At 43.8% G+C, this 144,179-nt stretch overlaps 2 protein-coding genes, 1 non-coding gene and 1 pseudogene across 3 annotated transcripts in view; 1 reads left to right on the forward strand and 3 right to left on the reverse strand.

The window, feature by feature from the left end:
• Positions 1–18,131, reverse strand: part of LOC136850265 (small ribosomal subunit protein uS5m) — an 81,866-nt gene extending 63,735 nt beyond the window's left edge. Inside the window, exons 1-2 of the mRNA XM_067123943.1 lie at positions 17,911–18,131; positions 13,781–13,939 (exon numbers count right to left, since the gene is read on the reverse strand). Of these exons, the coding sequence (XP_066980044.1) occupies positions 13,781–13,939; positions 17,911–17,983 (232 nt within the window). The 5' untranslated portion in view covers positions 17,984–18,131. The remainder of the gene's footprint in view (positions 1–13,780; positions 13,940–17,910) is intronic.
• Positions 3,103–3,219, reverse strand: LOC136850298 (5S ribosomal RNA; annotated as a pseudogene).
• On the reverse strand, positions 4,745–4,849 carry LOC136850290 (U6 spliceosomal RNA). Its single transcript, XR_010856600.1, has one exon. It is a non-coding gene; the product is annotated as a U6 spliceosomal RNA (small nuclear RNA).
• Positions 18,132–36,506: 18,375 nt separating the features above from the next.
• On the forward strand, positions 36,507–106,416 carry DZIP1 (DAZ interacting zinc finger protein 1). Its single transcript, XM_067123944.1, has 3 exons — positions 36,507–36,654; positions 65,195–65,602; positions 102,367–106,416. The coding sequence occupies exons 2-3, from the start codon at positions 65,240–65,242 to the stop codon at positions 105,061–105,063; spliced, it is 3,060 nt and encodes a 1,019-aa protein (XP_066980045.1). The 5' UTR covers positions 36,507–36,654; positions 65,195–65,239; the 3' UTR covers positions 105,064–106,416.
• The last annotated feature ends 37,763 nt before the right edge of the window (positions 106,417–144,179 follow it).

Raw genomic sequence — 144,179 nt, forward strand, 5'->3', positions numbered from 1 at the left:
CCGGACGAGTGAGGCCGAGATCCCCAATTGCCTTATTCACTATTCATATTGAAGTGGGGAGGAAGGTGGTAATCATTCAGGTGTTCAGGTAAGTATTACAATATGATATTTTAATGATAAAATAAAGTTTGTTCATACTTACCTGGCAGATATATATATAGCTGTATTCTCCGAAGGTCCGACAGAATTTCAAATTTCGCGGCAACACGCAGTGGCCGGTCAGGTGGTTAGTACCCATTCCGCCGCTGGGAGGCGGGTATCAGGAACCATTCCATTTTCTATTCAGATTTTCTAACGCCACTGTCTCCTGAGGGGAGGAGGGAGGGCAATATAAATATATATATCTGTTAGGTAAGTATGAACAAACTTTATTTTATCATTAAAATATCATTTTGTTCATGAGACTTACCTGCCAGATATATATATAGCTGAATACCACCTTTGGGGGTAGAGACAGCCAAGAAATAGGAAAAACCAATTATTGGTAAAATTATTTTGGTTCCTTATCTGATAGCGTAGCTGACTGAGTGGTTACTGTCACTCTAGTCTGCTTCTGCTTTACTAGAGACCCCAGCGAGGTAGTGACCTATATAGCTGGCGACTTCTAGATGATCTGTCAACGGGGCGTGACCACAATGTGACTAGATCATAGCCCATACAAAGAGGACAAAAGAGCATTACTAACCAACACCTAAAGCGTTAGTTTGCAAAGGATTGGGAAGACTGCCTCCAGTAGTCGACCCAACAACCACAAAACACAATTAAAAAGGGGATAGGATCAGAGTTACCCTTGTCCCCAAGGTTGCTGAAGCAGCAATGTATGGTCCCAGCGAAAAGCAATTTCGTATGCTACCTAAACATCTTGCCAAGAGTGTGAGGCAAACACCGAATTGACTTCGCCAAAATGTGGCACTAAAAATGTCACTGAGTACCATATTTTTCTTGAACGCCATGGAGGTAGCAACTGCCCTCACCTCGTGAGCGTTCTCTCTCAACAACTTGAAGTTGAGTCGTCACAACTAGAGTGAGCGTCCTTAATGACGTCCCTAATGAAGAATGCCAGTGCATTCTTCGACATAGGTTTAACTGGTTGCCTCACAGAACACTATAAAACATCCAATGGACCACGAGTGTCCTGTGTTCTTTTAAGGTAGTACTTGAGAGCTCTAACTGGACATAGAACTCCCTCAGGTTCCTGTCCAATAAGGTCTGCTAAACCTTTAATTTCAAAGTGTCTAGGCTAAGGGTTAGAAGACCTATCATTCTTAGCCAAGAACTTAGGGCTTAAAGAATAGACAGCATTGTGTTCCTTGAAGCCCACATGACGGCCTCGAACTTCTCTCACTCTCTTCGCCCATGAGGAATGCCGTTTCGAGTAACATCCTTAAGAGATGCAGAGTGGAGAGGCTCAAAAAGGACTAAACATCAAAACTTGAGCATTACGTCCAAGTTCCAAGCAGGGGAAATCAGCTGAGGAACCTTGGACGTCTTGAAAGAGCTCGTAAGATCGTGGAGGTCCTTATTGTCAGACAAAGCTAATCCTCTGTGTCTGAATACAATCGAAAGCATGCTCCGATAACACTTGATAGTCGGAACTGCTATATCGAGTTTTCTCTTAAGTAAAGGAGAAAATCCGCAACCTGGCTCACAGTGATAGAGGAAGAGGAAAGCCCTTCTTTCTACACCAACCTTTGAAGGTTGCTCACTTTCTAGATATATCCTTTAGATGAAGAACTTCTGGCTCTAGCGATGGCCCGTGCCACCTGGCCAGAAAAACCCCTTCGCTCTGACCAAGTTTCGATAGTCTGAAAGCAGTCAGGTTCAGAGCGGGGAGATTCAAAGATATCTCGTGAAGTGGGTTTGTATGAGCAGGTCTGCTCTCAGGAAGGGTCCTCGGAACGTCTACCAACCAGAAGAGAAACTCCGAGAACCAGTGGTTCAAGGCCAAAACATGGGGATGAGAGTCATCCTCGTCCCTTGTGAGGCCGCGAACTTGCGTATGACTTCTCCCAGAATTTAGAACGGGAAAAAGGCGTAAACATCTATTCCCGTCCAATCCCAGGGAAGAGCAACTATCGCAACTGCCCCAGGGTCGAGTACAGATGAGCTTTACAGAGGGAGCCTCGCTGTTCTTGAGGTCGTGAAAATATCCACAAGATGGCGACCCCAAAATTTCCAAAAATCTTGGCAAACCTCCTGATGAAGGGTCCATTCCTTGGCAGGAGTTGATGGCGCCAACAGAGCAGGTCTGCTCGAACATTTTCGACCTCTGCCACAAAACTTGTGAGAATCGAAATGTTGCGAGCATAGGCTCAAAGAATAATCTCTCTTGCAAGGCTGAACAGGGAACAAGTATTGTCCGAGTTTGCTAGAACTACACGATTGCAAACTTGGACCTCAAGAATTGGCGAGCTAAAAGATAGCCGCCAAATCTTTGAAGTCGATGTGCCAGGACACCTGTTCCTCTCTCCAGGTTCCTAACACTTTCTCTCCCTCTAGTGTTGCCCCCAACCTGTTGACGACCCGTCGGAAAAACAACACTAGGTTGGGGTTCAGAAGCTTGAGGGAGATCCCTTTCTGCAATTCCGTTGGATCGAGCCACCACCACAGATCCTCTTTATATAAGGAAGAATTCTCAATTCCTCTTTCAAGTCTTCCTTGCTTTGTCAGTTCTCCAACAAAAAGAACTGAAGAGGCCTGAGATGCAGACTCCCAGAAAACAAACTTCTCCAGCGAGGAAATGGTCCCCAGCAGACTCATTCCTTCCTTCACCTAGCATGTTTCCTTTTCCAAGAAGGCCGAAACTTTTTCGTACATAGAAGTTGCCGTTCTTGCGACGGAGACGCTATAAAAGCCGCTGAATAGATCTGAATTCCCAGACACAATGGACAGTGAGGGGATCAGCTGCGACTTCTCCACAGACCAGAAGTCCCAGGGACTTCACGAGTTGCAGAGTCAACTGAAGGTCCTCCAGATACCTTCGCTCGACGACGCTCGAATCAACCAGTCGTCCAAGTAGAGTGAGATCCTGACGTGCGACAGATGCAACTGCATCGCAACGTTTTTCATGAGACGTGTAAACACCCTCGGAGCAAAATGTGACGCCAACAGCATCTGGTGTTCCCAGGCGGTCAACCATCCAAGTACTGACCAGACCCAACGTTGCTTAACTTCGCTGATCGGACGAAGCGGTGTTTTCAACGTGGTATGGCCGTTGTGCAGAGTCCAAAGCAGAGAGCCCTGAACTGGTACGTCTAGTCCCCAAGACAACCTGAGATACTTCACCGAACGTGGATGAATTGGGGCGTGAAGATAAGTATCTTGGAGATCCAAAGATACCATCCAATCCCCGGGATGAAGGGCTCCTAGTATTGACTGCGAGGTCTCCATCTTGAACTTTTCCTTCCGACCAAGTTGTTCGACCTGTTGACGTCCAAGACGGGTCTCCAGCCTACTGAAAGTTTCGGGACTAGAAACAATCTGTAGTAAAATCCCGGGAACACCGAGTCCAAGATCTGTTCCACTGCTCTCCGCTCGAACATCTGTTCGAGCAGGTCAAACAATTTTCTGTTTGACAGGAAGGCAGTTGGGAAACAAAAAAACAAAAAAGGAGACAGGAAGGCAGTTGGGAAACAAAAACAAAAAGAGGAGACAGGAAGGGAATCAAGTAACCTCTCTCTAACAGTAGGAGGGACCAAACGTCTGCCCCTCACTCTTTCCAGGCTTGTGCAAAATGAAGCCTGGTTGCAAAGGGAGTCTGGAGATGAAGGAGTCACTTGCTACCTCTCTTGAAGTGACATTCCTTCGGGAAAAAACTCTCTCGTGGTGCGGGTCTCGTGTTGCTTCCCATGGAAGCCCCTTTGTTATGCAAACATTTAGCTTTCGTTTACTTTTTGTATCTGAGATCGGTGCAAGCGTTATGAAGGAGATGCAGTTTGAATGTCGGTAACTTTAGTTTTGAGAAAAACGATATTTTTTGCTTCTCTGTGTATTTATTTACTTCCCGTTACACAGTTTGATGTTTTTATGACATAATGAAAAGCCAAAAAATAGACATGCAAAGTAATATAACTTCGCTAAATGAAGCTAAATGAAGCGAGTGTCAAAACACGGCTGAGGTTGGCCAGCGGGACGTTTTACTTAGTCAAGCTCTGAGCTGCTACTGACTGACTGCCACTGACTGCCCTGCGGCATTCCTGTCTTTCGCTGATGCGTATATGTCCACAGGGTTGCCATAGATCGCATTAGATATTATTTCATAGCTAAAAGGAAATTACCACCGATATACTGACAATATCATTACATTATATGAAAAATGTAATTTGACTATGATAGGTTACTGTTTTGTTTATAACTTCTAACTGTGGCGAACTTTTAAATAAAACTTTCTGAAAAGATAGTCAGGATATGTATGATGCCATATATAAAATATCCCAGAAAATTTTATTTCCGATTTTTTCGTCAAACGCTCCCCTTAAGACAAAGACAACTGCGAAGGTGGAGAGAGAGGAGCCGACCGTTGAAAAGTCTCAGGAAACATATCCTTAAGAAAAAAGCCAGAGTCTGATAATCAGAGGAAGAAGAAGACGAAAGAAGTTTCTCTTCATACAAAGGCTGTGACGAAAGAGGATGTTCTTCCGCAGCTGGTGGGTCTTGAGTGAGTGGAGAAAGTAGTTCCGATTCGCGTCAAGCGGAACTCCAGCGAACGAAGAAGTCGTCAACTAGAGTGCGTATAGTAAACATAAAAAATGTGGAACGCTTCACGATTAGCGTGTCATCCTTGGCGCAAGAGCCATGCTAATCTTCTCTGTATCGTTCCAATTAGTATATGTACTGCCGAAGCAAGTACTGGCTAAATTAAGAAGGACATCAGATGTTGAAGCGGGTAGTTGTGCGACATGATGAACAACTGGAGCGGTGTCAACACAAGACTTGAAGCTATACGGGCGAAGCGGCGAGCGTCATGGCGTGACGCGCGAGAGAGGCTCCGTGGCAAGTACTAGAAGAGAGTCACAGCGTGGCGCGCGCGGCGTCATGGCTAGAAGCTGTGGCGCCGAGCGTCAAGGTGAGGAGCGTGAAGCGTGAGAAGCGCACGAAGAGCAAGACGCGCTCCTGGCGCGAGACAAGAGAAAAGGCCAACACCTCAACTCGGGAAGACGAATAGGAAGCCACTAAACACTCTCTCTAGACGACAGACGCTCTGTATCGTTCGGGGAAGCGGAGACGAAGGTGAAAGTCTGTACCTCTTAACAGGCAGATTCGAATCTTGAAAGGTTCATGAGAGCATCCAGCTGTTGTTGCAAACCCAACAAAATCTTACTGCAGCGTTGGAGAAGCCACTCTCTCGGGAGAAGGGCTGAACCTGAGAGAAGGAAAGGGGCGAGAGCGTATACTTCCTTCCACAGGGAAGAAGCTCTAGCCCTTGCCTTAGCGCGACAGGGGGTCGAGTAGAGTGATCATTCGAAAAACACTTTATTCTCTTCTGCAGAGGAATATCCACGCAACTTTCGGGGGAAGAGTACAAACGTCTAGAGGAAGAGGACGTGAAGCGTCCTCTCCTCTAAGCTTCTCTTAAGAGGGCGAGAGTCCAACCGAGAGCTCCAACCCCGAGGCGGGAGGACGTGTCGGAGGACGAGAAGCAATCCTACAGGATGCGTGCCTGAGCACGATCCCTGGCAGCCTGGGTAGCGTCATCAGGACCTGCCGAAGGGACGCCAGATCGGTGGGAAGCCCCGTAACCCTCATGCGGCTTTCGACATGCCCCCTCCCTGGTCCTGGGAGTTCGACAGAGGTCCAGGCCTAGAGGCATTATAGGGCCGATCTGACGCCCCCTCCACAACACTAGGGGCACTAGCACTAACACTATGCGTTTGAATTGCATTCACTTTAGTTTCAAGAGCACGCATTGACTCCACACGAGAGCCAGGGAATTACCTTCTGCAGCAACAAAACTACAGGGTTAGTAATAAATTTACTACAGGGTTACTAGTAGGAGAAAACCCTGATTGTCCAACTAAGGATGCACTCTAGGAGGAAGATTTCCTCAGCCTATCACGCTCCAATTTAAGCATATAGGCTTCATATTTCTTCCACTCACCCTCAGACAATCCCACACATTCATTACCGATTATCATAGAGCATTGAACACCCTTACATATCATACATAAAGAGTGAGGAACTATCAAAGTCTTCGATAGCCTCACCTTACATTCACCCAAGCTACAGACTCGATAGCTAGAGGTAAGACATCTTAATTATAAGAAAAGTCAAAAGCAAAATCAAAACGGTCCACAAAGAGCGTATGCCAAGTCACAGATCCAGTCGAATACCAAAAACAACCAAAATACTTAAGTGACAACAAATTTCGAAATCCAAAGGCGGAGGAACTGACAACAGGTGTTGACAGTCCGGCGACAGAGAAAATCTGAATAGAAAATGGGAATGGTTCCTGATACCGCCTCCCAGCGGCGGGAATGGGTACTAACCACCTGACCGGCCACTGCGCAGCCGCGAAATTTGAAATTCTGTCGGACCTTCGGAGAATACAGCTATATATATATCTGGCAGGTAAGTCTCATGAACAAAATTAGTTTTATTATGAAAACTTCATATTGCAATACACTCCCTGAACACCTGAATTAGCCCGATTAACAAAATTGTAAGGAGGTGGGATCAATATAATTCAGCCCGACCTGCCAACAGGGAAAGCAGGTAACTCATTATTAGCCTACTCTAAATGAATGTATCTCACCTAGTTATATTTTCATATTGCAGGTGAGGATACCTGTAGAGAGTACAAAAACGTCAGTCTCATGTCTAGGTACTGTCTGAGTTGAGCTACCTGTCATGTGGTATTCAAACCTCCTCATGGATAGAGAGTAGCAAAAAACCAACCTACCATGCGGCTAATCACAGCCTCCCATGAGTAGCGGAGAACAACGAACCTCCGATGTGGCTAATCAAAGCACTCTCATGTATGGAAGGGTATGATGAACCTCCCATGTGGCTATTGTAGCCTCTCATGTATGGAGAAGTTGAGTGTGCAGGATCTTCGAGTTCTTTGCCGCCTGTTGCCGCCGATGTCTGCGCAGAAGAGGTTGAAGAAACCAAACCTGTCCACTGGATCTGCCTAACTTCACAGTACTAACACCAAACTTAATACTCTCACTATGAATCCCGACCAACAGAGCATCCTAAGTTCCTTTGACTACATTCATTACCTAAAGTCCCCCACACCTTGACATTACTAAGTAATTATAAGATTGAGTTGGTCTCCATAAAGAGACCCTGCGAGTAACTTTTCTCCGAAGAAAACAATGTCTCTGAGGTAGAAAGTCGTGAAAACCGACACGACTTCCAAGTGGCTGCCTCTAAGAACCTCCACTCTAAGAGAGTATCCCCTCAGCTAAATGAACGCACCCTTGATAATAGAGTTAGCCGCTACACACGGACTAAAAGAATAACTCTTATGTAAAGAGAAGAACGATGAACCTCCCAAGTGGCTATTCAGAGCCTACCATGTATGGAGAGCATGAGGTAGTGTGCTGAGCCACTGACCCTCCGCCCTGCAGGTTGCAGCAAAGTTTTTCTAGACAAGCAAATAAAGTATCTCAGCGTTTAAAGAGACATAGGCTAGCCTACGAGAGCACCCCCTTGGACTCTCACAGGGAAACTATCAAAGACTAGAATACTTAACATGTACTAAACCTAAGTTCATGTGATTATACTATCACTGTTGCTTAAGATTCTAAAGCCTTAAAGGAATTCCTCTATCTGATTAACCTAAGAACCACCCAATACTTTTTGTGAATACCACCTTAGCTAAATGGCAGCACCTAGATAATAGAATTGCCTTAGTTACACATGGACTAAGGGTTTGAATAACCTTCCAAACCTTCACTAGAAGAGAATACCACCACTCGCTACCGCTGAACCACCTAGAGGGAGAGCAGCAACATAGAAGAATTGGACGTTGAATGTCTCTTAAGTAAAGGAAGAAAACATTGAGACAGACTCCCAAGTAAACTACCTCCAGAATAGAAGACACAACAATTCCTTAGAAAGGAAGATGAAGTGGACATACAGTACTCCGAATACTGTGCGGTTGGGAAATGCAGAGCCAAAGACAACGAGGACAAACCTGAGAAGCCTGGGAAATCACCAGCAATAAAAGAAATTCAAAATATTAAGTAACATCTGGAATTTTTTTAGGGAAGGGTGCTGAATTAAATGAAAAAAACTGTTAAATGCTAAATATAATGTAAAATCAAAATTAAATTGTACAGTATTCAAGGGCATAAAGCTCGCACCACATGATAATCGTGTAGTGTTCCCGCAACTGTGTTTGTGGAGTGAGCGCTTATGAACCAGGAACCCTCTCTCTGAAAGTAACCAATCCCACTCTTTGCCAGCGGACGGGAAGGATTCTGCGGAGAGACAAGAAGTGTACACAGAAGAGGACGGAGTTTCTCAACCTTTGATAATTAGACTTTAATATTTGCACTGGACATAAAGACATCCCACTGGATCACCAACAAACACTCGCAGATAAAGAACCTTAAACGAACAAGGCAGAGTTTTAGCCTCTGACCCTGTCTTCAGAAGTTGCACCTCCTCCAAGAAGAGAAATACATATCATTTCCCGCCTAGGAAACCAGCCTAGAAAATTGTTTCCCAAAGCTAGCCCACCTTTCTAGCTGCAGCTAAAACTCTCGAAAGGAAGAAAACCGTATAATGCCAGTTATCTTCACGTTAGAACTTCAGACAAATCTCAAAGGAGTTTATGAGTTGGCAAGACTGATGTTAAACTTACCTGGAACGTAATAAATCATAGAAGATCTTACTACTAGAAATTTTCAGGAAAATGGAAAAATCAACTGCTAAGTGTTGAGAGGTAGCCAGCAATAGCTGAAAATGAAGGAATCTTGACTTTCTGAAGGAATAAGAGAAAATCAGCTATTTTGGTTATGGCAGGCCTAAAGATGGAATGACCTTCCTTACGACACCGACTTCCACATGTCCAGCTCCCATGGTATAAAGCTTACAGGTTGACTTTCTCAGGCTGAAAGAAACACTGTCTAGACATAGCTTTAGAGAGTCCGGTCTGTCTAACTGATTCCTCGGCAGTCGCCTGCAAGTCCCAGGTTCATCACGCAAGAGTTTGGATGATAATGGTGAAAATGCGGTTGAGGGAAGATCTTCCACATGAGAAGGAACCACAGGCTCGGAACTTCTGTAAGGAGCATTAAACTTCTGTAAGGGCATTAAGTGTTCCAGAAACCACTCCTGGTCGTTAGAGCCCCAGCAAGGACTAGAGTCAATCGTCATCCTTGACACTCCTGCAATTCCTGATTACCTGATGAATGAGACTCTTGGCGGAAAGCATAACCTCTAAAGTTCTATTGATCTTGTCCCAGAGTTCTCAGATAATGACACGGCCGTTATGATGTCACAAAGCAGACCTACTAAGCCTGAACCAACCAACTAGGATTGAAAAACACCTGAGGGCTTTCCTTTACAGCTCTGAGTTCCCGAAAGATTATGACTCCTGAATACCTGATCCCTCCAGAGGCCAAAGCCTGGGTGACTCCAAGGTTGCTCCCCAACCTTGATGATTGGAGCATCTGAGTACAGATGAATGCGGGAAGAGAGGGAGACAATAGACCTTCCGGATGTCAGATGCACTTCTTCTGACTATCACAGAAGATCCAACAAGCAAGAATCGAGTTTCCATACTAAAACTGCATTCTCGATGACAAGTCCCATTGCGATTCCTGAGAGAATCATATGGAGACAACAAGACCCTGGAATTGAGAGAGAAAGAGAGAGTACAAGACCCTGGAGAGAGAGAGAGAGAGAGAGAGAATGAGAGAGAGAGAGAGAGAAAAGCATTTATGCTGAGACAACAAGATGGAGAGATGGGAATAACTGGGAAGATGAAGAGAGAGAGAGAGAGAGAGAGAGAGAGAGGGACTCTGAGAGAGAAAAGCACCTCCACTACAACTCTCAAGACCCTCCTTCCAGATGTTCCAGAAAGAGAGAGCAACCTCCTCCAGGTGCAGAGAGAGAGAGAATGTTTCCTAGAAAACCCTTCTGAAGCAGAAAGTTTCAGAGAGAGGAGAGAAGCAGGAGTTTGGGGGAAAAGCAGACCTTCTTTGGCTGATCTTCCAGATCCCTTGGAAAGGAACACCGGATACTTCAACATTCTGCCTGCTACTTGATCATGGCCTGCTGACTCAGCTGCAACAAGTTGAAGAAACAAAGTGGACCATACTGAAGCATCTTCCTCCCTAAAGACTGTTGCTGAGCGCAAAGCCTGCTGTGACGCCCTCAACAGAACCTCTTGTGATATCCAGATAGTGAGGGAGGAAGCTTTGAAAAGAACTCCTCCTCTTCTTGCCAAAGAACGTTGTACAGTCAGTTTGAAATGTTTGCCTGGTATGCCAGCCCCATTGAAACCGAAGTGATGAGGTGTCAAGCATACAGGATCAGGATCCGAGGAGTATATCCATCTTGTTTGAGAAAACCCTATCAATCCGGATACATCCACAGAGTGGGACAAGGCCTCCGACTGGCTGTGAAAGGTGTCCTCCAAGATACAAGCCTCCCTAGATGAAACTGAAACCAGATAATCTGATGAAGGAACCCAAGAAAGAAGAGCCTCAACAGATACGTTGAGAGGAACCCTGACACCCGCAGAAGGGTTACCCGCTACCTTGTAAAAAACCCCTCCCAAATAGGAAGCAAGGTTAAATCCTGCTTACTCGACCCTATCAAAGCCACTAACCTACGTCTGCCTCCCTCAATGCCTGCCCAACACGGCCAAACCAAACCAGATTCTTTGATGATTGAGCAACTACTGGTTCTGTCGCATATAGTGACATGAACATCACTTGATTCAGTAGTGTAGGCTCCTCCAGAGCCTTGGACTGAGGATAAAGAGTATGGATGAAGTCCACCATCCGCTTATTCTCATTAGCTGAAGGAAAACTAATATCTGGTACCGGATCCTCTTCTTCAAACGAACAATCCTTGTCAGACTGGTCCAACCAAGCCGGAACAGGAAAAGAGACAGGCTGACCCCTAGCAAACACTGAACTCGAAAACCCGGAACTCGCCACACCTGGGTGCGCAAAACGGATACCTGACGTATCAATCGCAAACATACTGGAGGCACCAAAGTAGGTTGCACAAATTCTGCACCACCCAACGACGATGACGCAACACCTGGGCTGGCCACACCTGGGCAGAAAACGGCCACTCCTGAGAGCGAAGAGGCCACAACACCTGAACCAAACAAAGCCGGATGTATTAAAACTGCATGAGAATGGGAATCTGGAACTGAAGACCTGCTGGTTAATGAAGAAGGGGGAAAAGTCCTTGATGACCCGGAATCAACACCGAACCTACATGGATGCCTTAGATGGAGGGACAGAGAAACCTGCAGGAAAGTTGAGAAAGAAGAAGCCGAAGGAGGGAAGAAGGAAGAAGCCACACTTGGAGTACCCATTGGGGTGCCTAACGCCAACTGGACCGGAACTCAAAGGAGTTTTGAAGGGGAAGTTACGAGGTACCGAACCCCAGGTAACAGAGGAAGGCAAACTACCAACTATCCTAGAGAACAGAAAGGTTGAGGAAACTATCAGTGCTGATAGCTGCTGCAGGCAGAACTGACCGACTCAGAAGATAGCATCAGCAAGACAAGTCCGTTAAAGGCATCAAAACTGGATGAGGATACATTACAGTTAGAGTGGCTCCGAAGGTTAAGAAAGAGCAATGGAAGAAGTTTTGAACGCCTCCACAAATACCTGAGAAGAGGCCATAGACTAAATCAGATGCCTGAGATAATCTTGGAAAGACATCATTTGCAAATTCAGGAAGGTTCTTCAAGACATGATCTGTTATTAAAAGTACCCCTTTGAAACATTGTCTAACTAATGAAGAGAGAGAGACCAAGGAGCAGCATTATATTCTGCAATATTCACAGGGTTGAACTCAAGAAAAGAAGTTTGCTCCCCTGAAGTTAAAAGCCAAGAAAACAGGATGAGCAAACAAAGCAACCTGAACCATCCCCATGGAAGAGCAGACCTTTTGAAAGAGAAGATTCAGAAAAAGGGCAATGGAAGAAGATGCTTATAAGAAAATGAGGAAAAAGCACCTTCAACTTCTCTTCCTGACTGCTTCCATAGATTTCAAAGCTTGAAAATATACTGATTCTGGTTTCACCTTAGAACTTACACTTTTAGAGGAAGGGGGAAATCTGCTGCTAACACTGCCTGCTCTGTGCCAGGGGCCCGGCAGATCCTACCTTCATGGTTTGCGGTTCTCCATGACCCCCAGCACCTGTTATGGCTGGTTCTGGAACAGGCAGGGGGCTGAAAGAGAACAATTAGTATCTCAACACTAATACTACTATCCTATCTTATTTCTGTTAATTTTGTCATAAAACTAGGAAAATAGACTAGACATACTAGCTGACAATTTGTCATCTAATTTTTGAATAATTCTTCCATCTTATCAAAAACCTGTGCCTCTACCAAGACTGACCACTTATCTGAAGCTAAAGACTGATACATAATCTTCCATCTTCCATGACCTACATTTAAAATAACAAACAGAATGTCGATATTTGTTATGTTTGAGGGTACTCATCCTACGCTTGCAGGCTGTGCAAGACAGATGAGCGTCAGCATCTCCAGCAGTAGAAGGCTCTGTCGAACAGATATAGCAGAAGTGGAACATCGCGCTATCTGATGAAGGCGATGTTGTCTTGTTTAACTTATCCATTTCAAGTCCAAAATTCATCCCAAAGTCAAAATCAGGAGAAAGTTCCAAATCCAGTCAAAAAAGTATCAATCCAGGAGAAAAGGCCGAAAATGGTCCAAAACAGTCCAAATTATTTAAATGGGGTCGGGCTAAATGATCAAAAAAGTTCGCCTGATAAGGACACACCCAAGAGCATGGCGAACAAAAAGCAATTGAAGGGATCTCAGCCTCTGTCGGCGGGACTTGTGGCAGCATTGCCAATGGTATTTCAGGTAACTCATTTGACAAGATTTTCCTGTAAGCGTTGGTGACGCTGACAGTTAATTACCCACTTTGTGGGTAAAAGCTATGGGGATGTAGTTCGGGCTGGTAGGTGACCAGGGCTAATTCAGATGTTCAGGGAGTTTATTGCAATACAAAAATTACCAGTAACACTATTGCTACTGCTCAAAGATACAGAGAGTCACTGTTCTCAAAAAAATATAGACATAAAACTTACAAACAACTATCCATGAAAAAAAAACACCGAAATCAAGAAGAAAAAAAGCCAGTAGTAGATAACTAAAGTATTACCTGCTAATTTGTAAAACCTGCACTTTAATCACTTATGAGATGGGAAAAATGAATTATATGGCTGTAAGAATGAAATTAGAGGAATAAATACATCAACACTAATAATATATATGGGTGATTCTAAAGTGAAGGAGAGGAGCCTAATTATGCATAGTTGCTAACAGCTCGACAGACTTGCAAAAAATGAGATAGGTGATTGATGGTATTCAATTCTCCAAGAGGTGGAGGAGCTGTGCTACTACCAATCTTCTTTCTGTTAGATAAAAACTGCAGTGTCTATGGACATTTGAAGACCATGAATATGGGCATATAGTACTGATGGGGGATGTAGTGAAACCATTTATTCTGAGAAACTGCTAAAAGACTAAGGAAAAGAATATAGGACTTATGCCTTTTTCTATAAAAAAAAAGTGAATATACACCAAGGCACAGCTGAACTTACCTTTATTAAAAAAACTTGTGGGTCTTGTAATCTGCACCCATGGTACTGTTACCCTAGTTGTGAGGCTGACAGGATACTTTTTAGGATCAAAAATACTTGTGGAAACTGTTGGTCGTTGACCATCACGATGAGACAAGTGGAAAATACTCCTAGTGGAAACTGGAAAAAATATTGTACTTAAACAGTTTGCTTAAACTTATTATCCTAAACTGCAAATCTGTATTGAATGAAGAGCATAATCATGAAACCTCAAAATATCAAAGCACAATTTTACATTTTCTCCTCAAAGCATTGCCCTATGACAAGACTATAATTCGTGTGATTTGGTCAATATTAAATTGAACTAAACAAATTTCTGGTCACAATTAACCTTTTGGCCCCTCAGGATTAGCTTTCTATATCTCAAAACACAACAAATGGGTAAATTTCTCAAACATAGGGCATGGCTGACCAAACCAACCATACACTGATACAACCTACTATAGGCTTGGTTTTATGTGCAGTCTATAAGTATCTCTAAAGCACTAACAAAATTCTGAAACCATGAGTGAAATTACAAAAGTACAAAAATGAAAAACAATTCTTTATATACAAACTTATATTTTACAAGTCTGTATGTGCATATGTGCATCCACAAAAGCTTTCACACTCCACAAGTGAAAAACTCTGAACTTCAATTAGGGGTCAATGCATCTAGTGGTATAAATGGTCCCCTTACAAAAAAATCATGATTACCTGAATGGTGAATCTTGGAGCTATTCTATAAAGGTGTTTATAAATAACATAAAAATTTTATAAAAAGAATAAAAGTATTTACAGGAACCTCTGGTTCATTTGAAACTGGACAGTACCAAAGATTGGACAAAAGTACTCTGCATTATCATTAAGTGAATCATTTTGTATTCTTTAGCCCAGGCAAGTCCACAACACAAAGCACTGAGAGTTCTTAAGTCAAAGAGCAGCACTAGGTTGATGGCAAAGTAATATGAGGCAAGTGCTATTTGTAACACTGAAGCAATGCTTGTGTCATTAGTGGCATGTGTGTGCATGGGATTTTTTGCAGGCAGTATGCTGGAAGCAAGTTGATACCAACAGTCTCAACAGGTGTACAAGAGCACTACAGTACCACACTTATGACTCATAATGCCCCCAAAACAATGAGTGCTCGTATTCACAAGAACACAATTATTTTGTGGTATAGGTTGGAGAATAGCAACTTTTTTCCATTTGTGGAACACCACTTTCGGTTAATAACCGTATCTAAATTTGGAGCTAAAAGCACTTCAGATTTTCACTAAAAAACGTAGGGATATGAGTGAACTGCATATGTCTGTTGTCCAAAAAGTATTTTGCTGCAGTCCTTGTAAAATCTCTTGATTCACATTCTAAGACACAAGACAGCTGATATGATAACCTTATAAAAACTGGCTTTGCTGGATGCTGAAGAATGAGGCACTACAGGATCCAACAAGATGGCAGCAACTGTGAATACCCAAAGCATTAATATTCTCACAACAATCTTTTGTTGAAAAAGAGATTGGAGGGCAACATCCCTTGCATCACTGCTTTTGGCAACTGCATAGTCAGTAGTGCTCATGCTGGACAAAGACGATCTTCAGTGCTATCCACACAAAATCAGCTGAAGATGCAATAGTTCTATGAAGTCTAGGAGCACAACAGTTTTCAAAAGGTTTCATGGTAAGAAAGCAGCAGTTTAATAATCTCATCCAAGAGGGCTTGAAAGGAAGTAATGGCTCTGGGAGAAGCACATACTGTACATCTTTGCTGAAAGATGAACTGACAAGCAGGGTTCAGCATGTATCCCCACATTTATAGAGATAAATGGTTCAACTCTCACAATGACCTATTAGTTCCTCACTTCCGATTGGGTACCGTTTCAGCTAGCACTCTGCTGGGGAAAGAATCTCTGGGCCAAGGTGAAGAATTAGAGGAATTTATTTTTGGTGGAGAAATTAATTTCTCTCTATATAATGTAGTTCAGATTCCACAATAAGCTGCAGGTCCCATTGCTAGGTAACCAACTGGTTCTAGCCATGTAAAATAAATCTAATCCTTCAGGCCAGCCCTAGGTGAGCTGTTAATCAGCTCAGTGGTCTGGTTAAACTAAAGGATAGGGCCATTTTTGATGACCTATTATAAAGTAGGAAGACAAAGGGTGGAAGACAAATCTTTGGGCAGACTCTCCAAACTGGTAATTAACAGGAAGGAAAGTGTGCAGGTAGAAAAGCAAACACTGCTTTTTTACTGAATTGGAACAATTTTTCTGAACAGTATTTGAGTTCTTATCAAGAACAAACCATTATTTCTTATATTGACTTAATTAACCTCAGAACTTATATGTTATTGTAAAGTGTCCATCCTGGAATGCTATCATGCATACGCAGTGTTATGGGGGGAATTTTGGCAAAAAAGTGGAGTCTCCTTCACTGAAGGGTCCAGGGGGCAGAGCCCCCCAATAAGTAACAAGGCCTACTAGGTTAGTTTAGGTTACAGTAAGTTTGGTTAGTATATTTCCTTTTATAATAGGTTTCCTTAGCCAATCCCTTCTTGAACATATGGTAAAAATAAGCAACAGCTCTGCATAGACTATTACCTTGAAAATTGATTTTTCCTATACTTTTAATATTGCTGATGAAGGAGGTGGTGTTGTTTATTGTTGGTCAATTATTATTAACCTCATATATACCCAACATGTTGGGAACCCTTTGAGAATTGGGGTTTTGGGTGGGAGAAATCTTTGGGAGAAAGACTGGACTGCCATGTTGTTGTTATGGAATGGTTCTGCAAATGCACAAGTCGTTAGGGAGCCATAGGTTCAAGAAGGGATTGTATAGGGAAACCTGGGAAATCTATTATATAAAGAACTACAGTAACCTAATATACCCTAACCTAAAAATTCATTGTGGCAGGCCATATTCTTTTGCTTAGTTGAGGACCCCTATCCAACAAAGCAAAATTCCACTTTTACCAAAGCTCCTCTGTAACACTCAGACATGCATTCTTCAGCATTCCAGGATGAATGCCAAGCATACAACTTCAAAGGTTAATTACAGGTTAATTACAGTCGACCGACAAAAAATAATAGTAAATTCTTTGATAAGCAGCAAAATACTATAGTAAAAATCAATTTCTCAAAGTAATAGCCCATCACTTTCATCAGTCTTATCAGTTCTACCCATATGGCTCCCATGTGCAGAATTATTAGTATCAATGGAACCATTCAGGGTGGCCATCATAACAATAACAAGTCCATTCTCTCTCCCTGTGTTTTACCCCACCCAAAACCCACCCACCTCCAACATTCCCAAAGGGGTCCCAAAAGAGATGTGAGGTTAATAATAACTGACTGCCAAAAAACACCACCCCTTCACCAGCAACACTGAAAGTAAGGGAAAACTCAATCTCCCAGGTAATGAGCCATGCAGTTGTTCTCTAGTTATACCATGTGCACTAGGACAGAAGTAAAAGTTTGCTTTAGTTGCACAGCCTGATTCCTACCAGTTCGCCCACCGGGACAGGTTACTGCCTTTTTGGGGGGTTCAGGGGGAACGAAGTGCCCCGACCAGGCCAGGACATGTCGCCCTAGGCCTCTGTTAGGTTACGTAGGTAAGAAAGACCTGGTTAGGCTAGGTCAGGACCTGCCCAGAAAGGTTATGTCTATTTATGTAAGAGGAACCTGTCCCGGTCAATGACTAGCAGGAATCAGGCTGCACAACAAAGGAAAGTCTAACCCAGTAGTAATCTTCAGGGGTAGGCTATGCAGAGTACGCAGACGGGGATACTCAGTGTTACGGGGGGGGGGGGGTTGTCCAGGCTTCGCCCCCTAGCCAGGTCAGGGCACGACGTCCTAAGTTAGGGTAGAGAGGTAAAGCGCCCTAAGTTAGGGTAGAGAGGTAAGTTCTGGTTAGGTCAGGACACAGCATTCTAGGAAAGGTTAGGATTTCTCAAACCACAAGTGTCTCCGACTCCGCATCCGCTCCGTCTTCAGTTTTACCTATGGCAGTCATATAATTCACCATACCAGCTGCTTATAATTACCTTATTTTGTCTTAACAAAAACTTGAGCAAGCGGGGTACAGGATACGTCGGCTACAAAAACAGTTGCTTACCTTGACATGCTCTTGTCCATATCCCTGCTACAAAATATCTCGAATTAACTGCTAGACACAGTAACGACGTCATTCTCCGCTGTTATGGCGAACACTCTTCTAAGAAGACGGTCTTTTATAGGCTACTCGACGTAACATTAAGTAGACAGTTTTCCGTAGAGAGGACTGGACTCCAGTGCAGCATCGTCTAATGTGATTGTCATTAACATCTTTGTAACAGCACCTCTTTTAGTCAGGATTCCACTTATAAATCCATTATTAAGTTTGTAGATGTTAGTTGCTTTTGCTACCCCATTTCAGTGGTTGTCTTGAAATTTATACATGTTACTTTTGACTAATAACTAAGAGAACACCAAAAGTTATAAGCCCAATAATTTACTGTGAAAAGTTGAAATGAATGTAGCAAAAATATCTGAGTTGTGGCCAAATCATAGCAAACTCTCAATTAATGAACTTGTTTTCTAAATAACTACATATGTAATGGGATAACTATTTAAATGCTATGAAATACCCAATTTACCCTAAATATCAACGACGTCAGTCCAAACAAATTTATTCGGACAAAATTGGTATCTATCGCCTCAAAACATGAAAATATTTTCGAGTCATATTCAGCGTAAGTTGCAACCAAAGTTGAACTGATCTTTACTGCAATATTTTGAAATTACTTCACTTTGTTTCACTTTGTTTTGTTTTATGCACAGCCCTCCACAGGGATAATTCCCTCTCTGGCGGGCCCTTGTACGTTTTCAAAATAAGGTGCTTCTTATTTTTTTATTTTATAATTATCTTTCAGTGTTTTCTCGTCAACATCGTAGCTCCTGCAGGAGAGGAGAGTTTTTAGTTCTTTTTTTAAATTTGCTTTCTTCTTATTAAATTGCAAAGAAGATTATTAGTCAAAGCCATGATCCGTATTATTTTTCACCTGTGACACATAGGCTATACTTTGCACTTATTGCCATCATATGTTTTATGTTTAGTATCACTATGACCTTTCTTTACAAACTTTTTACACTTGAAGATGTTGCTAGCACATTCATCTGACTTGTGATTTTTACCACATCTAGGGCAAGCTTGGTCATTTCTACTATTTGCTGAGCTGTGACCAAATTCCTGACATTTATAGCATTGATAGGGCATGTAACAGTCGAATACTTTGCAACGGCTGCACAGTGTACACAATTTGTCACCTCTATCATAGATAGCCTTTCGTATTTGTGGTGTGCATTTGATGATGTAGTGTTTATATTTGTCCTCTTTGGCTATCATTTCCTTTGCAATTTTCAGGTCGTCATCTTCAGAAATGAGGCTACCTACCCTAGTGCAGCAGATAATTGCATATTTCATAAGAATCGTTCAGATAGTGAAACAAGCATGAAATTTCAATCAAGTGCTCTTTAATGGTTCCCTATCAGAAAAGGGCGCTGGCCATGCAAAAATTTAATATGGCGGTCAAATTCAAGATGGCGGCCAGTATCGACAGATTTAAGCTAATTTTTCACTAGAATGGCATGTATTTGCTTTAGCAATATGGTAAAGCTCTTCCATACTATTTCTTGGAATATTATGTTTCTGTAGCTTCCCAGTACAGTTACCTTTAAATATAGGGGCTATATCCCCTCTCCCCGTTCGCCAATGAGAAACAATAATTATAATGAGAAATAATGCCCGTTGGGGCAATTATCGTTTTAAGCATGGATCTTGGTTTCTGTGGTTTTAGATCCTAATGAGGCCATCTCTTTCCAGAATAACTCATCAATTTTGAAGGAAAATTAATAAATGTAAAAGAGTGTATGTCTGGCAGCCCAGCACACTGGTGACATCACTGCTGTGTAACTCAGCATGGGGTTCAGTGCCAGCTAATCCAGCTTTACTAATCCTGTAGTCTTAGACTAGTAGTTGTAGTATAGTTTGGTTTTGTCCCAAATGGTTTCTAACAGCCCCGACCAGCTATGGTTAGATGGCACCCTGAATAGACAGGATGTGCCAGCGCGGGAGAGCCGTAGCAAAGCAGGTGCAGTGGCAGTGGCCTGATCAGTATGGCGAAGACAAGTATCTGGTAATGTTTGGTGGTCTGCATTGAGATGGCAGCAATGACATCTCTTGGTACTCTTCTTCATGGCAGTGGTTGGACAGGAGCTCTGGTGGAGGCAGGAGTTGATTTCATCTGGAACTGCAGAATCCTTCCTGTCAGCTGCAAGTGTAACCAGGACACGGCAGATGCACCAGGTTACAGCCTCTAGTTTGTACAAACTCCTGAGGACAGCATACACTGACTACTGTGCTGAGAAAGCAAACAACAATGAGCAGGCATTAGAGTTTGAGGGTGGTGTGACCTTCGAAGACAGCAGAGTCCACAGTTCCACTTCTGGCACATGGTGTTGTCTATGGAACTTGTGATATTCCTACTGATCAGGTCCTTCCGTGAGGCCAATTTGTCCTCTACTGCCAGGCATTGCATGAGCTGATACCCTACTTCTTTTCCAACAATAATACAAACTATGCTGTTGGCTGAAAATTCACCTCAGGGACATGCTTACCCTAGAGAGTTTCACACCAGAGTTGCACAAGGAGTTCAAGGCTGGCAACTTTGTTGTGCACAAGACCAGTCGCCAGTTCTCAGCAATGGCTCTTGACCAAGCTCATGAGCAGACCAATGCTTTTTATAAAGGCTGATGGCGGAGCCATTGGGCTGACTGAAGATCAAATCAGCACTCAGAAGATGGATGGTGGCTGGCCCAGAGATCATCCGCTTGGTGTCTGCATACGAAACAGGGTTCAAAGTAAGGAGTCTAATGAGCAGACAACACACCATGAACAAACACCTCAACACCATAGAAGACATTCTTGAGAGAGTCAGCAAGCTGTCATTGGCTTTGCAACACTTGGGAAGTCCTTTTCAGGAAGAGAGCCAGGATCTGTATTCCATTGACAACAAAGACATTGCCCACCCCAGCTCAGCAGAACTACAGAGACACACCTTGACAGAGGCCGCACTAAATTTCAGAAGTTTTCAGACTCTTTGGCAAACAATGCAGTCTCCTTCTATGGGAGCCGATAAAGAAGAACAGAACTGACTTCTTCAGGCAAGAAGCTGCTCCTGTAGAACAGTCAAGCAGAAACTTCTGAAGGGAGGATTGCCAGCTTTTCTCAAAGTTCTATTTATATCCTGTCAGAGCCGTGAATGTGATCTGCAGGAATTCTTCCAGCACGAGAATCAAACATTCCCAGCTTCCCTTAGTGAGGGTGGTAGGCTGTACACATGTCAGAAGTCTCAGCTGACCTCATTGTAGATGGATCAGCTTTGGTCCATGCCTTGCCACCAAAGAAAGGAAAGACCTTTGAGGGCTATGCACTTTGCGACTTCTTGCCTGTGATACAATCCTATAGCAGCAAGTACACATCATCACATCTTGTATTTGATGTATACAATACATCCAGCCTCAAAGCTGAGACCAGGCTCCAACGTGGTCAGGAGGAAGGCGCAAGGTGACAGACAAGAACACAATTCCATCCAACTGGCGCAATTTCCTAAGACCACGATGCCAACAAGACAGAGTTGTTCCAGTTCCTGGCAGACAAAGTTGCCCAGATGTCTGCCACAAATGTTGTCATTGCCAGGTTGAAAGGGTCTGCTGTCCTCAGCACTCTTGAGGCTAGTCTTCAGGGACTGGAAAAGTGCTCTCATGAGGAAGCTGACACCCGCATCTTTCTCCATGCCAAATATGCCACACAGAACATGGAGCCAAGACCATCACAGTTAAAGCAAATGACACAGATGTTCTTGTCGTTGCAGTTTGGATGCTTTCTCCACTCTCCACAATCTAGGGCTAGAGAAGCTATGGGTGGCATTTGGCCAAGGCCAGAGCCTGCGCTGGATTGCTGTGCATGACCTGTGCAACTCTCTGGGCCAGGAGAAGGTGAATGGCATGCTCTTCTTCCATGCGTTCACAGGCTGTGATACAGTGTCAGCCTTCGGAGCAAGGGCAAGAAGACCGCCTGGCAGACATGGAACATCTTTCCAGAGGCCTGCCCACTGTGTTCTCCAAACTGAGTCACTACCCTCTCAGAGTGGAAGAGAGTGACCTGAAGGTCCTGGAGAGGTTTGTCATACTTTGTATGAAAGATCCAGCACTGCTGGCACTGTGGATGAGGCTAGACTTGATATGTTGCCAGAAAACAAAAGGGCATATGAGGCCATTCCACCAACCAGGGAGCTCTCCTCCAACACACCAAGCGTGCTGCGTACCAGGCTGGTTGTGTGTGGGGCAGGCCACCCAGTGTCAGCCACAGCCAGAGAACCCTGCTGAGTGGGGATGGCAAAAGTCTGGTGAAACATGGCAAGTCCTCTGGACAACCAACTCGCCCTTAGCCAAGAGTTGCCAACAGCTTACCAAATGTGGATGCAAAGCAGGCTGTCGGGAAAGGTGCAAGTGCTGGCAAGCTGGGTCTTCCCCTGCACAGCTCTGTGCACTTGCAAATGTGAAGTCTAGATAAATATTGCCTCTCTTCAGTAGATAATCTAGCTTGAGCATCCAACGTGTCATGCTATGCCTACCTTCTTATCCTCCGAATTTTTCAAAGGTGTAGGTTGAGAGACCTATACATAGATTGGTTGCGTTTAGTCCGTATTTCTCTTCTTTTCTTTTATGGTTACAGTCTTAGACACAATGTTGTATGTGACCATACCATTACTATTTCAGTTGAAAATAGCATATTAGTTAAACTGTCTGATCACATGAATATACCATTAAATAAAACAGTTGGTCTCTATGTCTGCTAGCGCTGTGGATAGAAAAAAACTTTTATGGCAACCATTTTGTACGCCATCTTGTTACAATTCATTTAGTAAGGGTTTTCAATAAAATGTGTGGTATGGAACATTTTTATAACCTAAAAGTCGAGGTTTAAAAAAAAAAAACTGGCATATTCCATCCAATAGATGCTCCCAAACCAGTGAATCTCAACATAGATGGCGGCCATTTTGAAAAATAGCCGCCATCTTGGATTTTCAGGTGGCCAGCGCCCTTTTCTAAGAGAGCGTAGTCTTAGGAATGTTTTGTGCCAAATTTCATGCTTGTTTCACTATCTGAACGATTTTTACAGCAATCTGCTGCACTACCCATGGATTTTTTCTTTGCAATGTTATCGACAATGTCACCTTCATCCTTCGGGACATACATTACTTTTATTTTTGGTTCACGTTTACCCTTCTCATTTTACTGATATATTGTTGATATTCTGAATCTCCAATTTTGCCTTTTCTAAGTTTTTCCTGTCTGGAAATCCTACAAATAAGTGTCCATCTCTTGTCTTTTAACCTGTTCAACTGGCTCCGTTATTTTACTCATAATTTGACACTTTTCATTTGCTGCTGTGCTTTCTTCGTTTGTAGATTTGCTCAGAAGCATTTTTTTTTTTTGGTCTTTAGTGATTCAGCATAAGTTTTGTCCACGTTTGTCATGGTCTTTACATCTTTATCAACATTATCAATTTTGTTTTGGATTTCATCTATGTTGATCATTACGTCACTAGTTTTCTGAGCCGAATCCTGAATCAACTTTGTTGATATCTGTGTTTTCTTTTATTTCTTCAAGTTTATCTTCAATGAGTCTTTTGTGTGTTCTTTGTTCAGGCCTCCTGCAGTTATTACAGATGTACATTATGTTATCACTACGAAGTATGGGTGTGTAGCCTATCTGACCTCGATGCCCGAACATTCATAATGAAACATACGTCACACATTTCACAAGTTCCTTCCTCGTCAGCTTCCCCAGAGCAATGTCTGCAGGTTGCTGACACTCTCTCGTTTTGGGTTGACTCATCCTTCTCTAGTATTTTATTTAGAGTTCCATCTGTACGTGCTGCTTCGATAATTAAGCGATAATGTTCGTATGATAGTTTGATCTTCCCTTTACTTGATTTAATTTCTACAGTATTCATTTTCTCTTTTTCCTTCCTCTTCCTCATATTCACTTTGAACATCGCGCAAGTCAGGCACTTTTCACAGAGCACTTCACAGACACGTCCTACTCGCACGAAAGCTACAATGAATCACTTAAACAGTTTGTTATAGACGATCCTTCACTTTCCCCTACTTAACTGTCCCATGTAGCACAATAATCTCTTTATTATTCTACTTTTATAGGGTTGTATAAAAATAGGCTGGTTGCTAGAACTGATCATAAACCATTACTGGGACTTTTTGGAAGAGGGAAACAGATTCCATGTAATGCTAATTCTAGAATACAAAGATGGGCTCTGTTGTTATCTCAGTATGATTATGAATTAGTTCACAAACCTGGGAAGGAAAATGTAATTGCTGATGCCTTAAGCAGATTGCCACTTGATGATGATTTTCATTCTGGTACACCAGCTGAGTATGTTAAATTGGTTGAATTACTTGATTTTGATGACATCTTTTCAGGCAGTTAAACATTTCACCAATAAGGACATTGTCTTGTAAGCTGTCAAAGAAACGAGCAGGTACAAATTACTGCTGCTTTATTACAGATCCAGGCAGTTTATATTGCGACCGACTGTCAAACAGGAAAATTTTCTGTGAGACAATGGAATTGACTTGAAACAATAAACAATTTTGAATGAGACATTCTTTTCAATATAGATACAGTCTTGATGCCTGTGAATGAAGAAACATTCAATGTGTGACCAATAAAAAGGACTAATTGTATTGTCTCAGTAATGAAAAAATTTAGTTTGAATGTGTCCTATGGATGCCGTGCTTGGCTGGGGTCAAAGGAACATAAGGTGTGCATACTGGTATGCTGATGGTGGGTCTTCCCACCTGTTAACGAAGAGACCGGCAACAGTTTTCAAGGCGCTTGCGCCCCATTATGATGAAGTCCCAAATTTCTCAGGATGGAGATCGACAGGAGCCTGGTGCCGTAGGAGAGGAAGAAAGCTGCAAATTGGAAACACTGGTGTCTGGTTGCGTCCTCTCTGGATGCTGGGAAGACCGTTAAAGTCGACCAGCATTTGTTCGCGGACGTAAAAACCTACTTGGGTTTTGCCATTGCCGCCACCCCGGTCGAAACAATAAACAATAATATAGTTGGTTAGTTAATTATGCCTGAATATGTTCAATTGTTTGATTTTTTCCTTTAGGGTTAAAACTTGAAGAAAACGGGAAGTCATCCAAGCTCAGCGGAGACTTAATCATTAATGGCGTTTTGCGCCGAAACACTATCCTAAGTGACTTTTCTCAGTTGAAAAATTGTTTGAAGCTAGGATGGTCAAAGGAACATAATATGTTGTTGAAAATTATCTGTTTAAAGAACGGTTTTGTTCCTTTTGTTGTTGGTAGTTGGTTAGTTAATTATATATTCAATTGTTTATTTTTCCTTTTTTACAACCTGTTTTGATAACTTATGCATTATAATAATTAATGGTCGTTTGCGCTTGAAGGAAAACCCAGCATATTATTTATTTTCGTTTTGACGGTAAATCCTTTGAAGCGTAAACTACTTAACTTTTTCGGAACTATCTGTTGGTGGTCTTGTTTTTGACAGTAATACGAAATCTAAAGGAACCATCACCAGCAGGGGAAAGAAAAAAGGCAGTTGAAGGAAGGTTTTCGTACTGGACGTACGGCTGGCTTTACAAGAGGAATGATATCTACCGTTTGTCGAAGTCGTTTAATGGAGGAGTAGTATATCCTCTTTTCTCCGCCATCCTGCACAAGACGAGACCAGCCATAAGTGTTTTAACATCAATACACCATCTTCGCCGAATTTCGAGGAATAGAATTGATAAGGTACGTCATTACGAAAGATATGCTGACTTTCTAAAGTGATTCCCTGTCAATTTATTTATCGTAGATAAATATTCCATTGCTCAATTCCCAATTAATAAACCCTGTGGATTTGGTATTTAAAATATTCGTAATTTATCACTGCTGTAACATTTGCATGTTACCCTAGGAAAGTTGTTAGGATTTGAGGCAGTTTTTACATTAGTAGCCAACTGTTATGTTTACTTTACGCCGAAGTTTTCGGATCGTCAAGCCTTTCGTGGTTAGGTGGTTGCCACGTTAAGTGGGTGACAAAATATAGGCTATCCTTTAATTCCAATTGCTCAGAATTCAAGTTACTTTTAAATTTAACCACTGAGTTTATTTATTGAATTATTGAGTGATTTAGCAGAGCTTGCCTCTACTTTTTTCTTATTTAATTTATGTCCTCAGGGATTCTTGAATAGCGGGGAGGATAGGAGAAGGAAGACAGCATACCTGTAGTTACTTCTGACACAGGAAATTCCTTCTTTCCGACAACAAGCCCACCAGCAACCAGTTCTGAAATAACTTCACATAGAATTTCAGCCTTTTATTAAAGTGGACCTTTTAATGGACTTGTTTTCTTCCTTCCATCGCACAATTTTCAAGATATGTCACTTCTGGAATATGCCTCTGTAAAAGATGATTTATCTCTCCATAATGATGTAATATTGTATAGAAATAGGGTTTTGATTCCTGTTGAGTTAAGATGTAAGGTTTTGAACCATTTGCATTGTGGGCATAATGGTATAAATGCTATGAAAGCTGAGGCAAGGAATTGGGTATGGTGGCCAAAGATAGACCAGGACATAGGAGAAGTCACAAAGAATTGTAGCATTTGTTTTAAGAATTTTACAAATCCTCGAGCTCCTACATTGTCTTGGCCTACTGTTGGTAAATCATGGTCTCGACTGCACATAGATTATGCAGGACCGATGGATGGTAAATATTTTTTTATAATTGTAGACTCTCATAGTAAATTTTTGGATATTCATTTTTCTAGTTCCACTACGTCAGCTGTTACCATTGGTCATTTGAGGAAGACATTCTGTAATTTTGGTATACCTTATATCATTGTATCAGATAATGCTCCAAATTTTGTTTCTCAAGAGATGGAGTTCTTGTGTAAAAATAGTATTAAGCATGTAACACCAGCTCCAATCGACACTAGCAAAACATTTTTCTTTTTGTTATCTCCCTCAATTCCAAGATTATTAAAATTAGCTTCTAATAAACTAAGCCAAAGATCCAGGGTTATCTGAGAAGAATTAAAAGGATCAATCTTAATTTGAGTAGGCTAGTCGTCGCCATCGTGGACAAAACTGCAAGATGAAGCAAAACTGTAGGTAGCAGCCTATATGCCAGGTAAGGTAGGGTAAAAACACAATAAATCGAAGCATCAACTAGTACAGCTGGGGAATTGAAAATCCTCACTAGCAGCATAGGCGAACTCTGCCTAACCTCCGCACCATCGCCGTCAATCAACTGGCCTTACGGAAGTGTCCTCAGAGCCGGTAGGCTATGCTGAACTCATCAAAAATCCTGGAAAATCCTTACATCCACATGAAGTTCTTGTAGGCCCTATGCTCCTCTGCATGGATTCTCGTCGCCATTTGTTAGGACGAGCATAATTAAATACAGGGCCGGTTACAAGGTTTATTGCGAATCCGTTACAACAACTTGCCGCCAAGGACCAGCACCCCGGCCGCATGACAACACAACCACGGAACCGAGAACCCAAAAACAAAAGACGTTCACAGCAGGGAATAGAATCAGAATTCACAAAGGATTACCTTTTTTTATCTAAAACTCTTCACTGGTCCTTTCAACAGATGATCGGATGGCTCCTGTGATATCCAGAATCTCATATTATGAATGGCGTTTAGTTTTTATTGTATGTGAAGAGGTAGATGCGAGGACCTCACTGTCATAGCACAGTTTTTGTAGGATTAACGCCTTTTGCAGTCTCAGTTGTTGTTTGCGGTCAGCATCCCAGGAAGTATGAGACAGAACCCTCATCAGGTCCATGGGCGTCATACACTTGGCCTTAAGATCAGCCAAATGAGAGTTCCATGTGAGCTTACCATTAAATTTCAACTCAAGAATTCAACACAAGGAATTCTTTGCCCATTCACATATAAATCTGGATCTGGATGGACACCCGTTATTCGACAATAATGAACACACGTTCTGACACTACCATTCTTGTGGAAGAAAACAATATTGGGAGATCATCAACAAATGGTGAGTACATTACATCTTTCTGGATTATTTTTGCAATGACACTGTTTGCTAGTTCAAAACGAGTAACACTTAATTTGCTATCCTATGAATCACTAAGTGTGTCACTCCTATTTCTATTTGAAATCTACGAAATTTAAAAAAACTTTTAATAAAAGGGGTAGCCCCTCCACAGGTCGCAATCGTAGAGGTCCTACAAAATACCATGCCTCCATGTGATGTCATATGCCTTTTCTAGATAAAATTCAAATGCACTAAAAATGTTGTTTAAATGCGAATAATTCTATGAGGACTGGCACCTTGTGGTGGAATGCATGTTTCTGAATCCGCACTCGACAGGGAACGGATAATAAAAGGTAACACTAGCATTATTTCCCAGATGTGTGGAAAAGTATGGTCAACATATATTCGATCTATAATACTTAAAATGAATGTTTTTACTGTGTGTGTTTTCTACAGCATCTTTAATCATTACATGTAGGATTTCATCTCGGCCGACCACAGATTCTTTATTAGTTGCTAAAACAGATTCAAGTCCAACCAGCAATTCTTTTCCATTCTGGGGAGAAATTTTTGGTTGTCTGCAACACATTTGATTTTATCTCTGTAACTTCACAGATATCTACATCACCGTAATTGAAGTTTAAGTTCAGTTATTCATTATAAGAACTGGGTACAAAAGCATCAGAGATTATTTCATACTCGCTTAGATTTTGCTTGTAATTGAATGGTTCTGATGTGTTAATACTATAAGTCGTTACAAATTTGTCCGTAGCTTTTCCTTCCTTCGTTGCCGGTATCGGTAGTCTACAAACAAGGGGCACTACCTTTATCATGGGATCTTTCCATGAGTAATGTATTGGAAAAAATGGTTTGAGAATATTAAAAAAAGTATCACAGACGTTTCATAGGGGGTTGTTTCTCCACTAATGACACCAGTAGGAACTGGAGGAATTGACTCCCAAATGTCCAGCCTCTACCCTTTCCTGAAGGGATGGCATGAACACAATTAGAGAGGTATAAATGTTGGGAAAACATAATGCCAAGAGTCCTAACCCAAATATCAACCCAGGTCCAAAAATTATCAAATGGAAGACACCCCCCCCCTCACAGTTCCTGTTATTATCTTAAAAATGAACCTTAATCCCAGTCATGATACCTTTCCCCATTTGTCAACACAGGAAATTTAGCAACGGTTGAAACATCCAAACAATTTGTTCTAAAAATAAAATAGAAATGGATAGAATTTTTGGACTAGAACACTGGAATGAATCCCAATTCCCAACTGTTCAAGAGCCTCTTCACCAGAGCGAGGTGGTCTTAAATCAAGAGGGTTTCACATTGCTGAATGCGACTTGTCAATCGTGTTATTGCCAGTTAACATAGTGCTCTGAAGTTGTTTGGTTGGTGCTGCTTCTGTTTACGGTCTCTTGCCTTACGTTGGCAATATTGTTTATTTGTAAATTTACGAAGTCATAAAATTTACTGGATGATTAAACTGTATAAACAAAAAGGAGGCGTGTTAAACTGTGGGAACTACAGAGCAATAAAGCTTTTGGAGCATGTATTCAAAATACTAGAAAGAATAGTAGAAGGAAGGTTGAGAGAGCTGATAGATATACATGAGCAGCAGTTTGGGTTTATGAAAGGCAAGAGCACAATGGATGCTGTTTTTATAGTAAGACAAGTCCAAGAGAAGTATCTAGAAGGAAACAGGAGAGTTTACTTGTGTTTTGTGGATCTTGAAAAGGCGTATGACAGGGTACCAAGAAGAGTAGTCTAGTGGTGTTTGAGAAAGAGAGTACCAGAGAAGTTGGTAGGTTAGTGAGGATGATGTATGAGGGCGCAAGAATTGCTGTACAAACAAAATATGGAGAGACTATGACGTTCCCTGTGGAGGTGGGCCTCCATCAGGGATCAGCTCTGAGTCCATTCTTGTTCCTCGTCGTTATAGATACACTGACATCAGAATTAAGGAACAACGATGAATGGTGGGATGATGGGATCTGTTGTTCGCTGATGATTTAGTCAGTATAGCAGACACAGAAGAAGAACTGCAAGAAAGGTTTTCAGCATGGAAAGGAGCCCTAGAGAGGAAAGGATTTAAAGTGAACATTGGAAAGACAGAGCTAATGACTAGTAGTGGAGAGGGACATGAAGAAGTAAACATTCAAGTGGAAGATGGTACAGTACTAAAGCAGAACAATAAGTTTAACTATCTGGGATCAATAATAACAAGAGGGAGGTACTGAGAAAGCAGTGAGACAGAGTGAAAGAAGCATGGCGAGAATGGAGAGAAGTAACTGGAGTTGTTGTAGACAAGAAAATGTCATTAAAGCTCAAAATGAAGATTTATAAGACAGTTATCAGGCCTGTACTATTATATGGGGCAGAAACCTGGACACTTAAGAGGAACGAGGAGGGACTACTGGAAAGAACCGAAATGAGGATGGTGAGATGGATTGCTGGAATATCACTACTGGAAAGAAGGGAGAGTCAAGATATGAGAAGAATTTGTGGTATAGGCTAAGTAATGTAAAGGAGAAGGCTAGGGAAGCTCGTTTGAGATACTATGGCCATGTAATAAGAAGAGGAGGTGGAACCAATCAAGAGAGCTAAGAACATGCCAGTGATGGGGAGGAGTGTGGGGCATCAACGGATTAGATGGGTGGATGTGGTGAGGAGGCATGTGGGTAAGGTGGGACGGGGGGAAGAAGATGCTAGGAATAGAAATAGATGGAGGGAGTTGACTCGAGCGGCTGACCCTGCTATACAGTGGGACTAATAAGGTCGAAAGAAGAAGAAGAAGACGTCATAAAATGTACGCACACATATAAAGGGATCGTTATTACACGTCTCTTAATTCTTGATGTGAATATATTCAAAGTCTAGGTAATGGCCTTCCCATGCAAAGGTCGAGATTTGCGACATTACAGTGACCAAGGTCAAGGACAGTAACCAGTGTTAGGCTATGTCAAGCTCCTGACAAATAGGAAAGCCATGCCTGTGCTCCATCGTTTTTTTCGTTTTCGAGACTATAATTCTATAGGCAAGAGAATACCATTCTCATTGCAAAATCTGCAGATATTATAGAGGGATGAATAAATTTGTTTGTATTTAGCATTTCCCAACGTTTTGAGAGAGAGAGAGAGAGAGAGAGAGAGAGAGAGAGAGAGAGAGAGAGAGAGAGAGAGAGAGAGAGAGAGAGAGTGTAATTGTCGTTAGTGAGTGCTTCGGTTGTTGGAAGAGGGATGAGGTCGTTAGTTTGTTTACGGCGCTGTCTGTCTGTGGAATATGTGAAGGATTTTTTCGGTTTTTGAGTCTTGAGTCTTGAGTCAGAGCTAGTGCCGGTCAGTCGTTTGGTCTTGGACAGTTTTTTTGTATGCTTTTTGAGAGTTGTTGGTTTTTCTTGTTAGTGTGCTGTTCTTGTTGTGTATATAGTTCTATCTTCTTTCTTTTTTTTTATGTTTCCTTGTTTTGTTTGTGTGGTTTTGGGTGCTGTGTTGGCGACCGTGGACGCCTTACTCCATCTTCCAGCAACCGAGGATCAGGGTGAGTGTTGTGTACTGTTTTTTGTGGTTTTGAATTCCGCCACATAATATTTGGCGCCTAACGTGGGGCTGTTGTATAATAGCTGTTAGGATTGTTTGTGGTGGGTAGAGTGAGAGTAAGAGGTCAGGATGAGTGAGACAGAGAAACTGAGAGAGGAACTCTGAGTGGCTAGGGAACTCCAGGGTAGGCTGGAGGAGGAGAATGGGAGGCTGAGGGGAGTGAGAATGAGGAGTTGAGGCTGAGTCAGTTGGAGGAGATGGGGGAATGCTATTTTGTCGGCCGGCTGTAGTGCAAAAGAAGAAATGAAAGGGGGACAAGATGAAAGAGTCAGTAAACACCTCTAAGAGAATGGAAGAGAGGGTGGATAGAAAAGTTGGATGTAGGAATGATGAAAGGTGTGGAAGAAAACGTCAATGGTGAAAGGTATGTTCAGTTGGAGGAGATGGGGAATGCTTTTTGGAGAATGGGCTGTTGGAAGAGAGGTGGATCTGGAATGAAAGGTGTGAAGGGCAAGAGTTCAAGGGTGTTTTTGGAGAAAAGGTCCTCTGGAGGAGGAAGTGAATGGAAGCGTGAGTGATGAAAGTGATGTGGGAATAGGAAGTAAGAAACGAGAGAATGAGAGGCAGGGTAAGGAAAAGGGGAATGAAAAGCAAGGGAAGGAACAGAGGGAAAGTAAGGATAAGTCAGGGGAAGAAAAAGGGAAGAAAGGAAAAGGAAAGGAAACTGGTAAGAAGGGGCAGAGAAGTGGGAAAGGCAGGAAAGAAGGGAGAGGGTGAAGATATTAGTGGTAGTGAGGTGGATGGAGGTGAATGGATAAAAGTGGATAAAAAGAGGAAGAAGAAGAGTGTAATGAGTAAGATGAATGTAAGTGCGGAAGTGGACTCTTTGTATTCGGAAGAGGGTATGAAAGGACAGAGTGAAAGTAGCGAAAGTGAGAGTGAAAGTGAGAAAGAAGTGAGAAAGGCTATGTATGTGAGGGAGGTACCCCGGTGTGAAAAGTATAATGAGTATGGAAGTAGGGATGTGCATGATTTCTTTAGGGAGTATGAAAGGTTTTGTCAGGATAAGTATGGGGAGAGTAAGAGAGTGTGGGCACGAGAATTAGGAGAATATTTGACTGGGTTTTGCTTGATATGTATAGGGTTATTATGAGTGTGGGAGATGTTGAGTATGACAAGGTGAAAGCTAGACTAGTTGAGCAAGCAAGGCGTATGAAAGAAAAAGAGTGTTAAGTATAAGAGGAAGAATGGATTTGATGAGGCAAGAATGAAAGCTGGGGAAACCTTGTCATTGTATGCTTGTAGGCTGGAGACATTGGCGAGGAAGAAGTTTGGGGATGATGGGATAGATGAATGTAAGGAGTTAGTACGAAAGTTGTTAGAGACAGTGCCAGATGGAGTGAGAGAATTTGTGAACTTGAAGCGGAAGGAGAAGAAAAGATGGACGAGTGAAAGGTTGACTTGGGGAGAAATTTTGAAATTGTAGAAGATTATGAGCTTGACAGGGTTATAAAAGAGAGCAGAAGTGTGAGTGTAAGGGCTGGGGTAGATGAGAGAGTGCCAGAGTTTGGAAGCTTTAGGGATGCAGTGTTGAGGGGCCCAATGAGAATGGCAGATAGTGTAATAGATAGGAGTGTAAGAGCAAGTAATGTGGAGGTGCCAGTGAGGATGAATGGTGGGTTTGTAAGGGAACAACGGGTTGGACGGGTTAGGGATAGTAGTGTACAAAGGGGAAGGTCGGTGAGTGGAAGTCGAGCGAAGTGTTTTAGATGTGGAAAGGAAGGACATACAAAGAATGAGTGTAGGTGGGCTTTAGGAGCGTGTTTTGGTGTGGGCAATTGGGACATTTGGTAAGGGAGTGTACGAAAGATAGGGGGGTTAAATGCTACAGGTGCGGACAGGTGGGTCATATTGCTAATGGTTGTAGGGGTACCAGAGTGAATGCAATATGTGGCGACTGTGGTAAGAATGGGCATTATGCGAGAATGTGTTCAGAACCGAGAGCGAAGTGTGTCGAATGTGGAATGGAAGGGCATGTATCAAGTGTATGTAGACGAAAGAGGGTGACTGTGACAGCGAATTCGGGAAACAGAGTGTGAAGGGGGTTCAAATGGGTGGATCCTCCAGGATGCAAGCAGTGCGTGTGATGCATGTACGTGAGGGGTTGTTGCATGAGGATCAGCAATTTGTTTTGATAGAGTATGGTAGGAAACGTAAGAAAGGGAAGAACGTAAGTGAACGGAATGGTCGTAAGTTGTGTGATAGGGGTGTGAGTGCCAAAGTGGAAATGAGTGATAAAGTGTGTAATACGGATGAATGGGATGGTATGAATAGAACGTATAGCATATGCGGGTTTGATATAACTGAGTTGACTGAACGTGTAGGGGTTAGTGAACGGTTGGAGGTGAGCGAAAGTGTAAGAGTAAAGAGCGTAGCAGTAATATCACGAGTGATTGAAAGCATGAATGAATCGTTGCAAGAATTGGAAAGGTCAATGAGCGAATGGGATGGGTTAGTTGAAGAATTGGGGGAGGTATTTGGGAACGAGTTAGAGGGTATAGATGAGATTGTGGATGAAATTGAGAGTGGTAATAGTGAAGAAGATAGCGTGAATCTGAGAGAGAATGGAGGAGAAGATGTGAATTTGAATGTTGCTAGAAGAGAGAATGATTCTGAGAGAATGATTGCGTGCCCGCGAACGCGATCTAGAGGACCTGCTAGTAAGCATCCGTGGGTGTTGCGTAAGGCGATTTGAATGCAGTGTGAAAGGTGTTGGTTGGGAAATGCTAACAGGGGGGAGAATTATAGAGGGATGAATAAATTTGTTTGTATTTAGCATTTCCCAACGTTTTGTGTGTGTGTGTGTGTGTGTGTGTGAGAGAGAGAGAGAGAGAGAGAGAGAGAGAGAGAGAGAGAGTGAGAGAGTGTGTGAGAAGTGTTGTCGTTAGTGAGTGCTTCGGTTGTTGGAAGAGGGATGAGGTCGTTAGTTTGTTTACGGCGCTGTCTGTCTGTGGAATATGTGAAGGATTTTTTCGGTTTTTGAGTCTTGAGTCTTGAGTCAGAGCTAGTGCCGGTCAGTCGTTTGGTCTTGGACAGTTTTTTTGTATGCTTTTTGAGAGTTGTTGGTTTTTCTTGTTAGTGTGCTGTTCTTGTTGTGTATATAGTTCTATCTTTTTTTTTTATGTTTCCTTGTTTTGTTTGTGTGGTTTTGGGTGCTGTGTTGGCGACCGTGGACGCCTTACTCCATCTTCCAGCAACCGAGGATCAGGTGAGTGTTGTGTACTGTTTTTTGTGGTTTTGAATTCCGCCACAATATGTGAGAATAAAATGAACTTTGGTGTTGGAAAGATGTTCACTGTCAGGAGTCCCCTTTTTTGGTCACTGTTAGAGTTCCCCTTTTGGGTAAGTTGGGTAAATGGACTATGGTTACAGTTTAATCCTGCGAGGAATAATTACATTTCTGTACACTGTGAAAAATCGGGGTTTGGGTCTTAAGTGCGGAATTCTGTGTACTTTGAATTCGGCAGTGTTACCTGAATAGAAGCAACAGAAAATATGCTGGTTTAATAGAAAACGAATTATATATTTTGATAATAGACTAATACAAATAATTTCACAGTTCTCCCCTGCGGTCTTTGACCTTTACTAATATTCTATGACATAAAAGGCAGCTCTAGATTATTCTTAATTTATCCGTAGAATATATCAACAGAGAAATTCTTAACCCCTCCCCCCTAAATACCCGGGACTTGGGGAATTTACAAACTGCCCCTCTGGGCCCTCCCCATTTAATGGTAGAATCCACGAAGGATTCATTGGCTAAATACACTGAGGGATAACCAGTACCTTTGTAGTGCACAGCTCCTGACTGACTAAAGGCAACGACCCGGTCGACCCCTGCCATTGCCTATTAGTTTTAATCATGCTTTCGGGTGAAATCAAAAAGATACCAAAGAAATAAAGCATTAAACGCTTTAACCCTATCCATCATGTTGCTGCCTATGTTTTCTAACGCTCATCCTTAGCAAGCCTACAATTTTCCATTGTGGCTCTGGCCTTTTTTTAGAGGAAAGAATTGGCTAGGTCAGAATTGGCTGTAGAAGGATCTCTACCAGGTGGAGGATGTCACTCTTGACAAAAAGCAAAGGAAAGTTGGTGATCATCTCCATTAACTATACACTAATTGATTGAAATTAAAAGCCTTGTAGATCGAGAGCTGAGAGCAAAACGAATGACAAATACATAAGGAAACTGAGGTAAACTGAATAAGATAACAGTCAAAAGGGTCATGAAGGATGGAGTCAGTATGAAGTTACAATGTGCATTGAGTAGAAACCTTGTCAAATACATTAATCTTCATAAGTACTGTAGATAGTCAAAGTCATCAGTTTTTGTAAATAAAGTGATATTAGTGGCTTACGAAACTGTAGGCCTACTTGAAACCTGTGGGCAAAATGTTCAGAAACAGGTAAAAAAAACGTAAGTCTGTATTTAACTTGTTTTGTAAGGAGAACATTTATTATGCAGATGGATCAAAGTTAGATAACTAATAAACTCGATAAACTAAGACTATTTTGCTGTCGGAAGAATTCAAACTGTGTGATTTAGACTTGCTTCAGTGGACAGATTTTACCGAAAACCGTAGCTGCGTCTGATGATTACGTTATTTTCAATGGAGCAGGAAAAGTCCAGTGTTGATAATTATTATAGTTAAAAAGACAAGAAAACTTTGCCGTTATAGAATACAGTCCAACACATTATCACAAATTCAGATGAAGTTCCATTGATAATTCCAGATGAAAGCAAAAATCGCCGCAGCTCTATTTTTCTTAAGTAATGATGCTCTTCTGTGTGCCTATACTTAACAATATTAGTTCATATTTTTACTTCTAAATGATAGTAGCACCAAGTAAATTCATTATTTTAAAATGAAGCAAATATTTTCTCTAGATCCATAGACTAATCCTAAAATAGTTAGAGTTAATAACGAAACAATACTCGGTTGCCTTGGTAACGCATTTCAAAGAATGTAAACAAACGAACCGCTAAAAGTAAGGGTGTAATTTTGCGACTCAATAATGGAAAATCTTAAGACTGCAGTGATTTGCAGTCTAACTTTTTGGGAATAGCAGATAAGGGGTAACATCACAAAATGATACTGTAAGTAAACAGTGTATGGTGGCATATAGCTTAGGTAGGTCAGGACTATGGCTATTTGAGGCTGTAGGCTAGGCAGGCCTTTCGAAAGCAAGGCTAGCCTAGGCCTATTCCTTTCGAGTCTGAGGGTGTACGAGCTTTAATCTATTAGCAATGCAGGCGTTGAAATGACTGGCCGTAGCCTACACTTATCCTTAGCAATTGTTGTTCCTTATCAATTATGATGCAGCGTAGCCCATGAGCTGAGTGAAACAAAATAGTAATTTTAGAATGAAGTGGACATTGTAAGTATGAAATTGACCCACTTATATATATTTCTATAAAAAATGGTTTCTGAATTAACATGAAATGCAAAATTCCAGAAGTTTCCTCTCACTCTGAATTCATTAAAAGTAGCCTACCCTAGAAAAACGTATGAGTAGCCTAAACTGGAGTCACTAGAGAGCAAAGTCAGTAGTCCTAAGCTATTTGAATTATGAAATGAACCCATTGCTTATTTTTATAAATCGCCAAAGTTCTAGAATAACAAACATACAAAATTCAGAATGTGCTGAGAATGTGGCATTGATGATAACAGGGATACGCCTAGCCTACATTCTAAAGTAATTGTTCCTTTGGTCAGGTAGGATAGCCTATAACCTACCCTAATCTGACATGGACCAGGGGGCTTTGACCTATCTGGACCCCCTTAACCTTGACTGGGAATTAAACCAGTAATACTTAGGGGATAACATCACCCTGATTTAATGTGCTGCATTCTACCTGACTGGCAGTAACAGTCAAAAGTGAAAGGTAAAGCGTTTGACTTTAATTCCACATACTGTATAGGCTATTTCGTATTTTGATGAAAAGGAGTCATTGCTTCTTTCACATCTCTCTGACACAAAACTTTAATTCACTTGTGTTTCAGTGGAGATAAGAGGAGAGACCTAAAATTACCAATACAGTATTACAGGCTCTCATGAATCATGATTTTAAACATTAAGTAACTATAGCTATGCAGCTCACAACATTCATAAAAAATAACTGCTTACTTTGTTTACCCATTTCTAGAAGTTAGCATTTTTCACTAATTTTCTTTAATTGCTATATTTTTAAGGACCATTTAGGAACATTTTTCAGACTGAAATTTCTCTTTTGTCCTAAATTATTCTTGTTCCGACACAATATACAAACCCTCGGTCCTTTGCATTAGGGATTACTTTCAGGCATAGGCTGGAAACGGCCGTTGAACTTCAAACAACGTGGTTAGACAGTTAACTACTGTCTGGGAGGCGGGAGTACCACCTGCCCAGATGTAAACATTCCAATTTGCTTTCGGCCGTCGTAGCATGCGGACGTTGTCTTCATCGCTCTCTGCCTGACTGCTTTTTTTCGTCACTTTGGTGGGAAATCTTTGTTTTTTCTTATTAATTCCATTATGGACAAGCCATCTAAACCTTCCTATCCCCAGTGTGTATGTCCTGGGGTGGGAGGGAAGAAATGTAAATCTTTTAGGTCTAGCGTCGACGCGGACCCACACGCTCTCTGCCCATCTTGCAGGGGGCGTGTGTGTTCGTGCGACACTCCTTGTAGTGAGTGTTGCTCTTGGTCCCCCGAGCAATGGAGGAAGTTCAAGGGGAGGAGATGCTACCGTCGTAAGCCTACCAAGGAGTCATCCGAGGGTAATATGCCCCCGACGACTCCGGTGGTGGCGAATGTGTCGGGTTCGTTTCTCCCTCCCGGCGAGCTTCCCCTACTTGCTCCCTCTCCCTCGGGTGAGGACTCCCCCTCCCCTTCCTCTTTCGTTTCATCGCTTGTGGAAGGGCGCGGGGGAGAGTTGGACCAGGACATCCTCTTGGGGGTCTCTTCCCATTCTGGAGGGGAGTTTTTTCCTCCAGAGCGGGTAGAGGCTTCCCAAACTAACCTGACATTTGCTTCAGGTCTCGGGCTGGATAGCCAGGCTACGGACTCGTCATCAACCTGGCTACACCTAGGCCTACCTGGCACGTCACTGGAGGGACTGGTCTCTCATCTTTCCACCACTCCAGTGACCACTCACTCGGCAACGACAGCCACTACAACATCAGTCACCATGTCTAGGTTCGCCCAGCTCCCGGTATCGGTAGCCTCGCACCTGGATATCCGGGTCTCGGCTTCCCCTGCCATGCAACATGCGGTACCGCTGCCTCCTGGGTTCCTGGCCCCGTTCACGCGACCGGGCCCCGCCTACATGGTGATGTCATCCTTCCCTTATGTGACTGTCGCTGCTCCCGTTGCTGACCCTGGCTCGTCTTTGACTACAGTTCCTCGCTTCTTGATCCAGCCCGGCTCTTCGTCTGTTCTTCTCCCCATTCCTTCGACTCTGGCGTGGCCCGGCCTGGCTACCCACGCACCACCCGTGCCTGCATTCCCGGCCCCGCCCACTTTCATTCTTGGCCGACACGTGGTTGCTCCCGCCCAGGTAAGTGCTGGCCTGAGCACTGCGGTCTCTACCTGGGATGTGCCTTCTGCTGCAGCCCCTCCTACTGTTCCTGAGTCTTTGGCTGCGCCCGCCTGGTTTGGGGATCTGACAGCGATACTGAAGCAGATGGTGAAGAAGAAGAAGAAGAGGTCTAGAAAGGTGTCTTCGTCTTCGTCATCGTCATTGTCTTTGTCTGCTGCCTCTTCTGCTTCTCCTTCCGAGGCTTCGCGGCTGAAGAAGAAGAAGCCTACCTCTCCCCCGCCTAAGAAGTCTCGCACCGAGACTTCCAAGGGTCTGCCTCCTTCCACAGGGAAGGCAGTGGGATCTCTCGTCGGCTCTTCCCGATCCTCAAATCAGGGAACCGCTGCCCTGGCCTCTGGGTCAGTCGCATCGGGAGCCAACCGCATGCAGACCAAGGTCTGCACCCTCCCCGCTGTGCCTAAGAAAATTCCTGCTTCTAAAGCCAGCGAGTCCGCGTCGGACACTCTGAGATCGCTTGGGTTGCTCCGAGTACCCAGGTCCCCAAGGAGATCCGGGTACCCCAGGCTGATACGGGAGAAACTTCTCGCTGTACAGACCAGGGCGTGGGGCGAGAGAAAGAACCTGGGCATGCAGGTGCCCCGGCTCTTCCTGCTGGCACTCCTGTGAGTGCCAAGTCAGGTTCTTGGGATAGCGCTTTGGCCCCTCGGGGCCGAACGCCAGGAGAGGTGGAGAAGAGGTCCCCTGCTCAGTCTTCCCAAGAGGCTACGGTCTCGAAGAAGACTGGGGCGCATCCAGAGGACAGTGCAAGCTCGCGCCAGCCAGACACGTGCTTGACTCCTCCCAGTCCCCGGCCACGTCCGCGCGGCCAGCCTGGCTTGGCTCATGCGAGCCGCTCCGCTCTCCTTGGGAGACTGCTTCGCCTAGGCTAAAGCAGTCTCCTCGACCCGGGCTGCCGTCACCAATGCGGGTTGGTGACCGCTCCCGGCCCGCTGCCTCTTTTGGTTCTGCCAGCAAGTGCCAGTGGGAGCGCCCGATCTTCCTCGCCTGTCCCCTCCGCCCTTTCGGCTTCTTCCAAGGGGCGCGAGTCCGACAGGAAGAATTCTGGCGAGTTTTCTCCCCAGAGTTCTACCTCGTGGGCGTACAAACCTGGCTCGGTCCTTGGCTCGACCAGGTCTTACGCCCACGTGATTAAGGAAGGATCACGGGGGTCTGCCGAGGTTCTCCCTCCTGCAGGGGGAGTAGATCGGGAGGACCGCACTCTGGAAGGACTCGAGGGTCCTCTGCCCCAGGATGCGGACACCCCCGAGATACAGAGGACTTTTGCAGAGGTTATCACGCTGATTCGTCAGCACAATGACCTCGGGGAAGGGACCACAGCCTCTTCTGTGGATTGTCCGTCACGCCTCAAATCCTTTTGGAGACCCAAGAAGGAACCCAAGGCTTTGGTGGGGCTGCCGTGGTCCACGCTTGCTGAGGGGGTCCTCAACCAGGTAAACAGTCTTGTGTCTGGGCAAGACAGCTCACTTCGTTCAAGCCGCTCAGATAAGCTTCTTCCCCATCCCCTCCCCCCTCTGCCTCGCCAGAAGCGCTTTTACACTCCAGCTGGAGGGGCGTTGCTGATTAAGCAGGTTCACCTGGACCTGACTCGTCTGGATCCGGGTCTGATGCTGCAGCAACTTACTGCAGAGAGTATCTTCCTCTCCCAGCAAGAAGCTGCAACCCTGGAAGCCACCGCCATGGCGGCCTTCCAAGCAGTCTCTTGGCTTGATCTGTGGCCCTTCACAGTATCGAAGGTTGCTGCTTCCTCAGGCGCTAGCGTACCTGGGGAGGACTCCGCCTTTGGGAGACTGTGCCAGTCTGGGGGTAGGGCTATTTCCTACCTCGCCCACCAGACTGCGAACCTGTGGGCAAACCTGGTTCTGAAGCGGAGAGATGCCGTTCTCTCTCGCTTCTCCAGGTCTGTAGGTCCCGAGTCAGCAATCGCCCTTAGGAATGGACCGTTGCTGGGTTCCTCCTCTCTCTTCCCCAGAGAGTTGGTGGATGCCGCAGTAGACAAACGCCGGGCCGATGACAGCGACCGGCTTGTCCACCAGGCAGTGGCAAAGGCCTCCAGGCCTTCGCTTCCTACTGCGGCCAGGTCTTCGGGCCAGGCTGGCACTTCCTCGGCCCCTAAGAAGTCCCAGTCTTCAAAGGGGTCCCGAGGAAACACCCAGCCTTCTTCTTCCAAGCCAGTAAAGGGGGCAAAGGGAAGAAGAAGAAGGGGAAACGCTACAGGTGGCATTCCCCCTCCCAAGGCTGCTGAAGGTTGGGGGGTGCCTGTCGAGCCACTGGTCAACATGGCAGTGACACAGAGCCGAGACCTGGATAGTGGATGTCCTTTGGGAGGGATATCTACTACCCTTCGAGTCTCGGCCTCCCCTCACCTACTCTCTGGTCCATCTCCAAACTTATGTTTCAGGATCTTCGAAGGACACTGCACTACAGCAAGAAGTGCAAGCCATGCTGAGCAAGGGTGCTGTAGAAGTCGTGTCGGACCAGTCTCTAGGCTTTTACAGCCGTGTCTTTCTCGTAGAGAAAGCCTCAGGAGGATGGAGACCGGTCATAGACCTCTCTCCCCTGAACCGTTTCGTTCGCCAGACTCGGTTCACGATGGAAAAAGCACAATCCGTGCTGGCCTCCATCAGGGAGAACGACTTCATGCTTATGATGGACCTGAAGGATGCGCATTTTCAAATACCCATTCATCCGTCCTCTCGCAAGTACCTCCGCTTTGTCCTCGGGGAGATGGTCTTCCAGTTCAGGGCACTTTGTTTCGGGCTCTCGACCGCTCCACAGGCGTTCACAAGAGTCTTCTCTCTTGTGTCAGCTTGGGCCCACTCGCACGGGATACGTCTACTGAGGTATCTCGACGACTGGCTAGTCCTGGTGAGCTCTCACTCGCAGTTGCTACAGGACAGGGATCGGCTCCTCGAGTTTTGCCAGGATCTAGGGATTGTGGTAAATCTTGAGAAGTCAGATCTCACCCCCAAGCAGAGGATAAAGTGCCTGGGCATGCTGATAGACACGGTGGCAGCGAAAGTCTTTCCCTCGGACTCTCGTATCAGCAAGTTCAGGCAGGCAGCACAACTGTTCCTGCCACGACAGGAGCAACCAGCCTGGCAATGGCAAGTCGCCATCGGTCACCTGTCGTCTTTGGAGAAGCTAGTGCCTCGGGCGTCTTCACCTGCGGTCTCTTCAGTGGAGACTAAAGGAGTATTGGTCCCAGTCCCGAGACCCACAGTCCTTCCTCATCCCTCTTTCCGAGAAGGTGAGGGAGGACCTTTGCTGGTGGTTGGACGACAGGAACCTCTTGATAGGAGTATCCCTGCATACTCCCCCTCCGGACATGCTTCTGTTCTCAGATACATCGACCGAGGGATGGGGCGCACACCTGGAGGAGTTGCTGACTTCGGGAGTGTGGCACCGAGACGACAAGCGCCTTCACATCAACATTCTGGAACTCAAGGTGGCCTTTCTGGCCCTCCAAGAGTTCTGGGATCGAGTGATGGGACACTCTGTGGTACTGATGAGCAACAATACCATGGTAGTGGCATACGTCAGCAAGCAGGGGGGCCTGGTGTCCCGCCACCTTCATCAGTTGACGATGCAGGTGCACGAGTGGGCCACGACTCACTCGGTAGAGCTGTCAGCCAGGTACATTCCAGGCAAGAGGAATGTTGTGGCAGACAAGCTCAGCCGCCAGAACCAGGTGGTAGGGACCGAATGGTCCCTCCACCAGGAGATAGCGGAAAGGCTGTTTGACCTGTGGGGGCGTCCAGCCATCGATCTGTTCGTCACCCGGCACAACAGAAAGCTCCAGGTCTTCTGTTCTGTCATGCCGGACCCATGGGCTGCTGCGGAGGACGTGTTCCAGCACCCGTGGGACAACCTTGACGTGTACGCCTTTCCTCCGTTCTGTCTGATTCGCCGAGTGATCAGCCGGGCGATGATCACCCCGAATCTCAGAATGATTCTGGTGGCACCCAAATGGCCCCAGGCCATTTGGTATCCAGACCTGCTAGCTCTCCTCTCCGGGCGCCGAGAGAGATTCCCCCCTGGCCCAACCTGCTGCGTCAACCTCACGTAGAGCAGTTCCACCTGGCAGTGCATTCCCTGTCTTCACGGCTGGAGGTTATCCACCATCTCTTGCGAGCAAGAGGCTTTTCGCGTCGCGCAGCAACAGAGATGGCAGGATACCTCAGACGATCCTCTGCAGCGGTATACCAGGGAAAGTGGTCCGTCTTCTGTGGTTGGTGTCGTCGAAGGGGTATCTCTCCGGTCGGAGCTACTGTTCAGCAGGTCGCTGACTTCCTTGTCTTCCTTCGCCGAGAGAAGCTTCTCTCTGTTTCAGCCATGAAAGGCTACCGTGCTGCACTCAGCCTAGTCTTACGGCTGAAAGGAGTAGACATCTCCTCCTCTTTCGAGATATCTCTACTAATGAGAAGCTTGGAAAGGTCTTGCCCACCCAGGGATCTCAGGCCCCCTGCATGGGATGTGACTCTCGTCCTAAGGAGCCTGACTCGTGCACCGTATGAGCCTTTACAAGAGTCGTCAGACAGGGATCTGACCCTAAAGACCGTCTTTCTGCTAGCCCTGGCATCGGCGAAGAGAGTTGGCGAGCTTCACGGACTTTCCTTTGATGTTAAACACTCGAGGGGATGGGGATCAGTTACTCTCGATTTCGTCCCAGATTTCATAGCGAAGACTCAGAATCCTTCGGTCCCTGACGCACGGTTCAAGTCCTTCACGATCCCCTCCCTAGAGGACTTTGTAGGTAATGAACCAGACGAGATGCTACTGTGTCCTGTTAGAGTGCTGTGGCGCTATCTGAAGAGGAATCGACACCTCTGGCCTGAGTGTCGACGACTCTTCGTTAGTACTGACTCGACCAAGAAAGAAGTGTCCAAGAACACCATCTCTTTCTGGCTTCGTGAGACGATAAGGAGAGCTTACTCTGCTGCAGGAGAAGATGACACCGGTACGCTTCGTCCGAGAGCTCACGAGGTCTGCAGCATTGGTCCATCCCTCGCATTCTGGAAGAATATGTCGGTGTCATATGTGCTGAAGGCGGGGGTGTGGTCTCAGCAGACTACCTTCACCTCCTTCTACCTCCGGGATGTTGCACACAAGTCCTTGGACACTTTTTCCTTGGGTCCTGTGGTGGCTGCTCAACAAGTTGTGTAGCTTACCCGGCTCCTCTAACAGGACAGGTTGCATCTTGTCTAAGTTGTATGGTTGTGATGGGAGAATGAATGTGGAGTGACTGGCCTCTCTTCTTTCTCCCCATCCTGGCTCTCTTCCCACGAGCAGGGAGCGGACGTGCTGTTACAAGCTGGATCTGGCGGTCGATGCAGGTAAGCACATAATGGGAGCTCCCGTTCTATTTTTCCGTTCAGGTTGATAGAAGCAACCCCTCTCCTTCCTCTTGCAAGGGGGAGGAAGGAGACCATGACTATAAGACAAACCCAATGCTTGTACAGTATTTGCCTTTATGTCATCCGACATCAAGTTCTTCCTAGCCTACTTTGCATGAACTGACGTCTTCCTCTTTCATGCAAAATGACCCAGAAGTCTGACAACTGATCCTGCGTTTCTTACAACCCGATCTTTTGTCAGAGGCAGTTTTTTCCCTTCCTCGCTGTCACGACCAGGAAGGGAAGACAAGGTGGTGAACTCCAGTCAGTTCATAGAGACTTAATCAGATTCCTCCCTCCAATCAGTAAGTCTCCCAATGTAAAGGACCGAGGGTTTGTATATTGTGTCGGAACAAATAACAATTTTTAAAGTAAATTGTATTTTTCCTAACTATACAAACCCGAGGTCCTTTACACTTTATGCCCACCTCATGCCACCCCTCAATCTGATGCCTGGGCCAAAAGGCAAATTGGAATGTTTACATCCAGGCAGGCGGTACTCCCGCCTCCCGGACAGTAGTTAACTGCCTAACCACCTTGTTTGAAGTTCAACGGCCATTTCCAGCCTACGCCTGAAAGTAATCCCTAATGTAAAGGACCTCGGGTTTGTATAGTTAGGAAAAATACAATTTACTTTAAAAATTGTTATTTTGGTAAGTTCATTATAATAGACAGCAAATTATTTAAAGAAAAAATATTTTTTCCTTCAGTTATGATGCATCTGCTGCTATGTTTATTTTGAAGGGGTATTAAGATTTTTTGAAAAGTGGCAGTTATGAACGAAAGCCAATGATTCTTATTGAAACTGCTTGTTTTTTATCCTATAGAAATCCAGTTAAATATTTTGTTTCAGTATAACTTCTGTTAATTTCAGGCCACAGTTCTTCATTATTTGAAGACAGTGATACCAGTATTAGTGATAACGAGTTTTCAGGCTTTGATAATGATGACACTGATCAACTTTCAGTATCTAATAAGGATTAAAATTTTTGTGACAACACTGATGCTTTTCACGTTTTATTGCATTCATGTATGATATTTCCTTTGTAAATGAGTGTTTGGCTCATCTAATATTCTGCTTTACTGGTATTTTCATTTCTACTGGTAGCCAGTTATAAAGTTTTCTGCTATACCTAAGCTTCTTTTGTTTTCTCTTGTAAATAACAGTAGAAATATTTTTCATGCTGTCCTAGTTGGATTTTTGCCCCAGTTTTTTCTGCCATGCTATAGCTATATGCAGTATTTTTTCCTACAGAATATACTTCAGCGCAGCTGGAGACTGGCCGTTTAACTTTAAACAAGGTGGTTAAATATGCACAGTAGTCAACTGCCAACTATGGGTGGGAGTCCCGCCCACCCAGTCGGTTCGCATTCACTTTGCAGTGAGAGAGAGAGACCCAGAATGTGTTGCTCTTCCCTCAGTGCTGATACATATTAGTGTGTTGCTGTATTTGCTTATATCTGGAGAATAATATTCTTATATGATATAATGCAAATCCAACCCCTTATTTTACCCTTGTGTATTGCGTATTTGGTTTGTTCCGACACAATATACAAACCCGAGGTCCTTTACCCCAGGGATTACTTTCAGGCATAGGCTGAAACGGCCGTTGAACTTCAAACAATGTGGTTAGGCAGTTGACTACTGTCCGGGAGGCGGGAGTACCGCCTGCCCGGATGTAAACATTCCAATTTGCTTTCGGCCGTCGTAGAATGCTGACGTTGTTCGTCGCTCTCTGCCTGACTGCCCTCTTTTCTCCTTTTTTTGGTGGGAAATCTTTGTTTTTTCTTTATCAGTCATGAATATGGACAAGCCTTCTAAGCCTTCCTATCCCCAGCGTGTGTGTCCTGGGGTGGGAGGCAAGAAATGCAATTCATTTAGGTCTAGTGCCGACGCGGACCACACGCTCTCTGCCCATCTTGCAGAGGGCGTGTGTGTTCGGGCGACGCTCCTTGTAGTGAGTGTTGCTCTTGGTCCCCCGAGCAGTGGAGGAAGTTCGAGGGGAGTAGACGCTACCATTGTAAGCTTGCCAAGGAATTGTCTGAGGGTAATACGCCCCCGACGACTCCGGTGGTGGCGAATGTGTCGGGCTCGTTTCTCCCTCCCGGCGAGCTTCCCCTACTTGCTCCCTCTCCTTCGGGTGAGGACTCCCCCTCCCCTTCCTCATTCGTTTCATTGGGTGTGGAAGGGCATGGGGGAGAGGTGAACTGGGACATCCTCTTGGGGGTCTCTTCCCATTCTGGAAGGGAATTTTTTCCTCCAGAGCAGGTGGAGTCTTCCCAGCCTAACCCAACTTTTGCTTCAGGTTTTGGGTTGGATAGCCAGGTGGCAGACAATTCATCAACCTGGCTACACCTGGGCCTACCTGGCGTTCCGTCACTGGAGGGTCTGGTGTCACATCTGTCCAGCGCTCCCGTGACAACTCACACCGCAGCGACTCTCATCACCACCTTGGTCACCATGTCAGGTTTTACCAAGCTCCCTGTGTCGGTGGCTTCACACCTGGATACCCAGGTCTCGGCTGCCCCTGCCGTGCACCATGCAGTACCGCTGCCTCCTGGGTTCCTGGCCCTGTTCATGCGACCAGGCCCCTCCTACATGGTGACGTCAACTCTACCGTACGTGACTGTCCCTGCCCCCATTGCTGACCCTGGCCCGATCACGACTATGGTTCCAGCTCCTTGCTTCTCTCTCCAGCCCGGCACTTCCTCTGTTTCTCTCCCCATACCTTCGACCCTGGCGCAGCCTGGCCTGGCTGCCCGTGCACCACCGGTGCCTACATTCCTGGCCCCGCTTCCTTTCATTCCTGGCCGCCACCCAGTTGCTTCCGCCCAGGTAAGTACTGGCCCGAGCACCGCGTTCTCTGTCCGGGATGCGCCTACTGCTGCAGCCCCTCCGCCTGCTCCTGAGTCATCGGCTGCGTCTGCTTGGTTTGGGGACTTGACGGCGATCCTGAAGAAGATGGCGAAGAAGAAGAAGAAGAGGTCTAGGAAGGTGTCATCATCTTCGTCTTCGTCTGCTGCCTCTTCTTCTTCTTCTCCTTCCGAGGCTTCTCGGCCGAAGAAGAAGAAGTCTGCCTCTCCTCCCCCCAAGAAGTATCGCACCGAGACTTCCAAGGGACTGCCTCCTTCCACAGGGAAGGCAGTGGGATCTCTCGTCGGCTCTTCCCGATCCACGGATCAGGGAACCGCTGCCCTGGCCTCCGGGTCAGTTGCATCGGGAGCCAAGGGCATGCAGACCAAGGTCCGCAACCCCCCCCGCTGTGCCTAAGAAACCTGCATCTAAGGCCAGCGAGTCCACGTCAGACATTCGTACGCAAGTTGCTCTGAGTAAACGGGTCTCTAAGGAGACCTGGGTACCCCAGGCTGATACAGGAGAAACTTCTTGCCGTGCAGACCAGGGCGTGTGGGGCGAGAGAAAGAACCCGGGCATGCAGGTGCCCCGGCTCTTCCTGCTGGCACTCCTGTGAGCGCCAAGTCAGGTTCTTGGGATAGTGCTTTGGCCCCTTGGGGCCGAACGCCAGGAGAGGTGGAGAAGAGGTCCCCTTCTCAGTCTTCCTGAGAGGCTACAGTCTCGAAGAAGACTGGGGCGCATCTAGAGGACAGTGCAAGCTCGCGCCAGCCAGACATGTGCTCGACTCCTCCCAGTTCCCGGCCACGTCAGCGCGGCCAGCCTGGCTCGGGGGAAGTGAGCGCGCGGCTCGGCTCATGCGAGCCGCTCCGCTCTCCTTGGGAGACTGCTTCGCCTAGGCAAAAGCACTCTCCTCAACCCGGGCTGCCGCCACCACTGCGGGTTGGTGACCGCTCCCAGCCCGCTGCACCTGTTGGTTCTACCAGCAAGGCCAGTGGGAGCGCCTGATCCTCCTCGCCTGTCCCCTCCGCCTCTTCGGCTCCTTCCAAGGGGCGCGAGTTGGACAGGAAGAATTCTGGCGAGTTTTCTCCTCAGAGTTCTACCTTGTGGGCGTACGAACCTGGCTCGGTCCTTGGCTCGACCAGGTCTTACGCCTGCATGGTGCAGGGAGGATCACGGGGGTCTGCCGAGGTCCTCCCTCCTGCAGGGAGAGTAGATCAGGAGGACCGCACTCTGGAGGGACTCGAGGGTCCTCTGCCCCAGGATGCGGACACCCCCGAGATACAGAGGACTTTTGCAGAGGTTGTTGCGCTGATTTGTCAGCACAACGACCTCGGGGAAGGGACCACAGCCTCAACTGTGGATCATCCTTCGTGCCTCCAATCTTTTGGGGACCCAAGAAGGAACCCAAGGCTTTGGTGGGGGCTGCCGTGGTCCACGCTTGCCGAGGGGGTCCTCGACCAGGTAAACAGTCTTGTGTCTGGGCAAGACAGTGCACTTAGGTCGAGCTGCTCGGATAAGCTTCTTCCCCACCCTCTGCCTCGCCAGAAGCGCTTCTACACTCCAGCTGTAGGGGCATTGCCGACTAAACAGGTTGACCCGGACCTGACTCGTCTGGATCCGGGTCTGACGTTGCAGCAGCTTACTGCAGGGAGTATCTCCCTCTCCCAGCAAGAAGCTGCAACCCTGGAAGCCACCGCCATGGCGGCCTTCCAAGCAGTCTCCTGGCTCGATCTGTGGTCCTTCACAGTATCGAAGGTAGCTGCTTCCTCGGGCACCATCGTGCCTGGGGAGGACTCCGCCTTTGGGAGACTGTGCCAGTCTGGGGGTAGGGCTATCTCCTACCTCGCCCACCAGACGGCGAACCTGTGGGCAAACCTGGTTCTGAAGCGGAGAGATGCCGTTCTCTCTTGCTTCTCCAGGTCTGTAGGTCTCGAGTTGGCAGTGCCCTTAGGAATGGACCGTTGCTGGGTTCCGCCTCTCTCTTCCCCAGAGAGTTGGTGGATGCCGCGGTGGACAAACGCCGGGCTGATGACAGTGACCGGTTTGTCCACCAGGCAGTGGCCAAGACCTCCGGGTCTTCGCATTCCACTGCGGCCAGGCCTTCGGGCCAGGCTGGCACTTCCTCGGCCCCTAAGAAGTTCCAGTCTTCGAAGGGGTCCCGAGGAAACACCCAGCCTTCTTCTTCCTCGAGAAGGGGGTTCCTCCCGTCCCTTTCAGCCCACTTTCCAATCCGGTAAAGGGGGCAAAGGGAAGAAGAAGAAGGGGAAACGCTAGGGGCAGCGTTCCCCCCCAACAGCTGCTGAAGGTGGGGGTGTGCCTGTCGAGCCATTGGGCAACATGGCAGCGACACGGAGCTGAGACCTGGATGGTGGATGTCCTTCGGGAGGATATCTACTACCCTTCGAGCCTCGGCCTCCCTTACCTACACTCCGGTCCATCTCTGCACATAATGTCCAAGGATCTCCGAAGGACACCTCACTACAGCAAGAAGTGCAAGCCATGCTGACCAAGGGTGCTGTAGAAGTCATGTCAGACCAGTCTCCAGGCTTTTACAGCTGTGTCTTTCTCGTAGAGAAAGCCTCAGGGGGATGGAGACTGGTCATAGACCTTTCTCTCTTGAACCGTTTTGTTCACCAGACTCGGTTTACGATGGAAACAGCGCAATCCGTGCTTGCTTCCATCAAGGAGAACGACTTCATGCTTATGGTGGACTTGAAGGATGCATATTTCCAAATACCCATTCATCCGTCCTCTCGCAAGTACCTCTGCTTTGTCCTCGGGGAGATGGTCTATCAGTTCAGGGCACTTTGTTTCGGGCTCTCGACCGCTCCCCAGGTGTTCACGAGTCTTCTCTCTTGTGTCAGCTTGGGCCCACTCACACGGGATACATCTACTGAGGTATCTCGACGACTGGCTAGTCCTGGTGGGCTCTCGCTCGCAGTTGCTACAGGACAGGGATCGGCTCCTTGGGTTTTGCCGGGATCTAGGGATCGTGGTGAACCTCGAGAAGTCAGATCTCATCTCCAAGCAGAGGATAAAGTACCTGGGCATGCTGATAGACACGGTGGCAGCGAAAGTCTTTCCCTCGGACTCTCGTATCAGCAAGTTCAGGCAGGCAGCACAGCTGTTCCTGTCACGGCAGGAGCAGCCAGCCTGGCAATGGCAAGTCGTCATCGGTCACCTGTCGTCTTTGGAGAAGCTAGTGCCTCATGGGCGTCTTCACCTGCGGTCTCTTCAGTGGAGACTGAAGGAGTATTGGTCCCAGTCCCGAGACCCCCAGTCCTTCCTCATCCCTCTTTCCGAGGAGGTGAGGGAGGACCTTTGCTGGTGGTTGGACAACAGGAACCTCTTGATAGGAGTATCCCTGCATACTCCCTCTCCGGACATGCTACTGTTCTCACATGCATCGACCAAGGGATGGGGTGCACACCTGGAGGAGTTGCTGACTTCGGGAGTGTGGCACCGAGACGACAAGCGCCTTCACATCAACATCCTGGAACTCAAGGCGGCTTCCTGGCCCTCCAAGAGTTCTGGGATCGAGTGATGGGACACACTGTGGTACTGATGAGTGACAATACCAAGGTAGTGGCATATGTCAACAAGCAGGGGGGCCTAGTGTCCCTCCCGCTTCATTAGTTGACAATGCAGGTGCACGAGTGGGCCCTGGCTCACTCGGTAAAGCTGTCAGCCAGGTACATTCCAGGCAAGAGGAATGTCGTGGCAGACAAGCTCAGCCACCAGAATCAAGTGATAGGGACCGAGCGGAAAGGCTGTTCGACCTGTGGGGGCGTCCAGCCATCGATCTGTTTGCCACCCGGCACAACAGAAAACTCCAGGTCTTCTGTTCTGTCATGCCGGACCCATGGGCCGCTGCGGAGGATGCGTTCCAGCACCCGTGGGACAACCTCGACGTATACGCCTTTCCCCTGTCCTGTCTGATTCGCCGAGTGATCAGCTGAGTGATGATCACACCGAGTCTCAGAATGATTCTGGTGGCACCCAAATGGCCCCAGGCTGTTTGGTATCCGGACCTGTTAGCTCTCCTCTCCGAGGCGCCGAGAGAGATCCCCCCTGGCCCAACCTGCTGTGTCAACCTCACGTAGGGCGGTTCCACCTGGCAGTGCATTCCGTGTCTTCACAGCTGGAGGTTATCCACCATCTCTTGCGAGCGAGAGTGATGGCAGGATACCTCAGACGATCCTCCGTAGCGGTATACCAGGGAAAGTGGTCCGTCTTCTGTGGTTGGTGTCGTCGAAGGGGTATCTCTCTGGTCGGAGCTACTATTCAGCAGGTCACGGACTTCCTCGTCTTCCTTCACCGAGAGAAGCTTCTCTCCGTTTCAGCTGTGAAAGGCTACTGCGCCGCACTCGGCCTAGTCTTACGGCTGAAAGGAGTAGACATCTCCTCCTCTTTCGAGATATCTCTACTAATGAGAAGCTTGGAAAGGTCTTGCCCACCCAAGGATCTCAGGACCCCTGCGTGGGATGTGACTCTCGTCCTAAGGAGCCTGACTCGTGCAACGTACGAGCCTTTACGAGAGTCGTCAGACAGGGATCTGACCCTCAAGACCGTCTTCCTGCTAGGCCTGGCATTGGCAAAGAGAGTTGGCGAACTTCACGGACTTTCCTTCGATGTAAAACACTTGAGGGGATGGGGATCAGTTACGCTCGATTTCGTCCCAGATTTCGTAGCGAAGACTCAGAATCCTTCGGTTCCTGACGCATGGTTCGAGTCCTTCATGATCCCCTCCCTAGAGGACTTTGTAGGTAATGAACCAGACGAGATGCTACTGTGTCCTGTTAGAGTGCTGCGGCGCTATCTGAAGAGGACTCGACGTCTCTGGCCTGAGTGTCGATGACTCTTCGTTAGTACAGTACTGGCTCGGCCAAGAAAGAAGTGTCCAAGAACACCATCTCTTTCTGGCTTCGTGGGATGATAAGGAGAGCGTACTCTGCTGCAGGAGGAGATGACACCAGTACGCTTCGTCCGAGAGCTCACGAGGTCCGCAGCATTGGTCTATCCCTCGCATTCTGGAAGAACATGTTGGTTTCACAGGTGCTGAAGGCGGGGGTGTGGTCCCAACAGACTACTTTCACCTCCTTCTACCTCCGGGATGTTGCACACAAGTCCTTGGTCACTTTTTCCTTGGGTCCTGTGGTGGCTGCTCAACAAGTTATGTAGCTTACCCGGCTCCTCTAACAGGACAGGTTGCATCTCGCCTGAGTTGTACGGTTGTGATTGGGAGAATGAATGTGGAGTGACTGGCCTCTTTCTTTCTCCCCATCCTGGCTCTCTTCCCACGGGCAGGGAGCGGATGTGCCGTTACATGCTGGATCTGGCGGTCGATGCAGGTAAGCACCCAACGGGAGCTCCCGTTCTATTTTCCGTTCAGGTTGATAGAAGCAACCCCACTCCTTCCTCTTGCAAGGGGGAGGAAGGAGACCATGACTATAAGACAAACCCAATGCTTGTATTTGCCTTTGTGTCATCCGACGCCAAGTTCTTCCTAGCCTACTTTGCATGAACTGACGTTTCCTCTTTCATGCAAAGGGACCCAGAAGTCTGACAACTGATCCTGCGTTTCTTACAACCCGATCATTTTTGTCAGAGGCAGTTTTTCCCTTCCTCGCTCTCATGACCAGGAAGGGAAGACAAGGTGGTGAACTCCAGTCAGTTCATAGAGACTCACTCAGATTCCTCCCTCCAACCAGTAAGTCTCCTAATGTAAAGGACCGAGGGTTTGTATATTGTGTCGGAACAAATCACAATTTTTAAAGTAAATTGTATTTTTCCTAACTATACAAACCCGAGGTCCTTTACACTTTATGCCCACCTCATGCCACCCCTCAATCTGATACCTGGGCCGAAAGGCAAATTGGAATGTTTACATCCAGGCAGGCGGTACTCCCGCCTCCCGGACAGTAGTCAACTGCCTAACCACCTTGTTTGAAGTTCAACGGCCATTTCCAGCCTATGCCTGAAAGTAATCCCTAATGTATTCAGTAGTTAGGAAAAATACAATTTACTTTAAAAATTGTGATATTTTGATATAATTGTACATTCTGACATAATGCAACCCTACTTTTGCTCTGACACGATATACAAACCATCAGTCCTTTACATTAGGAATTACTTACGGCGAAGCTGGACATGGCCGTTAAACTTTTGAACAAGGTGGTTAGGCAGTAACTACTACCAGGTAGGCGGGAATACCTGTCTGCCCGGATGTAAACATTCCAGTCTGCTTTCAGCCGTCATGCGTTGCAGACGTGTTTTTGGATCTACATGTATTTACCTGACTGTTGTTAAGTTCTTTATTATCCCGGTGGGATCTTCCTGTATTTTTGTGTATATGTTGCATGTGTTTGATATTTATTAATACAAACCCACGATTTGTGACAACCTTGCATAAGCCATTGTTCCCCTGCGTCTGTCTCGGGTTTGATGGCCAAGGGCGTATTTAGGGGGGCGTAACCGAGTGGTAATGCTTCTCTTCCAGGAGCCCTTTATTTAGATGCTGAAGGCATTTCCCAGTCCGTTCAGAGATATGAGATTGGGACGTAATATCTTCACGCCCCTTCAATGATCGGGACATAAGAGTTCGCTTCCCTTCTTGGGCTCCCGCCCTCCATGTACAAGGGCATGACTTCTTCCTTCCTACTTGTGCTGAGTTGTGTTTTCACCGCCTGTGCTATAGAGAGTTGCGGGGTGGGGGTGTTGCAGGCGTTGTCGGTAAGTCCCGCTTCCACAGCGCCCATGGTGGCCTCCCCTCCTTCCTTCTCCCTCTCTCTCCCTGTGGTTTCTTCCTTATCTCTCCTTCGGTAGAGATGTCTCTCCTTCACCCTCTTCGCTCGCTTGTCGGGCAAAGACTGGAGGGAGGGGGCACAGGCAGTCAGGCGACCTCTTCTGAGGGGCCTCCTCTCGCTGCGTAGGACAGTTAGTTCCCCTCGTAGTGAGAGGAGTCTCCCTCTACTAATCATCTTTACTTTTTCTTTTGGGTTGACAGTGAGCATCGCAGGCACAGCAGTAGCTGGCTGGATATCTCAGGGGATATCTAGCATGAAGGAGTCCCGACGTTCATTCAGTGTTGCTTCGGGATTGACCACAGTACCTGGTTGGAATGGCATAGTTCCACGTCGGGATCGTTCTGACTCTGTTCCTGCCGATGTGGATTGATCTCTGTCATTGCTGGCCTTCATGTATGCTGTGGCACTGCCTCTGGCGTATCTGTGGTCCATCTGCTCCTGCTGTTTCCTGTGTTATGCTTCTGTTAATTCAATCAACGACAGTCTCTGGGTTGCTCTTCCTGGTCTCCTGCCGCAGCCATCCTGATCGTTCCTGTCGCTGCTGGTGACGTTCCTTGCCATTGCTGTAGCTCCTGCCTTCCGAACCACTTCTGTAGCTCCTGCATCGGCTGTCCTGATCGTGCCTGCTACTTCTCCTGGTGGTTGTGTCCTGGGCTGCTTCCATTGCATTCCTGCCTAGTTGCCCTGGAGGTTACGATGTCTGCCATCCTGTAGAAGGTGTCGGAGTGAAGGTGAAGGAAGTCACCCTGTGGAAGTGACATTCCTGGCCATTGCAGCAGCTCCTGCCTTCCGAACCGCTTCCCTAGCTACTGCATCGGCTATTGTGATCATGCCTGCTGCTTCTCCTGGTGGTCGTGTCCTAGGCCGCTTCCGTTGTGTTCCTGCCTAGCTGCCCTGGAGGTTACGATGTTTCGTGTCCACCATCCTGTAGACGATGTCGGAGTGAAGGTGAAGGAAGTCACCCTGTGGAAGTAGCCACCGCCTTCTTCAACTTATCTTCGATTTCATCTTCTGCTGCCTCTTCCCCTCCTCTCCTCAGGTTCGAGGGGGTCCCAGGAACTGGACAGACCTTCGTCGACTGAAGGAGAGGAAGGCTGCTTCTTTCCCCTTGATGCCCTTGGGCTTCTAGGGACTGCCTCCTTCCAAGGAGGCAGTGGGTCTCTTTTTGGCTGTTCCCAACCTTAGGGTTAGGAAACTGGTTCGCATAGCCCTGGGTTTTGTGTTTTGGGAGCCACAGGCATGAAGACCTCGGTTTGCAATCCCGTTCCCAGTCCTAAAGGTTCTGTCTCTAAGATGGGGGCTGCTTTGGCGCTCGTTCGCGAGCTGCTCTGAGTGCTAGAGATTCAGTGGAATATCGAGTATCCTGATCTGGTCTGGAGAGTACTCTCCCCGTCCCAGTTCGGGAGCAGTGCGAGAAAAAGGGCCGAGGCACCCATGTGTCTCAGCTCTTCCTGCTAGCACCACAAGCGCTCCCCGAGTGCTTACCAGTGCTTGGTCGGGTTCCCAGCCTGGTGTCTCGACCCTATCGGTTCAAACACCAGAAGAAGCAGGGAAGAGATTCCCTTCGGGAGTCCTGCGGGACTTCTAAGGGACTGACTCTCTTCTGGGAAACAAGTTTCTCTTGTTGGCGTTTCCCGTCCTCGGGCGGGAACCGATTTGCATTCTCCTGTAGGGTCTGGTATTTTGGGGGCCGCGAGAACGCGGCCTTGAGAGGTTGCACCCTCATTGCCAGTCTCAGAAGTCTGCGTCTAAGACTGGTTCTGTGCCTGGCTCTTTTCGATTTCTTAGGAAACCGAAAGCAGCTGCTCCCAATTTTTGGGAGTCTTGTGGGTTGTTCGAATCCTATGAATCACAAGCGCTCTCCTGACGAGAGGCACAGGACGAGAGAAAGTGCCGGGAAACCCAGGTGTCTTGGTGCCAAGACACCCAGGTGTCTCACTGCCAAGACGCCAGGTGTCCGGGTACCGAAAGACCAGGTGTCTCGATACTGCCTGCCAGCTGCTTCGGTTGCTTGGCTGCATTTCATCCTCGTGTCTTGAACCTTGGGGTTCAAGCATGCAGGATAGCAAACACAGAATTCCTCTTTGAACCTTCTTCTAGAGGGGCCTTGGCCTCGAAGGAGTTTAGAGTTTGGGAATCTAGCGTTAGTTCATGGGAGACGAGTTCCGCCCTGTCCAGTTCCGATTGTGTTCTGTGCGATCGGCTCGCTTGGCTTGCTCGCACGGCCCAGCCCCTGGTTGCACTTGCAAGACTGGCTCAGCTCGGCTTGCCCCGCTTGCCTCCCAGGCCACCGCATACCACCCAGTCGTCTGGATCGCTTTCGCGTGATCGGCTTGGCTCGGCCCCACTCGGTTTTTCCGAATCGGGTTCTCGGCTCTGTTCAAATGAACTTTCTGCTCTTCCCAGGAAAGTGCTTTGCCACGGCATGAGCTCCCTTCTTCCTCTGTGTGGCAGTAATCTCCTTCAGTTGATTATTGCTCAGGGTCCGCTTCTCCTGCTGGTCTTACTGGCAGGACAGATAGAGGTACTCTTTCTCCTCACCAGTTCTCTTTTCCTCTCAGTTGTTCCAAGAGGCGCGAGATGGACTGAGAGAGCTCCGACGAATTTGTCTTCAGAGTTCGGCTGCCTGGCGTGCTTTTGGCGTCGGTCCCCCGATTGTCTTGTAGTACAACCAGGTAGCCTAGGAGGGTTTCTTGGGATCTGTCAAGGTCTCCCTCCAAGGAGAGAGGTACAAGAGTTTCACGCTTCAGAAGCAGCGAGGATCTTCCTCTTCAAGTTGCAATTGCCTCGTTTTTCGGAGAACTTCGCACCTATTCGTCAGTGCGAGGATCCCTGGACTGGACCACAGCTCCCCCAGTGAATAATCTTCATTACTCGCAACCCTTGCAGTTCCTGAGGGGCCGAGAGTGTAGGGGGCAGCCGTGGTCCTTGCCTCCGAGAGCGTTCTCGACCAGATGAATTCTTTTCTTCGGACAAGTTCATTCAGGTCGAGACACCAAGCTGCTCCCCTGCCTCGACAGAGTACGAATTCTTCTTGCCTCGGAGGGTCGTGCCGACTGCAGTTCTGTGGGCAGTTCTGGTGCTAAAAAGAAGGACTTTGTCCCAATTCGGATCTCCGGTTTCGTAAGTCCCGAGGTAGCTCAACCCTTAGGAACAAACCTTTACTTGGTTTTGCCTTTCTCTTTCAGAGATTTGCCATATACCTTGGTAATCAAGGTTTGTACCAGGGCACTGCCTTGTAACTTTGGACAATGGCCAAGACCTTCGGGTCTTAGTCATCTCGACTCGACCTTGAGTTCAAGCCAGCCCCCCTCAATTCCTAAGAAGTCCCAGGCCTCGGAAGAAGATTGCTGAACACATAGCCCTCTTTTTCCCTTCTAGGAGAGTGCGCATAACTGTGTCTCTTTCCACCCTCTTTTCTATAAGGGAGGAGGGAAGAAGGGAAGAGAGAAAGAAGTATCGACCGGGAAGAAGTTCTCCTACTGCTGATGCCTGGATGAAAAGGATACTTATCAAGTCTGTGGAGCTGGCAGCAACATTGCCGAAACCTGGGAATGGATTCCTTCAGAAGTATCTGTTTTCCTTGGGTCTCAGCAATTCTTTTCAGCAAACTTCCATCCCGCTTCCTCTCATGTGCTCCCGATTCAGGAAATGCCAGCCCAGCTAGAGCTAATCGTCTTGGTATCCTGTCATTTCGCAGAAGCTACCCCATGGTGGAGAATGGAGGTCTGCTTCCATTCCTCCGTCCTTCTTTCCTCTTCGAAGTATGAGGAAAGAGTTAGGCTAAAGCTTGATTGAATGAACCTTCAAATGTGCTTGCATATTCCCCTCACATCGTGTATCTACTTATGGATTCACTGATTGAGGAATAGGCGCACACCTGTAAGACTTTGTCTTGAAGTTGTGTGACCGAGACGTTTAGTACCTTCTCATCAACATCCTGGACTCAAGGCAGCCTTTTGGTCTTCTGAGAATTCAGGATGAGTTTTGTGACACTCAGTGGTTTCATTGAACAACAAAACCACAGTAGTGGCATTCGTCGACAAACAAGAGGGAATCTTTTTTTTTTCCTTCTGTTTCGTCTGTTGACATTTGCAGGTATTCGAGTGTTTTATAGGGCACTCGACAGCTCAATTAGCCAGATGCATTCCTGGTGGGGATGTATTGGTAGGTGAGCTTGGCCTTGGGTTTGAGTGATCGGGACGGAACATGCTGTTCACTCTTTTCTTCATGAAGATTCATGAAGAGACTTCTCGACTGAGAGATCCCTACTGTCTTCCTGTTGCTCCCTGCACAACAAAGTCGGCAGTTTTTCTCTCTCCTTCGTACTAGGCCCAGGGGCTGCTACGGTGAGGCATGCTGTCTTTTTGGGAAAAATCGATATCTACGTTTTTCCCTCCGTGTTTTTCTGTTTCGCTAGGGGTTCACAAGCATTGCTTACCCTGAGTTACAAACAAATGCTGGAAGACTTCGCCTTTCACCCGACCTGATAACTTTGCTTCCGAGGCATCGAGAAGAGTTCTGCTTGACCCAACCTCCTGTAGCAGCTACACAAGAAGCAGTTCTTCAGGCAGTACATCCCTGTGTGTTCAGGACTGGGAGATCTTCAAGCTTTCCTTGCAAGTGGCAACAGATATAGCTGGATATCTCTTGAAGTCCTCTGCAACACCGTGACAATAAGAAAAACCCAATGCTTGTGATTGCCTTAATGTCACTGACTCCAAGTTCTTCCTAGCCTACTTTGTATGAACTGACAATTCCTCTTTCATGCAAAGGGACCCAGAAGTCTGACAATTGATCCCTCGTTTCTTACAACCCGATCATTTTGTCAGAGGCAGTTTTCCCCTACCTCGCTCTATCAACCAGGAAGGGAAGACAAGGTGTGGTGAACTCCAGTCAGTTCATAGAAACTCACTCAGATTCCTCCCTCCAACCAGTGAGTCTTCCTAATGTAAAGGACCAACTACCATCTTTTCTAATTGCTTCTAGCTCTTTATACACAAATAGCTTTACCAGAACACATTTACCATTTTGGGGTACTGTCCTGTCAGTGATGTGATTACAGCTATCTATGGCACGTAGAAAGCCTCTGGGTATTTTATTAGTAAAAAAGAATTTGTTCGTACACAAATACAAACCTTCGGTCTTTACATGTGGAAATACCTTCAACGCAGCTGGAACCGGCTGTTTAACTCGACGGTAGGGTGTGAGTCCCGCCCACCCAGTCTGTATACACTCACTTTACCTTCAGCTGCTGTCAGAGAGAGACGTGTTGCCTCTGCCTGCCTGCCGTTCGACCACCTTTTAGTTTTTGATTGTAGTTCTTTGTGATATTTTGTGAATACTGTGTATATCTGTGTATACTTGTGTATTCAATGTTTGTTGTTGTGATTTGCAGTTTTAAATATGCAAACCCACAACTCTTCTAAGCCTAAGGATAGGAAGCCTAGTGGTATGAGGCATTGCCTGGTCACTGCTGACAAATCCTGCAATTGCTTTCTCTCCTCCTGTGAGATTGATCTGCATTCGTTGTGCACCCACTGCAGGAAGCATAAATGCAACCAGCTTAGTCCTTGTTCTGAGCATCGTGTCTGGCTGTCAGAACAATGTGTGCAGTTTTCCTAGAAGAGGAAGTATAAGAGGAAGGTTTCCCTGATGTTGTCTGAGGGCAACACCCCCCTGGTGACACCGAGGATTGCCAATGCCTCTGGTTCCTTCCTTCCTCTGTCTAAGCTGCCTCTCATTATTGCCACTCCTAAGGGAGTGGCCTCCCCTTTGTCATCTCCTTCTGCTTTGTCAGGCGAGAGTCGGTGTTGGGGGGATGGACATGACCCAGGACGACTTTTCACCAGCGGTCTCTGTTTGTTCAAAGGGGGATTCCTCCCCCTCTGAATGAACAGAGACTGCTCTGAGGGGGGATTCATCCCTCTCAGAGTGAAGGGAAAGTGCCACCACCAACCCGGCTTCCTTTCCATGTTTTGGGGGAGACAAGGGCTTAGGGAGCTTTGGCCCTCCCTTTGGTGCAGGGCTTGATCTCCCACTTGAGGGCCTCACATGCCCCTCCAGTGACTGCTGCTTCAGTTAACGTTACCACGGCAACAGTGACTATATCTACCAGATCTAGGAGCCTATGTGAGAAGACCTGCCATGACCGCAAGAAGAGGTCAAAGAGAAAGAAGAGTCATCATTCATCTTCATCTTCATCATGTGCTACCACCTCCTCCCCTTCTTCCAAAACTCCTGGTACTCGGACAGAGCGGAGGAAGAAGGAGGTTGCTTCTCCCTACCGTAAGAAGGCCCGTAGGTCCTCCAATAGTCAGCCTTCTTCCGCAGAAAAGGCAAAGGGATCTCTCATTTGGTCTCTCCTGTCCATGGACACAGGAATCATTGCACAGGGCTCCATGAACCCCCGTGTCACCGAAACCAGTCCCCGAAAGTTACCTTCCTAGGCTGGTAAAGAACCTTCCACCACTGCACAGACCCCTGTGTATTGGGAGCAACTGTTGCACAGGGCTCCATGGACCCCCAAGTCACAGATACCAGTCCGAGGAAGTCTCTTCCACGGGCTGGTAAAGGTTCTTCTACCGCTGCACAGCGTCCCACGGACTCCCATTACACAGGCAAGTGTTCGTGGTTTACAGACCAGGGCATGGCCAAACGAGAGAGTGGGAGTCTCCAGTGAGCAGGTGCTGCCTCACCCCCTGCACGTTCCTGCACAGGAACAGTGCCAGGGACCCAGAGAAGTGAAGTTGGCCCACAGGTCCACTCATGTGGGACAGTAATGAGGAGGTTCCCTGTCCAGTCTTCTTTGTCTGTTGAGGCCACAGCCTTGAAGAAGACTGCAGCATGTCCTAGGGATAGCCCCTGTCCGTATTTGCATGAACGGGACTGCTCTCCCCAGTACAGCCCCCCTTCCATGTTCAAGTGAATGGGTCCGCTCTCCCAGACCCATGTGGCCGTCGTCACTGTGGGTTGACAACTGCCCACAGCCTTCCTCACCTATCAGGGCTTTGGCCTCCAGATGGTCCATGAAGGGTGCTAGGCCCTTCTCACCTGTCCCTAGGGCTCGAGATTGGGATCTTTTGCCTTCCCACCCCAGCCCACCCATGAAAGATTCCACCCCCGGTTCAGTTCTCGGATCAGACCTGTTATACTCAAGTGGTGGAGAGGGGCCAGGGGGTCTGATGAGGGTCTCTCCCCAGTGGAGAGAGTAGCCCGGGAGGACAGTGACCTGGAAGGGCTCGAGGGTCCTTTTACCCAGGACACGGACACCCCTGAACTGCAGAGGACCTACGTTGAAATCATTCCACTGATACGTCAGTACAGTATAACGATATTGAGGAAGAGACCATGGCCACCCCTGTGGAGTGTCCGTCTGCCCTCAAAGCCTATTGGGGACCTCACAATGAGCCGAGAGCTTTGGCGGGTATGCCATGGTCGGATCTTGCCAAAGGGGTTCTGGACCAAGCAAGTTCTCTTTTACTGTATCTGGGCAGGAGAACTCACTGCGGTCCAGCCGCATGTTAAGATTGTTCCTTCTCCTCCTCTCCCTCGTCAGAAGAGATTCTACATGCCCTCGTAGACTCTACTGCTGACAAAACAGGTTGACCCAGACCTGGTTTGTTTGGGCCTGGGTCTGTCGCTGGACCAGTTCCGTGTGGAGGGAGTTTCCCCCTCGCAGCAGGATTCAGTGGCATTGGAATCTACTGCTATGGCAGCATTCCAGGCAGTCTCTTGGCTTGATCATTGGTTACTGTCAGTGTCCAAGATCGCCCCCTCTTCCTCCTCGGGTTCGGGGAACCCTGAAGAGGAAGCCATCTTCAAGAGGATGATGCTGTATGGAAGTAGGGCCATCCCCTGCTTAGTCCCACCAGACAGCTAACCTGTGGGCAAGCTTGGTGTTGAAGAGGAGGGACGCAGTCCTGACTCGGATCACCAAGTTCGTCGGTCCCGAGTCTGCTGTGGCCTTAAGAAATGGACCATTGCTGGGTTCTACTTCTCTCTTCCCTAGAGAGCAAGTGGATGCTGTGGTGGACAGATGGAGGGTGGATAACAACGACTGTCTCCTTCACCAGGCAATGGCCAAGACCTCTGGGTCTTTGCATGCCACTGCAGCCTGACCTTCAGGTCAGGCTGGCACTTCCTCTACAGGGCCTAAGAAGTCCCAGACTTTGGAGGGCCTTCATAGGAATACCCAGCCTTCTTTTGTCCCGCCAGAAAGGGTGTGCAGGAGTGCCCCTTTCAGCCCCCTTCCCAGCCCAGGAGAGGTAGCAAGGGTAAGAAGAAGGGAGGAGGATGCTAGGGGCGACATTCCTTCCCACATGCTGCCGTTGGTGGGGGGCGGGGGCTGCCTGTCGAGCATGGGGGACTGGTGTCCCTTCAGCTCCACAGGTTGACATTGCAGGTGCACGAGTGGACAGTTGCAAACTCAGTAGAGCTGTCAGTCAGATACAATCCAGGCAAGAGGAATGTAGTGGCAGACAAGCTCAGTCGCCAGGGTCTGGTGATAGGGACAGAGTGGTCTCTGCGCCAAACATTACAGAGAATTTGTTTGGCCTTTTTGGCGGACCGATGATAAACCTGTTTACAGCCTGGCACAACAGAAAGCTGCTGGTGTTCTGCTCTGTCGTTTCGGACCCATTGGCAGCAGCAGAAGATGCCTTTCAACACCCATGGGACAATCTCGAAGCTTATGACTTCCCTCCTTTCTGTCTGATTTGCTTGGTGATCAACAGGGTAATGATCAGAATGACCCTGGTGGCTCCCAAATGGCCACATGTTGTATGGGATCCAGACCTGCTAGCTCTACTTTCAGAGGCACTGAGAGGGATTCCCCCCTTGGCACAACCTCCTATGCCAGCCACATGTAGAAAGGTACCACCAGTCCATGTAGATGCCGTCACCTCACGGCTGGAGGTTGTCCAGCATCTCTTGCGAGCGAGAGCCTTTTCTCGCCGCACAGTGACAGAGATGTCTGGATACCTTTGAAAATCCTCTGCGGCTGTGCACCAGGGGAAATGGCCATCTTCTGTGGTTGGTGTCATAGACGGGGGTTATCTCTCCGATCAGAGCTACTCTTCAGCAGGTAGTGGACTTTCTTGTCCTCCTTTGCTGTGAGAAGCTTCTCTCTGTCTCAGCTGTCAGGGGCTACAGGTCTGCCCTGGGCCTGGTCCTTCGCCTGAAAGGCATCGATCTCTCTTCCTTGTGGGAGATCTCTATGCTGATGAGGAGCTTCGAACAGTCTTGCTCCCCCCACCCTCCCCAGAGAACTCAGGCCCCCTGAGTGGGATGAGGCTGTTGTTCTTAGGAGCCTGACTTGTCCACCCTATGAGCCCCTACGAGAGTCATCTTACAGGGATCTGACTCTCAATACTGTTTTCTTGCTTTCCCTGGCATCGGTGAAGAGAGTCAGCGAGCTACATGGCCTTTCCTTCTACGTTAAGCACTCGAGGGGATGGGATCTGTCATGCTCGAATTTGTCCCGGAATTCGTAGCAGACTCATAATTCGTCAGTCCCTGATGCCAGATTTGAGTCCTTCTCGATCCCCTCCTTAGAGAACTTTGTTGGTAATGATCCAGACGAGATGCTACTGTGTCCAGTTAGGGTGCTGCGGTACTATCTTAAGAGGACTCGACATCTCAGGCCTGATCGTTGATGACTCTTGTTAGTACTGGCTCTACCAAGAAAGAGGTGTCCAAGAACACTATTTCTTTCTGGCTTTGTGAGACGGTCAAACGAGTGTACTGTAAGTCTGATGAGGTGGGCGACAGTACGTTCCGGGTGAGAGCTTGTGAAGTCAGGGGCGTTGGTCTGTCCCTCGCATTCAGGAAGAACCTGTCGGTTCCTCAGGTACTAAAGGCAGGAGTGTGGTCACAACAGACCACATTCACCTCCTCCTACCTTCGGGACGTTGCCCATAGGTCCTTGGACACTTTTTCCTTGGGTCCTGTGGTGGCTGCTCAAGAAGTTGTGTAGCTCATCCAGCCCTTCTAGAGGGACAGGTAGCATCTTGCTTAAGGTGTACAGTTGTGAAAGAGAGAGCATGTGTGAGTGACTGGCCTCCTCCCTTTCTCTTTATACCCTTCCTCTCCCAGCAGGTGGAGGGACGGTTAGCTAGGCCGTCACGTGCTGAATGGGCATGCAGTGCAGGTGAGTTATACTACTGAGTACCGGTATCCTTTCTATTATCTAATGTACTGTAGATTAATAGAAGCAGTTCCTCCCCTCTTGCTAGCAAGGGGAGAGAGGGGCTGACAATAAAACAAACCTGTTGGTTATCTTTAGCTTTTATTGTTCCTGACACTATAGGTTCATCCAAGCCTTTTTCGAATTAATGATGCTACACAAACCAATTAATTTGAAAGGACCAGAAGTCTGGCAGTTGGACACAATCATGTTCAACATGCCAGAGGCATGGGATTCCTTCCTTTGCTCTACATGATCAGGAAGTGTGGCCCAGGTGAGGCAAACTACCATTCGGTTTAGAGGCTTACTCAGAATCCTCCTACCAAGAAGTAAGTCTTCCACATGTAAAGACCAAAGGTTTGTATTTGTGCAGGAACAAATGACAAACTTTTCAAGTAATTTGTATTTTTCCTAACATACAAACCTGAGGTTTTTACGTATATAGTCCACCTCAAGCCACCCATTCTGCTACTACCCCATTCTGCTGCTACCTGGGCCAATAGGTAAAGAGAGTGCTTACCTTCTGGGTGGGCAGGACTCCACCATACCGTCAGTAGTTAACTATCTTAGCCACCATGTTTAAAGTTAACCGGCCAGTTCCAGTTGCGCTGAAGGTATTTCCACGTGTAAAAACCTCATGTTTGTATATTAGGAAAAATCCAAATTACTTAAAAAGTTTGTCATTTTGGCTATAATTAGAGGTCTCTGTGATCTTAAATTTTGTAACAGCCTTTAGAATACTAAACAGGTTAACAGATTATTGCACATAAACAGTAAGCTATCTTTGCAAATGTGCTTCATAAATTTTTTATCTTTCAGAATGAATATGCAACACTTTGAACAAGAGCATCCAAGGAAAAGCTTATGATGAGGACCAGGTTGGGTTCTATGTCTCCGGCTGGGGGATCAGTCATTCCTCCAACTGTGGAGTTTCCCTCTCAGAGACGAGAGAGGGTTGACTGGCATAAACTGGCTTCAGTTGATCTTCATGATCTAGCATCTGGATGTAGTATAGAATTTCTTCAAGAAAATATTTCACATGTAACCTTTTGTGATGCTGAAGCTGAGTTTGACCTTAGCACACCTTCAGGTCAACGAAGCCTTCTGAAAATGTATCGACTAGCTCAACTGATTATCCAGTATCTTTTCCTGTCACAGGAATATATAGAGAGTCAACTACAACAGTCTCAGGATGATGTACAGCAGATTACAGAAAAGTATCAACAGGTAACCAAAACTGTAATGTGTTATTGTATAAATGAAAACTATAATATTTTACATCTGTTTTATCTGCCTTTTGTGAATAAGGCAAGCCTTTTCTAACTGATGAAGCTGCAGGAGGAATACTAAACATGACACTGAGTGAGAATTGGTCATATTTAATAGAGACAGGATATTGCTACCCTGCTCATTTCAGTGTACCATATTTTGCTGTTCTCATTATATAGATTTTTTCTTCCAACTGGAGATGCAGATGTGTGATTTTTGTTTATTACATCCCTACTTCATTATCATGGATACGTAAGGAAGTGTTTTCATACAGAGTAAAAACACATCACTTTATGGATATCTTTTTCCAAGTCTAAGAAAAGAGACTGGCTGTAGTAATACAGTTTCACTGATCCCTGACTGCAGTGGGTAATTGCATACAGTGTGCCTTAAGCAGTGCACTGTAGGTATTACAAAATGTTTTATGCATCATCCTCTTGTACAGCTGTCCTCCTTTTCTTTTCATTCATTCCCTTTGTCACCTCCCTTTAAGTTGCTTGCTTTCGTTAACTCTGTCTTGCTTCAGTTTTCACCACTAATTTAGGAACAGATTTTTGCTACTACACAAATACAGACCTCTGGTCTTTACATAGGATACAGCTTGTGGACTTGAGCTGGAACAGCTGCTCAACTTTCAGACAAGGTTGTTAACTACCGACAGTAGAGGGGAAGCCTCGCCCACTAAATGGTCTGCTCACCACTTTGCTTTCGGCTGCCATCATGTCAAGACGTCTCTGCGCTTCTCTGCCCAACTGCCATTTGCTTTCTTTTCTATTTGGTTTTTTGTTGATATATGTTTGTGTGATTGCTGTTTGTGTTTTATATATATATACAGAACCCTCAATCACTGTAGCCTTTTGAAGAGGAAACCGAAGAGTTAGGCGGTATCCAGGGAAGGACAGACTGTGTGCTATTCGGTTTCTCTCTTTTTTGAGGTTGATCTATGTTTATTATTGTATGTCACACTGTGACATGAGTGTAATAAACAATCTAACCAGACTTCTTTTTCAGGTAAGTTGGAGGCCAAGGGCCTTAGAGAGCTGTGCACCTTTCTAGGCCTTTCTGGAGAGCCAAGTGTCTTTTGAACTTAATGATCACTCTTAGGCTTGAAGGGCTTGCCGGTATCTACTCCGACCGTGCCTGGGATGACTTACTGGCCATGGTGTCTGCTAGTTGTAGGACTGCTCCTACTCCCTTGGTAACCTCCTGCAATATTGGGATTGAGTTCCCAGATACTGCTGTAAACAACATCTCTGAGTATTGTTCTCCTCTACACGCTGTTGCCAAAGGTGCACTTGCCAGCAGTACCATGGTACCTATACTCCTGTTGCCGAGCGCACTGGTGCAACCGCTACTTGGGGTTCTTCGATCCCCGGTATACTGGTACCTGCCCTGGTAGGCTTCCTACCCTGGCCTTCAGTACCAGCCCTGGTCCTGCTAGGGGTACTCTGCTCCCATTGCTGAGTGCATGGGTGCAACTACTACCTGGGGTTCTTTGGACCCCTGGTGTACTTGTATTGGCCCCGGTAAACTTCCTACCCGGGCCTTCAGTACCAGCCCTGGTCTCTGACTAGTGGTACTGCTGCTTCTGGTGCTGAGTGCATGGGTGCAACAGCTACATGGGTTTCTTCAGATTCCCGGTGTACTGGTACCAGCCCCAGTAGGCCACCTACTTGGGCTGTCAGTACTATCCATGGTTTCGTGCTAGTAGTACCGTGGTACTGCTGCTCCCATTGCTGACAGCATAGGTGCAACTGCTACCTGGGGTTCTTCAGACCCCCAGTGTACTGGTAGCAGTCCCGGTGGCCCGGAACTGCACTGGTACTGGCACTGGTAGCCCATCTACCGGGTCGGTAAGGATCCCTGGTCTACAGACCCAGTCCCAGTTGCCAATGCATGCCAGTGAGGGAAGGTGAGCAGAGGGCATGCAGGTGCTCCCTCACCCCCCTTCTGCACTTCAAGAGAACAGGCCAGGGGCCCTGGGATAGTGGCCAGAAACCAGTTCGGTCGCTCAGGCAAGGCAAGAGTGGATCCCTTGCTCAGTCTTCTTCCCTTGTAGAAACCTTGGCTTAGTAGATTGAAGCATTCCCATGGGACAGCTCCTGCTCATGTTCGTGTGAGCAGGACTGCTCTTCCTGACATGGGTGGACATCGTTATCACAGGTTGATGACCACCTATGGCCTCACTTACCTGCCAGGACTTCGGTCTTCAGCAGGCAGGGTGAGGGTGTTCATGATCTCTCACTGGTTCCCTCCTGAGAATTTTTTTCTGGGAAACAGGAGCCGGACAGGTTTGGGGCTTGGGACCGGGAACGTTCTCGTTCCCATTCCGGCTTGCGACACTGAGGCCTATGTTCTTGGTGCAGTCCACAGACTGGACAGGACATATGCTGAATGGTTAAGAGATCGCCAGGGGCTCTAGTGAGTGTTTCTCTCTTACGGAGTCTTACTGAGTTAGAGTGACCTATTGTGGAGAACATTAGAATATGTCTTATTAATGATCCCAAGGAAGAGACCTTATCTTTTCTTGTTCTGTGCTTTCCCGGACAAAAAAATGCTCCCTGGTCCAGCTGTTCATGCAAGGCACTTCCTTTGCCTCTAGCCCACCAGAGAAATTATCATGTTCTCCCAGAGTGATCATTGCTGTCTTTTAGGTTGACCCGGACCTAACTCATCCATGTCCCGGTCTGTCCCTAGAACGTCTTCTTGCAAAGGGAGTCTCCCTATTGCAAGTGGAGACAATGGGGCTGGAATTGAATGCCAGAGCAGTATTCCTGTTAGTCTCATAGATTGATCTTTGTGTCTATCACTGAACAAGATCATTTTCTTCCTCAGGCCTCCGTACACCCAAGGAGAATGCAGCTCTCTAGACTGTTGCTCTGGGAGGTAGTGATACTATCTACCTTCTCCACAAGACAGCAACCTGTGGGGGGCAAGACACAGTGTTGCTTCAGAGTTCTAGGTCTGTTAGTCCCCAGTCGGCTTTGACGCTCAGGGATGAACTGGTTCTAGGATCCTCCCCCCCCTCTTCGTTAGAGGGAAGGGGAGGCCACGTTGAACAGACTTTGGCTCGTTCACAGGCAATGGCTAAGACCTTAGGTCTTTGCGTGGCACTGCAGCTTGACCTTCAGGTCAAGCTTGCCCCTCTCCTTTGGTCAGAGTAAATCTCTAGTCTTCCTTGACTCCTCATAGAGGTACCCATACTTCTGCCCCGGTAGAAGATGGAGGATATAGGGGGTGCGGCAGTTCTTCCCGGTTGCTGCTGATGGGGGTGGTGCCTGTTGAGCCATTGGGCAAGCTTGACAGCAACATGGAGCGGAAGTATGGGTAGTGGATACCTGTCACATTCGGTTCTGCTACCCTTAGAGTCTTTGTCATCCCTCATCCTCTTTCCGGTCCGGTTCTGAATGCTCATTCCCGGCTCATGGAAGGACCTTTCCGTGGGAGGAGGTGAAGGTACTGTGGGAGACTTCTACCCCTCTTCTCACTGAACCAGTTTGTTCACCAGAACCAGTCCTAGATGGAACTGTCCATTCTGTTTTTGATTCCATCAGAGAGGGTGACTTCTTGCTGCTCGTGGATTTGGGAGATGTGTGTGTTCAATACCTACCCATCGGTCCTTCCACAAGTATTTCCTCTTTACCCTCAAGAGGAGATGGTGTTCTAGTTCAAGGGGCTTGCTTCAGATTTGTAACCGCTCCCCCAAGGGTTCACTCAAGTGCTAATTTTTTATCTCTACTCGAGCTTAGTTGCATGGGTACGTCTATGGAAGTACCAGTGTGATTTGCTGGTCCTGGCAAGCTCTTTGCCTCAGTCATTAGGACAGAGATCAACTTCTTGAGTTTTTATCACAACTTTGGTATAATGATCAACTTCAAGAAGCCAGATCTCATGTGCAAGCGGAGGATAAATTATCTGAACATGCTGATAGACACTGCAGCAATGAGGGTTCTCCCTTTGGACTTTCGTATCGGCAGGTTCAGAGAGGCAGCATAGAAGTTCCTGCCTCAGCAGGAACAACCCACTCGGCGGTGACATGTTGTTCTGGTTCACCAGTCACCATTGTAGATTTGGGCCCTCAAGAGCAGCTTCACCTCCGGGCCTTTAGCAGAGGATGAAGGTGGATGGGTCTCTGGCGAGAGACTCACCTCTCTCTCATCTTCCTCTGTTGGAGGAAGTGAGGAGAGAGCCAGCTTGGTAGCTAAGCGACAGGAATCTCTCTTTAGGGGTGCCATTGGACACACCTCCGACATCTGCTAGCCATAGACCGCACACCTGGAAGAATGTCTTGTTACAGGCATGTGGGACCTGAACAACAGACACCTCCACATCAGTGGCCTGAAACTCAATCAAGGGCCTGAGTAGTGGGATACTCCGTGCTGCTGACGAGTGACAACACCATGGTACAGTAATAGTATATGTCAACAAGCAGGTAGGACTGGTGTCCTTCCAGCCACACGTGTTGATGGTGCAGGTACATGAGTGGGCAGTGGCACACTCAGTGGAGCTGTCAGCCAGGACCCTGGAATGGGGTGGCAGACAAGCTTAGTTTACAGAGCCTGGTGATAGGGATGGAATCCCTACACCAAGACATTGTGGAGAGATTCTCCTAGTTATGCTTCAGACAGAGATTCTACTTATGATACCACTTTGAATGTGGGTGATACAGGAGAAATAGGCAAGGGTTCTCCATCATGTGGAGATGCAAGTCTTTAGCATTACCAGTGCTAATGTTCTCATCATTAGCATCATTTATAGTGGCCTACAACTTTTAACATTTGATTTATGACCTTTGTGACTGTTATAATTTAGAACAGCATAATATGCAGTATGTTCTGCGGCTAAACAGTTATTGCAGATCAGACTGTTTTTGCACTCTTGAGATGGTTGGTCAAGCTTAAAAAAATTAAAACATTTCAAGGGACACATATGAAACTGTTATTATTGGCACCCTTTTATTTTTTATTATTACATTAGAGGGCATGCTGATGTCCTTAATTGTAAGAGATATAATGTTAGCACTAGGTATCTTCTTCACCTTCTGTATTGATGTTAGGGTCATTTCCCAGATTTCATCACTGTAAAATCAAACAAGTCCCTATCAAAGACACTCTTCCATAACTGAAACCTAAGTAGGGTCTAATCTTTTACAACTTCACTACTGTTGAGTTTTTGATATTGCATGAATTAAGGCAGTGCTCTTTCCAAATTTAGAGATGTCTCCCATTTTTATGCCCCCCCTTCTGGAGGTATCTACTGAATTTATAATAATTACATTAGCCAGCTTTTGTTGCTGTCACATTCTAGGAGTTCTTTCAGAAATGTTTTTCTTCAGTGGGTTCTGAGAAGAACCCACTTAGAAAGTTTACACAAGTCCTGGGGAGCTCTGTCAGTCAAAGGTCCTTTAACTATTGATTTGCAGATCTATACAGTTTCAGTATCCCAGCTAGTTTTGAGTTCATTTTCATGGACATCCACACTTCCTACTTCTGCTCAATTAACTGAAACTTAATTTGAAGTTGTAATATGGTCCTCAAGGCACACTAAGGGAATTTGCTCTACATGTGATGCTCTCAAGTTTTTAATGCTAACATTTTGATGAGCTAGTCGTTTGTTCCTTATTCGAACCAGGTGTTGATGAAGGGCAGGTTTGGTAACTGGTGGATTAGGAGGGATGGTGGTAATATGAAAGGATTCAGTTGTAGCCATGTTTCGCAGATTTAGCAACAAAATAGCATATTTTAAAAGTAATTTGTATTTTCCCTAACATGCAAAACTGAAATACTTTATATAGTTTTTAGATTGCAAACATGAGGTGGAATGGCCATTCAGACATACTGACAAATTAGTCAGCTACTGACAGGCAGGGGGAAGCCTCGCCCACCTGTCGGTCTGCACTCCACTTTGCCTTCCAGCCCAGGTACCAGAGAGATGGGTGGCTGAGGTGGACTGTTAATGTAAAGAACTTCTGGTTTGCATGTTATTAAAAGTACAAGTCGCTTTTAAAATTTGCTGTTTGTTCCTACACAAATACAAACCTTTATTCTTTACATGGGAGACTTACCTATTGGTGGGAGGAATCTGGGTACCTCTGAACCAACTAGTAGATTTGCCCAACCTGAGGTATTACCTTCCTAGTCCGTTTAGGAGCAGAGTAAGGGACCCTGCACCCCTAGCGTACTGTGCATATGGAATAGCAGATGCTAGGCTTCTGGACTATTACTCAGTGAGGCTGTAAGAACCCATAATGAAGTGTTGGAGACAGTAAAACAGGTAAATTCAATCAATGAGCTTGCTTTATTGTCTGCCCTCCTTTTCCCTTGACAAGAGAGGAGGGGAACTTCCATTTCTTCATTGCCAGTGAAAAGAATTATGCTCAGTCTGATAGCTAACCTGCACTCAGCCATCCAGTTTGTACTGTATATGGAATGGCACTCTGACTCTGTTTACTGGAGAGGAAGGAAGAAAAAGAGAGAGGCAGGAAAATCAGTCACTTCTTGCCTGTCTCTTGCCAACTGGATACCTGGACGAGGTGCTATCTGTCCCAAAGGGAGCTGGCCTTGCTATCCAACCCATTTAGCAGCCACCACTGGTCCTTGGAAAGCGTGTCCAAGGCTAGTGGGCAACATCCTGCAGGTAAAACAATGTGCAGGTGATCATACCCAGTCTTGTCTCAGCTTCAATTCTCCATCCACACTGGAAGAGACAATGCCCGTGGACCAGCTTACAGAGCCAGGAGGTAAGTGCACTCAGAAAACCTTCCTTAACTCTATTAGTACTAACCAAAGAGTTCTTGATATACAAATTTGAGGTGCTGAGTTCCAGCAAGATAGTACTGCAGCATTCAAACAGAACTCAGTAGTATCTCACAAGTTCACTTGAGGATGACAAGAAAGGTTACGACGATATGATCAACAGTTCTGAATCTTGTTACAAAATTTGGGACAATTCTTAGCAAATTGATCTCCATCCTGCCCAGTGCCATACATATGAGAGCCCAGATGACTCGTCTATATCTCTGTCGATGTCAGGGCTAAATGAGACACATTCTCTGGGTTCAGACATACGTCTGACAACCCTCAAAAAGACTCGTACTGTATAGGCAACGAGTCAGAGTCTAAAGGAGAGAGTCATGACCCTTGGGGGTAAATCCCTGAGAAAGACTTATAACTTCTTAAGAGTAAAAAAGATCTCCCTCAAAAAGGAGAGATCTATGCCTAGAATCAAACCCTGGTTGAAAGTTAACCAAGTCTTTCAAAAAAATAGGGCAGAAAGAAGCGTCACGGCAAAGGCAGGTGAGTTAAACGCTACCTGCAAGCTCCGACCAGAGAGATACCTCGTCCCTACACCAATAATTGGAGATTATTCTTATCTGGTACACAGCTGCTCAAGGAACGGAAGTATCTGAAAACTCTAATGGAGAGTGAAGAAAGAACCCTCTCATCGGGAGGGAGGCTGGAAAACATCCAGGCATGAAGTGCCATAGCTCTCAACACCCAGAGTTACCAGACTATGAGCAGCTGGATCCGAAGTTTGCTAGAGAAGAGTCTCCTAAGACCTTGAACCACTATGTACTAAAGGACAAAATGGCAATAAAGACATAATGTTCGAGGTTGCCTTCCAGGAAAGAAACATTTCCCCATGCTTAAACTGAAGCAAGTATGGAGAAAAAAGAACCCCAGAGTTGCCTGTTGTGCCGAATGGTAGCCAGGTGTAAGCTCAGAACCTGGAAATCTCAAACAAACTTTTTGATATAGAGGTCACTAGGGACCAATGTCCCTGTTACCTGTCCATGACTGTAGAGCTAGTGTTGAAAAGTATCTGGACATCAGCCCTAGAGTAAGACTCACCTGGCACTCCTATGTACAGTTCCTATCTTCCTGCCATAGTCTCAGTCCTGGGAAGACACAACTTCTTGAGACTCTAAGTCTGGAGAGGAGGCGAAGTTGCCCTCTGAACCTGCCTCTAGAAGGACAACAGGTGACAACACCAGGCGAGTTGTCCCCGATACAACAGGAACTTGTGGGCAAACTCCCTGAGTTTGCTGACTCAAGAATCCAAAGAAGAGACTCTTCTTGCTGCCAGAAACCAGCAACCCAGGTGCCCACTCTTTGGTTGGAAAATAGGGTAAAAATCTCCAAGTTCGTCACCACTAAACTCGAGAAAGGAGGTTTTCCTATGGGTAAAACTGCTACAAATTTGCTAGGACAAACTAAAATCTGAATACATCCAGTATACCTTTCTTGATAGAGTGTAGTTGACACCAATGTAGACTCTTCATTAGGCCTTGGGGGAAGGTGATTGGAAGTCCCAAAGAAAAATCTTCCTCCCAGAGAGTAAAGCTGAGGTACTTCTGAGATGGCCATTATGTGTGTATTTGAGCAATACCCATAATTTTAGTCCCTTGAAAAAGAGAGGAGTTTCTCTCCCTTGACTTTTAGTGGTAATGTGAAGCATAGCACACCCCTACTAAGGGTGAGGTCTCATTGTGAGCTGCGGATAAGGAGAGGAGATGGACTGGAAAAAGGTAAGAGATGTCGGGGACTCAAAAGAGATTAGCACTCTCTTACGAATGGCAGCCATGGAAAGAAGGCCGCCTTTTCATTCTCTCTTCTCTTCTTCCCCTTACCACCTTTTCAAAAACAGAAGAGTTAATAAAGGTGAGATGAAACTCCCAACCAGAGAAGAAGTCTGGGAAGCTCCATGGGAAAAAATGAAGTTGAACTTCCTCTGTCCCAAAGAAAAGAAGGCCAACCGCAGTTCCTTACAGTCCTTGGAGCCTATAGGGCATTGTCTGGCAGAGATAGGTGCTGTTAGTCAACTGCACCAACCTTGTCGCAGCCTCTACTTCATCCTGAAAGGATTGAAGTGCTTTAGACCCCAGAGCTGGACCAATCCTCAGTGCCAGAATTTTGCACAGATATTTGAGACAACAATGTCTCATCCACCCACATGCAAAAACAGCTCATAGGAAGTTGTCTGGTGGGCCAGGTAGTCAACAGAGACTGCTCACAGACAAAAGCATTTAAATATAGCCTCCTCCTTCAGTTCATCCATTGCCCTTGCATGTGACACACACACACACACACACACACACAGAGAGAGAGAGAGAGAGAGAGAGAGAGAGAGAGAGAGAGAGAGAGAGAGAGAGAGAGAGAGAGAGAGACTCCTCACTCAAAGACTCTAGCTATAGGCTAAAACAAGGCTGAGCGAGACTCAAGTTTACTTGTGGTACCGGTTTGGCACTGATCGAGATAAAGAGTTCTCTTTCAGTGAGTCAGAGGCCCGGATAGAAAGTCACTATGCTGGAATGGCCCTAAGTGAATCCCCAGTACAGATATGGATGAAATCATATGGCTCAAAACACCACTATTTAAGTCATGACCAAGGCAACTAAGCTAGAGCCTAAACTCTCTCATTAGCAGGAAAAACTGTAGAAAATACCTAAGTGCTCTCCAAGGCCATCCAGCTTGCAGCTGGGTTTGATGGCCTCTAGAAACAGCAGTCTTTGCACCTGGGTATCTGAATCCTGGTGTACAAGGCCCTCAGGACCATTCCAGGAACTGAAAAACCAGTGGCCACCCCCTTCAAAAACCCGCACAGGACTGTGCCACACTTGGGCGCATACCTTGTTTGATTCTAAAACCAATACGAGTACATATTCCTCATGAAAAAATTTCGGAGAAAGCTTGAAAGCTTCCTATCCTAGTCCCGATGCTTAACTAGTCCCTCTCTCTCTTTCCATGCTTGGGCATATAACCCGTTCGATTCTAAGACCAATACGAGTACATACTTCATGAAAAAGCTTGGGAGAAAGCATGAAAGCTGCCTATCCCAGCCCAGATGCTCCTGTCTCTTGGAAGCCTTGGATGAAAAATGGAGAACGGTCCTTGGCACCATTACCCTGTCTAGTTGAGGCAAGGCCTCTGGCAAGTGAACAAGGCTGTGAACAGTTATCAAACCAAGTTGACAACAAACCCACAGGTCGTGGAAAGCATACTTACTCACGAAAATGTGGGCAAGGGCTATCCATGATTGTGCCTAAACCTTCCTAGGAGATGGACTTCTACAGGAAAGAAAGGAAGGAATGGGGGAATCAGCCCTTACTAAGTCTAGATGACAGGACCACTTGGGCCCTGTCATTGCCCTGGGCCCCAGCAAGCCAAGGATCCTGTACAGGTACCCTGGCTGGCCTAGGTAGTCTGGCTAGCTAGGCTGGACAAGCACCCCTGGGTTCCAGGGAACCCTGGGTAGTGGTTGCACCCATGCATGGAGCATGGGTAGCAGCAGGGGCGGGTCCTGGGCTGGTGGTTTAAGAGCCTTGACTGGACCAGTCAGCCTGGGTAGCAGTTGCACTTGTGCATGGAGCACAGGTAGCATCAGTGAGTTCCAAACCGTGGTCTGAGAGCCTTGACTTGAACAGTCCCCTGGGGGCAGATGGTCCTAGGGACTAACCAGTCCTGAAGACTGGCCGGCCACGGGGGACAAGCCAGGCCTGTAGACCATCTGGCCCTGGGGTAATGGTTGCACCCATGCGGCTAACCATGGGTGCAGTGGTACCATTAGCTGGGCTAAATCAGTCCTATCAAGACTTCCTGCAGAGAGAGCCAGACATAGTAACCCTCTTCTTCCACTCAAAAGTATTGAAAGAGGAAGATCAGAGGCAATGAAAAACTCCACAATACCTGTCATTACTGAGCAACCCGATCCAAAGATCAGAGCCATTGATAGTGTCTGAGCTGCACAACCAGGTTGCGTTAGCCCCTCTCAAATGGCCCTGAAGAGACAGAGACAGAAGTGTCAAAGTGCCACTTGGTCAACATTGCTGTCCGACCATGGAAGGACCGGAACACTGCTCGTCACTATCTGAAAACTCAATTCAAAACCAAGAATTCGGGAACCGAATGATCAGCTTGAGCAGGCTGTGCAAACCTTTCCCGGTGCGATCCCAAAAGATTGCTGGGGAACTGTCAAAGTGTTTCCCCATCACCCTGGTTGCCTGACCAAGGAAAGATAAGAGAACAGCCCTGGACCATCAGCAAACCTAATTTGACTCATAGGTTGGGTAACGAAAGACAATGGTCCATGTGAATGAGCTGTGCAAACCCCTCTCTGTGCAATCCCCAAAGATTATGGTGAGAAGGGTTGAAGTGATTACCTGTTACTATGGTCATCTGACCATTGAAAAGCAGGGAGAACAATCCAAGCTTGTTGCTGTCCGTAAATCCGGTCTGAAGACTGGGAAAACAAGGAGTGAACAAGCCGCACGAAAGATCAATGCACTACTTCTCGCAGAGAGGAATAGAATTTAGTTCAAAGCAAGCTTGAAAGCTTACATCGATTAGACAAAGAAAACCTTGAGTCTAAGGGAATGGTACTCAGTGCCAGCCCTGCCTGTGAAATCAGTAGCCGATGGCAATCGAAACTCCCCACTCTGCCCCGAAGGGAAAAGCACACAGAAAGCAGCTTAATAAGTCTTCTAATGCAGAGTAGACTTCCCCTCACTCTAAACTCACAGCCGTATTCAGAGTGGAGGTGAGGTTCAGAAGAGCGATGCATATGATGATGATGAAGGGAAGGAAAATGCCTTGCCTCCTCCACCACTGTCGAAACTTGCCTCGTCTGTCGTAGTCGAGAATCACAAAGACTAAGCCTTGTCTGTGGTAGTCGAGAATCACAAAGACTAAGCCACAGAAATCAGAGGAATAAGGCTACATAACCTGTTTCCAATGAAACTTGTGAAGGTTGTGATAGCATGATTAGCTTAAATATGGTAAACCTCACTGTCATGGAACTTCCAAGTGGCTGAATGTACTGTACCTGAAAGGTAAACTTATTAGTAAGTATATCGGAGGATGATGCAGCTGTTGTAACTACCAGAAGCTGTTACTTGTCCAATGAAAATAATATTTTTAGTGTCAAGGAAAATTATACTTAATTTCTTCCAAGAAATCTTATTTGACTGATGGGTTTAAAAAATTGCAATACAAACATGTAGTCAACAACCAAAAGAGGAAAAGGAATACTGTACAGTACTCAGGTCTAATCAGTGAAAGTTTGAACGGGAAAAGTTGAGCAGAGAGTCGTGAAAGATGTCTGGACTTGACAGCAGCCGGAAGCAAAGTGGAGTGCAGACTAAAAGATGAGCAGGGCTTCCTCCCGCTTGTCGGTAGTTGATTACTTTACTTTGTCAATGAGTTTGAATGGCTTTTCCAGCTTGCATTAGCAAGTTAAATATAAACAATGAAGGTTTGTATTTGCCAAGGAACAAATGCTTTGAAAAAGAATATTATATTCTCTTAGTGCCTTGGGAAGTATGGGAAGTTCCCAAAGGATCAGAAATACCAAGAATGTAACCATTTACTCAGAAGGGCCTTGGACTGAAGGAAAGAGGGACCTTTTCCTTAACAAATTTGTCCTCTAGAGTTTTATCCTGCAACAAATACGGTTGGTGGAGTCACTATGGGTGGGCACTGGAAACTGAAGAAAGTTGGCAACTCAGCACATCCCCTAAATCATACCTTCCTCAGTTGTCAGGTTTGTGGCCCTAGCATGATATGGACCTCTGGTAATCACACCACTGGGTTAGGTTCAAATATGTCAGAAAATTGCTCAGCTACTAGAACATTTCTGAATAGTGAGAAAGTAATTTGGGAGTGTAGATCAGGATAAGCAAAAGGGAAGACTAGGGATAGGTGAATCCACTACAAAACAGGGTGGATGATTACCTATCCACTACCTAAAAGTAAGGGGATGGTCCAAAGCTACCTCAAAGTCATTAACAGAAGTCCACCCTGAAAGGGGAAAAGAAGACTAAAAAATAGGAGGAAGATAAGAAGAGAGCCAGTCTCTGTCTGGGCGCTCTGAACTGGCCTTAGCAGTATGGTAAGACCTTTTTTTTGAGAAATACCCAGCCCACAACCGTTACCCAGTTCATTTCATTATATACAAGCCCGCACTGCATCAAAGTGCTGGGCCATTGGGGTATGGGAAATTTTTATAATAATTTACTAGATTGACAAGTGTCATTATCCCATTTTCTTTGCTTCCATTGAAAACATATCTTGCAAAAGCTTTGCAGCTACATACCTTAGTTAATGGTTATCTTCATTAATCAGTCTATAACTTTTTCTTTTTTTGTAGTGAGACAGCAGATTCTGTCACAGAAAGAGGCTTAATGCCAGTATTTTCTCGAGCTTTTGACAATGGACTGATATTGATATTTTTACTTGGGCTTAAATTTTTGTTCAAGATGGAGTGTATTGTAAATCTTTCCTTGGAAGTGGCTTCTGACTTTAGTTCTGCTTAATTATGAGAGTCCAGTACAGTTCCTTATATGAGACTTCCATGGATTTTGTAATGCTGAAACTGTTGACTAGGTTTTGTGTCAGCTAGAGGAGAGTGTGTAAATTGCTTGAAATTTTGCCTAGGTAGTTATCAAGGTATCAAGTCTGTACTACAAAAATACAGATGCACAATACAGCTCCTCTTCCCATTGCCTCACACTTCTTTTTGCCAACTTTTGTATTGTTTCCATCTTACCCATCTTCCTTTCCATTGGTCTTCATTAGGGACTGGTCTAGTGTTTGCTGTCTTCTGAGTGATTACAGGCACCTGTAAATTTTGCTATACACAGCATGCCATGGGAAGCTCTCTAAGGTAGTTCCTCTGATGCTCACCAGGTTTGTCATTGTGCCTCTAGTCACTGGATGTTAAAATTTATTCAGCTGCAGAGATGGAGGCCATTACGGGTTACACAGTTTTTTAACTGACGTATGGCAACTTTCTGGAAAGACCTAGCATAACTCCTAAGCCTTGTATTTATCTTCATATGGCAATTGTCATCTCAGTTTTACAGAAGTTAAGTTTCTGTGCTGTTTACTTGAAATTAGATTACTTAGTGGTAATTAGTGAGTTGAGGATCATGTTTTCAAGGATAACTGGAAAAATTCTAGTCATTTGCTTGAACGTGATCTCAGACTTCAGTTAATATCAGCAGTATGGGGAAAGTGTGTGATTTGGCCAGCAAATCAGTGAATGTAAAGTCTGTCCATGTGGAAGTCAACAATCAACAATAAAATTGTATATTTCTACAGTAGTGCTGGCATCAACCAAAGTCTGAGATGCAAATAGTAAAGGTTATGTTTCTTCTAGGTTTTTCTTAAAAACTGGCTATCTCATTCCATCATTCACATACCTGCTTGCATTGTGTGTTCTTTTACATGATGTGGATGTAAAGCAGTGCCAGTCCATTTTTCCTCCTCTTGCATATTCTTACTCTTCAGTGCATGATGAAAGATGGAACTAAGAAATCTATTGTACTGTTAGATTTCCAATTGTACTGTATGTTAATTCTGTTTTCTTCCTGTATATTCAAGCTGTGTGCTCACACAATTGTGACTACAGCAATCCTTCAATTATCTGCAATAATAGAGGCAAGGTCCTGCATGATAAGGTCAAAATCTGCATGTAAAACTGCAACTCCTTTCCCTGACTCCCTCTACCTTGTCAATACTGCATAACTGTAAATACTAAGTGTGCTCATAAACAACAGCTATCACACTTAAAACTAAAAATGTGATGCAAAAGGCAATTAGCTAGCTTATTTCCCTATATTTATAACAAAGTATACTATATAAGCACATTCTAAAAAAAAAGCAAACCACTTTTCTCTCTCTCTCTCTCTCTCCCTCTCTCTTATAACACAATACAGTAGGTGTACGGTATGTGCAGTATGCTACCAAATAACATGGGTATCATTTTCTTTTTCCTTTTTTGTTTAAACACAGTATAGATAATAACAAACTTCAAATAAGACAACTTTTTCTTTCTCACCTGTATGTGCTGTCGAAACTGCATACATGGCCAGACTTAAAAACTTACAATGAGGTTTACAAGTTGTCCTCCTCCTCCCCCTCCTCCAACACCACTTTATTATTGAGATTTTGTACCTCCTTGATGTCAAAAAGTGGCGAGCTGGTTGGAAGGGGCATAAGGTGCCTAGAGGGTCCTGGTCATTGAGAGGCAACATAGAGACATCAGATTCCTTTATTGATGCAATAAAGGAATTTCTGTCAGCTGAAATTCCTCTATTTCTTCCTCAGAAGCATCCAAAGCTTTGCTATGAGTCTTCTTGTTAAATAGCCCATATTGAGTCATGAACCATAACAGCCAACTTTCAGATGCTTTGAAATCTGCAGCCCCATCTAGGCTTGTGAACTTTGCTGCTCCAGCCTTCAACTCAGCTCTGTGAACGTGGTCACCAGCTGCCATTTGCTGATGAAACCAGATCAAGGTCAACTCTTGATGTCCTCATGACGGCCTTTTGCCATGACCTTGTGGACCAGACTAGATTTCTTCTTCCCAAAGTCTGTCGCTTACTTCTCCAGCCTTTCCTTGGCATTCTTGATATCTGGCAATGTTGACCTAGCAGTGCTATATTCCTCCATATGTGCTATAGACCAATCTGCCTTAATTCTTGTGACAATTTCAAGCTCCTTTTGAAGGGCCAGCACCTTCCTTGCCCCCTTAGGACAAGGTGAGTCAATGCAAATAATACACAGCAACACACACACACAACTAACAGTGCCTGCAATGGTGCAGGCACTGTAACAAAAGCCTCAAGTTCTGGGGAAAGTATCGCATACAGTAAGCGCTTGTGAACCATTCAAAAAAGCAAGTGACCATGCACAACTGGACAAAGGGGAAAAATGATCTTTGTTGCCAAGGGCATTGATACTTCTAGATGTAGCTAATTAGAGAGAGATGTCTATGATGTGTATGACTCTCAGCCATTAAAAACTTTAAAAATCACAACGACGTGTAATGACATACTACATACATTTCCACCAATAGCAAGAAAGCTTACAAAAAGGATTTTGACAAAGGAAAAATCTATTTCTGGAGAGGGGCCCGTGTCACCCGGTGAAATAGTCCGACATTCAGCACTTATTTCCCGTTGCTAGATACCAGAGAAAGCTAAATGAAATCTAGCGAGCTCCACTAGATGGAGTCGTGTATGGAAAAGGGTGAACTACAAAACACGGAACCTTATCCTATAGAGATTCCCAATGTCAAAAGTGAGGTGCCGATACAAGCCCATGCACGTCCAGAAAACATGAATGCTTGCCCACCCCCACACATTCTACCATGCTCTATTGAACTGATGACATATCCATATCAGCCAATTAAAAGTGATTAAGTGACGTGATGACGTGTTAAGTGACATTGTACTTAGAAGCCAATAACAATCTCGAAAGCTCTCTCTCTTCCTCTCTTTTGGGTTGTACATGATTATTTTATTACAAGTTATAGTAATATTCTTTAATAAAATGTGAAAAACACAAATGTGAAAGAACATGAAATAAAGTGAAAACTCTTTCAAGAAATTGAGCACCCTGCCTGCTCCTCTCCACCCATCACACATGGCATTCTCAACCCCTCTCTGCCCCGAAAACTCCTTCCTAGCCAGCCATCCCCCCAATAATCCTTTTTTCTGTGTGCTTATTCCAGTGAGAGAGTTACTAACACTTGTGACTCCCCGCACAGCGTTGCCAAGCGCTCACCTCCCATCCTGCCCAGTTCTCCAACCCTCTCCCCCCTCACCCTGGAAATTTTCCCCTGCCTCCCACAGCCCCAAAGCCCTTTCTCATCCAGTTTATGAATGTAAGCAGTGTTACCAACACTTTTTTTGATGCAAGCAGCATTGAAGTGCAGTTTTTTAATTTTTATGAAAATGGTATTGTCATGATAAAATTAAGTTTTGTATATGCTTACCAAATAATTATATAGCTATACTTTCTACGTGATTGGCAGTTAAAAATTTGAAGTTTGTGGTAACGATTCAATTGTTATGTGTAGGTAATGACCCTGCCCTCTGTCGGGGAACGATAGGTACAACAAAATGGAGAAAATCACTTCTTTTGTGCTTGATGTCCATCAGAGGGGAGGAGGGAGGGCTCTGATCTGTAATTACATGGTAAGTATATATGAAAATGACATTTTTATAATAAAAGAAAGTTTTATTATAAAATAAAGTTTTATATATACTTCCCATGTAATTACATAGCTATAGTTTCTAACTAGTTCAGCAGTTAAAATTTGAAAATTTGTGGTAGCGATTCTTTTGTTTTGGTGTAGGTAGATAGTCCTGCCCACTTTCAGGAAAGAGAGGAACAACTCAGCAAAGCACTTCAATTTGTTTGTGCCTAAATGACCATGCAAGGGGAGGAGGGTGGGCTTCCATTCTGTAATTACATGGTAATTTTATTTATTGTATTATAAAGATGTCATTTGTTTATAAGTAACTTACCAAGTAATTACATAGCTGATTCCCAGATTGACAGGTGGGATACATGGACATCTTCTACCCCAAAACATTAATAAATGTAATGAATTTGAGAATAGAAAAATTTGCTAGTATTGAGACAGTACTTGTTGTATCCTCACCGGTTAAGAGAGCTGCTGCAGGAAGGTACTGCCTCTGGTTGGCGCTCATCTTTATCGCAGCAGCGCAGCAGTAAAGCCGAGAGTTGCCTGCTACATAAGTGGCAGCTTTAAGCGAAGGACCATTCCAGTTGCTAGTAAAGCATACAAAATTTGCCCCTGCCTTGGGCGAAGTACCGTCAAAAAGACAACCAGCTAAACCACAGTTATTACCTACACCAAAGATTAAAACACCATCACCCATCCATTAAAAAACACAAAACTGCCAGGTATCCAAGCACATAATACCCCCAGACTCCCCAAAAAACTCAGCAACCTATGTCAAGACGAAGAGAATTAGGTTGGAATGGACACTTCCTACCCTTCCTCCCCCAATACCATGCCAGCCTCTGATAACAGACCTAGGGTACTGCAGTTATTAAAAATGGTTTCCACTTTTTTTAAGTAATGGGAAGCAAACACTGACTTGCATTTCCAATAAGTCGTGGAATATGGAAGAGAGGGAGAGATTGTGCTTAAAAGCTAACAACGTAGCTACGGCTCTAATATTGTGACCTCTAACTTTAAGAATAGGAAGAAGTTCTTCTTCAATCTGAGAATGTGCTTAACAAATGAGGTCCCTTAGAAAGAAAGAAAGGGCTTTCTTCATAAGGGGCTGCGAAGGGTCTTTGACTGAACACCATAGGTTACTGGCAGAACCCCGTATTCTCTCAGTCCTATGCAGGTAAAACTTCAAAGCTCTTACTGGACAAAGCACTCTCTCTTCATCCTCCAAACCAAGCACTTCCACTAAATTCTTTATACAAAAAGAACAAGGCCAAGGTTTAGAAGGAGTCTCGTTCTTTGCAAGAAACCCCAGGGTATAGGAGCAAACTGCATCTCCTTGAGCGGATCCAACTCTGTTGCCAATCACCGGTATCTCACTGACACACTTAGCAGTGGCTAAGGCTACCAGGAAGAGCGTCTTCTTCGTAAAATTTCTAAGGGATGTGGAATTAAGAGGTTCAAAGGCAGGGCTAGAGAGCCATTTTAGAACCACATCTAGGTTCCAAGATACTTGTTGCGAATCCCTTGTCTTACACGTATCGAATGATCTAATATGATCGGAAACCCTGGTTGGCAGAAAGGTCCAGGCCCATGTGTCGGAACACCGAGCTAAGCATGGACCTGCAACCTTTAATTGTAGACAGGGACAAACCTCTGGTGGTCCTCAGATACAACAGGAAATCAGCAATTTCCATTAAAGATGTCATAGTAGACGAGATGCCAGTAGTTCTGCACCAAGTGCGGAATATGGACCACTTATGTTGATAGACATTGGCGGATTGATAGCGTCTGCATCTTGCAATAGAGTCCGTAACTGCCTTTGAAAATCCCTTAGCTCTGAGTAATTTCTTGACAGTCTGTAACCTGTCAGTGCTAGATTTGACAACCCTAGATGGAACCGTCTGAAGTGGGGTTGTCGGAGCAGATTGCGTTTTTGTGGTAAAAGCCTAGAAAAGTCTACCAACATCTCCAGAAGATCCGGGAACCATTCCCTTAGAGGCCAGAATGGGGCTTTTAGTGTCGTCAACGCATTTTGGTGTGACTGGAACTTGTTTGGGACTTCTCGTATCATCCCGAACGGTGGGAAGGCATATAGATCTTTGTTTGACCAGTCCTGTAACATGGCATCTGCCGCCCATGCCAAGGGGTCTGGAACTGGCGAACAAAAAAGAGGTAGACAATGATTTTTGGAAGTCTCGAAGAGATCCAAAGTCGGAGTTCCCCACAGTCTCCAAAGATCCAGGCAAACCTGTGGATCTAAAGTCCACTCCGTGGGAATTACTTGATCGCGCGTGCTTAGCTGGTCTGCCAGGACATTCAGTCTGCCCTGGACGAATCTCTTTACTAATTTCGTCCAATTCTGGTTTTCCCAAAGTAGAAGATCCCTTGCTGCCTTGCAAAGGGAGAAGGAATGTGTTCCCCCTCGCTTGCTTATGTAAGACAGTGCTGTGGTATTGTCCGAATGGACTGCTATGGTCTTCCCGGAAACTTCCAAGGCAAAGGCTTGCAATCCCAGATGAATTGCCTTTAACTCTTTCACATTTATGTGAAACCTCTGTTGAACTGGTGACCACCTCCTGGAGACGACCTTGTCTCCTAGGAGAGCTCCCCAGCCTAAGTCTGATGCATCTGCATAAAAGCTGGGTTCTGGATGAATGGAGGGACTTCCCTTCCAGCAGCCTGTCTTCTGGCTTCCATCAGAGCAGGTGCTTCTTTATTTCGGGAGTTACAGGGAACACGAATGAGTCTGGCTGCTGTTTCCTGTCCCAGCTGGCTCGAAGAAAAAACTGAGAAACTCTCATGTGTCCTTCCCAGGGATATGAATTGCTCTGTAGAGGCTAGAGTTCTTAGGAGACTCATCCATCTGTTGGCAGAGCAAGTCTGGAGAGAGAGAAGCTCATCTATGGTTTTCAGACAAGATTCCACTCTCTTGGGGAATGGAAAAGCCTGAAAAGCTAGAGAGTTCAGCGTTATCCCCAAATAAACTATCTCCTGAGGAGGAGCCAGTTGGGATTTCTGATGGTTGATGAGCAAACCTAGATTGCTGACTAGGCAAAAGGTCTTGCAAAGGTCCTCTGTGCAATGATCCTTCGTCGGGGAGCGAAGGAGCCAATCATCTAGGTAGAGAGCGATGTTGATGCTCCTGAGATGGAGCCAACCTGCCAGGGGAGCGAGTATGCGAGTAGAAACCTGAGGGGCCGTCAATAACCTGAAACATGGGGCTCGAGACTGGAAGACTCTGTCCTGGAAAACAAATCTGAGGAACTTCCTTGAATCTGGATGAACAGGGACATGAAAGTACGCATCCTACATATCTATTGAGACCATCCAGTCTCCTTGATGAATGGATGCAAGAATGGAATGATTGATCTCCATTCTTAACTTTGTCTTCTGAAGGAAGACATTCAGCGCACTTACCTCCAGGACTGGTCTCCATCCTCCCGATGATTTGGGAACATGAAGAGGCAATTGTAGAATCCCTCTGAATCTACATCCTTGACTATCTCTACAGCCTTCTTGTTGAGAAGGGCGGAAACTTCCTCTGAGAGGGCTGCAAACCTCTCTAAGCCTAAGGAGTAGGCAGTCAAGGCGATAGGCTTCTTGATTAAGGGAGGTTTTTCCCTAAATGGGATAGCGTAGTCCTCCTTGAGGACTTGAATGATCCATTGCTCTGCTCCCATTTCGCTCCATTTTTTCCAGAATAGTTGGAGCCTGGCACCCACTGGAGCATGGAGGACTAGGTCTTCATTTTCTTGATGAGGATCTCGATTCGGACTTCTTGACTGTTTGCAACGAAAAGCGAATATTGGAACTTGGTCTGGAAGATCTTGATCTCCCGCCACGAAAGGAATGAGACTGTAGAGGAGAGGCTGATTTCCCACTAAACAAAGGAGGGTCCTTAGGATGTCTCGCTGACTGAGACAGAAGGCCCTGGGTTGATTTTTTGTGTAGATGAGACACAGTGTCATTAACCGTCGACTGTGGGAACAGAAAATCTTTCACCAAGGGAGAAAAAAGGAGAGCAGACTTCTGTGCTGTAGTCACTCCTTTGGTGGTATATGAACACCACACCTCTCTCTTTTTTAAAACACCCAACCTAAAAAGAGAGGCTAGTTCCCTAGAGCTATCTCTAACTCCTTTATCGGCGCAAGAGAGAACACCCAGAGCGTCCGAGACGAAGTCCTCAGGGAGAGAGAACAGTCCTGTATTTTCCATGCCAAGGCGCCCACCGACCAATCCAAGAAACTAATTACTTCGAACACCTTGAAGAGGTTTCAAGGTAGATGGTCAGTCTCTTTTGAAGACAACATCACTTTAGCCGATGAAAAAGCCGATCTCCTAGAAGAATCAATCAAGCCAGAGAAGTCCCCCTGTGAGGAGGCAGCAGCTCCCAGGGAAGGAGCTTCTCTAGTGGCATAAGAAGAATGCCTTCTATGTGAAAGACGGGCAGGAGGAAAGCTAGAAGCCTTCCCTTGCTCTCTCTCGACTGAGAGCCAAACATCTACTTCGCTGAGCGCCTTCCTAGCGGAAGTAGAGAGCACCATCTTGGGCAACCTGGAGTATTCAATAGGTTGATTACTCATCAAGAGATTGGATGCCGGTAAAGATGGGTGCTGCGGGTGAGAAAAAGGCAGGGAAGCTCCGTAGTAAAAAAACAAAGGCGCGCCACATAAGCAGGCGTCAAATCCTCTTCCACATCCTTATTTGACTCTTCTTCATTGGACGACACTGGAGAAAGAGATACGTCTGCAGTTGGCTTAGCAGCAGGAGGAGGTTTTTTCAAAAACCCAAAATGTCATCTAATCTCTGCTGGATGGGAGCCAAAGCTTGGTCCATAACTGAAGAAAAAGTCTGAAGTCCCAGGTGTGGCACCGACAAGATGGGCTGGTGCCAAGTCCTTAGAGGAGAGAACTGCACTCTTGGGCTGTAATGGGCACTCGGAAATCTCCGAACAAACGGGCGCTAATGGGCGCTCAGAAGCTACTTGGTGCTGGGAAAACACTGGGTGCTTAGGCGCTACTGGGCGCTCAAAAGATACTGACAAGTTGGCCGCCAAAGGGTGCTCAGGCACTGTAGCATCCACAGGTGATACAGAACGGTTGCGTCTATGCGCTGAAGACGAGCACTTAGGCGCCAAAATCGTCATTTCGAATCTGAGCAAACTGGAGAAAAATGTTCGGGACTGTCCCAAAAGCTGCACCTGAAAAGGCCAGCAATGGACTAGATTTGTCACTTTTGCACCATTGGCACCCTGGGACTTTGCAACAGGGGCAACTGAGTGGCCGACTACCCATGGGCAGACCCCACCGACCTCCCTTAGGCCTCTGGTATGGCTTTTCCCAGGTTCAGGGGAGTGTGCCTAGGAGAGTCAGCGGGACAGGCAGCCAGCTCCTCCACCAATACATCACTTGCACTGATAACACTACCTTTTTTAACTTGATCCAGTAGGGCATGAACCAAAGACCCCAGTTGGGCCATAGAATTCACAATTAACTCAAACTTATGGTCAAATCTTGACTCTAGGTTGGCAATGGCATTTGGGGTCGGAAGTGTGGGAGCTGGGTAAGGATCAGGTGGTACAGCAGGAGAACTGGGATTCGGTGATGATACAGAAGCAGAAATGATAGGTACATCAACATTGACAGAAGACTTATCAGATTCCTGGCTAACTGTGGTCTTATTGTCATTCCTAAGAGATGCCTGTCTCTTCCTATCCCTCTCTAACTTAGATAGATGAGAACTTAAAGTTTTCCATTGTTTAGGGTCCCAATCTCTGCATTCCTCACACATTAAGGTCAAAGAACAAACTTGATCTTTACAATCAGCGCAAATGGTATGCGGGTCATATTTCGCTGAAGTTAACCTCGTATTGCAGCCTTTGCTGCAATAACGAGTGGAAGACATACTTGCGTCAGACAAGTCGGCAATCAAAAGTCCAAGTAAGGAAAAAATTGTCAAATCTTGAAAGAACTAAGGTCTTAAGAAAAAACCCTAACTCTAAATAATTGCCAAAAGGCTACCAAGTAAATATACTTCACCAAATTGATATCAGTCAACACCGGTAATGAAATCCAAATTTAGCTGAGAGCTAACATCCTCATCGTCAGACGGCAGAAACAAATTGAAGTGCTTTGCTGAGTTGTTCCTCTTTTCCGAAAGTGGGCAGGACTATCTACCTACGCCAAAACAAAAGAATCACTACTGCGAATTTTCAGATTTTAGCTGCTGAACTAGTTAGAAACTATAGCTATGTAATTACTTGGTAAGTTATTTATATAAACTTTATTTTATCATGAAAATACCATTTTCAAATATGTAACTTACCAAGTAACTACATAGCTGAATCCCACATTGGTAGGTGATGGGATAAAAGGTAATATTCTGTTTCAAAAACTTTCAGATATGAAGATGAGTCTGAAACATGAAATCTGTTAACATCGGTAAAAATGCTTGTTGTATTATTACCTGGTAAGAGGACCACAGCAGGAGATTACTGCCTTTTGGGCGGTACTCATCTTGACCTGTAGTGACTTAGCGGAATAGCTGAGATAAGTCCCTACTTTAAAGAGGGAGCTTTTGAGTAAAGGAGTTTTCCAAATACTCAAAAGCAACAAAGGAAAAATTTGCCCTTGCCCTGGGCGCAGTACCAAATAAAAAAAGACCAAATAAAATCGTTACCTACGCTGACAACCATAAAAATTAAAAACCATCATACCACTTCCATAAACTGGTGGGCACTCCGGGTACATGTAGCCCCAGGCTTCCCAAAAAAGCTCAACACCCAAAATTCAAGGTGAAGTAGTTACAGGTAGGAACGGGTATTTCCTATGCTTCTTCCCCCAATACTGAGCCAGCCACTGATAATGGACCTAAGGTGCTGCAATTCTCAAACGTCGCCTCTATTTCTTTCAAATAGTGTGAGGCAAAAATGGAGTTGCACTTCCAGTATGTAACTGGAGGATAACTGAGAGTGACATATTTGTCTAAATGCGTAGGACATGGCCACCACTCTTATCTTGTGCGCCCTCACCTTAACAGAAGGCAGCTCATCTTCCTGTATTGGGGAGTGTGCCTCTAAAATAAGACTTTTAAGAAAGAATGACAAAGCATTCTTTGACATGGGTTTAGCCCGGTTCCTCATGGAACACTGGGGGTTACTGGTAGGTCCTCTGATCTTCTTTGTCCTGTCCAAATAGTGCCTCAAAGCTCTTACTGGACACAGAACTCTCTCCTCCTCTTTTGGTCCTGGAATGGCCATAAGATTCTTAATGGAGAACGAGCGTGGCCAGGGATTAGACGGTGACTCGCTCTTATCTAGGAGGCCAAGTAAAAAAGAGCAGGCAGCATCCCCTTGCGAAAAACCAATACGTTTGTCAATTGCCTGCAGCCTGCTCACTCGTTTAGCCATGGCCAAGGCTACTAGGAAAAGAGTTTTCTTTGTTATATTCTTAAGAGAAATGGAATGGAGAGGTTCATAAGCAGGGCCCATCAACCATTTCAGCACCACATCTAAGTTCCATGAAACAGAGATGTCTTGCGGCTGCTTAGTAGTCTTGAAAGACCTAATCAGATCACTAAGATCTTGATTAGAACCCAAGTCTACTCCCCTATGCTTAAAAACTGACCCCAACATCGACCTGTAGCCTCTAATAGTTGATGAAGAGAGCTTCTTATTGTCCCTTAAGAAAAGAAGGAAATCCGCTATTTGAGCTGCAGTGGTCTTAGCAGACGAGACATTATTGTTGCTGCACCACTTGTGGAAGATGAACCACTTGGCCTGGTAGACTCTGCTGGTAGACTGCCGTCTACATCTGGTGATAGCTTCCGCAGCTTGTTTTGAAAACCCCTTTGCTCTGACAATTCTCCAGATAGTCTGAATCCTGCCAGAGTTAGAGCGGATAGGCCTTGGGAAATCTCCAGAGGTAAGGCTGTATGAGAAGCTGTGGACTTTGAGGAAGTAACCTCGGAAAGTCCACAAGAAGTTTTAGAAGGTCCAGGAACCATTCCTTGAGTGGCCATAAGGGAGCTATCAGTGTCATTGACACGTTGTTGTGAGCCTGGAGCTTGTTGATCATTGCTGTCACCATGTTGAAAGGGGGAAAAGCGTAAAGGTCCAGATTCAACCAATTTACCAGCATGGCATCTGTAACCTATGCCTGTGGGTCCAGAACTGGCGAGCAAAATAGAGGAAGGTGGTAATTCCTTGAAGTGGCATACAGATCCACTGTCAGTCTACCCCACAACTTCCAGAGATTGTCACAGACTGTTGAATTCAGAGTCCACTCTGTCGAGAGGACATGTCCTCATCGACTTAGTTCATCTGCCTGGACATTCATCTTCCCTTGGATGAATCTTGTGATGACCCTGACCTGTTTCTGGTCCACCCAAATGAGGAGTTCTCTTGCCGCCTTGCACAGGGAGAATGAGTGAATTCCGCCTTGCTTCTTGATGTATAAGAGCCGTGGTTTTGTCCAAATGAATCACTATGGTTCTGTCTGTGACTACAGTAAACCCCCCGTATGAGCGGGGGATGCGTACCACACCCCCGCGAACAGCTAAAACCCGCGAATACTTAGAACCCTTCTAAAAACACTTAGAACTACCTATTTTGATAGTTCACACACAAAAAACTAAAAATGCTTATACAGCTATTATCCTACTTACAAATGGGTTAGGTTCCAAAAAAACCCATTGTTTGTTGGAAAAAACGTATCTCGAATATAGCCTAGCCTACACTAGGGTATTCGGTACCATGTATACATATCTGGTAGCATACCCTACATTATAAAGTATACTCTATACATACACGGTATAGTAATTATTAATATCAGCTAATTCTGGAGGTTCATAGAGAGTGACTTATGATAATTCAATACAAAGAGAAATTGAATAACAAACAAGAATTAGCTTAGCCTACGCTATGGTATATCGTATACATATACAGTAGCCTAGTCTTCATTATACTCTATATTCACATATCATATTATACAAACATCAACATAATGAATATGCACCTTTTCCATGGATCTTTTAAAATGTTATGCCTTAATTCACTGTATCCAATAATACTGCATATATTCTTATATTGCTTATGTATGATAAATTGCGATGATAGCGATCAGTGTTTTGGTTTGGAAATCAATTACGTGGTAAGTTTATTTCTCTTTATTTAACTCAGTTCAGAGCACTGTAAGGACAGGATTGAGTTACATACTGGCTGGGTGTTGATTGATTTATTGGTGGTTCCTTACTGAATGAATGTACAGAATGTTCGAAGATGTTGTTGGCCAGTGCGGGCCGAAAAATAGCATCTACACACAGACAGAGCAAAACAGAGGTAATGTTTCAGACATCTGTGTTTGTTGGCACACAGACAGATGGCGATATTGAGAGACATAATAAACGTACAGTGATGAAACACATATCAATGGAAAGGCCAGGAAATTCTACATATGGCCAGTTGCATGAGATTCAAGACAGATTAATGAAATGGCCAGACATTTGGCGTCTTCACAATCAGAAACATACATACAGTTTGATACAGAAGATTTGGTGGAACATTATGAGTACATGATTAGAATGCTTGCATGGCAGTGCAAGTAGTGGTGATTGTACATAAATCAAGACAACAATAGTTAGGGAGAAACAGACGGAAACATTGTATGGTAGAAGTTGCGTTCTGCGAGTGAGGAAAAATGGGATGCTCTTGTTCTGTCTTGTCCCCTTCGATTTATGAAGAACACACGAACACACGTGTGTTTGGAAGAGGCGGCATTGGTGCGATGGTCTCTTACAGTACTCCCCCCCAAGCAAGGCATCGATGCGGAAATCGTTTTGCTGACAATTGTAATTGGCTCGAAGGGCTTGGGCTAGGGGAGGGTAGGAGGCTGAAGGGCGGCGCCGGCCGACAGGAACTCGAGGAGGACGGTAGCGGGTTGAAGGGTGACATCGGATGATCCTTCGGTAGCCAGCTGGAGGGGGACGGCTGAAGGATGACGGCGGCTGATCCTTCGGTAGCCGGCTCGAGGGCTGAAGGATGATGGCGGCTGATCCCTCGGCAGCCAGCTCAAGGGGGGTGGCAGCAGGCTAAAGGATGACATCAGCTGGTCCTTCGTTGGTCAGCTCGTCCGGTACAAGTTCGGGGGCGGCTTCAGGTTTCCTGGAGGAGATGTCCAGGGCTCCGGCGGTGGGGTGGGTCATCTTGGAGGGTTGGATATCTACTCAGAGCTCGGGAACGGCGGGAAACAGGGTGGTGGCGAAGGGTTTGTGGGCGCGTGGGTCGTCATCTTGGGTCGGCCGGGTCCTTCGCGTCACTCCGGGGTCACCAGTGTAAGGACGGGATTAAGTGACATACTGGCTGGGTGTTGACTGATTTATTGGTGGTTCCTTACTGAATGAATGTACAGAATCTTTGAAGATGTTATTGGCCAGTGCGGGCCGAAAAGTAGCATCTACACACAGACAGAGCAAAACAGAAGTAATGTTTCAGACATCTGTGTTTGTTGGCAGACAAACAGATGGCGATATTGAGAGACATAATAAATGTACAGTGATGAAACATATATCAATGGAAAGGCCAGGAAAATCTACATATGGCAATTGCATGAGATTCGAGACAAATTAATGAATACAATGCAGTAGCGTTATATATGTGAAATGGCGAGATGTTTGGCGTCTTCACAAAACAAACATACGTACAGTTTGATGCAGAAGATTCGGTGGAACATTATGAATACATGATTAGAATGCTTGCATGGCAATGCAAGTAGTGGTGATTGTGCATAAATCAAGACAACAATGGTTAGGGAGAAACAGACGGAAATATTGTATGGTAGAAGTTGCGTTCTGCGAGTGAGAAAAATGGGATGCTCTTGTTCTGTCTTGTCCGCTCCAATGGATGACGAACACTCGAACACACACGTGTGTTTGGAAGAGGCGGCGTCGGTACGACGGTCTCTTACAGCACTTCCCTTGCTTCTAGTTAGCATAAATGAATCTCTAGATACTTTATTTATGTGGGGCAAGGTTATTTTTCGTTATATGAAGTGTTTTTAAGTCGAAATATAACTTAAATATGTCTTGTTGTGAAATTAACTTGGCTATTTTTTTCGTTAATAGATGACGTTGGCCGTTTGGGGGCATTTGTTTTGTGTAAAAAAGTCAAGATTCCGTTTGCTATTTTCACTTGATTTCATATAATATGAGCTGTACGTAAGTATCGTATATCAGTGTAAGAATAGCAGTAATGTGTTCTTTCCCGCCCAGTAGTTTTGATTAAAATACTTTCTCTCCAATTTTAATTACTGTCAAGTTTCATCCATGTTGCCGATGCACGATAATTTATAGTCATTAGTAGCTTGAACATTGTTTTCTCAGCTTCAGCTACACCTTGCAGCTTAAATTTAGCAGTATATTTCCTTGCCGATCTTTTATCCATAATGGATAAGGGTATAATGTAAAAATATACCAGTCCTATTCTACTTAACTCCATTTGTACTATAACGACTGTAATTGTGTATTAACCATACGATGGTTTACAAGCAAAAGGGCTGTTGTTATCCAATTTGGTGATAAGCAAAACAACAGTTTCTCGGTTGGTTGTTTATGGCTGTACAGTAAACCCCCGTATTTGCAATCTCATGATTCGTGGACTCACCTATTCGTGGATTTCTCTATGGAACATATATACGCATTATTCGCTGAAAATCTGCCCGTTCACAGTATTTTTCACTGAGAAATATTCACTAATTACTGTATTTTCATCTCATTTTCATGACTAAATGCACTTTTTGTGATAAAATTATTAAAATACTCAGGTAGTGCTTGAGTTATGATAGTTCACCTTACGATAATTCGATTTTGCAATGGGGTAAGCAATTAATACTGATACGACAATATTTATAAAATATTTTAAAATCTTGTGTGGGTGCAGGCAGCAGCGTACAATCAGGCAGCGAGAGAGACCAAATTACAATAGATCAGCTTTCTTTTCCACTAACTCTTTATCCCATCTTCTAGTTAAAAAAGTAACAGAGTATCATAAAAGTATTGTTAGTAACGTTATACTCTTGCATAAATGCATGCAGCCAGAAACGACCGACCAATAAACTGTTGTTTTTTATCATCGAATCGAATAACAACAGCCCTTTTGCTTGTGTTTCAACCATCGTACAGTAATACACAATTACTGTAGGTTACAGTACAAATGACGTTAAGTAGAATAGGACTGATATATTTTTACATTATACCCTTATTCGTTATGGATAAGAGATCGGCAAGGAAATATATGGCTAAATTTATGCTGCAAGTTGTAGCTGAAGCTGAGAAAATAATGACTATAAATTATCGTGCATCGGCAACATGAATGAAACTCTACTGTAATTAAATAGGAGAGAAAGTATTTTAATCAAAACTACTGGGCATGAAAGAACACATTACTGTACTGTTATTTTTATGCCGTTAAATGATAAATATGCAAAGCTCGTATTATGATGAAATCAAGTGAAAATAACAAAAGAATCTTGATGTTTTTACACAAAACAAATGCTCCCAAATGTCCAACGTCATCTATTAACGAAAAAATAGCTAAATTAATTTTACAATGAGACGTATTTAAGTTATATTTCGACCTAAAAACGCTTCGTACAGCTTAAAGAAAAATAACCTTGCCCCATATAAATAAAGTATCTAGAGATTCATTGACGCTAACTAGAAGCAAGAAAAGTGCTCTGAACTGAGTTAAGCGAAATAAACTTACCACGTAAATGATTTCCAAACCAAAACATTGATCGCTATGATTTTATAAATACAAAAGCAATATAACAATATATACAGTATTATTGGATACAGTAAATTAAGGCATAACATTTTAAAAGATTCATGGAAAGGACACATATTAGGTATGTTGATGTTTGTATAATACAATATGTGAGTATAATGTAGGCTAGGCTACCATATATGTACATGATATACTGTACCATAGTGTAGGATAAGCTAATTCTTGTTTGTTATTCAATTTCTCTTTGTGTTGAATTATCATACCATAGTGTAGACTAAAATAATTCTTGTTTGTTATTCAATTTCTCTTTGTATTGAATTATCATAAGTCACTCTGCATGAACCTCCAGAATTAGCTGATATTAAAAACTACTATACCGTGTATGTATAGAGTATACTTTATAGTGTAGGGTATGCTACCATATATGTACTATACACATGGTACCGAATACCTTAGTGTAGGCTAGGCTATATTCGAGATATGTTTTTTCCAACAAACAATGGGTTTTTTGGAACCTAACCCCATCGTAAGTAGGGTATTACCTGCATAAACATTTTTAGTTTTTTTGTGTGTGTCTGAACTATCAAAATAGCCAGTTCTAAGTGTTTTTAGAAGGGTTCTAAGTATTCGCGGGTTCTAGCTATTCGCCAGGGGGTATGGTATGCATCCCCCACGAATACTGCACACATTTATGCAAAAGTATAACGTTACTAACAATACTTTTATCATTCTCTTTTACTTTTTTAACTAGAAGATGGGATAAAGAGACGGAGGAAAAGAAGTGGGTCTATTGTAATTTGGTCTCTCTCGCTGCCTGATTGTACATTGCTGCCTGCAATTTAAAAATATTTTGTAAATATTGTTGTATCAGTATTAATTGCTTACCCCATTGCAAAATCGAATTTATAAGGCAATTATCATAACTTGATTACTACCTGAGTATTTTAATAATTTTATCATAAAAAGTGCATTTAGTCATGAAAATGAGTTGAAAATACAGTGAATGGGTGAATTTTCAGTGAATAATGTGTATATATGTTCCATAGAGAAATCCTCGAATAGGTGAGTCCGCGAATCATGAGACTGCAAATACGGGGGGTTTACTGTACTTCCACAAAACACTTCAAGCCTAAATGGATGGATGACAACTCCTTGATGTCGATGTGCAACTTCCTTTGCTCTGGGGATCATGTGCCGGAAGCTTCTAGGGTGCCCAAAAGTGCTTTCCAACCTTGGTCCAAGGCGTCAGCATAAATGGATAGGTTGGGGATGCGAGGGGAAAGATGTTAAAAATACTTCATCAACTAATCGTATGCAGTAGGAGTGGGCCCTGGACAACCTCTTCCTCTTTAGAAGATACTAGAGACAAAGAAGCCTCTCGAGAAGGCTTAAGCGAGGTTGGTGCCTTGTGCAGCAAACCAAGCACATCATCCAACTTTGATGTGTGCAGAAGATGAATTCTCTGACACTAAAGCAGGTGAAGCAGAAGAATATGGGTGCTTGGTTGGCACTGGGTGCCTGGATGATACCAAGTGCTTACGAGACGGGCGCTCTGGAAGACAAGACTGGCGCTCTGAAGTCCGAGAGGGGCGCTTGGGAGTCTGAGACTGGCGTTCGGAGACTGGATGGCTCTCTGGCAAATACACTGAACTCTCATGTGGACACCCAGAAGAAGAGTGTTTGCTGGAAGGGTGCTTAGGAACCAACAACTGACACTCAGCATGGGAGCAATTGGGAGAATAATGAGTCGGGCAGTGTCACTTACTGCAACCTGGTCGCAGACTAAGAGCAGGGTCTCTAGGGCGCTTAGGAGAAATGGAAGAGGGTCTTCTACCATGCCGTCTCTTTAAAGGATGAGACTCGCCTGGAAAACGCCACATACGTCTCTTCCCTGGACTAGTTCTTCTTTGGAGGAGTGGTAGAGCTTTCGACTGGCATGCTGTTGGCCCAGCGTTCGACTCTCCGAGCCGCCAAAGAAGAATTAGAGGAATTTATTTCTGGTGATAGAAATTCATTTCTCGTCATAATGTGGTTCGGATTCCACAATAATCTGTATGTCCCATTGCTAAGTAACCAGTAGGTTTTTAGCCACGTAAAAATAAGTCTAATCCTTCGGGCCAGCCCTAGGAGAGCTGTTAACCAGCTCAGTGGTCTGGTTAAACTAAGATATACTTAGTTCTTAGTTCTTCCCTGGACTGTAGAGATCAGAATCCGACGACAACTGGTGGGTACTCACAGCGATGCACCACAGAATTGGATGAGGGGGTGACTGCCCGTGGGCAAACCCAGCTGACCTCCCTTGGACCTCCGGTATGCCTGCTCCCAAATTCAGTGGGATGAACAGCCACCTCCTTCACTGGCACTGACACTGAAACTTGTTTAAAACAGTGAACTTCATCCATCAGGACCTTAAGCAACTCGCCTAATTTTGATACAGTGTTGACAACAAGATCAAATTTACAGTTAAATTGACTCTTGAGGCTGGCTGTGGCATCGGGACCGGAAGCATGGGAGCCAGAAACAGGAGTGATGGAAAAATATGTGTAGGACTAAGGAGGGGGGATAATACAAGGGCAGGAGAAGGAGGTGCATTAAGGTCCAAGACTTAGATGTTAGGGACAGGTTCTAAACTCACAGCCCTACTCTCGGCTCTAAGAGCCGCCTTTCTTTTCCTATCTGTATCTAATTTATCCAAATGAGATTTCAAAACTTTCCACTTTTTCTCATCCCATCCAACACATTCAGTGCATGTAAGATCTCTTGAGCACCCATGTCCTCTACACTTGGTGCAAATTGTATGACTATCGTAAGTCACTTTAGTTATACGAGTCTTACATCCTTCACTGCAGTATCTAACACTTGATGAGCTAGAATCAGACATATAGGAATAACAGCTAAGCTAAGCTGAAAAGCTACCAAAATCAACAATACTTGCGCCGAAAATTGGCAGAAAAGGAGTGATTTTCTCTGTTTTGTTATACCTATCATTCCCCGACAGAGGGCGGGGTCATTACCTACACTTATAACAATTGAACTGCTACTGCGAACTTAAAATTTTTAACTGCCGATCGCATAGAAAGTATAGTTATGTAATTACTTGGTAAGTTACATAAATTTTTAGCTGCCGATCGCATAGAAAGTATAGTTATGTAATTACTTGGTAAGTTACATATATGAAATTTATATATACATATTGTACATATATCCTTGGTCCCTGGGGGCTGGTTGCATGCAGATGATGTTGAGTTCCGGATAATGTGAATTCAGTCGATCAAGGGACTTCTGTACAGTAGCTGACTGAGATAATGGATTAAAGTGTGTGAGCCTACACTGCCATGAAAAAAACTCCAATATATTGTTGTATTCGCAGGCAATCCCTGGTTATCGGTGGGCTCAGTTATCAGCAATCCAGTTTTTCAGATCTTGTCTAGTGGCGAAAATCAGCAATTTTTGGCGCCGATATGCGTAGATTTCTGCTTATTAGCGCCGATAATCATGTATTGGCGCCAATACATGCCTAACAGAGGCGCCGATAACCGAAAATTGGCGGTTTTCGGCAGTTTTCAATGCTTATTGGTGCTGATAAGACTGAAAATTGCCAAATTTCGGTTATCAGCGATTTTCACTTATCATGCTGTCGGAACGGAAACCCAGCCAATAACTGGGGACTGCCTGTATAAGTGAATGCGTGGTTTTTGCCATAAAGTACAGGTATATTTATACCCTGCACCCCTTCAACTACTGTAAAATGCTTATAACTTAACATTTTAACAGTTCACTGCTTAATTTAATAGTTCAAACAAAAATCTAACTTAAATTATCATACTAAAACAATTTAATATTTCAAACAAAAATACACCTACCAAGCCATCATCCCAAAACACCCAAAGTCATCTTACATTACCCTCCTAAAACTGTTAATCTTAAGTATATGTAACCCAGTAATGACGTAACTTCAGTGCTTACCTGTTACCACAAAGTCGAGACGTCCCCCTATTGTAACCTTGGTAGCAGCCGTGCGGAAAGGACTGCTGATACCACCCCAGTACCTCTCTCTCTCTCTCTCTCTCTCTCTCTCTCTCTCTCTCTCTCTCTCTCTCTCTCTCTCTCTCTCTCTCTCTCTCTCTCTCTCTCTCTCTCTCTCTCAGGACTACAGTGAAACAAGCTTTACCCAAAATAATTTATTTAACAAAATTTAACATAACTAGATTGCAAGAAATGGATTAAAATGTTTGACAAAATCTGATATAACTCGAGTTTAAGAAATAAGCAGTGGATTAAAAGGTTATATTAAAATTCCCCAAAGACCATTTATAAATATACAGTAGTCATATTCTGTAACTTGCACAGGTCCAAAAAAGGTCACAGTCTAGTATATTCCCATAGAGTACATTCCCAACCTCTTACTCAGCGAAACATCTGAAGAAGACAAGCAAATTCTTCTTTAATTTTCAAAGCACAAAAAATACAGATATGGGAATTACTCCCACTTTATTCAACCATAAATACTGAAACAAAGTACATATTATAGAAATGGAGAAAACAATCTACAGTTTGGTAAATGGATATGGTTCTTATCTCCAAACAGCAATGTTCAAAATCTTTACTGGTAAAACACACAACACAAGCCTCTTTTTTACTTTTCGAGACTTTTAAAAAGGTTCAATGTTGGTCTTCTCATGATTCCTTTCTCCCTAACCTAATCCCTTCATACCTTGGGACTCCACCCAAAAGACACGCACAAACGCACATTCCCCACCGGAACTTAGACACTTCTGGCGAATGTACATACAGGGTCACCTCACATAATCCCACACCTTGAAAATCCTGACGCCATCATTACTTAACGAGGAAATGCGTCAGATGATAGCTAAACATTCTCTCCAAGATTTTGGGAAAGTTTTTCTCCCCACTTGTTAATTCGACATCTATTGTGTATTGTAATTCATAACATACTTGTGACTTATAGGCTTTTCATATATGCACCCCTAAAGCTTTTATAACAATGATTTACTAAATTTAAAATATTAATACAGTATTAATGTAAACACAGCAAAATATTTATAAAATATTTAATACAAATTAAATAAATCTCTAATACAAATTAAATAAATGTCTTACAGAACTGTGACATTAATCAAGTTGATAATTTTTTCTCATAGTATTGAAGTTGCTATAAAGTATATTTATATAAACAAACAGTACCCGTAAAGTAAGATAAAAGCCCTATTATTAACCTGTTAAGTGTCAACGACGGCATATCTCCGTCCGCCGCATCTTATATCACAACGCCTTCAACGGATTAACACATCCTACCTCTTTCAAGTATGGTGAATTACTGAATTCGGTCCAAAATGGTCTTCCCTCTTATACAAATTTAGGAACATCAGTGGGTAACACTATGAGCTAAATTAGCAGTAAATGGCAACTTTTTGTAAGGGAAAGACAGTCTGACAAGAGGACAATGGCCTCCACCTCCTGCCACGCTTCTGGCATTCATTGATAAACAGTTGATTCCTTTTTGTTTGATCCCATTTATCCCCCCATAATGAGCTATCTAAAGTGAAAGAAAAATCTTTTGCTTGAAGAAATGTGATCACTAATTGTTGTAAAGAATGGTGATGACTACAATAAAATTAAATAATGGCACCTTTTCCATAATCAGCACAAAAATTACTTTCTCTCTCTCTCTCTCTCTCTCTCTCTCTCTCTCTCTCTCTCTCTCTCTCTCTCTCTCTCTCTCTCTCTCTCTCTCTCTCTCTCTCTCTCTCTCTCTCTCTCTGTGCTGTGGATTCCACGAACTTTTTGTTCATGATAAGGAAAATCCAGTGGAGTTCCCTTTACATTTTGTTCATCAAAAGGTGTGAAATTTAGTGTTTAGAACAAGGGAAACCCTGTGGAGATTTTTTTTAGAAGTTTTGATGATGACAAAGTCATGGAGCATGTTATAGCAGTAACAAAAAGATTTTCCATCCAGTTTCTAGATTAATATATAGAAAGTTTCCTACAATATCAAGTGCACTAAAATGGTATGACACAGATGAAAATGAAATGAAACAATTAATCTACTGGCTCTATGTTTCAGGGAATGGCATTCGAAAGAATCAATTTTTTCCCTTTTCTGTTTCATGCTTATAATCTTTAGGATATAAAAATGCAAAATAGATTCTTTCATCTTTTCTTATTCTACATTATTTATTATCCTAATATCTGTATACAGGAGATCCATGAGTAGGACAGCTGGGCTGCTTATTCATGCTTCCTAAATTATCAGTGCTAATGCCATTTGACAATACCTTTATTTTGAAATAGTTTACCTTCTACTGCATGTGTCAGATTAATCCGTATGTGCCAGGTAGGTTACACTGTAGACATACTTCTTAGTGCCAGAAGAGGTAAAACTAGAGGAAATTATTTATTTGGAAAGACCCTAGAATTTTATTTATATTTATGGCATTTATTTATTCAACATCCAGTTGAATTTATTGTATTTTTATTATTAATACATATAAAAATGATATAGATAAATACACAGTGAAATTGATAATACAGTATTCATTTAGCTCTAAATACCTCAGCTAATCAAAATTACATTAATCTTTTACAGTGGAAAACACTTACCAACTATACAATAATGTTAAAATATTTTGTCAAGATAAATCCTGCTGCAGAAGATACGTGAGTCAGAGTGATTGTACATGTAATAGGTCCAAAATAAGATTAAGTGGCCTGTAAAACCCTGTTGACACACCTTGTTCCCATCCATGTTACTACTTGGAGCCAGAACCTCATTTAAAATGAATGTAAGGATAAAGTTTTATGCCTGATGATGGGTTTATGTTAGGAACTTATAAGATTTAAGAGTTTAACCTTATTTTAAAATGTAACTTGGAGAAAAATATTGTGTAACGAGGTAGATAGTTTTTCTTATGTTGATGTTTTCTCTCTACAGGTTAAATCTAAACTACTCCAACAAGTAGAGGAGGCTAAAAAAATGAAAGCCACAAATAAAAGTATGAGGGAAACTGTTAAATATGTAAACTCTGTTGCACTTGCTAATGGAATCTTCCAGCCTTCAAAATGCCCTTTATGTTGCAAAACATTCAGAGATTTGGAATTCCTTCAGTCTCACATATGGCGTAAACATCCCACTCAGGCTAGTTCTGTTGTTTTGCCTCAAGCTTCTACCAGTGCTCAGGTATGTGCTATATCTGTGATCAATAAAGACAGTAAAAGTGTGGAAGTACAATCTGTGGCACCTGATTTATCTGTGCCAGTCCAAGAGCCAGCAAAAACTAATGATGTTGATGCATTTAGACTATTGGAAATTGAAAAGAAATTTGATGCCATGAATGAAAATTTTAATAGAATGTTGAGAGATATGGAAAATCAGAAGTATATGTTAGAAAAAGAAAATGAGACAAGGAAAGAGGAAATAAAAAAGGCATGGGCAGAGAAGCATGACTTAGAGAAAGGCTATGAATCTCAGTTAATGAAGCTAAGTGAGCATATTGCACAACTTCAGGATGCAGGAAGGGAACAGATCATATCTGTAGACAACGAAGGATTACTTAATCATATCAGGAACCAAGATGAGGAAATAAAAGCTCTGAAGTTACAAATTGAAGCTCAAAGTACAAATGCAAGTAGAGAGGAAAAAGGAAAAGAGGATATTGTAGATGGTATTTCTAATGAACTTCATGACCTTAAATTACAGCTTCAACAGCAAAAGAAAAATCACAAGCGTTCTTTAGCAGAAATCCAAGGCAACCTTCGCAAGGAGTATGAAGATGCACTTGAAACTGAAAAGTTGAGGCTTCAAGCAATGATGAGAGACATAGCTCGTCATGAATCCTATGAGAATGAACATTTAGAAAATACAAGAAAGCCAGTTTACCATGATGCTGGGAAGACGAGGTACCAAGAAAATTCTAGTAAAGGAGTTGCTCAAGAGCGTTTAGGAAAAGCTGCTAATCGAGAACCCTCAGGAAAAGTTTTTATGGAGTCTGCTGGAAAAGATGTCTCCCAAAAACCTCCTCCTTCTCCAAAGGTAACTTTAGCCAAAAAGCCTCCTATACCTGACAGATCTACAAAATCACCTGTCAAAAGCCCAGAGATGTATGAAGATAGTGTTCATACATTTTCATATTCACGTGGTTCAGGGTCTGATTCTATGTATGGAAGAGCACCGCAATTGCCATCTGACAGTGACTCTGAGAGTGAAACTGATACATCTCAGTGGAATCAAAGTGATTTGAAAATTCAACACTTACAGATTACCAGTAATGATGTTGATGATGAACAAAGGTCTGAGTCTGATCGTGAATCAGAAAATTCTTCAGAATCAGAAGAGGAGGAGTCTTCAATTCAAGAAGAGTCATCAGATTCTTTGACACTAGATACATTACTAAAGGAAAATCCACAGTTGTGGATGCAAATGAGAAAAGCTACGTCAGAAGTTTTGTCTTCAAAATTATTGCAGTTAGGAGTGCAGTCATCTGCTAAAGGTCTCAAGACTGATATTTTAACTTCTTGTTTGTCTCATTTGAGGAAAGAAAGAAGAAAGTATGAAGAGAAGTATGAAAACTTCAGTGAATTACGAAAGAGGCTAGGGAGCGAAGTAACTGCCAAATTAGATGATAAAATAGAAAATGTTGGAAATTCATCAAAAGCTGGTACTGTTGAAGTGACTGTTAAACGTAATAAGAAAAAACAGTCAGGTGTTCTCTCTAGAGTTATGCATAATGTTCGTTCAAAAGTGAAAGAAAGTTCAAAGGTTCTCTCTACATCAGTATCAAAGACAGGGGAGTCAATGAAGTCTGGTGTTAAAGAAATTTTACATTTAGACTCTGGATCTAATGATGTTAAAGTCATTTCCAGACCAGGTAGTGCTGTTTCTAAAGTGCAGAGCAAGACTAGTCTGAAAGATGATAGCAGCTCATCAGATACAGAGTCAGATGATTCTAGTAGTAACGCCCATGTTGAAATTCATAATGAAACATCAAAATCTGTTTCCAGGAATCTGTTTGGAGATGATCCATTACCTGGGGGATCAGGCATACGACCAAAGCATGGCAACTTCTTTGAAAACAAAACATATGGGCAGATTGATGATGATGATGGTATGTCAGGATGGGATTCTGGGTCTGATCCTGAATATGAAAACGTAAAGAAGGCAGAACCCCCAGTACGTACCGATAGTTTACAAGCTCCAACAGAACTTGGAAGTTACCCAAGTGCTGTTACAAACAATTGGGATTTATCAGTATCGGAGCCAAAACCTATAAAATTAAAGAAACCAACTGGTGAAAAAGTGAGCACACTCTCTCGTACCATTGAATTTCAGCTCAGTGGTCGAAAAAAAAATAAAATGGCTGGTGCTGTAGATGTTATGAGTGGAATACCAACTACATCTCAGAATACAGGGGGATTTTTAGAACCTCCAGGTAGTTTACAGAGTACCCCCACTGGGAGTCAGCAGCAAATACACAGTGTTAGTGAGTCTTCAAACACAGTTCCCACAAGTCTTTGGGGTTCTGCAGAAGCAGTCAGTAAAGCTCACAGATCAGGACCTAGATCCTCTGCAAGTAAAGATAAGATTACATCGTGGGATTCTGAGGATGACCTGGAAATCAGTGAAATTGAATAGGTGTTTATAATGGATATTTTAAAAGAATTATTTTGTGATATTCTTACAAAGTATGATCCATTGTTCTATAAAACTATAAAAATCAGTTACTTCCAGACTGGAAGTGAAGAATTTTCTTTTGTGCTATTTTTCCCTTTATTTATCCACTTTTGTGTAATTTAAGGTATTCCCCAAATAGTATGCCATCCAATCAGTGTCTTGACAATATAGTGCATTCTCATTTTCTGTACCTGTTCTGCCTTGGCTGTTTACCAGCTCATTTGATAGCAATGTTATGACTTGTACATGAAGTTGGCAAAGGCTTCAGTTTACATGTAATACCTTTATTGGTTTATTTATTTACTTATGCTTAGAATGTAACATAATAGAGCTAAGTAGTCTTTTATACTTTACATGGTATACATATTTTTATGCTGCCTTGAAATTAAATAACATCTGGCCTTCTCTTTACTGACACCATCAAGACTGAGCAGAAAATTCTTGTGCTTTAGTAGCCTTCCTTGTCCCATAATCATTTTCCTGAGACAGACTGAGCCTTAAGACATTTGCCCTTAGGGTAAGGGGGTGTCAGAAATGTGTTTGGATATATCTGTTTGTTCCTACATAATATACAAACCATCAGTCTTTACATAGGAATGTACTTCAGCACAGCTGGAGACCAGCCATTTAACTTAAACAAGGTGGTTAAGATGTAGTTGACTACCGACTACAGGTGGGAGTCCCACCCACCCAGTCGGTATGCATTCATTTTGCTTTTGGCTAGGGAGAGAGAGAGACGTGCTGCTCCTCTCTCTGTTCCTGCCATTCGACTGATTCATTTGTTTATGTTATGTTTTCATGATATACATTAGTGTGTTGCTGTATTTGATTATATCTGGAGAATACATTCTTATATGATATACAATAATACCCTGAACTTGTGTGATTCGAGTTGCGTGAATTCACAGTCTTTACATAGGAATACGCTTCAGCACAGCTGGAGACCAGCCGTTTAACTTTAGACAAGGTGGTTGAGTCTGTAGTTGACTACTGACGACAGGTGGGAGTCTCACCCATCTAGTTGATATGCATTCATTTTGCTTTTGGCTGGGGAGAGAGAGACATGCTGCTTCTTCCTCTGTTCTTGCCGTTCGACTGATTTGTTTGTTTGTTATGTTTTTATGATATATATTAGTGTGTTGTTGCATTTGATTATATCAGGAGAATACGTTCTTATATGATGTACAATAATTCCCGAACTTGCGAGATTCGAGTTGCGCGAATTCACAGACATGTGAACTTTTCATTGAAACCTAACTAATTGTAATACACTAGTTTTTCACAGACACGTGAACATTTGCGAATACTGAGAAACCCTGCAAAAGTGTTTGTTTAATTTTTTATGTAATTTATAAGTTTTCAAGCTTTTATGTGTAAATTAAATAACACTAAATAATAAAAGTAATAATATCTCTCTCTCTCTCTCTCTCTCTCTCTCTCTCTCTCTCTCTCTCTCTCTCTCTCTCTCTCTCTCTCTCTTTCTCTCTCTCTCTCTCTTACTCTTTTACTGAGGTGAGAGAATTTTTAAGGTACATGTATATGTTTATTTGTTTTGTATGATAAATAAATTTTTTTACCTAATGAGTATTAATTTTCAAATATTAATAAGATTATTAAGTTAAATAATAATAATAATAATAATAATAATAATAATAATACAGGCCAGTCCCGGGTTATTATGGTGGTTCCGTTCCTGCGCCACGTCGTAAGCCAAAAATCGTCGTAAACCGGAATGATGGCATACGACGCCAGAAAAATGTATAAAAATTTGAAACAAAAGTTATGAAAGCCTTACTTTTAATCCTTTGGGTATACTGCATGTTGTTTCTTGATGTTTTACCTACATTCTGATGTGGTGTGCATCCAAAAACTGGTGGTTCTGGAATGTAAAAATTTACAATTTAGTATAAAGTATGCAGTAGTGCACTGTACAGTAGTAACTGTAAAGTCCTGTATGCAATAAAGTATAGAGTACTGTACATATACTGTACAAGAGTAAAATACGTTTCGTTATGCAGTAATGCAGGTGTACTACTGTAATTTATACCAAAGAATGCATAAAAGATAAAAAAAAGTGAATTCCTTACTTTTATTTTTAAAATCCTGTGCTGCTTAACCCTGGAAAAATGTTGGTGTGGCCACATGATTCAAGGGATTCTGGAATGTAAAAGTTTACTATTAGTGTACATATACAGTAGTCCTGTATGCAATAAAGTATAAATACAGTATTTTACAGTAGAATAATGAAATGTATAAAAATTAAAAAGGTAGGAATTCCTTACCAAATTTCAGTGATTTTCAAAGCTGGTACAACTGCAGGCTAGGGTGTGGGAGATGGAGATGTGCATGTGTAGGGAGCCTGCAATGATAAGGATAAAATTACTGCAGAGTATGTGTACAATACACTGTTTTGTATCAGTTCAGGTATTTCACAAACCTATGTTCGACAGTATAAAAATACCTTATAAAAACAGAAAAATTCATTCCTTACCTAATGTCAGTGATTTTTAAAAGATGTAGGCTAGGAAGAGGAAGCTCTAGTAAAGGTGCTGGGCAGTCTGGAATGATATTAGAATAAAGCTGTACAGTAAATTATTTTATATTTTATCAAATGTACTGTACATATAACAATTCATAGCATTAAAAACAGTTAAGAATTCCATACCTTTAGTGATTTGAAAGATGTAGGCTACTTGAGGAAGGGTATGTACAGTTACAGTAGAGGTCAGGGTAAAGGTGCTTGTCAGTCTGGAATAATAATGTATATGATGAAGATTAGAATAAAGTACTTCTGTACAGTATAAATATTACAGTATTTTATAAAATGTATAACAATTTATAAAATAAAAAGGGTTCTTACCAAGTTCTAGTGGTTGGCTTGCTTACTGGGATGGACATATGGTACAGTAGATGAAAACAGGTGGGTTATGGTGTGGAATCTGCAGGTGCTTGGGAGTCTGGAATGAAAAAGATAAAAATGATACGTACAGTGCTACAGTGTGTGATAAATACCATACACAGTAGTATTTATTTTAAGTATAATAACACAATTTAAAAGAATGTAATACAAATTTTTAAAAAGTTGAGAGAATGAGAGAAACTCTGCGGTCCTCACACCAAAGGGGAACTCTCTGTGCTATGCCATTTAATGCCTACAATCTTGTTCCCCCCTCCTTCTTGAGATATGACACCGCAGTAACGTTGTCGCAAAACAGTGCTACTGTCTTGTTTCTTACCTGCTCTGAGAAGCAACTTAGAGCCTCCCCTACAGTTCTTAACTCTTGGCAGTTTATGGACTCCTCCCGATTCAGATCCCCCAAAGGCCCTCAACCTGAGATTCCTCCAGGGTTGCATCCCAACCCCGATCTGAGGCATCTTTGTACAGATGAACGTCTGGAAGGGTGGAATTCAATCTCACACTGGTGGTCAGATGATGTTCTTCTGACCACCACCGAAGATCCTTCAGGCAAGAATCGTCCCAGACTACGAACGCGTTCTCTTCCCGAAAGTCCCAGCGATTCCTGAGATACACCTGCAGAGAACGCATCCGGAGACGAGACCCTGGAACTAGAAGCAAGTGGGAGGACATTTGGCCCAACAAGCTTTTCCACAGTCTCACAGGTTGAGCTCTGTCTGACAGGAATACCTCCAGTTGGCTTAGAATTGCCAGAACCTGCTCCTCTGTCAGGAAAGCCCTCAAAAGACACGTCTGAATTGTCATCCCCAAATATATCTTTACTTGTGTTGGCATTAGTGAGCTCTTGTCTAAATTGATCCGAATTCCTAACTCTTGACAGAGGTTCTGTAAGATCCCTTGCCTGCAGCACCTCGTTTACTGACGAAGCCTGAACCAACTAATCGTTGAGATAGCTCCTCATCCAGAAATCCTGATGATGCATTATGCCTGTAACAGGAGACATTACCCTTGTGAATACCTGAGGTGCTGTGGTCAGACCAAAGCAGAGGACTTTGAACTGGAATGTTCCAGTTGGACCCAAGAAATGAAGGAACTTCCGAGATTCCTGATGAATCGGAGCCTGGAGATATGCATCCTTGAAGTCCACTGAATCATCCAATCGTCTCTCCAAACTGACCGCAGCACCGGTTGCGAAGTTTCCATATGAAACTTTGTCGAGACAACCAACTGGTTGAGACCCGAGAGATCTATAATGGTTTTCCAAGATCCTCCCGCTTTTGGGGCCACGAAGATCCGGCTGTAAAACCTTGGAGAAGGGGGAGCTGGCTCTAATGCTCCCTTCTCTAAAAGGCTTGGATTTCTGCCACCAAAGCTATCCCCCTGATGGAGGATGGGGAATAACTGGGAAGATGAACTGGTGAGCCAGATAGAGGAGGACGAGAGTGAAAAGGGACTCTGTATCCTTTCCTTAACACCTCCACTACCCAACTCTCTGTGCCCCACTCCTTCCAGATGTTCCAGAAAGGAGCAAGGCAACCTCCTACAGGTGCAGGCGAAGGGAATGTCTCCTATTTTCAAAAACCCTTCTTGTAAGCAGAAGGTTTCAGATTCGAGGCAGAAGCAGGACGTTTGGAGGAAAAGCTTAGCCAGTGATGACATTCTGGATCCCTTAGGCGATGTGGCACTCTGAGCTGCTACTCGAATCATGGCCTGCTGTAACTCAACTGCCGATGTTGAAGAAACAAAGTTCACCATGGCAGAAACATCTTCCTCCCTAAACAGACTGTTGATGAGCACAAAGGGAGCCCTCAACAGAATCCTCTTGTGGATGTCCTGATAATGGGGAGGCAGATGATTCAAGAAGAAATCCCTCCTCTTCTTCCCAAAGAACGTCGAACAGCCTGCGGAAATGTTCGCATGGTAGCCCAAACCCATCGACATCGAAGTGATGAGGTTATCAAATAAGGTCGGATCCGAAGAAGTATACCTATCCTGCTTAAGGAACCCCATCAATCCAGACAACATCCACATAGAATGGGACAAGGCCTCCGACTGGCTGTGGAAAGTGTCCTCTAAGATACAAGCTTCTGTAGCAGTAACAGATACCAAGTGATTCGAAAGACAGAACCTGAGATAGAAGAGCCTCTACCGATTCGTTGAGAGGAACCCTGACACCTGCAGAAGGGTTACCTGCAACCCTATAAAACCCCTTCTGAATAGGAAGCAGGGTTGAATCCTGCCTAACTGACCCTATCAAAGCCGCTAACTTATCGTCTGCCTCCCTCAATGCCTGCTCGACATGGCCAAACCAGACTAGATTCTTTGATGAATGAGGAACTACTGGTTTTGTCGCATATAGCAACTCGAACATTGCTTGATTTGGTTGCGTAGGCTCCTCCGGAGCATTGGACTAAAGAGTATGGATGAAGTCCACGCATGCACTCGGTCTCATTGGCTGAAGGAAAACTAACCTCCAGTACCAGATCCTCTTCAAATGAACAATCCTTGTCAGACTGGTCCGACCGAGCCGGAATAGGAAAAGAGCAGGCTGACCCCTAGCAAACACCAAACTCGACAATCTGGAACACGATACACCTGGGTGCGCGAGACGGACACCTAAAGAATCATACTGGAGGCAACCGAAATAGGTAGCGCAAACCCCGCACCCTCCAACGACAATGACACAACACCTGAGCCGGCCACACCTGGACGGACACAGCCCACTCCTGAGAGGGAAGAGGCCGCAACACCCGAACCACGCAAACCCGGATGCATCAGAGCCGCATGAGAATGGGAATCCGGAACAGAAGATCCGCTGGATAAGGAAGAAAGGGGAAAAGGTCCTTGATGACCCGGAATCAACCTGAACCTACATTGCCCGCCTTAGCCAGAGGAACAGAGAAACCTGCAGGAAAAGTTGAGAAAGAAGAAACCAAAGGAGGGAAGAAGGAAGAAGCCATACTAGGAGTAACCACCAGAGCCCCTGACGACGACGTTGGACAGGTGGAGAACGTACCAACTGGACCATAAGGGGAAGTTATGAGGTACCGAACCCAAGGTAACAGAGGAAGACATATTACCAGCCATCCTAGCTAATGGAGCGATTGCGGAAACTATCAGTACTGAAACATCAAACGCTGGGGCAGGTGCACCGCCAACTGCCGCAGCAACTAGATTGGAAGCCTGAGAAACTACAGGATTTGCCGAAGATGACACAGAAGACAAGTCCGCTAAAGGCAACGAAACCGGATGAGCAACCAAAGAACCTGAAGAATTCCCCGAAGAGTGGCCTGAAAAAGAAGGTTGAGAAAGAGCAATGGAAGAAGGTTTGGAAGCAATGGGGGAAAGGGAAAACTCTGAAGTCACAGAAGAGACCATAGATTTTAAGGAAAGAAAATAGACTGGTTCTGTTCCCCCCGGTAATCTTGAAAGACATCATTCGCAAATTCAGGAAGATTCTTTGTGACATGATCGTAGATATTAGAAAAAATAAGATTAAAACAATGTCTAACTAATGACCTGTAACCCTTAGAGAGACCCAACAAGCCATCATTATATTCTGCAATACTGTATTTAGAACCCGAATGACAGAATTACCATCACCGCAAGATGAAAGAAGTTTGTCCCCTGAAGGAAAAGGAACCTCTGAAGAAGAAGGGGTATGGATCTAGCAACCTTTTGTTGCAGAGAGCCTGCCGCCGGAAATAAAACTGCCGTTGGATCTAACGAAGATGCTGAAACCTTAACCACACCTGAACCCGAAGAAGACTGCACCTTCAACTTCTCTTCCTGACTACTTCCTAAAGCACTATCCCTACTTGTCTGAGTCATGCCTAATTCTAAAGTCACCTTTGAACTTACGCTTTTAGAGGGAAGGGGGAAATCTGCTGCTAACACTGCCTGCTCCGCGCCAGGGGGGCCAGCAGATCCTACCTTCGAGGTTTGCGGTTCTCCATGACCCCAGCACTCGTTAGGGCTGGTTCTGGAACAGGCAGGGAGCTGAAAGAGAACGATTAGATTCTATTTCCCTAGAAATACTATTCTGATCCTTCATTTCAGTTAATTTTGTCATGAAGTTAGAAAATAAGCTAGACATACTAGCTGATAATTTATCCTTTAATTTTCTGAATAATTCAGATTCTATAGCTTCCTTATCAAAAACCTGTGCCTCTACTGCTGGTTCTGACCTACACTTACTCTTGGAAGCTAAAGATTTCCTATGCTTTACATAATCTTCCATTTGCTCTACCGACCACGACCTACATTCTTTACATCTTAGAGTGACATTACATTGAACCTTTCTACATGCTATGCAAAGAGATTGTCTGTCATGCTTGAGGGTACTTATCCTACGCTTGCAGGCTGTGCATGATCGATGAGCTGCAGTATCTCCAGCAGTAGAAAGCTCAGTTGTAATGGCTGTAGCAGAAGTAGAAGCAGCAGCTCTATCCAATGAAGGCATCTTCCTGTCTAATTTATCCATTTCCAAGTCCAAAATTCAAGCCAAAGTCCAAGGCGGGAGAGAAGATCCAAAACCAGACAAAATAGTACAATCCAGGAGAAAGGGCGAAAATACAGTCTAAGTCATTATCAAAAAACCAGAAATATTTATATGGGGGTCGGGCTAAAGACCAAAAAGTTCGTCTGATGCAGGAAACATCCAAGCAGCACGGTGAACAAAAGCAGCTGAGGGATCTCGGCCTCTGTCGGCCGGTATTTGCAGCAGCGTTGCCAACGGTACCTTAGGTAACTCATTTGACAAGATTTTTCCTGTAGCGTTGGTAACGCTGACAGTTAATTACCCACTTAGTGGGTAAAGAAATTATGGGAATGTAGTTCGGGCTGGTCAGTGACCAGTGCTAATTCAGGTGTTCAGGGAGTGTATTGCAATATTAAATTTTTACAGTACAGTATGTACAAACAATTTTATGCATGAAAATGATAAAAATGAAACACAAGAATTCCTTACCTGATGGAGCTGGAAATGCTGCTGGGGAGGGTACAGGTTCAGGTTCAGGTTCAGAGTTAGGTTCTGGTTCAAGGGAATCTGGATTAGGCATCACTTCTGCAATGATACAAATGATAAAAATTATTGGGTTATGCTATGTATGTACAGTAAATATAAATTGCAATACAGTATGCTAACAGTTTTATAAAATTTATTACAATTCATAACATTTTATATTAGAGTGGTAAACAAAACAAAGCTGAGAATTCTTTACTTAGACTGGAAGTGGCAGGTGGTGCTGAAGACTTCTTGAAGAAAGTGTATAGCCTAGACTGCACACTTTTCTTCATCTGCTTTTCCTTCGTCTCCTTTTCCTTCGTCTCCATGTAGAAAGTTACACAATTCATGATCCCTCTTTGAATCTTCTCATACCTTGCAATATTAGGGTCCTCAACCTCAAAAGATATCAAAGCTCTCTCTCCAGATGAGCAAAACCCTCTGCCAAGCCCTTGGCAGTTAATGCTCTGAGCTTTGGGTCTGGGGCCTCTTCCTCCTCCTCGATCATCTGTTTCTACAGCTCAGTGAGGTCCTCCGATGACAATTCCTCTCCATGGGATGCCAGCAGCTCGGTGACATCCTCAGCTTCCAAGTCCAATTTCAGCCTCTTGCTTAGCCCAACGATTTTCCTTGTCACAGCCTCTACACCTTCTGCCTGCTCAAACCCCTGAAAACTGTTCACAAGCTGCAGACACAGTTTCTTCCATGCCCCATTCAAAGTTGTCACCTTTACTTCGTCCCAAGTCCCAAGCATATGCAATATTGTAGCCCTTCCAAAATTGCTTCAAAGTCAACTCCTTGTTACCTTCAATGGCCCTAAAAGCAGAGCATATTGTCCTCAAGTAGTATGCCTTGAAGTTAGCAATGTCTCTCTGGTCCATCGGTTGTTTGAGGGATGTAGTATTGGTGGTAGATACACCACCTATACATTAGGGTGCATGTTACTTAGATTTGCAAGATGACCAGGGACATTGTCTTAAACAAGCAGGACCTTAAAAGGCAAACCCTTTGAGGCACAATACCTTTCCACTGCTGGCACAAAGTGGTCATTAAACCAGTCCTCGAAGACCATCAAGGTAACCCAGGCTTTCTTGTTGGACTTCCAAATGACAGGGAGTTGACTTTTGAAAATGCCCTTAAAAGCCCTGGGATTCTCTGCCAAGTACACTAGTAAGGGCTTAAGCTTCAAATCACCACTAGCATTGGTCCCAGAGAGTAAATTCAGTCTCTCCTTACCAACTTTATGGCCTGGTGCTGACTTCTCCTTGGAAAGGTATGTACAGTTTGGCATTCTTTTCCAAAATAAGCCTGTCTCATCTACATTAAATACCTGGTCAGCAGTGTAACCACCTTCCCTAATTATTTTATCCAAACCACCAGGGAAACTTTCTGCTGCTATGCTGTCAGCACTAGCAGCTTCACCTTGTAACTTCACGTTGTGCAGGTTTGCACGAGCCCTGAAGCGGTTAAACCAACCTCTACTGGTGGAAAATTCTTCACTAGCTGCCTTCCCCATTTTTCTTCACTACTGCCGCATGCAGCTCCCAAGCCTTTTCTTGAATCACACTTAGGCTCACTGAAACACGTCGTTGGTTCTGGTCTTCTAGCTAGATCAACAATAACTTCTCCATCTCCACCATGTTCTGACTACGTTGCTTCACGTTAATTACCGTTGCCTTCATTGGTGCAGCATCTTGCATATGCTTCAGAGAGAGAGAGAGAGAGAGAGAGAGTCCAGTGTGTGTGTGTGAGCCCATTCCCACCTTCCCATTCTCTCTTGCACATATGGTAGGAGTCGAAGAAAGCTGTAGGTCCCGTTGCTAAGTAACCAATTGGTTCTTAGCCACATAAAATAAGTCTAATCCTTCGGGCCAGCCCTAGGAGAGCTGTTAATCAGCTCAGTGGTCTGGTAAAACTAAGGTATACTTAACTTAAGGAGTCGAAGAAAATATTTGATTAAATGTCGTCTTTACCTTCATCTTAGTTGTGTGCTGTCTCTTCTTGGTGCTCGCCTATGTCTTTGGACTCGAGATCTGGGCCACGGGTCTCACCGGGACCCTGCAACACAGGAGCACCAGGTGCGCAGGCCTACTCAGATACGACATGATGGAGAGGTAACCCATGTCACCGTTACTAGTTCCAGGAAGTCACCTTCCTGGATTAGTGCATACCTCTGCACATGTTTCTTTAGACACTTGGGTAGAGGGAGCAACCGAAGAGTGTCCTGTACATTAGTTGGGAGCTCTGAGTGCACAAATTTCCAAGAAGAACCATGTCACTCCTCCGGTACTTGGGATTCATTGAAACCCTGAGTTACCTTTACCATTATCATGGAGTTATCTCCATGAATTGGTATAAGCTTACCTCTGCTTGAGTTTCCCTGGGCACTCAGGTAGAGAAAGCAACTTATCATCGATACACTAGTTACTCAGTAACTCCAGGTGTGGGGTCTGACAGGACCCGTGTCACCACAGGTGCTCAGGTTTCTTTGAAACCCTGAGTTATCTTTACCAGTATCATGGAATTATCTCCACGAATTGTTATAAGCATACCTCTGCTTGAGTTTCCCTTGACACTCGGGTAGAGAAGCAAATGATTATTGATCCACTTGTTACTCAGGAGCTCCGGATGTGCGAGTCTCTGACGGGACCTGCTTCACCATGGGTGCTCAGGTTTCTTCAAAACCCCAAGGTACCTTTTACCAGTACCGTGGAATCATTCCATGGGCTGGTATAAAGTCTACCTCGGCTCGAGATTCTTTGAATTCTCAAGTAGCGGAAGCAACTGATGCACGATCCTTTTGTGACTCGGGAGCATCCAGTCCACTCACCTGGAGAAGCTCAAACAAGTTCCCCATACAGCCCTCTTCGTATGCAGAGGCCACGGCCCAGCCTCCCGGCCTCAAAGAAGACTGGGTACGTCGAGAGGACAGCCCAAGTCTACACCCAAGAGTGCACGATCGCTATCCCATGTTAGCATGAGCGTGTTCGCTCTCTCAGACCTGCATAATCATTGTCACCGCAGGTTGACGATCTTTTACGGCTTTCCTGTTGGAGCTTCAGCTCTGGCAGGTCAGAGAAAGGTGCTTGCCCCCTTGAGAGAAGGCCGTAGTTCTGTCAAGGCTTCTCTCTTGCCGAGAGTAGTCCAGGGGTTCTGTAACCTGGAAAGGCTCTAAGATTCTTTCCTCAGGACACTGACATCCCTGATCTTCAGAGAACTTATTTGGAGATCGTGTCGCTGACATGTCAGTGATCTTGGGAAGAGACCATGGCTGCTTCCTTGGATCATAAGTCTGCCCTCGAAGTTTTTGGGGATCAAGGAAGAACCCAAAGCTTTGTTGATTCGATCTTCTTTGCTTGTAGAGGCCACGGCCTCGAAGAAGACGTAGCACGTCTTCAGGATAGCTGTTCACGCCCAAGAGTGCACGATCACTTTCCTTGGGAAGCCCTCACCTGCATTTGTATGAACGAGTTTGCTTACCTGGAGATAGCTTTTGTACACGTTTGCGTGATTACATTTGCTCTCCCAGACCTGTGTGGTCATTGTCAACACCGGCCAGGAACTTACACACCTGCAGGATCCTTGGCTTCCGGCAGGTATTGTAAGGGTGCTAGACACTCTCTCCTGTTCTACCTCCTCGGAGTCTTCCAAGGACTGGGTATCAGACAGTTTTGGGATCAAGACTGGAAACATTTGCGCTTCCATCCTTTCCCAACGTCAGTAACATATACTCTGGATTCGGTCTGCGGACCGAACCAGTTGTATACTCGTGTGTTACAAAGATCACAGGGCTCTTCTGGAGGTTTTTTCCCAGGGTTCGTCAGTGAATTCGGCAGTTTATGAGCTCAAGGAAGAAACTTAGCTTCTCTGTAGACTGTTCATCAACCATCGAAGCTTTTTGGGATCTCCTATGGGAAAACAAGTTTGATGGACTCGTCATGGTCGAAACTTGCTGAAGGAGTTTTTTTTAGCCAAGTGAATTTTATCTTGTATAACCTGAACAATTCACTCAGGTTTCTCCTATCTTGCAGGGCACTTCCTCAGCTTTTGAATTGCCAGAAGAATTCCTCATTACCTAGGAGAGTCCTTTGCTGACCAAACAGATTGACCCAATGTCTGTCGCTAACCGCCTCTCTGCAGAGGGAACTACCCTTCCACAGGGCAGTGACAATGGAATTGACTGTCATGGCAGCATTCCATACAGTCCCCTAAATGGATCTTGGTTCCATTACGTGGTCTAGATCACGTCTTCCTTTTCAAGTTCTCATAGTTCAGGAACGAAGTCACATTCAGGAGACTGATGTTGTCTGGAGGTAGAACCTCCTTCTACCTAGCCCACCAGACAGCTAACCTGTGTGCGAATGTGGTGCCAAGAGGAGAGACACTGTCTTGACTTGGGGTACTAGGTTCATCGGTTGCGAGTTGGCACTGGTTCTTGGGAACGAACCAATACTGGGTTCCACTTGCCACTGGCTAGTGGTAGAAGTTGAGGCTTCAAGAGACAGAGGCAGAATCAGGGATTGATCTTCGTGTTCACTGGCAGTGGCCAAGACCTCCAAGTCTTCACATGATTTTACAGGTCTGCTTTCGGGCCAGAATGTTTCTTCCTCCCCGGTTCCCAGGAAGCCTCAGGCTTCTAAGGGCCCATGAAGGTACACCCTTTTAGTCCCCTGTCCACCCTGGGAAAGGGCCAAGGGTATGAGGAAAGGGGGAGGATGTTAGGGACAGTGTTCTTTTCTGCCTTTTGCTTTGAAGAGGGGAGTACCTGACAAGCCATGAAGCAACATGGCACTGTACAGGGTGGGAACCTCCTTTGAGTTTCTGCCACCCCTCTTCAGTGTGTGGTCCACTTCTAGACTTCAGTTCCCTGCTTTTCCTCAACCTCGCCCTTGGGAAGAGGTGAAGGCATTGCCAAGGACGGTTATTAGGATGCATATTTTCCAATATATATCCATCTTGTCTGGGGAGTCTTGTTTAAGTTCAGGAAGCCTGAGCAGAACACTTAGTGTCTGGACATGCTGGTGTTATGGTCTTAGCCTCATATCAGCAGGTTCAGAGAAGAGTACAGTTATTCCTGTCTTTACAGAAACAACCAGCTCGACAGTCATCCTCGTTCACCTGTTGTCCTTGGGAAAGCTGGGCTCTTATGAGTGGCTTCACCCTCGTTCCCTTCAGTGAAGGATGCAGGAGTTCTAGTCTCCTGTAAGGGACTCCCTATTCCTTTCCAGAGGAATTGAATCGGGAATTAGCCTGGTAGCTAGATGATAGGAACCTCATTGGAGTGTCTCTTCACACTCATCCTCCCGCCATGCTCCCATTCTCAATTGCATCGACCGAGGGATGAGGTGCACACCTGGAAGAGTTGCTGCTTTCAGGTGAGTGGAACCAGAATGACAAACACCACCTCCACATCAATATCCTGGAACTCAAGACAGATCCCTTAGCTTTTCGAGAGATTTAGGATCATGACAAGCTACTCTGTGGTGCTGATGAGTGTCAGTACCCCCATCACCACGAGAGTAACTTTTGTTAACAAACAGGGAGGGGGGGCAGGAACTGGTTTCCCTTCAACTCTACTGAACATGTTGGCAGAGCAGGTGTACAAGTGGGCGATTGAACACTCGGTAGGGGTGTTAGCCAAGTACATTCCGGGGAACCGGAATGTAATGGCAAATAAACTCAGTCACCAGTGTCAGGTGACAGGGATTTGACCTTACACCCAGACATTATGCAGGATTTTCCAGTCTTTGGAACCTCCCAACAATAGATCAGCACAGCAGAAGCTATCAGTGTGCTGTTCCATCGTTTCACTTCGATGATCATTGGTCGAAACATCTCCCAACACCCATGGAACAGTCTTGAGGCCTCAGAAGAGGCAAAGGGATCTCTCAATTGCTCTCACCTGTCTACGGACACAAGACCATTGTACGGGGCTCTTCAGACCCTTGTGCCATGAGAGCAACAGAGGCACGGGTCTCTATAAACACCCATGCCTCTGACACAGGTCCTCAGAAGTCACCTTCTGGACCAGTGAAGAACCTTCCACCGCTGCATGGGGCTCCTCGGACCCCCATGTATCAGTAGCAACTGTTGCATGGGGTCCCACAGAGCCCTGTGCCACGGGATTACAGGTGACCGAGTTCCGTGGGTACACAGGTCACCAGAGGTACACCGTTTTCCCTGGACACCTGTGTCACCAGGGGTGCACAGGGCTCCAGTAGACCCCTGTGTCACCAATATCAGCCCTGAGAAATTTTTTTCCCCCAGGCAGGCAAGGTTCTTCTGCAGCTGCTCTGAGTCCCATGGATTCCTGTGACATCGGTAAGGTCCCTTGGTCTACGGAACTGGGTCCAACTTAGGAAAGAGAGTGAAGGCCCAGTGCACAGGTGTAGCCTCACTCTTCTGCATGTTCTTGCATAGGAATGGTGCCGGGGTCCCAGAAGGGTGTTGCAGACCCACAGGTATGCTCACCTGATTAATCTTCTATGTCTGTAGAGGCCTCAGCCTTGAGGAACACTACAGCACTCTAAGTGATGAGGTTCTGTTGCACTCGAGTTTGTCCCAGAACTCGTAGTGAAGACTTTCGAGTCACATTCCGTCCCATCTAGGAACTGGTTGGTAGTGATCATAACAAGATACCATTGTGCCCAGTTAGAGTGCTACGGTACTACCTTCAGAGGACACTACACCTCAGGCCTGAGTGTTGACAACTCTTTTTAGTACAGGCTCGACTAAAAAAGAAGTGTTCAAGAACACGATTTCTTTCTAGCTTCGTGAGGCTATCAATGAGCAGACTACAACCAAATGTAGCCAGGAGTGTGTTCCGAGGACCTCGTATTCTGGAAGAACCTGTCGGTTTTACAGGTACTAAGAGAGAAAGGGGTCTAGGCTGTCCGCTCTCAAGTCTTTCTACCTTCAGGATGTTGCCTACAGGCCCTGGGACTCCTTTTTCCCTGGGTCATGTGGTGGCTGCTCAACAAGTTGAGTAGCTCGCCCAGCTCCCATAGTGGACAGGTTACATATTGCCTAAGGTGTTTGATGGCAAAGAGTGAATGTGAGTGGGAGACTGGCCCCCTCCTTTCCCCTGTCTATAATCTTAGATAGATTAATAGATGCAAGTCCTCCCCTCTCTCTAGCAAGGGGAGAGAGGGGCTGACGATAAAACAACCCATTGGTTATCTCTAATTTTATTGTCTCCAATGCTCTGGATTCATCCAAGCCTTTTTCAAAGCAATGTTGCTACACACACACATTAACTTGAAAGGTCCAGAAGTTTGACAGTTGAACACACAGTTGTTCACACTTTTGTTCAACATGTCAGAGGCATGGTCTCTTTCCTTTGCTCTTACATGACCAGGAAGGAGGCTCAGGTGAAGTGAGCTACCGGTCAGCTCAGAAGCTTACTCAGAATCCTCCACCAAGAAATAAATCTTCCTATGTAAAGACCGATGGTTTGTATATCATGTAGGAACAAATGACAAATTTTTAAAAGTAACTTGTATTTTTCCTAAATATACAAACCTGAGGTCTTGACAGTTAAATGCCCACCTCATGCCACCCCTCATTCTGCTCCCTGGGCCAAAAGGCAAAGTGAATGCATACTGACTGGGTGGGCTGGACCCCATCCATAGTGAGTAGCCAACTACATACTTAACCACCTTGTTTAAAGTTAAATGGCTGAAGCAAATTCCTGAGGTCTTGACAGTTAAATGCCCACCTCATGCCACCCCTCATTCTGCTCCCTGGGCCATAAGGCAAAGTGAATGCATACTGACTGGGTGGGCTGGACCCCATCCATAGTCGGTAGCCAACTACATACTTAAGCCACGTTCACACAGGGCGTTTTTAAATGGCGGCCACCTTCGTTTAACGCTGTAATCGTTCACACGAGCGTTTTTGACAAAGTGCCAACGCGGTAATGCTTCTTCATATATATATATAATATATATATATATATATACTGTATATATATATATATATATATATATATATATATATATATATATATATATATATATATATATATATATATATATATATATATATATATATATATATATATATCTAATTTTTGTGACATCCAGTGTCAGAATGGACGTGGAAGAAATAGCTTGCGTTTGGCCAGACTGAATCGGGCGCAAACAGCGCCAAAGCGGCATTGGGTACACCCAATTTTACGTGACAGACATACCTTTGGTTTTACTTGTAACATTATACCCATCTTTAAGAGAGCATGAAGAAAAAAATTTTTAAATTATTTTAGAATGTGTATGAAATCTTTCGATGCTCTGTTAGACCTAATCAAGATAGACATATCGAAGATCAGCACCTTGATGAGGGATTCCATCTGCCCAGAACAAAAACTAGTCAAAACATTAGGGTGAGCCCTTTATTATAATCAGTTTTATTGAAGGAAATGTGTTCTATATATGAATCAAACAACTATTTCCCTGGAAAAAAATGACATGTATTTATTAATTCTATTTCCTCGTTACATACCGTGTATTTTGGTTTCTAGGAGTCAAACATATGCAGATTACTTTGTAAATGAAGGTAAACTCGAATGGCAGGACAGAATGATTTAGGAAAGTTTTCAAGTCTGACAAAGAACAAAAAAGGATAAAATATAGTCATCCTAGTTATTAGAAATTTGTTTGATGTAAATATAAGATCATATTGTAAATGAAAGAAAATGTGAGTTTCAGGACATAATGCTTTTGTATATCCACTGATGATATACAAACATAAGTAATAAAGTTGTGTTATTCAGTCAACTTACCTAGGTTTTGTTTTTCCTTCATATCTTCAGAAGTGCAGAAAAGATCCACAATTTCTTCCCAACCCTTTTTCTTGACCATTCTGTCTCTGCACTCCTGAGATTTCATGTCCCAAATTGATGGGCGTTTTTCAATTTCATTTATGAATAAATCGGTATCAAAATGATCCTTCTCCATAGTTAACAGTGACAGCGATGCAAGTGTGTGACTCTGATCACCGGGACCAGACGTGGCGTGGGTTGCTATGGTAACGCACAATCTCTTTTCTCATTGGCTGACACACAGCCAATGATGGCACCTGCTGTCTTCAAAAAACGCGGTTCACCGCTGTGTGTGAACGATGTCATTGACTTGTATGTATCTCGACACGCCCGGCAATCGGCGTTGGGGAATCTCGCCGCGGCGTATTGAAACCGCCACGATACGCGCGCGATTACGTGTGAACGATTTAAGCTAACATTGAACAATCGACCGTGCGTATCTCAAGCGCGATTGAAAACGCCCTGTGTGAACGTAGCCTAAACCACCTTGTTTAAAGTTAAATGGCTGAAGCAAATTCCTATGTAAAGACCTCAGGTTTGTATAGTTAGGAAAAATACAAATTACTTAAAAAATTTGCCATTTTTTGTGTAAATCTTGGATCAGAATCCAGCTGAGAGATTTAAATGCACATAATTGTTCACAAGGTATTTGAGGGTGAAGAAGAATAAGGGAGATGTGCAAAATTGCTCTTCCTCTCCATTATTTGATTTACACTCATCCTTTGCTGTTATTAGAAATGGTGTTGGTCCTTTAAAATGTCAGTGTGAGGTTTAGAAATAGTATTTCAAATTTTGTTTAAAAAATACACATCATTTTTGTAATAGCCCCATGTTTTGGTTGTAAGTGGATAACTGCTTTTGCTTTTGGTAAAAAAATCTTATTCTATATTGTTAGAGATTCCTTCTCAAAGGGGTAAGATCAGACATTTACTTATTTAGTGTGATGGTTCCCTCTGGAATTGATATATTTGTGCCTTAGCAAGAGGGAAGGTGGAAGGAGATCCTTGTGTATGGATATATTTTTATTTGAATTATAAGATATATTTTTAAAAGTTTATACAGTTTATACATTGCATTAAAGACCCTAAATCCACCTTAGCATGAAATCAACTGAAGAAGAGAAGCAGCTTTCTGATTAGGATGATATTCTTAGTTAAGAGAGAACTGATCCTGAATATTTCATGTTGTCATCCTATGGATTATGCTTGATCACTCAGATTTCAAGTCTTTGTTAGTTTTTGGTAGCCTGGTAAGTCTGATTTGAAAGCTGGAGGATCTTCCAAAAAAAAAAGGACTTTTCTTTCTTGTTAAGTATGGTAGTTCAGAAGGTAAGGTAGAGAGAGAGAGAGAGAGAGAGAGAGAGAGAGAGAGAGAGAGAGAGAGAGAGAGAGAGAGAGAGAGAGAGAGAGAGAGAGAGAGAGAGATGAATCAGTGCAGTTCACTGATATATTTGGCAAATGCTGCTTTGCTAGCTAAGTCCTCCTGAGAAACCTTCTTTAGGTGCTTGCAGAAAGACTTAGCAAGATGGAAAATAAAGAGAAACTTGTAATATTATCCTTTCCTTATCAAGATTGCTAGAAGGTACCTAAATTGGAGAAAGTCAGCCAGCCAGGGAAGATGGAGAGAGATTAAAGATTTCCCTCCTACACTAGAGATTAAAGACTTCTTACACTGTCAGTTGCAAAATCTTTCTCACTTGGCATGGTACCAGTAAGGTTATGAATCTGTAGGTTTTGATAAAACTCAGGTTATTGAAGGAGACTTGGTCACAGCAAGAATAATCCTCTTGGGAGTTCTGTCAGAAGGTGGGAGAGGTCTGTTTACCACTCCTGCTAGGGCTTATCATAAGTAATGACAGTTAGTGAGGTTTTCAGGTGTCATTTTTTTGTCCAACTCATGTCAAGAGACTGAATGAGTTGGTGTAAATTTCCAGAACATACCGAAGGTTCAACAAGTGTCCTATGTGTAGGAAGGAGAAGGAAGAATATATAATCAGAAGTTTCTTTGTAAGTGGTACTTCAAGCAGGTCTACATGAAAGGATCCTCAAATGTTCAGGATTCTTTAAAAACCTTGGGATAAGAACCATTTGGAAACTCACTTAGTGGTCCCTGCTAAGGGAATCAACCAAAAGGCTGTGATATTCCAGAACAAAGCTTGGAATGATTGTAATGTCCCTGGACTCAGCCCAGAGGATAATCAGAAGCTCTTAAGCTGCCAAGAATTGGAGATAATTTACTCCTTGGTTCCTTAGGTTTGCAACTGCCGCTACATTGTCTGATATGAGGGCTAGTGTATGACCCCTGACCTGATTGTGAAAACTACCAAACCTAAAAGGACTGCCTTGAGTTCCAGATGAAAGGTGTGGAAGTTCTGCCATTTGCTTTTCAGAAGCTTTTATCAATAAGTTGGATAGATGGGCCTCCCAAGCTGCTAAAGAGGAATGAGAGATCAGGAAATATGAAAATAGGAGTTAGACAAGGTAGTTTAGAAGATGGTGTGATAATGTAGCCTTCAAAACAGGAATCTTTGGCAGTTCAGAGAAAACATCATTTCCAAGTTCTTTGGAGTAGGAGGAGTTCATTTAGTTGAAGTGGAATGCTCTCTTGCTTATTAAATATTTGATGTTTGTACTTAGGTGTGTATAGAAATTTTTGAGAGTAAATTTAGCTTGATTTGTAAGTCCCTTGCATTTCATCTGTCTCTCTCTTCCCCTGTTTTAATTTGGCATTACATTAATTTGAGAATGAGTCTTCTGACTGAGGAAGGAGGTGAGGGTCTGTGGGTTATACCTTGCTTCAAGTGTTAAAACTTCTTGGAAGAGAAAGAAGGTCATTACAAATAATTTTCCACAATTATGTTTATGAATAAATACTGAAAATAATCTTTATTGTTTCCAAATATAGTAGTTACTGTACTTATAAACATATTTTGTTATTCCATTTATGATGTCTATCATAGTATAGTGGTGTACCATAAATAAAGAAATTCAAGGTCAAATTTGTGGTGGGTTTAACCTTGAGTACCAAATAAATAGGCTATTGGCAGTGGTTTGCAGCTATATATCGAATTGTTTTCATGGATTAAACTTTTTAAAACTTTAGTTGCAGGGTAAGCACTAATTTGTCAGTTGCTGTGCAGTTCATTGTAGAAATGCTAGATAGAGACTTTTAAATGTGGACTAATGGATTTATTTTCAGATTTTTATGTGTGGCATATTTATGTTGATATGAATGTGCTAAATTGTGAGCAGTTTAAATTTGAAATTATGCCATAAGCATATGAAAGAACAATTAATTAGATTTTTATATCTTTGAAGTGAAAGAATTAATATATTAAAATGTATCATTAGTCCTTCTTTGGATTGCTGCATTAATCATCATGGAAGAGTACAAAAAAACTTAAAATAATCAATCTTGAGTCTGTCAAAAAGACCTGCTAATATATATAATTTTTCCAAATCCCTGCACAGTAGCAATAATGAGTTCATTCTTTAAATTGTTAAAATAATTTTACTGTATAGCATTGTTTTTTAGTTTTAAGGTCATGAAGTTTCTGTTATTACTTTTAAAGTATTTATGTGCACCTAAGTGCAGGATTATATTAAAGAATTCTTTCATTATCAACATGATTATTGGCTGTGTAGTAGCATAGAAGGATACTACTGTAAATAATTTTGTTGTACAGTTTTTGTTTAGAGCCTATGTGTCCCTCATATGTGATAAAACAGGAATTATTCCATATAACTACCATGATGAAACTAATTTTTCATAATTTGAATTGATCTGTCCCTATTTATTGAAATATAAATGACAGTTTCATTATTAGACAATACTGTATTGATTAAAAACATTCTTATTCATTTAGCAAAGTTATGCTATGATTTAACTGGGGGCATATTAACAGGAGTACAAGATTTTAATGTGTACTCTCTTTATGGATATTGCTTCCTCCAGTGCTTCCAGTACATATCATGTAAAAGTATCTGATAAATTTTAAATGTAATACTTGTGATTCTTGTAGTGCTTTGCTGTATCATTTAGTACTTTGATAATTGTTATAGTGATAATTGTTATATAGTCATAAACAGAGTGAAGTGACTAATTAAATGAAGCATTTATTGCTAGTCAGAACATCTTCAACAAAAGGCTTTAATTCCCTTATAATGTGGTTAGAACTTGCTGAGTTCTGGCTCTTGTCTAACTCACTAGTTTATGCCTTCTTTGCATGATCTACTCATGTTTTGACTCCTTTGTGGAGCCTTTCTGTGGGCCAAGTTTATGTCATTCATTATTTTTCTCTTTTTCCATCTTTCACATAAAGCCATAACAAGATTAGGTACAACACTTTTCTGTTTTTTTTATTTGAATACTGCTGTTGGTTTCATTTTTTAGTTTATGTATTTAATGCATTTTTAACATTCTGTATGTAATGTATTTTTCTTAGGTTGTTGTTGCCTTCACCAAGGGTATGTTTGTACTGCTGCTTTTATTTGTGTAGCTCCTTGTGTTAGCTTCATCTAGTGCTCTAGGTCATACCCAACTGTAAGTATTACTGTATATCATGAGTTCTTCCTTACATCATTTTTGTGTAAAAGTGTGAATAATGACTTTAATATTTTATTAATTGCCTCCAAGGAGATGCGTGGATATTTAATAAAATCTTACCAATGGTGGACCTTGTTACTGGCAATAAGTTTAGATTTGGGCAAAATAGAAGTCTAACTTTTGAGGAGAAAGGCCCTAGTGGGGGCTGGAGGTGGATGGCTCAGCCTCGTTTCAAATTTAATTATTACTTTGCTGTCAGCCACAAGTGATTAGGTTTGGGAGAGACAGGAATTTAATTTGGGGGAGATGGTGGCCTTTTAGGGATGGATTGCTCAGCCTGGCAGAGGTTTGTGATCTTGAGTGCAGAAAAAATATTACAAAAATATTAATACATTTTGAAAATTATTAGAATGCAGTGGCACCTTTCTAGTCCAATTTAAGAAAGATTTTACCCTTTAATTCACTGTTGGAATCAGTTAATTCTGTCAAATTAAACTAGGCCTAAGAATTCAGATATGTCTGGAAAAATCTCTGCTTAGATGCAGACACAGCACACACTTTACATGACTTGAGAGGTTTAAAGTTTTAATCTGTGCAAGGAATTTAAAACTGCAAATTGAGCAACAAAACCAATATTTCAGATAAAATTGTGCATACCTCTTTACCAAGCCTCTGAGACATTAGCTAAACTTAATAAAAAAAAATTGCTCCACACAGAACACCATCAAAAGAAACAGTACAAATTTAACTAACCTTTTTTTTTATTAAGTCTGCAGCCACAAATATAATTCTGCTCAAATGAATAACAGAGTCACAGTCACTGACAATTCAAGCATGCACCATCCGGCCTTATTTTTTTTTTTTTTATCACCCAGGGTTGCATAGTTGTACCTTGAAAGGTTTTTAGTTCATGATGCAAATATTGGTCCTTATACAATATCAAAATTGTGCTCACTGAGTAAGCAAATGTACATCAAAATAAAGTTTGTGAGCTAAGGATAGCACCAAGCAGTAGAAAAATCATTAAGATAATTGATAAAACTGCAAATGATTCTGTAAAGAGAAATTAATTAGAACCTGGACTTGACATGGCCTATGGTTGGAAAAAATTGAGAAGTGAAAAGTGTTTTAACTTTATTCTTCTATTAAGACTTTTGGTGGAAAATATCAATAACTTTTTTATTATGTTTTTTCTCTCTATACTTATATAGTATTACATAACAGAACCAGGAATTGACGCATCCTAATTTCATTAAACTTAATATTTTAATATTGGTCAATGATCAAAGCTCCCTTACTTTCTTTTAACGTTAAGATTTTCTGTATTAGTATATCTCAAGGATATTTTATAGATAGTGTTCTGGTGACATATGGTTAAACAGAAATATGGGGATTTTCTCCAAGTAATTACTGCATAATATACCATTTTTAGCATGTTGACTGATGGAACTTACAATTCTAATAATTCTGAGTTATGTTAGAAAGAACTTGTTTATATGGTTGATTTCAAGTATGGAAAGTTTAAGCGTACTAAATTACTTCTTTTCTGAAAATGATGTTTCCCAGTCCAAAGTACATCAGGTGTTCCATCTGGAATATGGTTATCAAAAGGTACGTATTGTAAACTACAGAGTAGTTCTGATGGAAGAATTTTCAGCATCATGCTGCTTGAGATAATATTTTCTGAAGTAGACACCACTTTTTGTATGAAGATGATTTTTAGCTCTCCATGTTAAAACAATTAATTGAAAAGCTAGGGAATGCAGTGTTTTTAAGATGTTAGGTTAATTGTTTCGGTTAGTAATATACTTGTGGACATTGGCAGTTGCTTTTACTACATTTTAAATTTGATTCTTATTTGTTCTTACACGAAACAAACCTTCAGTCTTTACATATGGGGTAATTTCTCAAAAGTGCAGCTTGACTGGTTGAAAAATAGAACAAGGTTAGTGGCTCAAGTCTGTTAACCAATGGGGAGAGAGTAGAGGCAGAGCTTCACTTCTTTTCCCCCTACGCAGATGCTCAGATGCCCAGTTATCGAGCGCTGCCCCTCCTCTAGAAGCCAGTTGTTTACTCACTTCCTTATCATCTACACCTTGGCGTTTCTGGTTTTCTCTCTTTTTTTTTTTTTGTGTTTGTGTTATAGTTGATATATATCTGCAAGTTTTCGTGTGTAATTGCATTTCGATCACGCCAACCCTTGAATCATCAAAGCTTCAGACTGAGCCCCAGAGGAAATACCCTGAGGTTGGTAACAACCCATGTATGCGTTATCTAGCCACTTTTGAGACTGATCCTCATTCAACTTGCAGTAGATGTAGATCTCATGTTTGCAGTGTAGGTAGCCCCTGTTCAGGGTGTCGTGGTCTCCGGAGCAGTGGAAGCATTTTGGTAGAAAGAAGAGATACAAGTGGAAGTTGGCTGGGGCATCATGGGAAGGCTTCGTGCCTCCTGTGGTGTCAAATGCCGATATTCCTTGTTCTTTCTCTCCTTCATCAGAATTGCCTCATGTCGCTGCTTCTTTTCAGAAAGAATCTACCCCTTCTCGTTTTACTATTGTTTTGACTCTAGAAAGTCTGGGGGCGGGGTTTGGGTGGAATGGAACGGAATATGAAATTTAGGCTTGAAGCCAAGCCCTGGAATCTGAGGGATTATTCAGGGCTATCATGAATTTGGTTTGAGATGAATAGGTATTGCAATGAATTTATAAACATAAATAAAATAGATTTTACAGCTATGGTAACAATTGATATTTGGCAAAAACTGATATTCCTTATAAAGAATTGATAACTTTGCATTTAGGATATGCATATAACCTTTACAGTGTAAAAAGATTAAAAAATGAAAAATATACATAAACATGCTTATATACACAACTACAAAAGTGTATATACTACACTTGGCAACGTACCAAGAGGTCAGTATTAAATTTCATTATAGAGGTTAATGTCTCCAAGGAATGCAACAATGTTATTAACAACTACATCAAGACCAAGCAGTTCTGGTATATCCCTGCCCGCTAACCCATGTCTTTTCTGTGCTGCAGCATACCTATGGCAGTGTAATAACATGTTCCACAGTAAGAGGAGAGTCACACTGTATACAGACCACACTGTATACAGACTGGTGCAGTTCCCCCCTCTAAAAGGAATCTGTGGGTCAATCGAGTATGGCCAATTCTCAGACGACATAGTACAATTTCTACCCTATGGTTTTGTTGGAATCCATATGGCCAATGTTCACTACTTTGTCTGATCTTCCTGTACTTTTTATTGTTGGTCAGAAGGGGAGAAGACCAAAGCGCTTGTCATTTATTTTTTATATAGGAGCGAATAGTCCATTTCTTATTGGTAGCAGGAATATGGTGGAATAGAATGTCATCTTTCATAATGACATCTCTTGCTTCATGGTCGGAAGTTCGTAACAAATACAATGCCTACATGGGCAGGGACTCAGCAAAAATGGACTAATTTGAATTTGGAAGCAAGACTATACAACCATTCTTGAATACAGTACATTCAGTAATTGGATGTTTAAGGTTATATTGTTTAATGGTCATGAGTGCACTATAGGAATCTGAGTACTGTATATGGTGAAAGTATTATCCTGTAGAGTAGAAACAATCTCAAGAGATTTGGCTAGTGCAGTTAATTCAGCTGTGAAAATAGAGGCATTATTAGATAGTCTGCCTGCATATGAGCTACTACCATGAACAACAGCACAACCAATGCCACTTGATGTCTTTGATCCATCAGTGAATAGTTTAACAGAACCCCAATGTATTTGGTCATGGTCAAGAAAGAAGCCTTCACTTCCTGGACATTACCTGATTCTTTAACAGCAGCTTTTTGACAGACCAATGGGTCTGGGGTCAACCAAGGAGGCAACTTAGGGCAATGATTGCCTTAATTTTTTTGGTCATTAATAGACATTGTCAACTGCAGCATTAATCCTTACATGAAAAGGCTTGGATGCCCTAGCGTTTGCAAACTGATGTGGATCGTTTTGGTTAAGAATGGATGCTGCAGGGTTTTCAGGGGAACCTCTTAATTTGATCATATACTGCAGTCCCAGTTCCTCTTGACATTAATCTAGAGGGAGCTTTTCAGTGTCAGTATATAAGCTTTCAACAGGTGATGTCCTAAATGCACCAGAGCATATTTTTAGACCAGCATGATGAGTTACATCCAACTCCTTAAGTTCTCTTGCACTTGCTGAAGAGTAGTCTTGGTAACCATACTCAAGCTTAGATTTAATAACGAGTCATATAACCATAAAAGTTACCTCTTATCAGCACCCTAGTTAAAACCCGAGACTACTTTTAAAATATTAAGGAGTTTCTTTACCATAATTTTCAAGGAGTCAGTATGACTAGCCCACGTTAGCTTCTTATCAAAAATCATCCCTAAAAACTTCACCTCCTCGTCATATGGTATTGGAGTGTCTTTCAGCTTAATACAGGAATGGTTTCCATTTGAGTACTAGTAAATTGAACTGCCACAGTTTTGGAAGGGGGGAATTGAAAGTCATTGTCATCAGCACAATTGCAGATTGCAGTAACTGACTTTTGCAAGAAATTACAAGCTGCAATAGCATAACTAGTGACATATATAGCAAGGTCACCTACAAACAAAGATGCCTTTACTGGAGGTGAGACACATTCAACAATGCTGTTTATAGCCACAGCAAATAAGGTGACACTCTCAGTACACTGCCTTGTGGGATGCCCTCCTCCAGCTCAAAAGCATTAGACAAGGCATTTCCAATTCTAACTTTAATATACCTATCACTTATAAATGAGCTGATGAAATTTAACATATTACCTTGTATTCCCATGTCATGAAGCCGATTAATAATACCAAAATGCCAAGTAGTGTCATAGGCTTTTTCGAGATCAAAGAAGACCCCAATAGTCTGACTGCGTTTTGAGAAACCTTGCTGAATTTGGGATGATAATCTTAGTAGTGGACCCAGAGTGGAACGATTTATCCTAATGCAAATTGGACAAATGATAACAAACCATTTTTCTCTAGATGCCACATTAGCCTAGAATTTGCCATTTTCTCAAACAATTTGCACACGCAACTTGTTCAAGATATCGGCTGATAGCTTGTAGGAAGATGTGGATCTTTCAATGGTTTCTTAACCTGTTCAGCATCCCCCCCTGGATGACCTCGCTGCTAACGTACCGTCAAGCTTTTTTTGTAGTTAGTGGTCATTTCACTGATGATAATTTTTCAAAGTTAATATTCATTTTTATGCGTATAATTCATGCTTGTAGTTAAGTGTAGGAATATTAATTAAATGATGGAATAAAAAACAATTAGTACTACTGTTATTTTATTTCAAAAGACTACATAATACTGAATGGAAAATGTTATACATACATGCACTATTATCACACTTAGAATCAATGCCCTGTGAAATAAGTAGACCTGTAAAGACTCTTATTTCACTTGTCAAACCATCTATGTACTCGTGATTGTGGTGACAAATGTTCTACATTCTCATCTAGAAACTGATTTGCAAATCTGTTTTGTTTCTTTCACGAGGTAGTCAGTGATTTCATCGTCAAAGTATTTCTCAGAATATTCTAATGGGTTCTCTTTATCTTCAACCATAAATTTCATGCTGGGATCAGCAACAGAAGCAAAGGGATCTCTCTCTCTCTCTCTCTCTCTCTCTCTCTCTCTCTCTCTCTCTCTCTCTCTCTCTCTCTCTCTCTCTCTCTCTCTCTCTCTCTCTCTCCCCGGCAATGAAAAGTCACCTTCACTCCCGCTATCAGAAGAAAAGTTTGTTCCTTCAACATCCTCATCACTGAAGGATTCAGAACTAGAGCTCTCATCATCAAATAGGTCATCAATATCAGACTCCTCATCTAGTATTTGATTAATCTCATCTGAAGAAATATGCCTCCTCTTTAGGAAACTCATTGTGAAAGAAGCAAAAAGCCAACTTGTCTCAGTAAATGCCTGAAGCTTACTGAAAGGAAACCAGCTTTCTAGTATCAAGCGGCCAACAGAAAAATGTTGCCAGGCAGCAAATAGGTGTCCATTTACAGCTTACATGTGCTGAGAGTGTTACCAAATGATGTTCCTACACTTTCCATACGAGTAAACATATTATTACGGGACTGATGGCTTGACATGTGCATTTAAAGTCTTGGACGTAATATCCCATTGAAGGCGGTACCGAGTAGGTAAATGTATTATTATGTGGGTGATGCTTAAGAGGTTAATGAGGACAACAACTGCAATCTTCCAAGAAGGAGAAGAATACCATTTTCCCATATTTTGTTAAAGATTTTAAGAAGATAAGATTTAGCTGAATCTGTAAGATTTTTAAGCATGCTATAAAGAATGTTATTCCTGGGGGATGTCCATTCAGATGATGATAGAATCCCTTAATTCCCTTAAAGTTAACTTGGCATTATAAGATTCACCATTTCCAGAATTTAAATTAAGGGAAATGGTTGAATTTCTAATATTCTGGAACTGTGTTGAATAGTTCCTAGAACTTGATACTTCAGAGAAATGCTTACCCAGTTTTCAGCAACTTCATCAGGCTTGGTGACAAGGTCTCCATTGATTTTCAGACAAGGCGTTGGCGATGTAATGTGTTTGCCAATGAGTTTTCTTATCTTTTTCCAGATTAGCATGGATGGGGTCTTAGAATTTATGCCATTTATAAAAAAGCCAAGATTCTCTTTTTACTTTTTAAAAATATTCTCTCTGTTTTGCCATAGCTCACTGGTAAATAGATTTTACTGTTGCAGATTGACTGGATTTAAAATGCCTGTAACATTTCCCAGTAATTTTCCTTAAATTACCACAGGTTTCATCCCACCGTGGAACGGCAGGTCTGTGTGGTTTCCCTTTGGTCTTAGGTATAGAGTTTTCAGCACTATTCAATATTTCAGAGGCAAAGTACTCATAAGCCTTTATATGGGACTTGAAAGACTCAAATTCCTGGGATAGATGAATACCTTCTTGAAATTTGACCCAATCTGCTTCCTTTTCCTTTCATTTAACAGGAAAATTTTCACAAACTTCAGATGAATAGAAAAGTGATCACTGTCATGTAGAAATTCATCTACAGACCAGTTAAAATCCAGATAGAGAGAAGAAGAGCAAATACCTAAGTCTATAGCTGATGAATCACCTGTATAGATATTATATGTCATAGTACCATCATTAAAACGTCTAAGACCATTATTATTTGTCATCAATGATCCTACCCTCTGTGTCTAAAAAATTACCACCCCAAAGTGGATTGTGAGAATTAAAATCACCAAGTAGTAAAAAAGGAGGAGGGAATCGATTACTTAAACCTTTGGTATCACTAAGAGTGAACCTACATCTCAGGGGAAGTCAAGAGAACAGATTGTGATTTCACAGTCAAAAGTAGCCCAGATAGCAATTGCTTAAAGTTGCGTGTTCAGGGGAACAATAAAATGTTGCAATGTTTTAGCAATAATTATTGCAACACCTCCATGGGCACAGTCCCCATCAGTGGGGCTCATCTTATAGATCTCATAGTTTAGACCCGGATTGTATACTAAATCCCCTAATTTAGCTTCTTGGGGACATACAACCCCTGGATTATGCTCATGCAGTAATACTTTTAGAATTTCTGAATGATTCCTTAGTCCCTTATAGTTCCATTGTAAAATGTCCAGATTGAATTTTTAGTGCTAGGATCTGCCAAGGGCAATTCCACTGTAATCTACACTATGCCTTTGATATATTTTCCTTATGGGATTTTATAGGAGTTTCTTTAGATTGTGTTGAGATATGTGGCTTATGATTAGCTCCATTATGTTTTTCATTAGCTTTTTGATACAGAGCAGTCGACTTCAACTACTATTTTCTTATTATCCATGGAACTTGATTCCTTGGCTGTTACTGAGGCAGAAGCACCCTCATTGTTGGTCTCAGTCTTGTTACACTTTTTATCGGGCTTGGATATCTCCATACTTTGAGCAGGTAGGGGAGAGGATGAAGGAGTTCTTACTCCCTTAGGAACTCTAGTTTGTTCTTGTTCCATTTCTTTGGGAAGGCTTTCTTGTTGCATGAGAGATGGGAGAGACAGAGGGAAGGTCTCATCAATTGGAGATAATTCTACTGTATTAGTAGGCCCATCTTCCTTAAAGAGGGGTGCTTCAACCCTAGCAGGCTGAGCATTTAGACCAAATGACTGGGTCTTAGTCTCAGGAGTTCTTACTTTTACAGCAAGTAAAGATGCTAAATTGTTAGCTTGAGATTTTATAGGGCTACAGAATTCAGTCATAGCATAGGTCCTTGTCTGACCAATTAATTTTTTAGCATAGCTAATGCTTTATGTTCAGCATTAGCTTTACATACAGCTGCCTCTTCATATTTATATTGTCCGCAATTTTTATTGGATGGGGTATGATCCATCCAATTCGCAATTCATACATTTTGGTTGTTTCGAACAAGGACCATGTTCAGGGGCTGAGCAGTTATTACAAATTTTATTGTTTTTACAGAATCTGGATGGATGACTGAATTGAAAACAGTTATAGCACTGCAGAGGTTTTGATAAAAATGGTATTAACTTTGACACTTTCATTTCCAAAACTGACATAAGGAGGTGCGTCAGAGTCCTCAAAAGTTAAAATGACAACATTTGCCTTTGGAATTTTTCTTACCTTCCACGCAGAGGTTGGACTAATTTCTAATGTTTCACTTTCTGTCAATTCACCAAGGTCTCTGTCAATACTACTCTTCCATAAGTGGAATTCATGTGTGGTTGAATTTCTTTTATTATGTCATCTTTCTCAAACTTCTTCAGTGTCAATGTATATGCTTGGATCTTTGATTTGGCTTGAATAAGGACACTGCCTATACTAAACCTTGAGATGTTACCCACATCAATACCCCAACCTTTTTTTGGATGTATCTGCTATATTTGTAGTAATTGTAATTTTCCTCCCTGGTAGATACTACCAACCACATTGGAGGTTTGAGAGTTCTTTCAAGAGTAGCAGTATCCTCCAAATTTGGCTGAGCCACTTGTACCCATTGAGATGATCTATAAACATCCATGTTTTTAGGGGTCTTGTCAGACAGTGCTCCTTTGACAGTCGATTTACAAATTTTGATATTATTAATATTGCTACTGGCTTTTAAGTGCAGCTTCATATTTTTCAAAAGTTACCCATGCTTCCCATTTTCCTTAATTTTCCTCCAAGTTCATTCTTAACTCTTATTATTTTACTGTAACTAGCAAATGAAATAGAAGGAGTTTCGTAGTCACATTCCAAGGGAGTGTGCTCTACATGTAATACTTTCAGATTATCCATTGTGTTCCCACACTGGTAAGTTTTCCATTTGTTATGACTACCCTGAGTGGTAGTACTACCACTGGAGCATTCCACATCCATGGTTAGGTTCATGCCAAGAGTTGTCATTCGTGTTGAGGCCTTGTCAGAGGTCGTCATATGTGCCAAAACAGTATCATCAAAGTGCCTAGGGGTATTCAAATCCTTATAGCTACTAGACAACAATTTGAGAGAGAACAAAAAATTAAACCTGAAAACCTTAAAAAGATATCATCAGCCTATCATGGAGTTTATTCTTCTACCAGTGGCACAGGTGAGAGCTGACTCCCAAATGTCCACCCTCTACCCTACCCCACAGGGGATGGCACAACACGATTACAGTGGCCCAAGTGTAAGGCAAACCCGCTTGCTAGGACCGAGGGTATTACAAGAATACAATCATCCCCACCTTCATATTATGGGCAAACTGGATAGAATACCGAGAGTCCTATCCCCAGAACCAGACCCCCCTGGAATCTGTGGTCCAGCTCTAAAGAATAGTTCTGCCCTTGAGCTATCAATCTGATATCTCTCAGATCCAAACATTATTGGGTGGTTGATGTCCCTACCACAATTCCCACTATTTAGCTTCCGATATACAGTGCTCCCCCATTTTTATGTGGGAATAGGTTCCAGAACCTGCTGTGGAAATGCAAAAATTCCCTCTAAAAATGCTTATTACTGGCTTATAACTGCCAAATACCTCATACCCCTTAAACTAAAATGCATATAACTGCCTATTTTAACATTCCACTGCTTAATTTGATAGTTCAAACAAAAATATACTTTAAATTATCATATTAATATACTGTAATTTCAAACAAAAATACACCCCAAATCATCATCCCAAAACACCCAAAGTAACCTTACATTACAGTACTCTCCTACTACTGTTAATCTTACGTAGGCTCTGTGCACCCTTAAAACGCTTATAACTGCCTATTTTAACAGCTCATCGCCAGACATGACAGTTTAAACAAAAATATACCTCGGACTATCATGCCAGAACACCCTAATATCATTTCAAGGTCATGTTGCAAAATTAAGTATCCCCTATCATTCAGCATGCACGTTTTCTTTGGCCTACATAACTTTGTGCATAGTTCTGCTCATATTGTATGTAATGCACTGGGTGTATATTTTACATATATTTCCCTGTGTTGTAAGATGATTTTGAAATTATATTTACTGTACAGGTACGTATTTTAGGATAGTACCACTGTATAGAGCATGTCTAAAATACGTGGGTAGTTTAGATCGACGGGATACGTACATACCTCCAAACAGAATGCTAGGTTTGTTAATTACGTCATGTTAGTATTTTCGTGATTACGTACAAATACATTTATGATATTTGATTTACTGCAGTAAGTTGTTAGTGATATTTGAAAAGATATTATTAATATTTCAAAGTAATCTTAAACATTTTACCCTTAAAAACATATGTATGAGAGAGACAGAGAGGGAGATTTTCCAGTATCATTTGTAGCTATTTTATTTAACCATCAAGTAGGCAACATAATAATAATAACAATAATATGATAATAATAATAATAATAATAATAATGATAATAATATGCTGTAATTTAAAAAATTATGCATTTCTATAGTAAATTATGTGAAATAAAAAAAAATACATATTCCCAATCTCTTCCAAAGCTCTGAAGTGAGAGGGGAGGTTGGACCTGTTATACATGTCAAATATCTTACCGCCAGGGTCGGTCAGATATTTGACATATATGACAAGTCCAAGCTCCCCCCCCCCCCTCTCTTCAGAGCTTTGGAAAAGATTGGGAATATTTATTTTTTTTTATTTCACATAATTTACTATAGAAATGCATAAATTTTTTAATTACAGTATATTATTATTATTATTATTATTATTATTATTATTATTATTATTATTATTATTATTATTATTATTATTATTAGGTTAACTATTTATTTATCAAACAAACGTGGTTAGTCGTCACCATCTCCCATAACTTTATTAAGAAATTCTTGTGCATCATTCTCTCTTTCTCTTTCTCTCAGTATACATATATTTTAATGAAAAAATACAGTAATTAGTGAATACACAGTGTTGCTTTACTAAAAAAGGAAATTAGTGATAATTTTAGAGATAAGGCCCAATGAAAAATCTGCAAATTAGTGAAATTTCAAGGCCCAATGAAAAATCTGCAAATTAGTGAAATTTCCCCAGTGGACAAGTGAATGATGTGTTCCACAAAAATCCGCAAAAAAATGAAACGCGGAAATGTGAAACATGTAAAAACGGGGGGGCCACTGTAAACCCAATCCCAGCTATGATATCTTTTCCTATTTATCAGGTCCAATAAATTTGAGCAAAAATGGAAAATTCCACAAAATTAATCCAATGAAGTATATAATGATATATGGGACTCTCATACTCAAACCAGGGAACAAACTCCTGGGGTTCAAGAGCCCCCTCACCACGTCAAGGTGGTCCCAGGTTGAGGGGGGGCGGGTTTCGGGTGACCACGTGTTAGATGAAACTGCCTCTGTTCTTTCGGGGAGGGAGGTCTCCCCCCTTTGAGGAGGGAGGCAGCTCCCCCTTGTTCTGTTGTTTCAGAGATGGGTGCAGAGAAGCTCAAGGAGTGTTGGTCTCCCCTAGGTCTATCAGGGGAGCCTCACCTAGGTGGCCTACTGTCCCACCTCTTGTCTTTCTGTCTCCCAGAATCTACTGCCATGACAGTCTCTACACATACAGTGGCCGTGACTTCTGCTGGCTTATCCTCAGCTGTGACACCTATAGCCTACACCGTACCCTCATCGGCCGTTCCTCTTCCTTCGGTTATCATTCCTGGGCCTGCTGCTTCTTCTGGCCTCATTGTTCAAGCTCTGGTGGGGAAAGTCGAAGGTGCAGTTCTGGAGAAGACTGGCTCTACTGGTATGAAAAATTGAAGAAGAGATGTCATAGAACTCCGCTGCTTTCTTCTTTTTCGTCATCTTTATCATCCTCATCTCCATCTTCATCTGTTTGTTGCATCCACAGAAGTGTTGGAGGAAGGAGAACTTCGTGGACCCTCCACGTAAGAAGGTCCATAAGCCCTCTTTGGATTCCCATTCCATCTCCTTCGTCCATGATCAAGGCCAATCGTCTGTCTCCTGCAGTTGAGTCCTGTGTCTCTGCCTCCAGAATTGTTCCTGGTTCATCAAGTAAGAGCAGTAGATCCTCGGATCAGGCTCCCTTCCCAAGGGGTTGCAGTCTTCACGTCTTCCACTTGTCCAGTTCAAGAGACAAAGGTGTAGGTCACGGCTGTAAGGAAGAATGACACGACAGCCGTAAAGAAGTCGACATCGCATCTGAGGAAGTGCTCACGTGATCGGGACCATTCCTCTCAGATGATACCTAGTCCATGGCCGCGCTCGCACGGCCGAGAGTTCAGCCATGGCCATCCTCTCCTGTCAAGCCTTTGGTTTCCAGGTCAGTTTGTTAGGGCTCTAGGCCTGCCTCTCCGATCCCCTCCATCTCCTGGGGATATACAGGGAACAGAGAGTTTGACCTTTCTATGCATCGCAACTAAGACAGCCCCTGCTAGTTCATTAGAGCAATATGTATCGAAAAAGGTTTTAGGCCCTGATCGGTCATATGCTTCAGTTTTAAACAAAAATGCAGGTGATGTCATAGATTCAGTAGACAGGCCAGACTGCAAAACCTGTGGTCTTTAAGCAGAAGGCCTTCTCCCTCTCAATACAGACAACCCAGAACTACTAACGACATGTGCAGAAGTTGTTGACCTCATTTGTGAGTACAGGCAGTCCCCGGTTAACAGTGGGCTCGGTTATCGGCGATCCAGTTTTACGGTGAATGTCTAGAGACGGAAATTGGCAGTTTTCAGCGCCGAAAGTTGCCAGTTTCCACTTATCAGCGCTGATACATACCTAACAGAGGCGCCAATAACTAAAAATTGGCGCTTTTCAGCGCCGATAAACTCAGAAAAATTCGGTTATCATCACACCCTCAGAATGGGACCCCCGCCAATAACCAGAGACTGCCTATACACGATTTAGTAGAAGAGACTGTGGCTTCCCGCTTAGATTGGCCTCAGGTCTCGAAGTCCTTGTAGGACCTCAGAAGGACATGAAGGCATCGTTGGGGTTGCCATGTTCTGATCATACAGACTATGTTCTGGAACAAGTGAATGCTCTCGTCCCCAGACAGGACAACTCATTTCGGTTCACCAGGTCCTGTAAGTTGCTTCCTCCTCCCCCTCCATGACATAAATGTTTCTATGTTACGTCCAACAACTTGTTGCGAAAGAAGCAGGTGGACCTGGACCTAGTTCGTTTAGGCCATGGTCTTTCTTTGGATCAAATCCGGGCAGAGGGCACCTCCTTTCCCCACCAAGAGTCAGCTACAATGGAATCAACTGCTGCAACAGCGTTCCAGGCTGTCTCTTGACTTGACCTGTGGTGGACTACAGTTGGTAAGATTTCTTCTGCTTCCATGTATAGCAGCAGTGAAGAGACCACCTTTCTTAGACTGTTGCAGTCTGGAGGCAAGACTACAGTATATCTTATTTAGCCCACCTAACAGCAAACGTGGGCTAATTGGGTATTGAGGAGAGGAGATGCTGCTTTCTTTAAGATCTGCAAATTTGCTGGGCCTGACTCACCTTGGCCTTGTGGAATGGAACGGTTCTAGGCTCTTTGTCACTCTTTCCTGTTAGTGGACAGATGAAGAGCTGACAATAATGACCATCTGGTGCATCAGGCTGTTATTAAGTCTTCGGGACCTTCACGTGCCAAGTGCTGAGAGATCTCAAGCTACGGCGGGTCCTTGCAGGGGCTGACAGCCCTTTCCTACACCTGCTAAGAAAGCAACTCAGCAGCATCCCTTTCAGCTCCATCCTACCAAACCCAAGAGAGGAGGAAGAGGCAGGGCAAGAGGAGGGAGATGCTACAAGAGGCGCCCCTCCCTACTCGTTGCCATCATTGGGGGTGTGCCAGGCAAGCCATTGGACAGTATATCAGTGCAAGGTGCTTGCTTCAGCCTCTCTACAGCTCCCTAGGCATTCATGAGAGTGTTCACTCTGGTTTTGATCTGGGCTCATTCACAAGAGATACGAATCTTAAGATATCTCAACGACTGGCTGGTCCTGGCAAGTTCTCGGGTAAAGTTAATCCAGAACAGAGATCGTATACTCCAATTTTGTCACAGCTTGCAGATAGTAATAAATTTAGGGAAGTCAAATCTTATGCCCAGTCAAAGAACACTGTACCTGGGCATGCTAATTGACAGCAGTGGCAAGGGTGTTTCCATCAGATCCATGCATTGACAAGTTCAAGACCATTGTAGAGTCCTTCCTCTAAATAGAAACAGCCAGCACGTCGGTGGCAAATTGTTCTTGGTCACTTGTCGTCCCTGGAGAAGCTCGTTCCACACGGACGCCTCCACCTTTGACCCCTCTAATGGCGATTGAAAGAGTTCTGGTCCCCATCAAAGGACTCTCCCTTCCTCTGAGTTCCTCTCTCAAAGGAAGGGAGACAGGACTTGGCATGGTGGCTGGATGACAGGAACCTAACCATAGGAGTGCCTCTTCACACTCTCCCTCCAGGGACACTTCTGTTCTTAGATGCATCAGATGAGGGTTGGGGCACACACATGGAAGATCTTCTGACTTCAGGTGTGTGGGATCACCCAGACAAATGGCTTCACAACGTCCTGGAGTAAAAGCTGCTTTCTTAGCCCTTCAGGATTTTCAGGATCAAGTGACGGGGCACTCTATGGTTCAGATATCCGACCATACCACATTGGTGGCAAATGTCAACAAACGGGGGCCCTAGTCTCTCGTCAACTTAATGTTTTGACAGTACAACTGCACCAGTGGGCGGTGAATCACTCAGTGGAACTTTCAGCCAGATAAATCCCAGGTAAGAGGAATGTAGTGGCAGACAAGCTGGGTCGCAGGATCAAGTACTGGGGGCAAGTGGTCACTGCACCTGGAGGTAGTGGAAAGGTTGTTCCTTCTGTGGGAAGGGCCGTTGATCGACCTTTTCGTGACCCAGTACAACAAGAAACTGGAGGTGTTTTGTTCAGTCCATGGGCTGCAGCAGAGGATGCTCTGCTGAACCCTTGGGACAATCTGGACGTTTACGCCTTTTCTCTCTTTGCGTGAATCGTCGGGTAATCGACAGAGTAGTGATCACTCAGAACCTCAGAATGACCATGGTGGCTCCCTTGTGGCCACACTACAAGTGGTATGTTGACCTGCTAGCCCTGCTGACCAAGGCACCACGAGAGATTCCCCCCTGGCACAACCTCCTTTACCAACCGCACATAGAGAGGTTTCACAAATCTGTAGGGTCCCTATCTCTTCACGGCTGGAGACTATCCAGTATCTCCTGCAAGTGAGAGGCTTTTCTTGCAAAGCAGCACCAGAGATGTCTGGCTATCTCAGGGAATCTTCTACAGCCGTGTACCAGGGGAAATGGGCTGTCTACTGTGATTGGTGTCGTCAGCGGGGTTTCTCTCCGGTCAGAACTTCTATTCAGCAAGTTTATCAGAGATGTGACCCTCAAGAAAAAAGTGTCCAAGAACACCATTTCCTTTTGGCTGCGTGAAGTAATTACATGACCATATGCAGCTTCTTCAGATGCAGATGCCAGTACATTACATGCGAGAGCTCATGATGTTAGGGGCTTTGACCCTTCTCCATTGCCTTTAGGAAGAACCTGTCAGTTCAAAGGGTATTGAAGGCTGGTATGTGGGTTCGTCAAACGACCTTCACCACCTCCTACCTTCAGGACGTTGCCCATAGGTCCTTGGACACTTTTTCCTTGGGTCCGGTGGTGGCTGCTCAGTAAGTTGTGTCGCTCATCCAGTGCCCCAAGCAGGATATGTTGTTTCTTGCCTAAGATGCTGGTTGTGATTGTGAGAGTGAATGGGGTGACTGGCCTTCCTTTCTTTTTCTTCTTCTCTTCCTGTGGGCAGGGAAGAGAACTGAGCCATCATTTGCTGGAACTGGCTAGATACAGGTGAGTTAGCAACCATTCTATTTTCTATGTGATTGTGCCTACACAATACAAATTCTAGAAAATAGAAGCAAGTCCTACCTTTTCTCTTGCAAGGGGAGAAAGGGATTGACAATAGAACAAGGTCGTTAGCTACCAATAGTTTTGTTGTCTCTGAGAATTACAGGTTCCTGCTTTTCATCCTCGACACAATGTAGAATGGAGTTCCTGTTGTGTCAAAGCCCGGATGTCTGGCTGTTGAGATCAGAGGCATACGACTCCTTCCCATGCTCTAACAATTGACCAGGAAGTGAGCCCAGGTGAGCCAGACCACCCGTCAGTTCTAAAGCTTACTTTATCCTCCCACCAAGAAGTAAGTCTCCCATATGTAAAGACTGTAGGTTTGTTTTGTATATGAACAAATGACAAATTTTTAATCAATTTGTATTTTTCATAACTTACAAATCTGAGGTCTTTGTATAAATGGCCCACCTCAAGCCACCCCTCATTCAGTACCTGGGCTTTAAGATAACAGCATCTGTGAAGGGGAAAAGAGGTGAGGCTCCACCTCCACTCTCTCCCCATTGGCTAACAGACTCAAGCTGCCAACCTTGTTTTTTTTAAACTGGCCCAGCTGTGCTTTTGAGAAATTATCCCATATGTAAAGACCTCAGGTTTGTAAGTTATGAAAAATACAAACTGATTAAAAATTTTTTATATCTATGTAGTGCATGTGGTGCAAATGATTCATTGAAATTTAGCATGACTGTTGTTAAAAACATGCAATTTTGACACTGTATTTGTGCAAGAAGTAGTTATTACTAAAAGTTATAGAGGGGGTCAGACACCACTTACTACGTTGCTTCAAGCTTATATGTTATTATTAGGAAAGGAGTTCTTGTACAGGTAATGCAAATTTGTTGTTTTTGCAACAGATGTAGAGGGAGTTACATATTTCATAGATTAATATCTTTTGGAAAATGAAGTCAGTTTTTGTGAACTGAAATACTTTAATTTTTATGGGAAGATGGGAATATACTGTACTTTCATATAAAGAACAAAAGACAATGTAAATAAGAGTACTGTATTGATTGTCGACTCAATGTTTTCCATTGCTTTGAAACACTGTAAATTACGGATTGTAAAGAAAAAGATTGGTACAAATGCATATTTTTCCGATGTATTTGTGTACATGTGAATATATATATATATATATATATATATATATATATATATATATATATATATATATATATATATATTTATATATATTTATATATATATATATATATATATATATATATATATATATATATATATATATATATATATATATATATATATATATATATATATATATATATATATATTATATATATTTATATATATATATATATATATATATATATATATATATATATATATATATATATATATATATATATATATATATATATATATATATATATAT

Source organism: Macrobrachium rosenbergii, chromosome 21 (genome assembly GCF_040412425.1).
Source record: "Macrobrachium rosenbergii isolate ZJJX-2024 chromosome 21, ASM4041242v1, whole genome shotgun sequence".
NCBI classification, from domain to species: Eukaryota; Metazoa; Arthropoda; class Malacostraca; order Decapoda; family Palaemonidae; genus Macrobrachium; species Macrobrachium rosenbergii.

Excerpts from the sequence above, each read along its gene's own strand:
- DZIP1 (XM_067123944.1), top strand. The coding sequence starts at position 65,240 with ATGATGAGGACCAGGTTGGGTTCTATGTCTCCGGCTGGGGGATCAGTC. Across the intron at positions 65,603-102,366 it reads TTACAGAAAAGTATCAACAG|GTTAAATCTAAACTACTCCA; the intron begins GTAACCAAAACT and ends TTCTCTCTACAG.